Source organism: Phascolarctos cinereus, unplaced genomic scaffold, assembly GCF_003287225.1.
Source record: "Phascolarctos cinereus isolate Bilbo 61053 unplaced genomic scaffold, phaCin_HiC Scaffold_1;HRSCAF=81, whole genome shotgun sequence".
NCBI classification, from domain to species: Eukaryota; Metazoa; Chordata; class Mammalia; order Diprotodontia; family Phascolarctidae; genus Phascolarctos; species Phascolarctos cinereus.
This window is the reverse complement of record NW_027555514.1, coordinates 64,862,325-65,006,503: the sequence shown is the minus strand read 5'-3', so window position 1 is coordinate 65,006,503 and position 144,179 is coordinate 64,862,325. Positions and strand designations below refer to the sequence as shown.

The window sequence follows — 144,179 nt, the reverse complement described above, 5'->3', positions numbered from 1 at the left end:
TTCTGAGATGAATGGCCTTGGGAGTGATTTAATCCAGTCCCCTCACTTTCCAGGTGGGGCCCAGACAGAGATGGCCATGTCTCAGCATCCCTTCTTCTCCAGGCTGCACTCTGGACTTTGTCTTCTCCTGGAAGTTCACTCCAGCCCGGAAATTCACAACGTGGAAATGCCCTTGGCTCCATCTGATTGGGTAACTCTTCCCAGAACCTCCATTTAAGGAGGGTGCCCAGGCCAATCATATCTCATTCCTCTCCAGACTGCACTCTAGATTTCTTCTACCACGTCCTAGTGTACTTCTGTTACTCCTCCCCCTTCCCCTAATCTTTTCAGCTTCCTTTAGTTAGAAACTGAGAGAGCTATTGGCTTAATGGATAGAGCAACGGGCCTGGAATCAGAAAGACCTGCGTTCACATCCAGCTGTGTGACCCTGGGCAAGTCCCTTAACCTCTGTACTCAGCTGTAAAATGGGGGATAATAGTCACCAAGGTCATTGTAAGGATCAACTTTCCAGTTCTTGAGGGCAGCGACTGACTTTGTTTCTGCTTGTATTTCTGTTCATAGTACTTTGCACATAGTTAGATTTTAATAAATGCATGTTGACTTGATGCTTACTTGTTAACAATCCCAAAGAATGACTTGTCCAAGGTCATTGCTTAGGTAATAGTATAAAACTAGTATCAGAACCTACACCTCCTGTCCCCATTAAAATTCTCTTTACCCTATATACTTACGTATCTTCTTCAACCACCTTTACTCCATAGCCAGGTATAGCTGGCCATTTTACCACTATTACCTATAACCTTGGGCACATTTGAAGTCTGGAACCAGTTTTTGTTTGATCAGGGAGACAACAGAGAGTCCCTGACCATGACCAACTTTCCCTAGCCCTTAGGTTCATATCTCATCTGATTGTTGGTGCTTTGCCCTGACTTGCTGTTGTAGGTGCCCGGCCATCTCCCATCATCTTGACCTATATCTGGCCACTGGACCTAAATGGCTCCAGAGGAGAAAGTGAGGCTGGTGACATTGCACAGCCCTCCCTCACTTAAATACAATTCATTCACAAGTCATGGCATCAGCTTCCTGATGTCATGGTCCTCTTCAAGAATGAAGGACAAACACTGACAAAAACAAGCATCACGTGTGGATATCAAACCTTGTATGACCCAAGATGTATGCCTCTTCTCTGGAGGCTTATGAACCAGCTTTTCGGATCTCTTGCCCATTAACTACATGCTTATTGGATTTTTTTTTCTTCACTACCTAGATTCCTGACCTCTGATGGTTGTGTACTCTTATCCTGTGGCCCAGGTTTTCTATTCTTGGCATCCGTTTAATGGATTCTTGCTCTATTCTTGCCTTCAGATCTTCATCCTGTATCTCATTCCTTCTATTCTCTGCTAATCTAATAATTTAACTCCAGCAAATGTGATGATGGATTCATGCATTATTTCTCTCAGGTCACACATTTTCATTTAAATGGATTTTTTTTCAGATGATTGGGGTTAAGTGACTTGCCCAGGGTCACACAGCTAGTAAGTGTCAAGTGTTTGGTCTGAGGCCAGATTTGAACTCAGGTCCTCTTGACTTCAGGGCTAGTGCTGTATCCACTGTGCCACCTAGCTGCCCCCTAAATGGATTTTCTGAAGTTGACCCACAAGTTCCATGAAAGGCTGATGAATGAGACTGGAGGCACTTCGGTGGCCACCAACTTGGAACCCAGGATGTTGAGGCTGGAGGAAGTAAGAAGTTACTCCCATCCTCATTTTAAGATGAATTTTGGATCCAATACTCAGGAAGTCTTTGACTAATGGTAAGTAGGGAGGATGAACTAGAAACAACATCAAAGATGTCAGGCATTTGTAGAAAGGAGCAGAGAGGTGGCAACAATCCATTTACTGATTTATATTCTTTATTCTCTCTTCTCTATGGTCATATCTCTGGAGCTCAACTATTTGCATCTTTAAATAAATCAGAATAAAGAATAGAAGACAAAAAGGAAAGGGTAGGAGAGGCTAGTAGAGGAGAGATCAGGACAGGACAAATCTCTAAGGTTCCTTCTAGCTTAAACATACCATGATTCTTCAGCAAGTCATAGACTCTTCAAGTCAGAAGGAATTTCAAAGGTTGTCTAGTCCAGCATTTTTTAAACTATGGGTCTAAACCCACAGTTTAAGAAGCACTGAAGTGGTCACAAGTGGAAAAAGTTTAAGAAGCGCTGGTCTAGTCCAATCTATGCCTGAGCAGGAATCACTTCTGCAGCATTCCAGGGAAGTGATTTTCCACCCTTTACTTGAAGACTTCCAATCATAGAGAATTCACTCTGATTTGAGGTTCTCTGATTTTGGGCATCTCTAAGTACATTTTTTTGTAAGAGCCAATCTAAATCTACATCTTTTCTACATGTCCCTCCTACTACTAGCCTTGTTGGGGGGCCAAGAAAAATAAATGTGATGCCTTTTCTTTATGATGATTGAATTCAACAACAAACATTAAGTGCTTAACATATGAAAGACACTGAGAATACTGAGACAAATATTAAATAGTCTCTGCCCTTGGGGAGATATAGTCTAAATGCTTTATCAGCTTATCTATCTTTCTTTCTACTAGGAGTGGGGAGGGGGACACACAACATATAAATAAATAAGCAGTGGGGAGGGGGACACACAACATATAGATAAATAAGTAAACAGAGAGAAAAATTAAGGAGAGGGCTTTAACAACTGGAGAACAATCAGGAAAGTCTTTATGGGATAAGTAGCACCCAACTAGAGCCTTGGAAGAAGACACATTCTAAGAAGTACAGATGAAGAAGAAATACATTTCATTGCCCATACAAATGCATAGAGGTGAGAAATGGAGCAGAGTTCAGAGTAATATTAGTAATACTGTTTGCCTTGAACATAAGGTCCACGAAGGGGAATTGCATGGAATAAAACAGATAAGATGTGGAGACAGATTGTAGAAGGTTTTGAGTACCATGCTAAGTAGTACAGGCAATGGAGTAGAGGATCACTGTCAATAGTGCAGTGCCTTAGCAAGATTATTTTGGCAGTGACGTAGAGAATAGATGGAAGAGAGAAGAGAATAGAGGTGGGAAAACCAATTAATAACAGTGTATATGAGGTGATAGTCCCCTAATGTTTAAAGACAACTCTCATGTCTCTCTTAAGTCTTCTATTCTCCATTCTAAATTCCCACAATTCTCATATGGCATAAATCTTTTCAAAACCCCCTCAACCTGCTGGTTGTTGTTCTGAGTACAGTCCAACTTATAAATATCCTTCCTCAAAATGATGCCAGAATTTAACACCATTCAAATCCTGCTGTGGTTTTGCCAGAACAGAATATAGAAGGCCTAGAATCTCCTTCATTGTGACCACCATACTTCTGTTTACTGAATCCAAGACTAAAATGAAAGGTGGTGTTCTACAGCAGATGGAGAACTGGCCTCCAAATAAGGAGAGAGCTACTTCAAGTCCTGCCCTTGACTCATACTGGCTCTATGACCTTGAGTAAGTTACTGAATCTCTCAGTGCCCTCAGGCAACTCTCTATGATTGTGAATTGTGGAACAGTTACCTATCTGCATCAGTAGAATGAATCCTACTGTCGAAATTCCCCATTTCAATGAAATCATAGTTCTGATCTTTAAAAATTTTAATAAGAGATGGATTAGTTTGGCTGGCTACCAAGTCACACCATCACTGAATTTCCAGTCTGTGAAAATCTCCAGGTCTTTTCCACAATGAAATATTGTCTTACCACCTCTCTTCCTTCTGGACTTGCACAACTGATTTTTTGAAAATCTAAATACAGGACTTTATGTTTAACTCTATTAAATTTTGCCTTATTAAGTCTAGTCCTTTGTTGTATTGTAGTTGGTCAAGAAGTTTTTAGATGCTGGTTCAGTTACGCAACAGGCTGGCTATACCACTTGGCTTTGGGTAATGTGCAAATTTGATAAGAATAGCACCTATGATTTCATCAAGCTATTAATAACAAGATCGAAGCCAGAGAGTCCTATGGTACTGCATCAGAGACCCCTCTCTAGGATCAGTAATCATTGCCCATAAGATCTCAGGATTTAAAGGTAGACTTGAATAGAGTAGAATAGAATAGAATGTCAGAGCCATAAGGGATATTAGGTACCATCTAACACAACTCTCACATTTTATAAATGAAGAAACTGAGGTCCTGAGATACAATATGATTTTCCTAAAATATCTGATTGCTCAAAGTGTTGTCATAGGATTTGTACAACTGAAACACAATCCCTATACATAATCCTTGGCCTCTAGATATTTATGCAGTATAGAAAATTATATCAACTATCATAAGAAAAAAAAGGAAAAAGGGGCAGCTAGGTGGCACAGTGGATAAAGCACCAGCCTTGGAGTCAGGAGGACCTGAGTTCAAATCCGGCATGAGACATATGACACTCACTAGTTGTGTGACTCTGGGCAAGTCACTTAATCCCAATTGCCTCACATAAAAAAAAAACAAAGATTAAAAAAAAGGAAAAAATGGGAGACAGGATGGATAAGGAAGGATAAGGGAGGCCAAGGAAATGAAAGCATAGAAGAGGAAGAAAAGGCGAAGGAGGCATCTTGCCGCAAAGTCAAACAGGAAGCCAAGGCTGGCATGTCGTTCTAGTTACTAGAGCCTTTTATAGTGGATGAAAGAACAATAGTCATAAACTTTTGTTTTTCAAAAGGAATTTACATCCAAGAGATGATCTAAAATGGGTTTTCGTAGAATGTAATATGAGAAAAACTTCAGGGGGCAGAACAAAGTAACATGTAAACAACATTTTCTAAGAACTCTTCTTATTGACACAGGACATTGAATTGGCCAAAGCATTTGCCTTGTTAAAGTATGACACTTCTCCTTTGTGGTAGAAATTACAGGGGAAATAACTAAAAAAAAGGCCTTAAAAAAAAATTGGACTCATTGGGTGGCCTTACGGATATTTGCATTTTCAGAGAGAATAGTCACTGAACATTAACACCTCTACAGAACATTTTAATAATCATGGTCATTTTAATTTTATTTTATGGGGGCAAGTTAAACTATTCTTAACATCCAATAAAAGTTTCTGGAAATTCACTGCCTGATTCTTCTCCCTTGCATGGAATTATTTGATCCATGGTTTTATGAAAAGCCATACTTCAAGTGTATTGGGGATGAGAATCAGCGGAGGAATTGAAATAATAGCGGCAATCATTCTTCCCAGCTCTGCTGTCTCTAGACTTCTGGCAATCATGGGTAAAAACCAGGGATACAATAGGCATATAACTATAACCTTGTCAGTAATCACTATTAGCCTAATGGGTCACATGACTCCCATGTGCCCTATAGAATCTGGTATAACAGAATGCAGGAATCAGAGATACTGAAAGAAGAAAAAAGTAGCCATTCTCCCTGCCAATGCCAACACCTCTATTTAAGCCTTGATCATATGTCCTCCTTTCTCCTTCTAGAGTTTGCCCCTTCAACCATCCCCTTTCTCATTCTAATTTTCAATCTCTGATGGTCCAGACCCTCCCCCAGCCCTTAAAAAAAATCCTGTAACCCTACTATTCCCTGATAACCAGGGATACTATCTTATCTCTCTCCTTACTTTCAAGGCTAAACCCCCAGAAAAAGCTATCCACACTCCTTGCCTGTATTTTCTCATTTCTCAACCCCTTGCAGTCTGGTTTCTATCCTCACCACTCAAGTAAAGCTGCTCTTTCCAATGTCAATAATTCTCTCTTTATTGCTAAATCCAATGGTTTGGGGATTTTGTTTTGTTTTTTCCATTTCTCATATTTCTTGACTTCTTGATGTGGCAGCTTGTGACACCATTAACTACAGTAGGTTATTTAAAAATGCTTATTGATTAATCAGTGATTGCCAATGATCACCAGGTACATTAGTGGCAGGATAATAAACTTTTCATTTACAGCAATTTACAACTACCATCTAGTCACTAAAGGGATTGTAACCTTCATTGGTAGAGGAAGTACCCAGGACACACATTAATGAAATTTTAGATCTTTTAAATATTCAAATATAATCTAATTGTTATTAATACTGTAATAAGGCTGCGATTCCATTAACATGAGTAGTCCTTCAATGACATGGACTACAATCCATCCATACTTTCTTCTCCTATTCAATTCCTGTTGATGTTCTTTCATGAATCTTTCATGGAGGATCAAATGAACGTTTTGGAGGCCTTCTCTTAGGTCTTACATTCTATTGGGCTCATTGTAGCACTTTGCCTATCCACAGCTAACTTTTGCTCTGTGATTGACCCAATTCCTTTTCCAAACATCTATTTTCCCAGTGATATCCCTTATGTCATCTCTTGCACATAGATCACCTTTGGAAATACATTACAGCTGACTTGCAGCTACATTGCATTTCTCCATTAACCTCTGGCTAACCCATAACTTTGATTCTTTGGAAATTATATGGAGCAAAACCTTTGAAATTTAAAGATGGGTTTCTGTGCCAAAGACTATCTTGAGGTTATTGAAAGCACTGTATTATTTCCCAAAAGCAATCAGCTGACTTTTTTCAGTTATTTTTTTTCCAGCCCTCATTTTTTTTTTTGCTTTCTTCACTTAAAGTGTATGTTCAATTCTGGACCCAGTGTATTGCCCATCTGAAGTGCCTGTCCATGGAAAACAGAACAGAACAGAACAGAAACCAAGGGAAACATTTAAACATGAAAAGTCAACAGGAGGATGGGCAAGGCATGGTGTCTAGGAAGAAAAAGAAATAATTTTTTTGCAGGGTAAAGCAAGCAAAAGTATCAGAAAGTAAGCCCTAAAGCTAAGCAAAGTATATATTCTGTGTGAGCCAGGCAGATTCTAGAGTAGATTCTCAATAGGTTGCTAGTGCAATTGTATGTTATTGTCTAGGCAACAAACATTGCTCATCCACTTGGTGTATAACATGGGGGATTATTAGGTCAAATTATCTGCAGTGGTCATGAATCATTCTTTACAGTATTCTAGTGCTGGTTGCAATCAACATAACGTTAGCTACAAACAGAACCATCTGGAAGACTACCCTCTATAAGGATACTCCTTCCTTTGGACTCTGGGTCAAAGCCCAGTCACCCTACCCTACTATCTCTCATTTCATCAATTCCTTGATGATCCCTAAAAATTTAGCTGCTAGCTTTGTCACTTTTATTTTATTTCCTTAAATGTAAAAAAAAAATCTGTTTCTTAAATTTGATTTCTCCTGCTTCAAAACCCAAAGCAAACTTAGAGAGACCTACTTTAATCTAAAACTTTCTTCCCTCTAATTGTCATCTTGCCTCCTCTTTCCTTGAAAAACTCCCAGCACGTGTCATATCTCTTTTACTTCATTCATCTACACACTCACTCTTTCGTCCTCTTTTCCTTGTGTTCTCTGCATGCAGGCTGGGGATTGAGCCCAGATACGTCCTCCTGAGAAGAGGGCAGAAGAGCAAGGGCACAAGGTGTCTGCCTATTCAATCTACATATTGGGACTTCGGGAGGAAGGGGAGACTAGGATCAAGTTCATATTGGGGGCAGCTAGATGGGGCAGGGAATAGAGCACCAGAGTCAGGAGGACCTGAGTTCAAATCCAGCCTCCGACACATAACACTCACTAGCTGTGGGACTTGGGCAAGTCACTTAGCCCCAATTGCCTTGTTGGGGAAAAGAAAGTTCATATCAGACAGATAAGTGCCTGAGGTAGAGCTCATAGTAAAGAAGATTCTTTTTACCCCTTTTGGAAAAGTATTCTTTGAAGTCTGTGAAGAACTCACCTAGCTGTGCTTTCTTACTCACTTAAATTTTATTTGCTGTAGGTGAAACCTATTTGCTCACATCCTTTCCTTTAGAGGAACTGAGAAATATTCCCTCATTCTTCCATTCTTCCCCCATCCAATTAGTCACTGCCTTTCCCAAATGTATGTGTGTAAGAGAGAGGAAGTAAACGACTGAGCAGCCAGGGTTTAATCTGAGGGCACTAGTGTCTGTGGTAAAGTGGGTGCCGTGGGGTAGGGCACCCTGAAGGTTAGATGAAGAGGTTTGTCTATTTTGCCCTTTCTACAGCTGGCCTAGGCTAAGGAGACTTGGTTCCATGCCTTCTCCAGATGCCCTCTCAACTCTGTAATTCTCTGATACGCAAATTTTTGTCCAAACAGCATTTTCAGAGACTTGAGGAATTACTTCAGAACAAAGATTTTTCTAGCTCTATCATCCAAAAGGTTTCAGAAGGGGAGACGTTATTTTTTTTTAATTGTTTTGGCAATTGTGATTAAGTGACTTGCCCAGGGTCACACAGCTAGTAAGTGTCAAGTGGTTGGTCCAAGGCCGGATTTGAACTCAGGCCCTCCTGACTTCAGGACTAGCGCTCTATCCACTGCTCCACCTAGCTGCCCCAGGAGGGGAGACTTTACAGGATTCGAGAAAGAAGGTGTGGTCAAGGCTGCCTTGTCTAATGTGTCTGTCCACCACCTCCAATCTCCAACCTTCAGCCTCCCCAGTAGGGGTCCCATTATATAAAAACCAGCCTGGACAGGGTTCATAAGTTCAAAATGCTTTAAAACCAACATCATAGAGAATATGGTCATAGGAGACTTGGCCAGAATCTGTTCCATAGACAGCTTAAGAAGGCCAAATTTCCTTTATAGAATACAAGAATGAAAAATAAGAGAATCCAGCAGGACAGTAATCAGAGACAGTCTGCAGTGATGATCTGGTCTTAATTCCCTAAACTCATAAATACATTAATAGTTTAGGGACAAGAAGTTGAGGCATAACCAGTTTTTGGAGTATATACTCTATTTCTAAATAAACCATGATGATTTTATTGCCTTCCTATGATTGACTATTGAATAATTTTAGTACCAAGCTTACTTCTTACTTTTTAAAAATTTTATTTTCATATGCTTACATTCAGAGGAAATTTAATGATATTATGCTGGAGAGGCCCAAAAGACTGGGCCTGTGGCTCTGTTCTGAAGACCTTCTTTGGAGGTCTGAATTGTGTTCAATAAGCATAGATAACTGAGAGAGAAAAGAGAGACAGGTTTATGCTATGATTGGTGGTAATATAACATAAAAAGTAAGAACATATTTTTTAAAAGCATATCAGTACTTATTATGAGAGACAATGTCATGCTGTTGAACATTCACTCCTGTAGAGGGAACTATGCCATTGTATCACCATTTGAAATTTTAAATACACACTATTTTAGCTCCCATTGGCTATATAGCCAAAACATTTCAGCTTATGTATTTGTAGGGCTTAGCTCAGTCACTTTCTTCTTGTGACTATAGCACATAAATGAACCCACCCTATCTGTATTCTCCATCTGTAGCCTCCCTAGTTGGTGTGCATAGCTGCACATTTAGAGACAGCAAAAGTGATAAACTTGCTTTAGTGGCACATCTAGTGGATAGAGAGCTAGTCTCACAGTCAGGAAGACCTAGGTTCAAGTCCTACCTCTGATATAGGCTTGCTATGTGAACTCAGGCAGGTCACTTAAATTCTCATTGCTCCAAATAACTCTCCAAGTAGTTGCATAGTAGTTGACCACTCTACATTGATAGAAGCAATATCCACATCTGGAGTCCAATCAATCAATAGACATTTATTATCGTGGCATTTCTTAAATACCTACTACGTCCCGGACACTGTGTATGAATCAGAGATACAAAAACAAAATAGTTCCTACCTTCAAGGAGCTTATATTCTGCAAGCATATGCATAATTAAGTATAAGTTACATGTCTAGGCTTTGTTTAAAGGTAGTAGAAACCTAGATATGTTTGCTTTCAGGGAGCAGAATAGGAATCAATAGGGAATGGTTGACGATTGGAGTGAAGGGATGTTTGTAGAGGCATTTTGTCTAAAGAGACAAGAGAGGATGAGAACAAGGATACTTGATAAGGAGATGGTCACCTCATCATTACAGGCTGGATCAAAGGGGACAATGGATGATGATATCAACGGGTTTTGAAAGGTAGAGCAAGAAAGAAGGGGAAAGATAAGCATAAAAAAGACTGTTTTTTCAGTAAAGTATGAGAAATGATAGTCAGCTAAGAACATGGAAGGAGGGAGAAATGTGAAAGGCTTAAAGAGAAAAGAGAATGTTTGGAAAAGCCTCTGTAGGGAATGTGATTATAAGTCACTTAGGGAAGAGTAGAAGAGTAAAAAGATTGTCTTGTTGCATTGATGGTTCAGGTGAGATTAGATAACATAAATTTGTAGTAGACTCAGTCAGCACAGTTGTATGACTTTCCTCCAAAGGCATTCACAGCACATGAGCAAGAGTGGAAGAAGCAGATGGTTGACATTTGGCAAAGCATAAGTGCCTATAGGGGAAGGGGGCAAGGGATTTGGAAGCAGAAGACAGTATGACATTGAACTAGATTTCTGCATCAATTAAATCCCTAGAATCCTCCCAAAAAAGTGCTAGCCTTTAGGTGGTGTTATGCTTTAGCTTCTGAATGCTACCTCCCAAAAAAGTGCTAGCCTTTAGGTGGTATTATGCTTTAGCTTCTGAATGCTAAGTACAAGGATGTACAAAGTAAAAAGAACACTGGATTGGGAGTCAGAGGACCTAGGAGGACCCTACTATGCCACTTAGTATTTGAGTGACCTTATCAGGTCACTTAATCTTTCTGGACCTCAGTTTTTTCCTATGTAAAGTGAAAGAATTGGAGAAGGTGACTTCCAAGAGCTCTTGCCCTCTTTGAAATTTGAGGGATGCTAATTCTCAGTTCAATTTACCAAGAGCCTTCAAAATGTCAAGGTGGGGATTTGGCGCCATCTTGTGGTGCATCTCAGGCAAAATGTGTTTTATCCCAAACTGATTGTCATTAAACAGGGAACCCAGAGATTTAAAGTTGGAAGAGACTTAGAAATCATTTAGAGCAGGGGTTCTTAACTCTTTTGTGTCATAAACTCCTTTGGCAGTCTGGTGAAACCCTAAGATGGGCCCCTTCTCAGAATCATGTTTTTAAATGCCTAAAATACCTTTTAGTTTGAATATATATTATCCATATATTCTATTGAATCAAAAATACAATATATTGAAATACAGTTATCAAAATGCACCAAAGTGGTGGCTATGTGAGTGGAGAGAAAGGACTGTATATATGAGATACTGTGAAGATAGACACAAGACTTGCCAACAGATTGGATATGTGGATATGTATGAGTAAGAAGTTTGAGGATCATATGTAGAATGGTGCCTTTGACAGTAATAGAGAAGTCTGGGAGAGGGGAAGGTTTGGGGAAAATACAATGAGTTTCATATGTAAAGTGAGAGAATTGAGGAAGGGGACTTCCAAGGGCTTTTTCCAGCTTTGAAATTTGAGGGATGCTAATTTTCAGTTCAATTTGCCAAAAGCTTTTAGACTTGTGGAGTTTAGATGTCTATAGACATCCAGTTCAAGATGTCCGATAGGTAGTTGGTACCATAAGACTGGAGGTTAGAAGAAAAGTTGGGCTGGATAAATAAATCTAATCATCTGTATAAAGGCAAAATTGAATCCAAGACAGCTGAGATCAAGAGAAATAGCACAGAGGGAGAAGAGAAGAGGAATAACAACAGACCCTTGGTGGATACCCACGGTTAGTGGACATGATCTGGCAGAAGATCCAGTAAAGGAGACTAAGAAAGAGAGGTCAGACAGGCAGGAGAAGAACCAGGACAGAGCAGCAGCATGAAAACCTAGAGGTGAGAGAACTCCAGAAGAAAATGATTGACAGTGCCAAACTAGATTAAGCAACTAAGACATCATTCATAACTTTAGGGAGAGCAGTTTCAGATGAAAGATGAAGTTTGAAGTCAGCCTGCACAGGGTTTAGAAGACAGCAAGAGGAGAGGAAATGGAGACATTTATTATAGATGGGGTTTTTTTCCAGGAATTTTGCTGAAAAGAGGAGAAGAAACATAGGCTAATCGCTAAGGGTTCAGACAAAGTAATGATAAGATACTTTGGGCAAAAATTCTAAGAAGTGATCCCAATGAAGATGTGAAGCTCTCAAGAATGAAGTTCTTTAGGCACAAAGAGAAGCAAACTCCATGAAGAGGAAAAAAGGATATCTATTTAAAGAGAACTCTGTAAATGCACAGGGAACTCTGCAACTAATAGATAGGTTGAAAAGACATGTATAGACAATGGAAGCAAATCCAGGTAAGAGTGAATGCATACAAAAATGCAATATGGTTTTGTGGGACTGCTGAAGTTCAGATTGAGCTGAGGCAAGGCTGTTGAGGAAAGCTGAGGGCAATACATAGAGGATTCTCTAGTCACGTTGGGAAAAACAAAATGGATTAAAGGGAGAAAGCTGCTGCTAAGGGTGAATTCAGTGAGATCTGCTCCATTATTTTCATGCATCTGTTTTTTCTGCCAAAGAGAATGATCCTCTGATCGGAAAGAGTTGAACAAACATGACCTTCAGAGAGTTAGTACCTAGCATAAGTAATGAGATAGTAATAGAGCATCTATCTGTCCTTGAACGATTTCCAGACATCTGTTGCGGGTGAATAATTGAAAGATGTGGTGGGTATGGTTTCTGAGCCACTGTCTCTGAAAGCCCATGTAGAGTAGGAGTGGTACTTCCCAACTGGAAGAAGGAAGATGACATGAATTTTCCAAAAAGGGATGAGAATGGAGTCTGCAAACTCTGTAGGCCAGTAAGCCTGATTTTGATTCTTGGTCAGATTCTAACTAGCTCACAGTAAAGGCTGATAACAGTTATGCAAGGTAAGATGTTTAAAGTAATCAGAAGTATTTTGCCTCCAGGTGGAGCCTGTGAAACAGCTAAAATCTAAGAATGGAAATAAAAAGGCTTCCATGGATGACATTCACATGAGTTTCGCCAAGAAGATATTAATAAGAAATCATAGGGAGAAGATTCTGGGAAGATGGCAGAGTAGATTAGAAAATTTCAAGCTCTCAAGATTTTCCTCCACAAAAGAGATAAAATAGCACATCTGGGCAAACAAAGAGCCATGGAAACAAATAAGAGTAGGAGCAGAAGAGGGGTCCTCCTGGTACAATTAGAGAAAATCTAAAGAAAAATCCTGGACACGATTTCCTCCCTGTGAAGAGTAAACACCTTCCAGAGGCTCCCGGTGGGGGCAAGAAGGAACCAGCACACACCCAGTGAGTGCAGAAGCAGTGGGGTGGGGATACCTCTGCTGTGAGCACTTACAGGAGGCTGGAGGTCTTGGTTTGAGCTCAAGGTCAGAAGGGTGAGCTGAAGAAGATTAGAGGTACCATACCCCATGCCTCAGGACTACAAGTGATTATAAAAATTAAATTATTACAAAAGAAATGCACAGGCAAAGGAGAAAGAATCCAACCATAGAGAGCTATCATGGTAATAGAGAAGATCGGGGTTCTTCAGAGGAGGATACTGAAGCAAAGAAACCCTCTTCTACTCCAAAGAGTAATGTCAAATGGTCACCTGGCCAAAAAGAACACACTGAAGAACTTTAAAAAAGACTTTAAAAATCAAATGAGAGAGACTGAGGAAAAATTAAAAAGAAAAATAAGAGTAATGCAAGAAAAACAAGATCATGAAAAGAAAGTCAACCAATTAGAAAAGGAGATCCAGAATCTTAAGGAAGAAAATGACTCCCTGAAAATCAGAATTTGGGCAAAGGGAAGCCAGCAAAGCTGTAAGAGATGAAGAAATAAAAAAACAAAATATAATAAATGAAAAAATAGAAGAGAATGTGAAACATTTCATAAGAAAAACAATGGATCTAGAGAACAGATCAAAAAGAGAAAACATAAGAATAATTGGACTACCTTAAAGTTCTGATCAAAAAAAAAGAATCTTGACACAATGAAACAAGAAATAATTAAAGAAAATTGTCCTGAAGCATTAGAACAAGGGGGAAAAGTAGAAATAGGAAAAAAATCTACTCATCACCACCTAAAAGAGATCCTATGAGGAAAACTCATAGGAATATTATAGTCAAATTTCAAAACCCCCAGATCAAGAACAGAATATTATAAGTAACAAGAAAAAAACAATTTATATACAGTGGTACCGCAATTAGAATCATACAAGACCCAGCAATGGTGAAACTAAAAGACTGCAGGTCTTGGAACACTGTATATCAAAGAATAAAAGGACTGGGCTTCTGGCTGAAAATATCATACCTAACAAAGCAAAGCTTAATTCTGAATGGAAAAAAAAATGGATATTTGATCAATTGTCAGACTTGCAGGTTTTTGTTTAAAAAAAAAAAACCCGAACTCAATAGAAAATTTAACATACAAGAGCCAAGAGAAATATAAGGTGTATACCAATGACCAATTACAAGAGACTAAATAAGTATAGAATGTTTACCTTTTAGGTATAGAAAAATGTAAAACTTATGTCTAAGATTGTTACTAGTAATTAGGTAACTTATAAGGAAGATTGGGGTAGACCTGAGTATGATATGACTTCAAAAAGTAAAACCATTCAAGCACAGCTAAAAGAGTAATTATCTTTTACAAATGAGGAGCAAGAGGAAGAACCAATACAGAGGAATTAGATGGAGGAAGGGGGCTGTTAGTTCTGGAAACCTTCTCTGATGGAGAATGGGTTTAAGAGGCAAATGTACATATACATTTAGAAGAGTATAAAAGTCTTCTTAATTCAGAAAGAAAATTCTAAGGGAATAGGGAGAGGGGAGAGGATAAAGGAGCGATCTTTAGAGGGGAATAGGTTGAAAAGGGGATATAGAAGGAGGTTTAGATTTAGACGAATGGGAGAAGGGAGGGATTGCTGGAGTTAGAGTAGGTTAAATAATAGGAGGGCAAGGTAGCAGGTAGAAGTAAAATAGAGGAGTTAGGAGAGATAAGAAAAATAAAGAAATATGCACAAACATTAAAAAAAAGATTAAGAGTAGAATGTCTTAGAAAAAGTATATGTGTGTGTATGTATATGTGTATATCAATACCTATATATATAAATATATCCAATGCTCAACTATAGCCTTGGGGTGGTGGGTAGGGGAGAGGGAGGGAGAAAAAAAGAACAAAGTAAGAAGTATGGAGCAGAGAACAAAAGAAAACCTATGAGGAAGCAAAGAAAAAAATGTACAACTTTCAATATAATGAACAGTATTTAATATATAGGTTTCTTCAAATGAAAAGTTATCATTATATAATTTGAATCCTCTCCTAAGTTCTGCTGTGCACATGACATTTTTTTCTTATTTTATATTTAAGTTTATAATGTTTCTTTTTCTTTTCTTCTGTATTTAATAAGTTTTAGCATTTGTCTAAAACAAATTTTTTTAAAAAGAAATCATAAAACATGTCATTAAGTCATGCAGATAGAAATGGAGGAGTACATAATGGCAATTCAGGGCCAGGTCATTGCTACCAGCATTACAGAAAAGTTATCATTAAGGAATACAGACTTGGTGATCAATGTGGCTGATGCAAGGAAATGGTAGAAACTGTCCATTACATAATTACAGATTGTAAAAAGCTAACATTTGCCAAAAATAACTAACAAGACATGAGCTGGTGATCAAGACTTCAAAATGCTCACCCAGCAAGTTGTACTGGAACCAGCTTATTATCACCGACGAAACAATTGCCCACAATTGCCCAGACTTAACAAGGAGCCAGAAAAACTAAAGAATAACATTTTAAATAGATGTCAACAGATAAAATATTCATAATCTCCAATCTACTTGGAACAAAAAGCTTTCAAAATATCTTTTGCAGAAAAGATCAAAATTATATGGGAACTAAATCGCAGACATGCTATCCTGCCATTTTATCCCTTCCTGGAATTGTAACCAGTATACTTTCAATGGGTTTACAGATGGTGAGGTTACATCTTAATTGTGTTGCTCAGTTGTGTCTGATTCTTTGTGACCCCATAGACTCTATGGCCATTGGGTTTTTTGGCAAGGAGGCTGGAGCAGTTTGCCATTTCCTTCTCCCATGGATTAAAACAAAAAGAGGTTAAGTGACTTGCCCAGAATCACACAGCTAGTAAGTGTCTGAGCTCACATTTGAACTCAGGTCTTCCTGGCTCCAGACCTAGCACTCTATCCACTAAGCCTCTTACATCTTACTACTAGTGTCCAAGTACAAAAAGCAACTATTTTATCTACCTGTATAGTCTATAGGGCATTATATATGAAAGAACAACAGAAGGATAGTGGCTCATTTCAGGAACAAATCTATTTGAACTTCAATCAAAAAAAAAGATGAAGACAAATGCAACTGATGATAATACTGATGATAGCTGACATTTATAGAGCCTCAAGGTTTTCAAAGCACTGTGTGCATGCGTGTGTGTGTATGTGTGTGCTCATTATGGCATATAATATATACTTACATACATTATGATATGTAATATAAAATATGGTACATACTATTTGTGATTGATGTTCAGTTGTTTTCAGTCACGTACAACTCTTTGTGACTCCATTTGGGATCTTCCTGGCAAAGATACTAGAGTGGTTTGCCATTTCCTTCTCCAGCTCATTTTACAGATGCAAACAAGGTTAAATGACTCGCCCAGGGTCACACAGCTAGTAAGCGTCTGAAGACAAATTTGAACTCAGGAAGATAAATCTTTCTGACTCCAGGCCTGCTACTCTATTCACTGAATCACCTAAGCGTATACTATATGTTCTGGTATATAATATACATTATGATATATAAATGATTACATAATATGAGCCTCAAAACAATTCTATAAGGTAAGTACTATAATTATCGCCATTTTCCAGATGATAAAAGCTACAAGAATGATACAATGGAAAATGACTATCATTTTCGTGAAGGCTGCCTGTAATAATCAATTTGTCCTTTCAAATATCAGATTTTATTCATTTGTTTACATGGTTTATCCTCATAGAAGATTTTTATTAGGATAATGATGGGCAGTCAGCTGAGCGAACACTCCGAGGTCAGTCCTGACCAGTCAGACATGAGCAAAGGGGGTAAATGCCTCAGTAAAATTCATTAGTCAAAATCAATATTTGAATGTTACAAGCACATTAGCAATAGATCATATTTGACATTGCAAGTCCAAATAGTCTGCCAATGGTCTTTTAATTGCCAAATCTAATGACCTTTTCTAAAACTTCATCCTTACTGACCTCTCAGAAATGACTAAGAAAAGCTGTATAGAGCTTAATGAAAAAAACGAAAAATGAAAAACATCAAGCCAGAGCACAGCACACAGTAAGAATTTTCCTCACATAAGAGGAAAAGTCAGAATAAATGGGAAAAGAGAACTAATAAAGACTGAGGTGGAGTGATTGCTATGTCATTATGGATTGTATTAAAATTCACTCATTTATATGTAAATAGATATAAAACCAAGTTTAATTAGTTTTATGTTTAATATGTTTATAATAACTCATTTAAAAATAGACACACAAAGCAATATCAACCAAAGAAAGCAGAATGCAAATATAAATTTTGACTACAATGATATGAAAAACAACAAAACTTCCTAAGTACTCAGATAAAAAAGATCAGAAAGGGTTACAAAGCAAATAAATTATTGTTTTGTTAAATTTTTTATTTTACCAAAATTTAATTCAGATTTTTATCATTTTAGTTGGGTTTTATTCTTCCTTACTTGTTTTTGTTTTGCTTTTGGAGAGATTAATTTTATGCATTTTTTCAAAGCCTGTACCAACCTTCCACATCTCTAGTTTCTTTAATAACAACCATAGTTAGGGAAGCATCTCTGGGCAGTCCCCTGTACACTCACATGCACCATCTATGAGCTCCGCCACTTCCATGCCTACTGCTCGAGATCTTAGGACAAGAGACAGAGCAAGGAAAGGGCCTTAGAAGTCATCTGGTCCATTCTCCTTAGTTTATATATGAGGAAGCAAGCCCAGAGAGATGAGGTGATTTGCCCAACGTCACACCAGCATTCAGTGACAGGTCCTCTGACTCAATCCAGGGCTCTTTCACATGTCTTATCCCCTGACATCTAGATATCTCCAGATTTGGAAGCTGTCTCTTACCTTCTGGTCCACTCCAAGTGTTCTAGTTGGTTTGAAGCAATTCTTCTGGCTGTTTTCTATGACTGCTATCGTCCTTGTTGGTGAAATTGGCTTCTAGTAACAATAATAGCAGAACTTCCATAATGATTTATAAACATTACAATGAATCATCACAACCATCACAACAAAGTCCCTGTGAGCCAGACAGAGAAAGGATTAGCGCTTCCATTTTAGAGATGAGTAAACCAACATTCAGAGAAAGGGAATAACTTCCCAGAAGACACACAGATGGTACCAGCAGAGCTAAGACTCAAGTACATTCTTCAGACCTTAAGTCCAGCTCTCTTTCCATGATGCCAGAGTAACTCTGTGATTTCTTTTTATAGCCCTAAACTAGCATATAAGTCCCCTTTTTTCCTTTATAACCCTCAGAACTATATAATCTAAGACACTCTGATTCTCTAAACTTACTTCAAGTTTCCATAATGTTTATACCATGACCCCCTTCTAGACTGAATTCCTTTTCCTATTGAAACATCTGTGTCCTGGAGTGACCCTGCCAGCAGGTACTTTTCTGAGTCTTCTGTATAGTCAGTTCACTGATAAAGCTATGTTCACAGGCGTACAGGTGTCGATTTCAGGAATTAATCTTTTGAGTCTTCCTTATTTGCTAGTTCACTGACAAAGCTATGTTCATGGTAAGTAATAATGGGCACCTTTTCTTTCAACCAGGCCTTTTCCCTATGGATTTGTTTTTTAGAGACTCCCCATAAGAGAAAATCATGACAAATATAAACTGAAGTATGGTAGTTTAAATGAAGAGGAAGCATTTACCAGTATGTCCAGCACTATCTCAAAAACTAGATGACTAGCATTTTTTTAGTTGGAACCATCCAGAGAATAGAAATAAGCAATTCCTCAAGTAAAACTAACTTGATAAGAATATTCCTTAAGAAAAGCCAGCTGCTTGGTTTCATTGAAAAAAAATAATAAAATAGATAAACCATTGGTTAATTTGATTAAAAAAGGAAGAAGAAAATCAAATTACCAGTGTCAAAAATGAAAAGGGTAAATGCATCATCAATGAAGATGAAACTAAAGCAATTATTGGAGTTATTTTGCCCAAATGTATGCCAGTAAAACCGACACTCTAAGTGAAATTGATGAATATTTACAAAAATACAAACTGCCCCAGATTAATAGAAGAGAAAATAAAATACTTAACCCTACCTCAGAAAAAGAAATTGAACAAGCCATTGATGAGCTCCAGGACCACATGGATTGACCAATTCATTCTACAAATGAATTTTACCTAACATTTAAGGAAAAATTAAGCTCAATGCTATATAAATTATCTGAAAAAAAAGGTAAAGAAAGAATCCTATCAAATTCCTTTTATGACACAAATATGGATTTGATACTTAAACCAGGGAAAACAAAAACAGAGAAAGAAAATTATAGACCAATTTCCTTAATGAATATTGAAGCAAAAATTTTAAATAAAATATTAGCAAGGAGATTATAGCAACATATCACAAAGATCACACACTTGAAGACTTCCCAATAAGATCAGGAGAGAAGCAAGGGTGTCCATTATCACCATTATTATTCAACATTACACTAGAAATGCCAGTCGTAGCAATGAAAGGAGAAAAATAAAATAAATTGAAGGAATAAAAATAGGCAACAAGGGAACAAAACTATCACTCTTTGTAGATGATATGGTGGTATAATTAGAGATCCCTAGAGAACAAACTAAAAAACTAGTTGAAACAATCAACTTCAGCAAAGTTTCAGGATATAAAATAAATCCACATAAATCATCAGCATTTCTATATACTATTAATAAAACCAAACAGGAAGAGATAGAAAGAGAAATTCCATTTAAAATGACAGACAATATAAAGTGCTTGGGTGTCTACCTGCCAAAACAAACCAGAAACTATATATGAACACAATTACAAAAACATTTTCCCAGAAATAAAGACAGATCTAAAAAACTGGAAAGATATTAATTGCTCATGGGTAGGCTGAGCTAATATACTAAAATTGACAATTTTGCCTAAGAAATTTACATATCAATCAAACCATCAAAGCTATTATATAGAGCTAGAAAAAAAATAGTAGCAAAATGCATCTGGAAGAACAAAAGGTCAAGAATATTAATAAAAAAAATATGAAGGAAGGCAGCCTAGCAGATCCAGATTTCAAACTGGCAACAATCATCAAAATAATCTGGTACTGGCTAAGAAATAGAATTGTGAATCAGGGGAATAGATGAGGTATATAATACATAGTAGTAAATGACCATAGTAGTCTAGTGTTTGATAAACCAAAAGATCCAAGCTTTTGGGGTAAGAACTCAACATTTGACAAAAATTTCTGGGAAAACTGGAAAGTGGCTTGGCAGAAACTAGGCATAGACCAACATCTTATATTGTACACCTGTCAGATGTATGGATAAGGGAAGAGTTTATGATCAAACAAGAGATAGAGAGAATCACAGGATAGAAAATGGATAATTTTGATTACATAAAATTTAAAAAGCTTTTTCACAAATAAAACTAATGTAACCAAAAATAGAAGCAAGACAGAAAACCAGGGGGAAATTTTACAGCAGGTTTCTCTAATGCAGGCATCATTTCTCAAATATATAGGAAACTAAGTCAAATTTATAAAAATAAGAGCTATTCCTTGGTTGATAAATATCATCACTAAGTCTGCATCCCAAAGAAACCAAATAAAAGGTGGTAAAGAATTGGAAATCAAGGGCATGCCCATCAACTGGGGAATGGTCAAACAAATTATGACATATGCTTTTGATGTAATACTATAGTACTATAAGAAATGATGGTTGGGGGCAGCTAGGTGACACAGTGGATAGAGCACCAGCCCTGGATTCAGGAGGACCTGAGTTCAAATCCAGCCTCAGACACATAACACTTACTAGCTGTGTGACCCTGGGCAAGTCACTTAATCCCATTGCCCAGCCAAAAAAAAAAAAAGAGAGAAATGATGGTCAGGATGGCTTCAGAAAAACCTGGAAAGACTAATATGCAAAGTGAAGTGAGCAGAACCAGGAGAACATTGCACACAGTAACAGAAATATTGTAACAATGATCACCTGTGAACAACTTAGCTATTCTGATCAGGACAGTGACCCAAGACAATTCCAAAGGACTCGTGATGAAAAATGCTGTCCACTTTCAGAGAGAGAACTGATGAATTCTGAATGCAGATTGAAACATATTTTTTTATTCTCTACTTTTATTGTTTTGTGTGTGTGTGTTTTCTTTCCAACGTGGCTAATATTGAAATATGTTTTGCATAAATTCACATGTATAATTGATATCAAATTGCTTACTTTCTCAAGGAGGGAGGCGTGGTGGGAGGGAGAGAGAGAATTTGGAACTCAAATTTTTTTCTTTTCTTTTTTAGTATATTTTATTTTCCTTCAATTACATATTAAAAACATTTCTTTAAACTTTTAAAAAAAGTTTTGAGTTCCAAATCCTCTCCCTCCTCGATATGGTAAACAATCAGATGTAGGTTATACATGTGCAATCATGTAAAATATTTCCATATTAGTCATTTTGTACAAGAAGACTTGAATAAAAGAAAAAATGAAAGAAATAAAGTGAAAAATAGCACGCCTCAGTCTGTATTCAAACACTTTTTTCTCTGGAGGCAGATAGTATGCTTCATCATTAGTCCTTTAGGATTTTCTTGGGTCATTGCATTGCTGAGAAGAGCTGAGTCATTCACAATTCTTCATCAAACACTATTGCTGTTGTTGTGTATAAAGTTGTCCTGGTTCTGTTTCCTTTGCTTTGTATCAGTTCACCCCTTACCTCACTAACCCACATACTCTTCCAGTACAGGTCAACCTGACCCATGGGCTTGCGAGAAAACTCAACTGCTCCCTCCTTCCCTGATGTTTGGAGGAAGTGGAGGTACAGGAAATCAGGAAGCTTGCTCTGCCTGGGGCAGCAGCCCAGCAGTAGGCTGTCAGCAATGCTCAGTCAGAAAACCAAGGAAAAGAACTTGGGCAGGGTGCCATTATATTGTGGGCCTCCACCAGGCCTGAAGGAAAGGACTGGCATCCAGTTGAGGCCAGTTCTATCCTCCCAGAAGTTGCTTGCAGCAGAGACTGAGGCCAGGGAAAAGTGCATTGCCTAGTATGAGAAGAAATAGCTTTGCAGTCCAGTCCTTTTGGAAACTTCCATCAAAGAAAGGGAAAAGAGTCAAAAAATGAGAAGAGGGGATAAGGCATATAAGGTGAAAGACTGACCTCAGGAAAACAAAAAAACTCAGTGAAAAATCTACAACACAAGCAGATAAATATTAGTATTAGTATTAGAGAAATGTTAGTAACAGATGGCCTCCAGATCATCTAAACAAGTCTAAACATCTCTGAATAAATATTGGCCCCAAAAATGAAAATGAATTGACATCTGAGGATCCTGTGGTTTCCCAAGAGCATGGAACCACAGCAGGACTTTCCCAAATGGCTCAAGAGAGAAATATGAATTTTGAAAGAATTTATGGCTGATAGAAAAACTTGAATGCATGGTTATAAATTTCATCAAAGATGCAAAAGAGAGGACAACTTGCATTCTCAATCAGGAATGCAAATACTCAGAAGTCTAGGACAATCTGGAAGAAGAGAAGTATCAAGCAATAACATTAAAAGAAAGCACAATCTCTATAAAGCAAAACGTATTGATCTCATAGAGACAGCTTAAGAATGATAGATACAAGTCACAAGGAAAATACAAGTCACAAAACCTCAACTCCATAATGCAAGAAATAGTACAAGATGACTGCCCTGGACTCTGAACACAGAAAATAAAGAAAGAATCCTTGAAAGAATCAACAGATCACCTTCAGAAAAAGACCCTCTGCTACAAACTCCAAGGCACATAGTGGTTAAATTTAACAATTTCAGTGAAAAACAACAAATTCTGGAAGCAACTAGGAGAAAGCCTTCATATATAAAGGAAAGGAAATTCAAATAACACAAGACTATTCTGTACCAATCAGAAACCATAGAAGGGAGTGGAATAATGTGTATTGAAAAGCAAAGGGGCTCAAGATGCAACCCATGCAACAAATCTTGCAAATTTGAGTCTAATTATCAATGAAAAAGATGAACATTCAATAAAAGAGATACATTTTTTTCTGCCAAAAACAAGGTTTATTAAAGATCCACTGTATTGCCAGACCCTTGAAGAATCTAGGAGTCTGCAAGTATTGGCTAGATTCTAAGAATCTGAGCAGCGGCTAGATTTTAGGAATCTGAGCACCTTAATGGAGACAAGATGGACCTTAAATACAGAAAGACTGTGGGAGGAATCTAGGAGTGGCCAAGTAGTTTGGGGTGACTGGAGGAGGGGTCTAAGGAAGATATGAATGGGAATGGCCAGTGAACAGGACTCCTGGGACCTGCACAATAGAGCCTCTCAAGGATTAAGTGTGGGAAATGGCCAGGGGCCATAAGGAGGGCTAGGCTAGGTTAAAGGTAGCAGAATTGGAAGATTGAGTGTAGCCACAATGAAAGGCTAATTGATGGGGAAAGAGATACATTTGAAGCATTCCTACAAAAAAAAACTACACATAAACAGTTTATTTGCTTTGCATACACCACAGGTAACAGAAATACAAGAAAAGTAAATATAGCAACTAAGGAAGGTGCAGGTAATGAAATAAATTTCCCCTAAAAGAAAAAAGGAATGAAATTCATAATGTTAAAGTATCATCATAATCAATAACAACACAATAACAAATGGGCCATTAAGATATTTCCTTCTAAAAGTACTCAAGGAGACAAGAGTGAAAGCAGGATTTAAATGGAGAAAATGATGGTGGGAGAACAAGCCTGGAACACCCCATGGACTAAACATCACACTACCTTACCTACAGATCAATCAACATGTTATGTGAGACTAAACTGCAGAATGAGAAGGCCACATCATGTAGGGAGAAAGGAGGAAGAAAATAGAAGGGAAAGTATGATGTACCCTAATTAAGTCAATGGTAAGCAAGAAAGAGAAAATAACTCTCATAGTCTCTCAGAATGAAGAGTGCCTACAGGGGAATTACAGAATTAGGTTGCAAAGAAAGGGGTTGAAACAGGGGTAAAGAAAGGAGGAAATCTTGATTCCGTGGTAGTTACGACTTTCACTAATGAACATTCACATGAGGGGAGAAACATATTCTATAACAGGAGATAGGGACCTTATGTTAGGTATAGTCTTCAGTGACTCGGTGCTGAGAGAGAACACAACCACTGAGAGACATGTGCTTCCTTGGATGGCTCCTGACTCAGGAGAAGGGGAATCAGAGCTTCTGGGGGCAACTGACATTCAGAAAAGTGGGAGAGCATGGACTGAGAAAGGAGATTTCATTGCAAATAGGAAAGAAAGAGAGAGGGAGAAAAAGATAGAAATGGAAGGAAAGAAGGAAGAAAGAAAAGAAAGGAAAAGAGAAAGAAAATTAAGAAAGAAAACCTATCTCCCACTGTTCTTATTCTATACCATCACTCTCCTCTATTTCCTCCCCAGTTCCACCATGAAACTATTGACTTTATAATTTGTCCTCCTGGTGGACTTACTTATCAGAAAGTCCTCATTTGGCAACAAGTGATACCAGTTTTCATTGCCAAATATAGACATATATGTTATAATGTAAAGTAATAAATTGATTTTCCAGTTTAACAGTCAACCTCTGATAAGTTTATTTACTGTAAATAACTCTCAAAGGGCACGATTATTTTAAATGAATTTAAAACATCAGTTCCTGAACATCCAAAGTAGAATACCAAAGGACAGATATTGTACAGAGACCAGCCTGAGCAGGAATCAAACAACCACAGAATTTTCTCACTAACTTTTCATCTCTTTTTCTCTCTGTTTTCTGTAGTGGAAATCTGTTAAGTGGCTCATAATGTGCAGGGAGAGGACATGTTCCTTCATGCAATAAATGTTGAATACATGGTGCATTCTATGTATTGCAATTAAAAGGTTTTGTTCAAGAAAAGGCTGTTATGAACTCAACTAATATTTATTGGATGAACGAAAGATCCATCACACCTGCGTGAGAGTGGAGTGTAGTCCAGCCCAGGCTGTGCCAGCACAGTCCCAGCCCCAGCAAATCAGGAGTAGGCTTTGGAGGTGACTGAATCAGCAATGGCAGCAGCAGAGTCAGTGGCTGCTTCTGGAACTCTCAGCCCACAGAGGGTCAGAAGGAGATTACAGGGGTATTTTTGCTAGCACTGAGGCGGGACTCTGTTGCTTTGCCCATACTCAGATCCAGGTCCTGGTGGCAGTCCTAGGGTGAGGAGGAGCACTAGCATAGCAGAGCTTGCAGCCACAGTGGAAGAGGGACCCTCCTCACAGTTCCAGGGCAGAAGAGAGTGCTTGTGCTCTCTTGCAGACCAGAGCACAGGCTAGAGAGTAACAAACACCCTCTCCTTAGGTCATACCACCTTGGAAGACCTGAAAACTTATAGGTCCCTAGAAGTATCTCTGAAAACATCTACACAAAACCCCTGAAGCTTGGGACAATGCACCCTCCACCCTGGAAGCAGAGCCCTACTTTAACAAAAGTCAAGTAATAGGCTGGGAAAAAACTCTGACTATTGAAAGTTACTATAGTGACAAGGAATATCAAACATATACATTCAGAAGACAACAAAACCAATGCTCCTATATCCCAAGCCTCCTAGAAAAATATGAATTGGTCTCAGGCCACAGAAGAGCTCAAAAAGAATTTTGAAAATCAAGTGAGAGAGGAGAGGAAAAATTGGTAAGAGAAATGAGAGTGATGCAAGAAAATCATGAAAAAATGAGTCAACAGCTTGGTAAAGGAGACACAAAAAAATACTGAAGAAAATAACAAATTAAAAAGCAGACCAAATGATAAAAGAGGTCCAAAAAGCCAATGAGGAGAAGAATGCTTTAAAAAGCAGAATTTGCCAAATGGAAAAGTAGGTACAAAAGCTCACTGAAGAAAATAATTCCTTGAAAACCAGAATGGAGCAAATGGAAGCTAATGACTTTATGAGAAATCAAGAAACAATAAAACAAAATGAAAAGAATGAAAAAATAGGAGACAATGTGAAATATCTCATTGGAAAGACAACTGACCTTCCTCCAAATAAATGTAGTCTGCTTTTCACTCCATTCTGAAATTCCCTCAGATTACTCAATTCAGTGTAGGGTATTTGGAAAATAAATGTACTTCAAGTGCCTTGACCCTCCAGACTAATCCCAACTGAGCTACATTTGCACCAAACTAGCAGACCATACAAAGAACACAAATTTGAAAAGTAAAATATTCAATAAGGATCAAAACAAGATCTGGGGATAATTTTTAAATTATTGGACTAAGTGAAAGCCATGATAAAAAAAAAATGAGACTATACATCATCTTTCAAGATATCATCAAGGAAAACTGCCCTGATATTAAATTGAAAGAATCTACTAATCACTTCCTGAAAGAGATTCCAAAATGAAAACTGCCAAGAATATTATAGCCAAATTCCAGAGTTCCCAGGTCAAGGAGAAAATATTGGAAGAGCCAGAAAGAAATAATTCAAGTATCAGGGAACCACAGTCAGGATAACATAAGATTCAGCAGCTTCTACATTAAGGGACTGGAGATATGATATTCCTGAAGGCAAAAAAGCAAGAATTACAATTAAGAATCACCTACCCAGCAAAACTGTGCATAATCCTTCAGGGAAAAAAATAGACATTCAAAGAGACAGAGGGCTTTCAAGCATTCTTGATGAAAAGACCAGCACTGAATAGAAAAAATGACTTGTAAATATAAGACTCAAGAGAAGCATAAAAAGATGAACAGGAAAGGGAAATCATAAGGGACTTACTAAGTTAAAACTATTTATATTCCTACATGGGAATATTATATTTGTAACTCATAAGCCCTTTCTCAGTATTAGGGTAGTTAGAAGGAGCATGTAAAGACAGAGGGCACAGGTGTGAGTTGAATATAAAGAAATGATATCTAAAAAATAAAATTAAGGGGGTAGGGAGGAATATACTGGGAGAAAAGGGGTAAATTATCTCACATAAAAGAAGTAAGAAAAGGCTTTTGCAATGGAGAAGAGGGAGGAGGCGAGGGGAAGTGAGTGAACCTTACTCTCATCAGAATTGGCTGAAAGAAGGAATAACATACACACTCAATTGGGTATAGAAATCTCTTACTTACCCTACAGGAAAGTAGGAGGGAAAGGAGATAAGGGGGAGGGGTGATAGAAGGGAGAGCAGATTGGGATAGGGGAGTCAGAAGCAAAACACTATTGAGGAGAAACAGGGTAAAAGGAGAAAGAGAATAGAATAAATGGGGGAGGGGGAATAGGATGGAGGGAAATACAGTTAGCAATAGTAACTGTGAAAAAAAATTTGAAGCAAGTGTCTCTGATAAAGGCCTCATTTCTCAAACATATAGAGCCATTCCCCAACTGATAAATGATCAAAAGATATGATCAGTTTTCAGATGAAGTAATCAAAGCTATCTATAGCCATATGGAAAAAATACTCTAACTCACTATTGATTGGAGAAATGCAAATTAAAACAATTCTGAGGTACTACCTCATACCTATTAGGTTGTCTAATAGGACAGAAAAGGTAAATGACAAATGTTAGAGGGAACATTGGAAAAATAAGGCTTCAATCCACTTTAATTGGTGGAGTTGTGAATTGATTCAACCATTCCGTAGAGCAATTTGGAACTATACCCAAAGGGCTATAAAACCATGCATACCCTTTCACCTAGCAATACCACTACTAGGTCAATATCTCAAAAGAGGTAAAAAAACCAAAATGGATAAAGACCTATATGCACAAAAATATTTATAGCCTCTCTTTTCCGGGGGTAAAGAATTAGAAGTGAGGGGTTGCCCATCCACTGGGAAATGGCTGAACAAGTAGTGGTATGTGATTATGATGGATTCTATTGTGCTATAAGAAATGATGAGCAAGATGCTCTCAGAAAACCTGGAAAGACTTGCATGAGCTGATGCAAAGTGAAACGTACTGTGTACAAAGTAACAGCAATATTGTAAGATGATCAGCTGTGAATGACTTAGCTATTCTCAGCAATACAATGATCCAAGACAACTCTGAAGAACTTATGATGAAAAATACTATCCATCCTGAGATAGAACTGTTAATATCTGAATTCAGATTGAAGCATACTTTTTTAAACTTAATTTTTCTTGAGTTTTTTTCTTGTCTATGTTTTCTTTCACAACATGGCTATTACGAATATGTTTTGTATGACTACACATGTATAACCTATATGGAATTGCATGCCTTCTCAATGGAGGGGTGAGGGGAATGGAGGGATAGGGGATGGAGGAAGGGGGAGAATTTGGAACTCAAAGTTTTAAAAACAAATGTTGAAAAATTATTTTTACATATAACTGATGAAAAATAAAATACTAAATAAAAGCTAAAATAATAATAATAATAATAGCAATAATTTATATAACATTTTCAGGTTTGCAGAGCACTTTACAAATATCTCATTATCCTTGGGAAGTAAGTTGCTATTATTATCTTCCTTTTACAGATGAGGAAACAGAAGTAGACGGAAATTAAGCAACTTGTCCGGGGTTACATGGTCAATAAGTATCTGAGACTGGATTTGAACTTGGGTCTTTCTGACTCCAATCCCAACAATTCTCTTCTGGTTGTATATTTAAATTTCTGAGCGTACAAGAAATAGGAGAGGAAGAGGTCTAAAATAAATAGAAATTTGTTAACAGTGGAGCAAGGGTTCCAAAGGGCACATCAAGGGGTAGCCAAGGGGTAGCGATTAGAAAAAGGTAGAATTGAAGTGGATAGTAATAAGAGATCAGGGGGTGCTAATAAGGGAAGATAGCTGTTGGTTAAACAGTTTGAAATTTGGAATGACATTTAGTAAAGAGAAGGGAAGAAAGGAGTTTGGGATCCATAAAAGGTAGGTGTTGGTACCTTCCTTCATCCCTCAACAGAATCTACGTAAGTTTCTAGATCTGAAGGATAATATATTTTCTAAAAGATAACTTGCCTTTTCCTGCGAACTATAAACACTTATCTAAGAACAAGTATAGAAGATAAGCTAGCATGATCTGGTAACAAATGGCAGGGCAATAATTTCCTCTAAATTGACCTATAGAACCATTTGATGGGAAGCAATTAGGAAAATAAGCAGAGCAGGAAAATTAATTACTGCTTAGGTACACCTGGCTTATGTTTCATTCCCCTGCTTGGTTATCTCTTCCTGAGCTACCGGCCACATTGTAAGCCTTGACTAGATATGTGCGGCTTTGAAACATTCAGTTTGTCATCTAAAACCTTTATCAAGTTTTAATTAAGCTAACAATTGGTAAAATAACCTTAATAACTAGCACTTATTTGCATTTTTAAGGTTTGTAAGGTTCTTCACAAATATTCTCATTTTATCTTAACTAAAACTCTGTAAAGTATGTTATTATTATCCTCATTTCATAGATAAGAAAGCTGAGTCAGCCAGAGGTGAAGTGACTTATCCAGGATCATACTGCTAATAAGTGTCTGAGGCTGAAGTTGAACTCGGGTCTTCCAACTTCAGGTCCAGTGTTCTATCCACTGTACCACCCAGCTGCCTACATGCTATACATGTAGCCTATGAGATGATTTTGAGGGGGTGGACAAGGGCCTAAGCAAAATTAGGGGGTGGATACATTTGATCTGGCCCCTCATTCCTCCTGCTAACATTCCTTTCCTTCCTCCTTCTTGAGACCTCTTCTAACACCAGTCTTCTATTCAGTGTCTCATGCTTGCTTATGGATGGCTATGGACTGATTCCGGCTAAGGTACCAGCTGACCATTAAGGTGTAACTTAATAACTTTTTGACTAAATAAGCACATCAGTATAGAGATGATGGTATCAGTTTCCATGAGACTTCTTGTTCCCCAAACCAGGAGACTAAGGTTAATTGGAGGTAGTAGGAAGTTCTGACTGTGTATCAATACCACTAAATACTAGTGAGTGAACAAACTGTTGTGTTGGTATTGGTGTTGGTGATGGTGGTGTTGGTGATGACTGTGGTTGTTGTTGTTGTGGACAAAACTCACACTGAACATGTGCTCCATATCCTCAATCCAAGATTGTGAGATGTCTAGAAAATTCCTCACACACGGAACGTGCATAGAGTTCCCAATCTCTGGGACCCTAAAGATCTTTGATTGTTTTCAGACCCAGAGACATTAGATGATGACTCTGGTATCTGTAGTTTGTATTGAGCTCTCACACAGTGCTTAAGATAATGGGAAATGAGGCACCTTCCTCCAAATAAATGTAGTCTGCTGTGCACTCCATTCTGAAATTCCCTCAGATTATTCAATTCAGTGTAGGGTATTTGGAAAATAAATGTACTTCAAGTGCCTGTGACTCTGCAGACTAATCCAACGGAGCTAGCAGACCATACAAAGAACATACATTTGAAAAGTAAAATATTCAGTTAGGATCAAAACAATTAACAAGAAGAAAAAGAGAGTAAATAGCTTCTACAAAACAATTAAGAAATTCAGGTTTGGGGGTGAGAGATAGAGTCCTAAAATATAGTCCCCTCAGGGTAGAGAAAATGTCTCTTTCAGAGCTGAAGGGAGTGGGGCATCTGTCTTCTCTGTTGATCTCATTAGCCATCCTGAAAACTGTGCCAAGACATGACTCAATCCAGCACTGGGTACTGATTGGTATTCTACTGGGTTATGACCACATATAGTTGGGTCCCTGAGTATCCTGAATCAGCAGACAGCACCCCACATCTGGATGCTCTGGTTCTACTCCCAGCAGCTCTTCTTGCTCAAGGAATGTTCCTGCTCCTCAGGAATATGCCCAAAATTTCTGACCTGAGCTCCTGCGCATCACCATCATGGACTCAACCACGCAGCTCTTCTCAGAAGTGTCCTGATCTGTGATCAGAATATCCACTTTCTGAAGCAGTTCCCTTGCATGTAGGCACACATCCATAGAATTTCAGATCTGGGAACTCCAAAATGGCATTATAGGAAAGGTTGTCAGGTGGGCAATACTTTTGTTGCTCAGACTTCATCCTTTTAAATGCCAAGGTTCTAATGGCCTTTTTGAATATATGATTTCTTTTAGGGGATTGACACTGGTAGCTCTTCCTTTGTGACATCTCCCTTCTCTTTTCTGTCACTCATTCAATAAGCATTTGTTAAGTCTGCTATGTGCTAAGCACTGAGGATACAAAGAAAGGCAAAAGACAGTGCCTGCCCTCAAGGAGCTCACAGTCTAATGGGGCAAACAACTATGTATAAACATGCTACATACAAGATAAATAGGAAGTGAGCAACAAAGGGAAGGCACTAGAATTAAGAGAGATGGGGAAAGGCCTCCCATAGAAAGTGGAACATGAAGGAGGAGAGGGAAGCCAGGAGATGAAGATAAGGAGGGAGAGCGTTCCAAGCCACTACTGCGGTGCAGGTCCTCAACATCACACCTCATGTCTGCACTGCTGCAGTAGCCTTTTAGTTGAGCTCCCTGCCTAAACTCCAGTCACCTCCAGGATCAAAAATGAAACCCTCTGCTCGATTTTTAAACCTGGTTCCTTCGTACCTTTCCAGTCTTTTTTACACCTTAAGCAAAATAACAAATAAATAAATAAATCGCATTTATATAGCATTTACTAGACATCAGGAACTGTACTAAGTTCTTTCCAATTATCACCTCATTTGATGCTCACAACAACTCTCCCTGGGAAGTAGGTGCTAAATATCACGTGGAGGGGTGAGATGGGTAGAGATATTTTTGATATGTTTGGAAGGGAGTGATATGTTTGGAAAAGGAAATACTTAACTACGGGTACTTTTTTCTATGTTGGGTAGAGGGGGTTGTAAGCTTGAGGGTTGAAATAACTCTAGGTATAAGAAAGAAATAGTCCCAGGTGCCAACGGCATCTCCAGAAAATGACATCTTAGGAAAAAAAAGACACCCCAAAACAGATGACATCAGTAGTTCATTCAGCAAAGAAGAAGAAATTCAGCAATAGATGATTGCAGCAGTTTTACAGAGAAGCAGCGATGAAAGTTTCTGAGAGGGAGAGAGAGAGGGAAAAAGAGAGAGAGAGTAATAGCAGCTGTGGAGATGGGGGGGGGGAGCGGTGCGGAGAGCCAGTATCATGAAGCACAGTCAGATGGGTACTGGGAACCAGAACAGTACAGATATTCTAGCAGGATCACCGAATGATGGATGAAGAACTGGCTGTGAATTGTTCCCTTTTTCAGCAGTTATTTGGGAATCCGTGGAAGATTGTTTCCCTTTCTGTGTTGGGTAATATTACTTGTTGTTTAATTTACTACTCTGTTTTCATTACATTCCTTTTGCCTTCGGAGACAGAAAAGCAATGCCGTGGATAGAACACTGGGCCTTAAGTCCAAGAATTTGAATCCAACCTTAGATGCTAGCTATGTGACTGTGAGAAAGTCATTTAGCGTCTGCCTGCCTCACTGTAAAATAGGAATGAGAATAGCAACTTTTAAAAAATTTACCAAGAAAAGTTTTATTTGCATTGCTTTGTTAATCACACAAAATTATATTTTTCTTTGACATTTAAAAATCATCACACAATCCTATTCTGAATGACACATTTTAATATAAAAACAAAACTAAAAATTCATAACTTCACATTATTTAAAGAGTTTGTCATTCAAAGGGGCAAAAAGGAAAAATGCTTCCATAATAAGCTTTTCACAAATGACACATTTTCTCTTTTAAAAAGGAATAAGTGGAAATTGCCACCAAAAGGAATATGTAGGTAAGCACCATGGATAGTGTATGGGGGTCTGGTACACCATGCAGTCATTAGCTTGTTGACTGATATAATTGCTTCCACCAAGAAGTAAACCCCAACTCCCCATCACCTTCCACATGAAAGTTATATCACCTGAGCAAACTGAAAGTGTCTATGCATGTGCTAGACTCCCATTATAGTAAGACTGGCTTCATCTTACACATGAGGAAATGGGGGCTCAGTGATATCAAGTGACTTTTCAATGGTCCCACGATTAGTATCAGGGGCAGGATTAGAACTCAGTTCTTTCCTGACTCCAGGGGTAGTGCTCACCCTATTCTGTAATGATTCCTGTCTTCATTTACTCTTTCTACAAAGCATTGATGGAAGACATGATCTTAGGTGTAGAAGTTAAAAATCAGACACTGAATGGGCCTTAGAAATCATCTGCTTTAACCCCTTAATTTGACAGATGAAGAAACTAAAGAAGAAAATGACTTCCATCATAAATATTTTTTGTGATGCTGTTCAATGTCATAAAACTCTTTGAGACAGAGGAGAGACTAGAACTTGGTCTTAAAAGATGAGAGGGAGAGTCATAACTACTGAGAAATTACTCAGAGGCTTCAGTTTCTGGACTGTGGCCAATCTATATTCTAGGCTTTCACGTTCAATAATTCATTTCACTCCTTCTAGGGAAGAAAGTGTAGGAGAAATAATTTACAGAATCTCAATTCACAAAAAATTATCTGCTAACCTGGAATGCCAGTTTATTGATTTACAATGGGAGACAGTGCCTGGCTGAAAAATGAGTAATCACTGTTTGCACAGACTAATTGTTTCTGGGAAGTAGATTCATTTAAGAGAACACATTATAGATCAAGGGGGTGTTGGTGATCATGGGATCAAAACAAGGGTAATTGTATGTCTTTCAGGGTGATTTCCATCAAGATAAAGTCCTGCTCACAAGAGTCATCACAACAAGGTTACTAAGTCAACAAGCACTTATTCAGCACTTGAAATGGCCAAATACTGTGCCAAGCACTGGAAAACAGAGAACGGAAAAACATGGGGCTGCCTTCAGGAGCTTACAATCTCATGGGGGAGACAACACACAAATAACTCTGTGCATGCTAATTACATAAAGTGTAAATGAGAGATAATTCGAGAGGGAATGTATGAGAGGTGGTGACAAAAAAGGAACAGATTATGTATGAAAGGCCTCTGGTAGAAAGTCAGATTTGAGCTGAGTTTTGGAGGAAGCTAGGGAAGCCAAGATGTGGAGATAAGGAGGACCAACTAAGGCCCAGAGTCAGGAGATGGGGAATTGTCAGCAAAGCTGAGTCACAGAATATGTTCAGGGGAATAAAATATAAGAAGATAGGAAGGTCGGAAGGGGCCAGGCCAGGAAGGGCTTTCAATGCTAAATAGAGGACTTTATATTTGGTCCTGGAGGCAATAGGGAAGCATCATAGTTTATTTATTGGGTTTGGGGTTGGAGGCAGAGGGTGATATATAATCAAACTTCTACTTCAGGAAAAAAAACACTTCGGCAGCTAAGTGGAAGATGGACTGGAGTAGTGAGACCTGCTACAGGGCTGTTGCCAAAATCCAAACATAAGGTGATGAAGGTCTTCACTAGTGTGGCAGTTGTAGGAGTGGATAGAAGAGAATATATATTAAAGATGGCATGAAGGTAGCACTCTGGCACTCAGCGGAGCATATAGAATGCATGGTCCAAATGTCAGTCAACGCTAATTCAATATCTAAAAAGCACTGTTGTTCGTATTTAAAGTGTGGCTAGTATCATTTCCGGCAATGATGTTATTCAGAAATTACTGAATCAAGAAGCCTCTTGTTATAATAGGCTTATTCGTGTTTTACATGATATGTCACATAGTAGCTGAAAAAGTCAATCTAGGCAGGTTAGGAAGAATCAGAGGACAGGAAATACTTCAAAGCAACTACTGTTCTAAAAGTAACAAAAAAAGTAGAGCTATTCCTAATTAAATTTGGAAGTGGCCATAATCCCCATGTAGTAACTAAAGACACTGGTGACAATCTGTGGATTGATTTCTGGAGGTCTTTGAGCTTCAAAAGGAAAAAAATTACATCTACTTGACACCATTCTTTGGTTTCCTTTGTAATCCTATGTATTGTACTTTATGCACTTAAAACCATCGGGAAAGGGACTTCACCAGATTGCCAAAGGGCTCCATTACCCTATGTTTGACCCAACATAGGCATAAAACAGAATGCTATTTTTACTTACACTTCACAGAGTCTGCCCTCTTCCAACTGTATCATGGTTTCCTGACTCCTCTGAATAACAATTTACAATGATTATTGTCTCATTTTATCCTCACAGCCACTGGGAAGGTAGGTGCTATTGTTATCTCCATTTTACAGATAAGGAAATTGAGGCAGAGAGAGGTTAAATGACTTGCCCAAGTTAATAGCCAGTAAGTGTCTGAGGAAAGATTGAAATTCAAGTCTTTCTGACTCTAAATCCAGTGCTCTACACACTACATCACCTAGTTGCCTAACAAAAATGAAATAAAAACTGTAATTAAAATGAGTGAGTATGGACTCAATGAAAAGAGGTGGAATACTCTGAGTGTTAAACATTACATATGTTGTCATATGTTGTTGTTTTGGGTCAGTCTTGGTTAATTGCTTCTTTTTTTTGTTCTTTGCAATCAATCAATCAGCAAGCATTTAATAAGTACCTGCTCTGTGCCAGGCACTACCTAAGTGCTAGAGACACACAAGTGTCCTAGTAAGCATCTCATTTTCTTGATAAATGGAGAAAAATGACTGCCAAATGCAACGCTGGGTTAGAATATAAAATTTTGTCAAATAAAACACCCCATATATTGAAATTAAGATGTATTTTTCCCCTTCCAAGTTCACAGACTAATATCCTGCTTCCCCCAACCCCCCCGGCCAGCTATCCACAAACACCAAGACAAACACTAAGACACCAAAACTGTGTGTCTTAGATTAAGGAACTGAGGCCAGATGATTTCTAAGGTCCCTTCTATCTTTGACATTCTGTAATTCTATGACCTTATAGTGTTTAACAAATTATGATCCCTCTGGAACTATCTTTGATCTTCCTTGAGATATGAAGAAAGGGGCTACAAAAAGGGGAAGATGAAGTTAGGCACAATAATATTTCCTTACAGCTGATGAAAGAGCCTTTTAAAAAGCAAAATCATGAGAGCATTTAGTTAGACAATAAGAGCTAGCTTGGTGTCTGGGAGGTTCCAAAGGAAAGTGTGGGAGAGAGGAGAGATTAGACTGCCTACCAAACTGAAGGTCAATAGAACCATTATGCTGACCTCATTGTTATATGTCTGTGAAACCTGGACAGTACACCACCACCATGTCAGGGAACTGAATGACTTCCATTTGAATTGTCTTACAAAGATTCTGAAGATTACATGACAAAATAAGGTACTGGATACTGAGGTCCTTTCTCAAGTTAAACTGCCTAGCATTCAAACTCTACTGAAGAGAGCTCAACTTTGATGGGCTGGCCACATTATTCAAATGCCCAATGACTATTTTATGGAGAACTCATGCAAGGAAGACACTCACATGGAGAACAGAAAAAGTGATACTGGGACACTCTCAAGATCTCTCTGAAGAATTCTGGAATTGAATGGGTAACATGGGAGATACCAGCAAAGGACCGCCTAGCATGGCATGCCCACATCAAAGAAGGCACTATGAGTAAAGCAGAATTGCAGCACCTCAAAAGAAACATGAGGTGCAGAAATTTGGAGAATCCACCTCAGATGTTCACATGGACTATTTGTGCCTGACCTGTGATAGAGCATCCCAAGCTCATATTGGTCTGATCAGTCATAGTCAGACACACTGTAACCTGACCCTAACATAGTGATGTCATTTTGGTCCTCTTCGAGAATGAAAGACAACAACCAATCCTATCCTGTCCATTTACCAGTTAATTTTAAATTTTTATTTAAATTTCCAAATTATTTCCTCCCTCTTCTTCCTCCATCCATGAAGAAGGCAAGAAAAACAAAATCTATGTATAGTCACACAAAACTAATTTCTTCATTGCCCATATCAAAAAAAAGAAAGAAAGAAAGAAAGAAAGAAAGAAAGAAAGAAAGAAAGAAAGAGAAGAAAATATGCTTCAATGTTTACTCTAAGTCCATTGGCTCTATCTCTGGAGGTGGATAACTGTGGCCATTCACCAGCTGATATTAAGCAGAAAGTTATAAAATATGGCAGGCAAACAATGATTTGGAGGCAGTGATGTGGACTCGATTTGGGAAGCCCAGGAGATAAAATGACCTGAGAATGCCAACAAAAGCTGACCGGCAGAGGAAATAGTCAAGACTTGATAGCCGCTTCTCACAACAGAAGGGCTGGCCACAGTCTCCCCTTTTGCCAGTATAACTTTTTTGCTTGCAGGGTTGTAGACATAGGGAAAGACGGATCCAAAGCCATCCATAGAGTAGAGCAAATCAGGACAATTACGCCTGAAATTTCTATTTTCAGGGATTTGTGCTTTTGAAAGCTGATGTAGAGACTGATGAGGTAGGGCTTGTGCAGAAAAAAGCAATAGCTCTTTCAGGGGGTGCTTAAAAATACAAAATACAAAGGAGAAGGCCTCATATGCATATAATCAATAAATCTATACCTATCCCAATCCTGCAAGTATCGCCCAAGCATTACCAAATAAAATTTTTCCTTTCTCTGGTTCCACCCAAAGGTAATAGCCTTTTTGAATAATTTGCATAGTAGACCAAGTAGAGTATAACTCCTTCAGGTAGGTGACATCTCAGTGTATATTTTTTAAAATAGCATTTTATTTTTTCCAATTACATGTAAAGATAGTTTTCAACATTCATTTTTTATAAAATTGTGATTTCCAAATTTTTTCCCTTCCTCTCTCCCTCCCTCCTCCCCAAGACAGCAAGCAATCTGATATAGGTTATACATATGCAATCATGCAAACATATTTCCACATTAGTCATGTTGTGAAAGAATAAACAGAACAAAAGGGAAAAGCCATGAAAAAAAAGGGAAAATAGTATGCTTTGATCTGCATTCAGACTCCACAGTTCTTTCTCTTGATATGGATAGCATTTTTCATCATAAGTCTTTCGGAATTGTCTTAGATCATTGTATTGCTGAGAAGAGTTAAGTCAGTCATAGTCGATCATCACACAATGTTGCTGTCACTGTTTACAATGTTCTCCTGGTTCTGCTCACTTCATTCAGTATAAGTTCATGTAAGTCTTTCAGGTTTTCCTGAAATCTGCCTGTTCATCATTTGTAATAGCACAATAGTATTCCATTACGTTCATATACCACAACTTGTTCAGCCATTCCCCAATTGATAGGCATTCCCTCAATTTCCAGTTTTTTGCCACCACAAACACAGCTGCTATAAATATTTTTGTACATGTGAGTCCTTTTCCCATTTTTATGATCTCTTTGAGATACAGACCTAGAAGTGGTATTGCTGGGGCAAAGGGTTATGCACAGTTTTATAGCCCTTTGGGCATAGTTCCAAAATTGCTCTCCAGAATGGTTGGATCAGTTCACAACTCCACCAACAATGCATTAGTGTCCCAATTTTCCCACATCTTCTCCAACATGTATCATTTTCCTTTTCTGTCATATTAGCCAATCTTATGTGTGAGAGTCATTTTAATTTCCACTTCTCTAGTCAATAGTGATTTAGAGCATGTTTGCATATAACTATAGATAACTTTAATTTCATCTGAAAACTGCCTGTTAATATCCTTTGACCATTTTTCAATTGGGGAATGACTTGTATTCTTATAAATTTGACTCACTTCTCTAAATATTTGAGAAATAAGGCCTTTATAAGAAACTCAGTGTTGTATTTTAATCCCAAACATCTAGCCCAGTGTATAACACATATTAGGAAACGCAAAATAAACCACTTTCTTCATACAGGATTTTTTTCATAGTTTTTTTACATTAAAATTCACAAGCTAGAGGAAATTACTTCTTCAAGGATCAAAGTGACTTATATCAAGTAGTGAACAGAAAAATTCTTATATGGGAAAGTACAGAACATTTGTTGGTTCCAGACATTCCAACAATGTCTGGCCTCCTGTCATAAAACACAGTTACTGAGAAATGGCATGAAGTTAAGAATTACCTAATGGTCACTTTGATCTGACTTTAATGGATAGAAAATATCTTCTTAGTCACAGGACTCCCCAACTGGTGAGAAAGGGTAGAAAAAGTGAGAGTTCTGAGAAACATACTTCTAGAAAAAGGGAAAGGGCAATTTTTAGATGGAAATAGTTAAGCTGGCTTCTACAGAACTAAAAAAAAATGCTTGTTGATTGGATATGAAGTGACTATTTCACTTCTGTGGCAAGAAAGACGACTCATTGGTTGGAGTAGGGGAAGAAAGATGCTATGGGAGGGACCTTACCCAGGCAGTCTCCTGGTAATTTATGTTTCAATTTGGAAGGCAATGATGCATTCAGAGGTAGTCATTGAATAATTAAAAAACGGAGATTTATTTAGCCATAGCAGTAGAATATTCAACAAAGGCAAGCACTAAGGACATCCCGAGCTCATTCAAGATAAACAAAGCTCCCAATTTGCTCATTGTAGCCTATTGGCCAAATGTCAGAGTAAGGCTGGAGCTCCTCCTAGCAATTTTTGGACTCAGAAAACCAAGAAGTTATCAATAGCCTGAGTCATTAGATCAAGTCTCAAAACTGATTAGAGAAAAACAAGCATAATTTGCATGGGGTTGGGAATGAGGATCCTGTGACACCATAGATGGTACAGTTAGAGAGGGAAAGAAGGAAACGTATACTAGTAGAATTGAGGAGGGGAGTGTTAAGAGATATTACTATGAAAGTAAGTCATATAACCCAGCCAGATTCTGCTTCTTATGGCAACAGATTTGAAAGGTTAACACAAAGAGGATTTTGACCCAAATCATGCAATATATTACATTTGGGAAATGTGTATTTCAGATCAAGAAAACATGCATTTTTTAAACTCCTCTAAAGGCATCATTTACAACAGAGCATAGTAATTAAGGACAGTCAGAATCTCTACACGGTGTCGCATCATGGGCTCTGCTACAAATTCCAAAAAAGGTTAAAAACACTGGAATGAAGATGAGGCCATGAGCAGCCCCAAACAAGATAACCAGAAACATAATCTTGAAAGAGGTCCTGAAGATGTAAGCATTTGCCGCAGCCAAGACAACCACCCCTATTATGGTAGAAGTGGCACCTTGCACCACTGGGTAGCCCAGAAGATTCAATGCCTCAATTGCTTTTTGGTTTACATCCATACTTTCACTGGAAACAAATGCATAGGAAATATGAGCTGAAAAGTCTACTGAAAACCCAATACAAATGATAAGGTTGATCATGGATATGGAATCAAGATTGACATCCCAATATGACATGAAACCTGCCACACCCACAATCACAGATGAAATAGCAAACGTCACCCACAAAGAACATAGTGGATTGGGAATGAATAATAAGGAAATGATCAACACGGCGGCAGCGGCAACAACCACATTTTGAATCGTGTTGTCTATGATCACAGAATACTGATCGTAATAGATAAATGATGGGTGATACACAGTAAGGGGAATGTCACACTGTGCAGCAGTACTTCTTAGTTGGTTTAACATCATCTTTTCTTTTACTGCAGTACTGACATTTATTGACTGAATGAAGGATCGTGAAGACAATATTTCTTTTGCAGTTTCATTAACTTGAACATCCCCTTTATACTCTGGAATGAGTTTTAAAAATTGGCTTAAGTCTCTGACAAAAATAGTCCTATTATTTATATTTTGGTGTATACCTTTTAAATAGTTCTCATATGTCCTTAACCAAGAATCTGAGAAAGTTTCACTCACAAATTGATTGCTTTCTAAGTCTTTTATACAAGTGTCCAAATTGTTCCGAGTGATTTCATCCCAATATGGTACAGATTTAGTGATAAAAACCATGATCCTGGGACCAAATTCTGAAAAATATTTCTTTTCCATAGAATAATAAGGAATGACATAGGAGTTATCAGTGGCCAGGTTTCGAAGGTCTATACCTTCTTGGATTTGGAAACACCCATAGATGCTAGCAGCCAGGTAGCCAGCATACAGCAGCACCACAAACAACTTAGACCAGATGTTGGTAAGCAAGGGGCCATAATACTTCCTAAAGAATGTATTCATTGCATGGATTTCTTCTTTACCATTTGGTGAGACATAAAGGCCTTTTCTACAGAGGATCTTTTTTGCAGCTGAACATCTGCCCTGTTCCTGTTGAAAGACAAATTGACTCAGATAGACTTCGACTTTACCATTAAGGGCAAGAAATGCTCCAAAACAGGTAATGTTATATAAAAAGCAAAAAAGAAGGGTTGTTCCTGTATAGATACAAAAGGACTGTACAGATTTGAAAGAGGTCATTATCCCAATATAGAAGGCAAGGACATCAGTCAACGTGGTGACTGTAATGGACACAGCTGCCTCTGCATAGGTGTCAGCCAGCCTCTCTTCGATGTTATGTATGAGTTTGGTCTGCTGCCAGGCAGAAACCATGATGAAGATGTCATCAACACCAACTCCTATAAAATAGGGGGAAAGAACTGCAGTTTATAATAGTTCGTTCAAAATTAAACAGATTGATCCAAATTTTTTATTTATTTAATAATGACAATCTGTACTATTCTCTCTTATTTTCAGAAGTGAGGACTGTATATTTGTACATTACACATACTGTCAGACTTGGTTGATTTCCTGGTTAGTTGTACTAACGTGCTTTTTGCTCTTCCTTTTTCATTCCTTGTAATAAAGACTGCCTCTCTGGGTAGGGCAAGGGGAAAAGATATTCTTGGAAATTAAAGTAATGTAAAAAAAGATATGAATACAATTTTAAAAATAAATCTATTTTTTAAAACAATGACAAGATATACCCTTTATGACAAGTTGAATTGGAATTCTACAATTTAACCTGATACCATCATAACATCCTGAAAAATATGACCTTGGCTCCTACATTCCTATGTCAGCCTCCTCAAAGGTGCTTGAGTTACAACCCTGAAATCTCATAAACAGACAGTAAAACATGATTGTCTAGGCCACTTGGAAGATGGGTTTGAGATACTACTAGTCCCCTGAGTCTCTTAAACTTAGAAGGTGATTAATCCACATTGTGAGTTCCATCAAACCATGAAAATGTACCAAAATATTTTGCCATGAGGCTCCAACCTCCAAAGGCACACCAGGACCAATAACAGAGTAGCTCACAACCCTGCTGTAGGATCTGATATATTTGTATTAAGGGACCTCACCTAGCTGTGATGTATGGCCAAAACAGAATCATTGAAATTCAGTTAGAAGGAATGCTAAATTAATCTAGTCCAACCTGTCCTGGTAGCAAAATTTCTTTATAACATTTCCAAGTCATCCAGGCATCATTTGAAGATCTAAAGTAAGGAAAAACTACCTCTGGAAGCAGATAATTCCACTTGTAGATTACTTTAATCATTAGGAAGTTTCTCATTGTACCAAAACTATAGTTTCCAACCACTTTCTAATTCTACCAGCTGGGATCACATGACTCCTTCACATGACTGCCCTTAAAATGTTTTGAGACACCTTTAAGTCTTCTCTTCTCCAAGCTAAATGGCCCTGTTCCCTTGTCTGTTAGATAAGCAGGAAAACATATGTCTATTGTACTAAACATATATAGGAGAATTATAATACTTGAATGCTTAAAATAAATTGATTACATAACAGAAAATCTGTCTGTTTGACTAAATTTCTAATGGGCCTTATACAGATACAAAAAAGAACTTCCTTTCTTTGATGTAATTGGGCAAACTAGAAATGTCCTTTGCCTTGAAATCTTTCCTTTATTGGACAATGCCTGGAAACATTATGGTAGATTGGAAGAAACTCATGTAGCCAGGTATGGGCACTTTCCTTCTGCCAGAGAAACAAAGTTCTGCTACAAGAAGAAAAACCAAAAAAAAGTATGTGGAAAGAGTAGAAGGGAATCCTAACCTTTGACAGGGGATTAAAAGTGAGGAAATACGACACAAAGAAGGAATGTATGAAAAAAAATGGAAGCTTTGGAACATAAAGGTGTGATACTCTTCCCAAAGAAGCAAGGTTCTTGCCCTGTGGTCCATGGACACCCAAGGGGTCCATGGATTGATTTCAGGAGGCCTATGAAGTTGGATGAGAATAATTGCATCTTTATTTTTACTAACCTCTAACTGAAATTTAGCATTTCCTTCCATTATGAATGTAGGCAATAAACACATTCTGAGACAGAGCTTCATAGGCTTCACTAAACTGCCAAAGGGAATCTTGACATAAGAAAAGCTTAAGAATTCCTGCCATAGATGGTGGAATTGGACACTAGAAGGAGAAAAAAGTCTCTCATGTTTTAACTAATCGTAATGAGGACTCAAAGAAGAGAGGTCATTCAGCACTGATCAAATGAAAAAGAGACAAGTAATGCTGATGGCTATTTCACCACTGACAGTCAGTGAGTCAAAGGTCAAATTGACATGAATAGAGAGTTCTATTGTCTTTTTGGGTCTAATATCCAGGGTGTGACAGCTAGCCTCCTGAGATTTGTCAAAACCTGATAATCATTCTCTATTTCTGGAAATTCACGTAGAGACAAAGGACTCAAAAAGAGCAGCAAGGAGTGAAGCCTGGCCCTAGCTCAAAGCTTCAATTCAATCCTGGAAATATGAGTAAAACAAAGAAGACATCAACCAACATGGGAAGGGAAAGGAAGGGAAGGAAAGGGGAAAGGCCAAAATGTAACAGGATGCTTTAGAATGCCTCTTTGGAGAACGGCTAAATAAATGGTGGTATGTCAATGTAATGGAATAGATGAAAAAAGCAACATCTGTTTATGTTCATCTGACACTTGAATATGTATATATTCATCATTAAAATGTCAAAAGAGACTATTTCAAAGAATCTTGGTAGTATGAACTGACTCAGAGTGAAGTTAATAAAACCTAAAAAACACTTTATACAAGAAACACAACATTGCAAAGAAAAATATCTTTGAAAATTTTAAGAACTCTGAACAACTACATCTCCAAAGGACTTATGATGAAGTATATGACCTACCCCCTGACAGACAAGTGAAAACGAGACATTTGTTTTACTTGACTATGCTTATTTGTTACAAATCTTTTTTTTTCTTTATTTCTCTTAGTTTTCATTTGGGATAGGGGAATCAAAATAAGGAGGGTTTGCAAAAGTAAAGACAAAAAAATAAGGGCATTATAATACTTTAAATGCACAGAAGAGAGAGAAGGAAGTTCAGAATGAAACATATACAAGCAAGAAAATTTTGAAAGTAACATGTAGACCTTATGATTATACTCCTATGATCATACAAAAAAAAGCAATATGAAAGAGATTCATAGTAACACATAGAGTCTGCTTTTGTGTTATATGTGTTATGAAATGTTCTTGGGGAGGGGTTGCCCATTGACTGGACAAAAACCAAACAAATTGTCATACTTGAATGTATTGGAATATTACTACACACTAAAAAATGATAAATTAAAAGCATCCAGAGAAGAACTGGAAGATTTACATGAACTGATGCAGAGTTAAATAAGAAAACAATACACACCTTGGACTACAGCAAGAGAAGCAGAAATAAAAGCAACAAGAAAAAAGAATTTCACAAAGCAATATCGAAAGATGTATGATTATAATGATGAAACATGGCCACCACAGAGAAGAGATGAACAAATGACCTCCTTCTTTTCTTTGCAGAGGGACTAAAAATGTGGAATATTGCTATCATATTATTGTCACTCAATTGATATGTTGATTAGTTTTGCTAAATTGCTTTTTTCCATTCTTTTTTAATTTTTGTTATAAGAGCTGACTCAGAAGGGGTCAGGGATGGATAGATTTTAAAATGAATGTGATATAACAACAAGAGATGTCAATTAAAAACATTTTTAAATGCAAGAGAGAGAAACCTGCTGATGTACATGGGTCTAACCAGATACACAAGGAAAAATACCCATAGTGGATCCAATGTGGATAAAATATGATGGGAGACAGTATCCAAAAAGAAAGGCAATAATAAACCACATGGCCTCAACTAACTATTACCAAGTTCTGAAGTCTAGATAAAAAAGCAGGAGGAGGGCAAGGAGGCAATAAGAGATACTAGTAGGTACTTGAGAGTTAGTAGGATGTAACATAACTGAATTGTGACTATGGAATGGCATATATTATTCAAAATGAATCAATGGAAGGATTGGTGGAATATTATTGCATAATAAGATCTGCTCAGGGAAATCCATGTTTGGAGTGGTGAAATGAGGCAGAGAGAGGATTTGTGTGTGGATCAATAGGTGGAGAGTCAGAAGGGATATTGAGGTGGAATTATTCAACAAACCACCCAAACAGAAGGAAATGGATAGTGAGTCAAGGCAATATCACAAAGGAGTCAGGAAAAATGATATCATAATGCTAACTGGGCATCTGATAGAAATCTTACTGTCAAAAGCAGGACAACTAATAAATTTCTGACTTGCACTAATGATAGCTTCATTCTTTTAAAGATGGAGAAAGTGATGAGGAAATTTGCTGTTTTGGACCTGAATCAGACCAGCAACCAGTCCTTCTTTACTGACATAGAAATGATAAGAATATTTCCAGGAAGTAACAACACCATTTTAGTCAGGGAAGCAGGTGATAAATATTTATTAAGTGCTTACTAAGTGCCGGGCAATTGGCTGAGTGATACAGATACAACGAAATACAAAAGACAGACCTTGCTCTCAAGTTGCTCACAGTCTAATGGAAAAGGAAACATGCAAAGAACTATGTGCAAACAAGACATATACAAGATAAATCAGAGCTAACCAATAGAGGGGAAGCATCAGAATCAAGGTAGTTTGTGAAGCAGGGAAGAGATATGACCTTTCATTCCTATTTTTGCCAAGTGGTTTCAGAGTCTAGTGGCTATTGGAAGATGGTGGTAACAGTAGACAGGGTTTTGGCAATGCTGGCCCAGGAACTTTAAAAAAAAAGCTTTATTGATGGGTTTGTTTTTACATAACAAACATTTACAGATCATCTGCCCTTCCTGAGATCTCTCGTGTAACAAAATAGAACTAAGCAAAACTAACAATACAGTGACCTCATCTAAAAAAGCACGTACCATTCCACGTTTGTAGTGCGCCCTACCCCTACTTCTCTGTTTTTAATAAATTATTTTAATTAATAGAAATATACCGTATATCCCTGCCACTCCAATCCCAATAGGGGAAGAAAGAGAATAAAAATAAATTCCTTGCAAAAAAAGGCATCCAGAAGAACATTGAGGGTGTAGTTCACTATGGCGTGGAGAATGAGCCCCTATTCTCTTATACTCCCCTTCAGAGTAGTCAGCAGAAAGAATATCTACGGTAAGCTGAAGCAATGTCACAAGACATCCACCCTGACCCCTGCCTCCGCAACCTGACAAATATTTCTGTGGGGAGATGGTCATCACACCATATTCCCTAATCATCAATTTGACAATGATGGCATCTAAATGGATAAAGCATTGAACTTGAAGTCAGGAAGACCTGAGTTCAAATATGATCTCAGCCAACTATTAGCTATATGACCCTGGGTAAGTCATTTAACCTGTTTGTCTCAGTTTCCTCATCTATAAAATGGAGATAATGATAGCACTTACCTGTTGTGAGAATCAAATGACTCAATAATTGTAAGGTGCTTAGCACAGTGCCTGGCACACAGTAGGCGCTATAGAAATGTTTGTTATTGTTATTAACTTCCTTTGCCTCACTTTCTTAATCTGTAATCATGGGGGTAATAATAGCACCTACTTTCATAGGGTTCTAGTGAGCATTAAATAAATGCATCTTGGAAAAACTTAAAGTACTTTATAAATATTAGCTATTATCATCATCATCATCACACCTGTATTCTCCCATCTGGGTATTACAATGAGTAAATAAAACTTGGACTTCTACTATTCAAGCACTGGGGACTATGGCAACTACTTAAGCATCATGCTTTTTATGTGTAGAACATATAATTACATGGGACCATAAGTTCATATCCTTTACTTGTATCAAAGGATAAAAATATACCAATCTCTTATCACTCTGCTTGTGATAGCTATGGTTTAAATAAATAACCTTCTTTAAAAAGGAGAATGGAATGAAAGATAGTTATAGTATGATACATACCATAGATTTTGAAGGACCCTCTCCCCACCAGACTTCTAAGGGCTCAGAGAAATAATAGCTAACCTCCAATAGACAAAAATTCTACAGGAAGAGTCAGTCAGCTCAGGAGAGATGGAAAGCTGTCAAGAATGAAATTCTGAAGATACTTTTTGGTGTCCTCAAGGAAAGAAAGGGGAAAGGGCGCAGCTAAGCAACACAGTAGATAGAGCACCAGCCCTGAAGTCAAGAGGACCTGAGTTCAAATCCGGCCTCAGACCAAACACTTGACATTAATAGCTGTGTAACCCTGGGCAAGTCCCTTAACCCCAACTGCCTAAAAAAAAAGGAAAGAAAGGGGAAGTAGTCTAAAGATTCCAATGTGTACATACAAGAAACTCATAAACCAACATAGATTTTTAAAAGACATGCACAGAAAAAAAGGCAAAGACAGATCATAGACCATAAATACAAAATGACATCATCTTATAAGGAACACTAAAAGTTAGAGTGAGCAAGGCTGTGAAGGAAAAAAAAAGACAACCAAAGGGGAGAATTTTTTAAAAACCTATATCAAGGGAAATGAGGAAGATGAAAGACTGGACATGAAAAGCTAGCCAAGGCTAGATGACTGCATTGATAGGATGGATGAGTACACAGTAAGGAAGAGAAGCAAGGCTGAACTCCAATCTTATTTTGTTTCAATAATCCTTGGGCTGGAAAGGACAGAACAAAAATAAGTAAGAAGGTCTTGAAACCCAAGATAAAAAGAAAGATTGTAAAAGATCACCTACCTGTCTTTGCTAAGTTAGCTTCTTTAGGCCAACATTAACTAAATTCCAAGAATTGGCAGCTGTGATTGCCACGCTCCTACCACTGATCTTTACAAGAACATGGAGTAAAGGAGAGGCACCTCAAGATAGGAGTAAGGCAAGTGTTGGCCCAATATTCACCAACAGAGAAAAAAGTAGAACTTTCAAAATATTAGGCAGCAAGCTTGACATTGATCCCTGGCTAAATTTAATGACATATTAAAGGGATTGTTAGTGAACATCTATATGATAATCACAAAAGGCCAGGATGTCTTCATCAGGAACAGCTTATGTCAGCCCTACCAAGAATAGACATAAAAGAACTTTTTTTCATTAAAAAGTAATAAAAGTATATCTAAAACTAAAAGTTAGTATTATATGCAATTGAGATACCCTAAAAGGCTTCTCAGTAAATACAGAAATAAAGCAAGAAAATCCTTTTCCCTTCTATTATTGGCCATAAACACAGAAATGCTAGCAATAGCAACAACTAACCAAATATTTCTTGAGTGCCTGCGATGTGCCAAGTATTGTGATAGGCACTTTGGATATAAAGGGAAAAAAATGAAACAGTCCTTGCTGTCAAGGAAGTTTACGTTCTATTGGGGAAGATAGCACAGTGAGTAGACCTGAATTTAAATTTGGTCTCAGACATTTACTAGCTGTGAGACCTTGGGTAAGTCAATAACCCCTGTTTGCCTCAGTTTCTTCATCTGTAAAATGGGGGCAATAATAGTACCAGCTTCCCAGGGTTGGTGTGCAGATAAATGAGATAATAATTGTAAAGCACTTAGCACAGTGCCTGGCATCTAGTAAGAGCTACACAAATGTTAGTTATTATTATCAATGATAACAATAAATACGAGATAAATGGGGGAGGATGGTTGAATTGACACCGAAGGAAATCAAGAAAGGTTTTATGTAGAAGACAACACTTAAGGAGAGTTTTGAAAGAAGATTCCAAGACTCAGAGGTAAGAAGGGAATGCATTCCATGTACGGAGGATGGCTAATGTAGAGTCCTCTATGTGGGGAAGGCTAGTTTAAGCTTACTATATCTTCAAAGTAAATATCCCTTTATATTAGTCAATTGATGTTAAATGGTTAAATGGAACTGGGGCACTAGTCACCAACACCTAAAAAAAAGGGGAACATAGTTGGTGCAGGTTTGAACCAATGGCATTAGATAAGAGTGATACCCCATAATACTTCAGGGTGCTCTATTATCTCAGAACCAGGCTAGTAACATCTTACTCTCAAGGTTCGAGGGTTAGCTGGGCCTCAGTTTTCTCATATGTAAAATGAGGGAGCTACGTTTCTTGACCTCTAAGGCTTCTTCTAGGTCTATATCTATGATAGATCCTAAGATGCTGCACTGTTTAAAGAACAGTCAAGGTGGCAGTCATAGGAACGTAAGATTATTGAATTTCTAAATCGCGTTGTTGAATATTTTTAAAAGACATTTCATTTTTGTAGGATATTGTTCTGAAATTTTCTTAAGACTGTATTTCTTGATTGATATACAAATAACTCTAAATCTATTCTGCTTGCCCTTTTCAATACCCAACCTCCCATCTCCTGACTTCATATGACTGCACAGGGTGACTCTCTCCCTCCATGTCAAAGAATGCCTAGCTTCCTTCAAGGCTCAGCTTAGTTGCCATGTTGCCTTTTCCAATCGTCAAGTTGTTAGTGCTCTCTCCTTCAAAATTACTTAACTATTTTGTATTGACTATTCATGTTATCCCTCCCAGTCCCCAGTAAAATACTAGCTCCTTGAGGACAGGGCCTGTTTCATTTCTGTCTTTGTAGCCCCAGTGCCAAGAACATTGAGATAGATGATAGATAGATAGATAGATAGATAGATAGATAGATAGATAGATAGATAGATAGATCAGTAGACAGAAAAATCAGTAGATAGACAAAAAGACAGACAGATATAGAGATAGATCAATAAATAGATGGATAGAATGGATAGATCAATAAACAGAGAGGAAGAGAGAGAGATCGGTAGACAGATAGATGATAGAGATAGAAATAGACATGTGAATATGCATACATAGCACTTCTCAATAAATGTTTATTGAATGAAGACAATTTAACAACATAAATAGTTTTGTGCCTTATTTGCGCTTTTATTGGTATGCCTATATGTACTGGTAAGAACAAAAAAAGAAATAATCTTGTATCATGTAGGCCTGGTGTACGAATTCAAGGGACATTCACCCAGGGAACCTAATGAACTTTTCCTTCCCAGATCTTTTAACTTAATTGAAATAGATTTATAATTCTATTACTCTTTTGCTTACCTAGAATAAGAAACACTGCATTGGCAACTGTGACAACAAATGGCACCCCACAATACAGCAAGAGGCCAAAGCTGCTCACCACTGCTAAACCAGCTGAAATGACTCCAAAGGCTGCCACCCACATTTTGCTGATTATGTGGTTCATCCTGAAAAATTTGAAGAGAAATATTACTGAGATAATGATCCATCTACTTAATTTCAGCTAATTCAAAAAAGTTTTCTTGGAAATCTGTAAGATACCACTAAACAGTGAATTTATTCAGAGCACTGACTTTAACTACACTTATTAACTTACAGAAGTCCCCACTTTGAAAAGACCAAACGTTCTGGTTCTTGAAGGTTAATGCCTCCCTCCACGTTGATCTACAGAGACATATACAAAAAGCAATGCAAGCCTCCTTTTTTTCTAGCTGTAGGCATAAACATAGTCCACATCTTTCAATAGAAAACTATTTAGGTTTATTTTGGGTCAATAAATGGCATAGGCATTCTCTGAAATCCTCTAGAGTATAAAATCCAGCATATTGAGCTAAATCACAGAAACATAGAATTTCAGAGTAGGGAGGGGCTCCATTAACCATCGAGTGCAACCCAATCCCCACGGTGATAATACCAGTCTTTGCTTGAAGATCACTTGTGTGGTCTATTCAAAATGTCTCCCACTAAATGCAACAGGTTTTGGACCATTGAGGAAGTGAATGAGGTTGTCAAGTGAGAGAAACAAAGATTGAGAACCTTGGAAAGTACCATACTTGTAAAGTATGGGAAAAGAGCTCATAAATCGGTGAAGGATTCAGGGAAGGCACAACTACAGAGGCAAAAGAAGAATCACAACAGCATGGTGTTTCTGGGGCCAAAGGAAAAGAATTTATGTGGTATGAGAGGGATGGTAAAGAGTAGAGAATTATTCAGAGAGATCAAGGAGGAAAAAATGGGGGAGGGGAATTCACTTGATCTATAACTAGATGTTTGGTGGCCTTAAAGAGAGGAATTTCAATAGAGTAATGGAAACTGAAGCCCAGGGTTGAGGAAAGAGCAGATACTGGGGAAGTGGAGGCAGAGTATAGACAACTTTTGTCTTGAAATTTAGCTGTGAAGGGGAAGAAGTGAAAGATTGGTAGTTGATTGGAATAAAGGGGTGAAAGAAAGTCCCTAAAAAAGAATTGGAGAGACCTACACATGTTCAAAGGCAAATAAGTAAGAGCCTATGGTGAGGGAAAGATTGATGGTGAATGAGAAAGAAAAGTCCCAGAAGAGGCATCAAGGAATGAGACCAAGGATATAGGTAGAAAGGACTGAGCTTTGGACTACACCCAGTTAGGAACATGGTGGTCTGAGATAAGCAAAAGACAGTAGGTAATATAGAGTTTTGATGGGATGTTGAGGGATGGCCTCAGTCTTCTCAGTGAAGTAGGAGGCTAGTTCAACTGCTATGTGGGGAGACAGTTGATTAGAATAGGTTGAGGAGGAGGTCTTATGGGAATGCCATTTGTACCAAAGGTAGTGAGACCAGATGACCAGACCCGAGGTACCAGTGCAGCTAGAGGAAGATTGGTGTAACAGGTACCACTGATGGAGAATTTACAGAATTAATCTGCCTCCAAATGCAAAACTGAATTTTCTGTGTTGACATTTAAAAGTCTCCAGGTTTCTTACCTACTTAGCCTTTGCTTCAAGGTTTCAGGCAGGGGCAAGGCAAAGCAGTGATGATCTCATGGGGAGCTTCCACATGGTTTCAATGTCATTCACATGCTCAGAACTGTCAATAGTTCTATATTCTCTAACAAATAAATTCTAAGCTGCTTGGTCAATCTCTAGCTCCTTCCCTGCTGCTTACAAACATACACAGGTTTCCCCATCCTTTAACAAAACAAAAAAAAAAAAACCCAACTTCTTAACCCTATTAATGATAACTCTTTCCTCCATTTCATAACCAAACTCCTAGAAAAAGGCTAATAGTAGCCAACATTTACATAACACTTTATTGTTTGCAAAGCACTTTATGTATCTGATCTCATTTGATCTGAAGACCAATCCTATGAAGTAGGTGTTGTCGTTATCCCATTGTATAGGTGCAGAAACTGAGGGAGACACAGGTTAAGTGACTTGCCTAGGAACATGCAGTTAGTATCTGAAGAAAGACTCAAACTCAGATCTTCTTGATTCTAAGTCCAGTGTTCTATCCCGTATGCCATCAAACTGTCTACAATCACTGCCCTCACTTTCTCTCAGCTCACCTAATTCTCAGTCCCTTCCAATCTGACTTCCAACCTCATTACTCAACTAAAACAGCTTGTCCCAAAGTTACCAATGATCTTTATCCAGTGGCCTTTTCTCAGCACTTATTCTTTTTAACCTTTCTGCCCCATCTGATACTACTGACCACCCTGTCTTCCCAGACATTTGCTCCTCTCTGCGATTTTGGGACACACTCTCTTTTGATTTTCCTCCTTCCTATTTGGCTGTTCCTCTTCCATCTCCATAGCTGAGCATTTATTAAGTGCCTATTATGTGTCAAGGGCTGTCCTAGAAGCTAGGGATGCAAAGAAAAAGAAAAAAAGAACAGCCCCATACCCTCAAAGAGTCTGCAGTCTATTAGAGAAGACAACAGGCACAAGTTGATAAAAAAAAAAAAACCAGTACAATGCAGTTCTGGGGGTGAGCACTAGCAAGATGGAGATAAAAAAAACTTTCATGGAGAAGGTGACACATGAGGCAAATTTTGAAGGAAATGGGGATTTTAAGAGTCAGAAGTGAGGCAAGAGTGCATTTTAGGCATTGGATAGAATCATTACAAAGGTCCAGAGATGGGATATGGAGTCAGGCATGAGGGACAACAAGGAATCGAGTTTGGCTAGAGCATGAATTAAAGAGTATGGAAAGTGAAGTAATACTGGATAAGATTGGAAAAGGTAGGCTGGGGGCATTTGTGAAGGGCTTTAAAAGCAAAACAGAGGAATGGATGCTGGAGGTAATGGGTAGTCAAGTCATCAAAATCTTCCATGTTGCTAACTGGGTGTAGTCCAAAGCTCTGTCCTGGGCCCTCTTCTACACTTCCTCTCAAGGTAATCTCATGAAGTTCTATAGATTCAATTATCATCCCTATGCAAATTACTCCCAGATCAATATATCCAGCTCTCACTTTCATCAGCTTTTGTCCCACAATATCGACTGCGTATTGGACATTTCCACTTGGATATTTTGTAGACATTTTAGAGTGTTAGACTGAATAGGTACAAAATAATACTCAACATCTTTCCTCTAAAAGCCAAACTTCTTCCCACCTTCCCTAGCTCTGTTGAAGGCAGTGCTATCCTTCTAGACACTCAGGTTTGCAGCCTAGGAATTACCTTGACGTAGTACTCTTCCTAACCCTCTCCCTTCCATACTCTCATAGCACCTTTATTGCACTACTTTTATGTGTTTAACTATTTAAAAAAGTAAATTATGACAATAATTGCATAGAAAAATCTCTTCTGCCAGATTGTAGGCTTTCTGAGGGGAGGGACTATTAATTTTCCTTTTATGTCTTCCTCAAAACCTTTAACATGCTTTGATAAAATAGGTGCTTAATAAACACTTATTGAATTAATATAGGATGCTAAAATAAATGGTTGAAATGGAAAAAATTAAATCAGACTAATTTGGGATGTTACCCAGAAATGGCAAAATATAGTTGTTTTGCTCAACTCAACCAGTATTTTTAAAATTGAATTCATTCAAACATTTTTTGTGCACAACTTGCATTCCTTGCAAGAATGATGGAAATGCCATGATAATTTTCAACATCACCCCCCCAACAAATAAGGATTTTTTTTATCTTTGAGCTCAAACTTCTGTTTTATCAATATAGCCAAAGAAAAAAATATAAGCAGAAAAACGAAGATTCTCACAGTGGAAAAATAAACTCATTTTTGTTACAGTTAGGGCACACACTTTATCAATGATTTCTGCTATAATGTTTTAAATTCAACATAAACTCAATGACTTGCTTCAAGGTTCCACTGCTCTCTTAATATAAGTTTATATTCAATACAAATACAAAAATAGGACCATTAAGGCAGTAAATAAGGTAAATATGATGTGCCAGTTCTAAGCCATACCAGTTTCTGTTGCTTCTACACTTACTCATAAGCAAATGGTGATGGAAGTAAAGAGAAGATAATATTCAATTAAGAATTAAAAAATAATAATAAGCACAATTACCTATAACACGAGACCACTGAAAAGAATATGATGAGAAAACAGGAGACAGAAAACAAAGGAATGACTTCCTTCACATTTCCTTCGAATTCCTCCTGTCTGGATAGCGATGTAAAGTAGAACACCTGACATAAAACAGAATCAGGCAAATTACATTTTTTTTATCTGTACATAAATTTTAAAGGGCGAAATACAACAGTTTACAATTTATAACATGTAAAAATTATAGGAGAAATTTAAATATACAGATTCTATTTTTTGCTACAGAAAAAATGAAAATTTGCTGGCACCATCCTCTTCTCCCACATTCCCCACTGAGTCACAACCACCTTTGCTTTAGAGAAGAAGTGGCAGAAGCAGCTAGGTGGTACAGTGGATAGAACACTGGCCCCGGATTCAGGAGGACCTGAGTTCAAATCCAGCCTCAGACACATGACACTTACTAGCTGTGTGACCCTGTGTAAGTCACTTAACCCCATTGCCTAGCCCCCCCCAAAATGGCTATTACCTCAAGGTTGCATTTCCAAAGGCAATTTTGCATCAAGAAAAATGAGGAAAATGGATATTTCCAACATCAATAATGTAATATCAATGAAGGGGGCAGCTTTTTGTTGCTCCCAATTCTAAATGCTTCCATACCTTCTCTGTTTAACACACTCAAGAGCCTAGTGCCCCTATTTGACTTTGATGATGAGCCTAGACAGGTCTTTAGGCAGCTTTGGTTTGAGACTACTGCAGGGAACTCAGAAAAACACCCAGCCCGCATGAAGCCACTGACTTCATCAGACGGAAACTCTCATTTAAAAGCATTTTCGGAAAGCATAGCGGCCTAGTCGATAGTGAGCTGGACTGGAACCCAGCAAGACCTGAATTCAAGTATTGCCTCTGACATACATTGGTTGTGTGACCCTGGGCAAGTCACCTAACCTCTCTCAGTGCCCTGAGCAACTCTCTAAGGCCCTAGAACAAGGAAATCCCACGTTCCCTCCCTAGCCTTGCCTCCCCATCTCCAGCCGCACGCTCCTGTAGGTACCTCCAAGTTTTCCAGCCGCAGGTCCTGCAGCATCAACGGGAAGTCCCGGAGGAAAGCGCTCAGCCATTCGCGGCTCAGTTCACCGTCGGGTGCTGCGTCTTCGCGCAGGTAGTATATCAGCTTCAGAGCCTTAGCCTTCTCCAGATTCCTGCTGGGGCTTATCCCGGACCCCAGTTCCACGCCCCCAACCAGGTTGCCCAGAAAGACCGAGGTAGTGCTATTTACCACCAGGACGGGGAAAGTAAGGTTCGTGGACACAGGCTGAAATTCCAGAAGCGGGTTGGGGAGGCTGCAGCCATCGAGCGTCTGGGCGCACAGGCTTTCGTAGGTGAAGGAAACCCCTTCGGCGTCCTTTATACTTAGGTTCCTCACGTTGGCGTCCAGCAACCTGACCTCGTCCCAAGCCGGTGTTGTCAGCAACGAGTCCGAGGTAGAGACTACCAGGAGCGAGGCGAACGAGCCCTCTGTTGTGAGCCTGGACGCCGAAAAGCTACCCGAGTCGTTGGTAGGAAAATACTCCTGGGCCAGGCTCCTCTCTCCCTTCGCCGGGCCCCCAACAGGCGTGAATTGCTCCTCAATATCGTCCGTTTTGAGCTTCTGCAGGAACATAAAGCCACTTCCCAGGCCGGCCGACAGCAACACCGGCAGCAGCAGAAAAACCCAGGGGTACTTGCCCACTAAGCGCCCCAATTTGCGGAATAGCCGGGACAGGGGGGCCTCGATGCAGTTGGTGTGGCACTGGGGTCCCCTGACCTGGGAGGCGCGGTCTCGCTTCTTGCTGCAAGTGACCAGCTTGTCTACCTCTTTCCATAAAAGAGATTCAGGCTCAGGCGGTGGAAACCGTGGACGATGTTCAGAGGGTGACTTCTGGCCATTCTGAATCATCGTAGGAATCGGACTGACTATGTGCATATTGAGCCGCCAGATAGCAGACAGGCGGCAGCCTCTCTGCCTGCTGCTCCCGGGAGAAATCAAAGGCAGCGCTGCCGGGGGGAGCCGCACAGACCCTTCCAGTCACTCGCTAAAAGTAGTCTGACTTCTCTACCCGCAAGTCCTCCAGGCCCTGCAGGTTCCGTGGAAATCACAACCAAGCCCAGCCTTCACTACAGGCGCGGGAGAGGCGGGGAAGTGAGACTCTGAGGACTTCTTCCCCGTCTCAGTTTGACTCTTGTCACAACCCCGGTGAGCATCGAGACCTTGGACTGGCTGGAACAATACTTCTGGAGGGATTCTTGGGAGGGGGAGAGGGGAAATCTCAGGGGGTGAGACAACCTAGTTAGGAGATTCTTTCCACTCCCATGTGGAACTCTAAGCAAAAGGGTCCGTACCAAGAGGCTTGAACAACAAGCATGCCGGCAGAGGCTTTCAGGTGTTTGTAGAGATTAATGCTCTAGCAATGTAGAAAAGCCATCTGGTCACTGAAGGGGCGTTTAAGGCTTACCCACTTTTGTAGATAGGGGCCATCAGTAGGATTTCCTAACGATATGAAGGATGACAATATGGCCCGCTCCGAATCATTCAAACTAATGAAAGGAAGATTTTTTTTTATGGCTTTAAGTGGCATTTCCCCCATCACATTTCTTTTCATATACCTGACTTGGACTAATGCAGAAAAGAGCCCAGATGAGGAGCGGTTGTAGGAAGAAGCCCACTTAGGATTTAAAACGTGCTGTGGATATACAAAGCACAGGCCACCCCTCAACATCCCATCAAAACTTTGCATTACCTACTGTCTTTTGCTTATCTCAGGTGGACAAAATTAAGAGTTGCTTATACAGTATTGATGCAAAATTGGTAGAATTGAATCTGGAGAGGTGGAGTCTCTGTAAGGTGAAGCCTTCTTTTATGCAGTCTCAAACTCTCACTGGCCTTTGATCTGGATCTGTTAGCACCATCTAAATTTTAATCTTGTAAATTCCATGTCTCTGGGATTTAAATAATGCCTGAGAGAGTTAGAATAAGAACAATTTACATTTTCAAGGTTTCCCAAATATTTTCCTTGCAAAAATCCTATGAAATTATTTTATTAAAAAAGCAAACATTTTATTCTCATTTTACAGATGAAGAAACCAAGGTTCTGAAAATTCTAATGACTAGTCCACAGATCACATAGTTCAAAAAAAATGTCCAAGGTAGGATTCAAAGGCAAATTCCACTTACATCATTTTACAGGCTATATGATTCTGCCTCTTTGGAATACTTGCCCACTACCAGCTGGAGGAGGCTAGAGAAGGCTAAGGCTCTGAATCAGGCTATGATTCTATTTTGGGATCTTGGGCAATGGACTTGCCATGTGATATCAGGCATTATAATTATCCATCTCAGTCCTCTGCTAGACAGTAAGCTTCATGATGAAAACAAAAAACTCTTCTACCTCAATCTCCAATCTAGTGTAAAGCTTTACTAAACATATGTGGCTATAGATCTAAGCATCATCAACATAGAGATGATAATTGAATTTATGAGAAGAGGGGAAATATTTCAGAAAATGTCAAGTTCTTATAGAATTGGGGATCTCAATTTTGTTGAATGAAAAGGCAGGATGCCAATCTCTTGTAGGAAAAAAAAGGGGATTCCAGAATCCAACCTTATATTAAGAGAAGGCAGCAACAGCTTCTTAATAACCACAATAGTAATGACATTAACAGTAATAGATAATATTTACAGAACATGTTAAAGGCTGCAGAACATTTTATATATTTTTTCAAGAAGAAAATATTGCAAGCAGCCAGAAAAAAAAACCATTCTAATACTATCGAGCTGGTCAGGATCTCACAAGAATTAGCAGCTACCATGCTAAGAAAACAGGAGGCTTAGAATATGACATTCTAGAAGGCAAAGGAACTAGGATTACAACCAGGAATAACCTATCCAGCAAAACTGTGTACAATCCTTCAGAGGAAAAATGGACATGGCAAAAAGACCAGAGATGAATAGAAAACTTGACTTCAAAATACAAGACACAAGAGAAGTCTAAGAGAAATCATAAATGATTCAATAAGGTTAAACTGTTTACATTTCTTTATAGGAAGATGAACCTTATCATTAGGGCAGTTAAAAGGACTCTACATAGACGAGAGGGTATGAGAGTAAGTCAATCATGCTGGAATGATCTCCAAAAATGGATGAGCAGGAAAGAGGGATGCACTGGGATAAGGGGAAAAGGAGAGGAAGAATGGGAGAAATTATTTCACATAAAAGAAGCATGAAAGGAAGAATTTTTATAGCAGAGGGGAAAATGGGGGATATGGGTAATACTTGAAACTTATTCTCATCTGAATAGGCTTAAAGATGTAGCTATAGATACATACACACACACACACACACACACACACACACACACATATATATACATATATATATACATATACATAAATGTGCATATACACACACACACACTCAATTGGGTATAGAAGTTTATCTTACCCAACAAAGAAGTAGGAGTTGAAGGGAATAAGAGAAAAGTGCGGGGAGGAGAGTGATTTAAAAAAGAGAGCAAATAAAGGAAGACAGTAGTCAGAAGCAAAACCTTAGGATAAAGAGAGGGAGGAGGATAAAGAGAGGGAGGAGGATAAACAAAAGAAAATATAATAGAGGTAAATGAAACATAGTAACCATAACTGTGAATGTGAATGGGATAAATTCATCAATAAAATGGAAGTGGATAGCAAAATTGATTCAATACAAGAATCAACAATATCAGAATCTAACAATATACAAGAAACACTTGAAGCAGAAAAATACACACAGTTAAAATAGGGACTGGAGCAGAATCTGTCGTGCATCAGCTAAAGTAAAAAAAAAAGCAAGGGTAGCAATCATGATCTCAGAAAAGCAAAAGCAAAAATGATGTAATTAAAAGAGATAAGCAGGAAATCTACACCTTGCTAAAAGGCACCATAGACATTTAAGTAATATCAATATTAAACATATATGCACCAAATGGCTTAGCATCCAAATTCTTAAAGGAAAAGTTAAATGAGTTATAAAAGACTATAGACAGTAAAATTGTGGTAGTGGGGAATGTCACCTTCCCCCCTCACAGAGCTAGGCAAACCTACAATAAAATAAATAAGAAAGAAATTAAGGAGATTAACTGAATTTTAGAAAAATTAGTTATAATGGACCTTTGGAGAAAATTGAATGGGAATAGAAAGAAGCATAACTTTTCTCAGCTGTATATGGCATCTGGACCAAAACTGACCATGTATTAGGGTATAAAAACCTCACAAACTAAGGCAGAAAAGCAAATAAAATAAAACAAAATAAATGCACCCTTTTCAGATTATAATGCAATAAAAGTTACATTCAATAAAGGGCCAGGAAAGCATAGATTAAAATTGATTAGGAACTAATAATCTAATCCTAAAGACTGAGTGGGTCAAAGAATAACAAATCATAGAAACAATCAATAATTTCATTAAAAAGAATGACAAAAACGAGACAAAGAAAAATTTGTGAAATGCAGCCAAAGCAGTACTTAGAGGAAATTTTATATCTTTAAATGCACACATCAGTAAAAGACAGAAAGAGTAGATCAATGAATTGTGCGGGTAAATTAAAAAAAAAACAGAAAAAGAACAAATTTTAAATCCCCAATTAAACACCAAAATGGAAATCCTGAACTTCAAAGGAGGGATTAATAAAATTGAAAGCAAGAAAATCATTAAACTAATAAATAAAACTAGGAACTGTTTTTTAATTAAAAAAATTATAAAATAGATAAACCACTGGTTAATTTGATTTTTAAAAAAAAACCAAATTACTAGTATTAAAAATGGAAAGAGTAAATGCACCACCAATAAAGATGAAATTAAAGTAATTACAATCTAAGTGAAATGGATGCATATTTACAAAAATACAAATTGCCCAGATTAACAGAAAAGGAAATAGAATATTTAAATAACCTTAGCTTAGTAAAAGAAATTAAACAAGCTATAAGTGAGCTGCTTAAGAGAAAAAAAAATCTCAAGGATCAGAGGGATTTACAAGTGAATTCTGCCAAATGTTTGAGGAACAATTAATTCCAATACCATATAAACTATTTGGAAAAAATAGATAAAGGAGTCCTACCAAGTTGTTTTTATGACACAAGTTTTGGTTCCTAAACCAGGGAGAGCAAAAACAGAAAAAGAAAATTACAGGTCAATTTCCCTAGTAAATATTGATGCAAAAAAAATTTAAATAAAATACTAGCAAAGAGATTACAACAATATATCACAAAAATCATATACTATGACCAGGTGGGATTTATACCAAGAATGCCGGACTGCTTCAATATTAGGAAAACTATCAGCATAATTGACCATATCAATATCAAAAAAAAAATCATAGGATTATGTCAATAGATGTAGAAAAAGCTCTTGACAGAATACAACTATTCCTATTAAAAACACTAGAAAGCATAGAAATCAATGGAGACTTTCTTAAAAGGAAAAGTTTGTTGTTCAGTCATTTCTGACTCTATGTGGTCCCATCTGAGATTTTCTTGGCAAAGGTACTGGAGTGGCTTGCCATTTTCTTCTCCAACTCCTTTTACAGATGAGGAAACTAAGGCAAATAGGGTTAAGTGACTTGCCAAGGATCAAAGACATAGTAAGTGTCTAAAGCGGATTTGAACTCAGATCTTCCTGATTGCAGGCCCACTGCTTTATCAACTGTGCCAACTAATTGCCCCCCAAAAAATGTTAATTAGTAACTCTCTAAAACCAAGAGCAGGCATTGTCTGTAATGGACATAACCCAAAAGTCTTACAAATAAGATCAGAGGGGAAACAAGGATGTCCATTATTTCTACTATTATTCAATATTGTATTTAAAATGCTAGCTATAGCAATAAAAGAAGAAAAAGAAATTAAAATAATAAAAATAGGCAATGAGGAAACAAAACTATCACTCTTTGCAGATGATATGATGGTAGACTTAGAAAATCCTAGAGAACCAACTAAAACTAGTTGAAACAATTAACAAATTTAGCAAAGTTGCAGGATATAAAATAAGTCCATATGAATCATTAGCATTTCTATATACTGCCAACAAAACCCAGCAGCAAGAGATAAAAAGAGAAATTCCATTTGAAACAAGTGCAGACATTATAAAGTACTGGAAAAACATTAATTACTCAGGGGAAGGCTGAGCCAATATAGTAAAAATGGCAATTCTACCTAAGTTAACTTACATATTAAGTGCCATACTGATCAAACTACCAAAGAATTATTATATAGAGTTAGAAAAAATAATAAAATTCATTTGAAAGAACAAAAGGTCAAGAATATCAAGGGATTCAATAAAAAATGTGAAGTAAGGTGGCCTAGCAATATCAGATTTCAAACTATATTACAAAGCATTAATCATCAAAACAATCTGATAGTGGCTAAAAATAGAGTGATGGATCATGAGAATAGATTAGGTACATAGTAGTAAATGACCATAGTAATCTGGTGTTTAATAAATCCCAAGATTCAAGCTTTTGGGGTAAGAATTCATCATTTGACAAAAATTTTTGGAAAACTATAAAGCATTTTTGGAAGAAACTAGGCAGAGATTAGCATTTCACATGGAATATCAAGGTAAGGTCAAAATGGGTGTAGATATATAAAAGATGGTATCATAAGCAAATTAGGGAAGCATGGAAAATTTTACCTTTCAGATTTACGGGAAAGGGAAGGGTTTATGACCAAAGAAGAAATGGAGAGAACCCATATCTACTCTGGACTTTTAGGCATACAGTCTAAAACCAGTTTCGTGCCTGAAGCTGTTCCAACTTGATAGGATATGCCCTAGACTGTACTACGCTGATATTGACCTCGAGAAGCCATAAATACAACAAATTTTAAATTACAGAAACATTAATATATCATTGCCAATCAGACAGCATTAAGGCTTGGTATGTCAAAGTGCACATTGCAATGTCATAGTAAAATGAAAGTGAAAGTTAATATCATGAGATAAGGAGAACAAGGAAGTAAGTTCAGTGAGATATTTAGGGATCTTTGTCCTTCCTGGTTCATAATGAAAAACCATATTTATAAAGTCCATTACAATATGCAGCACACCTTCCCCCATAGCAATTCTAAATGGGAGGCAAAATAACTATGAGTATTACTCTTTTACCAGTGAGGAGATTAAGGTTCAGAGTGGTTCAATGACTTCCCTGTAGTCATAGCTGTAGCAACTGTCAGAGACAGGATTTCACCACAGTCCTTTCAGACTCCAAGTTCAGTGCGATTTTTATTACACCATACTACCTCTCCTCTCTCACTAGACAGCCTGGTATAGATTGTTCACAGGCCCATGGAATAGATGTATGAGTTGCAAGGGATGCTGATAAGGGAAGTTTTAAAGGAAAAATTACCTCTTGGGTTCAATATGGCTGCCCTTCCAGTCTTGTCATGGCTCATCATTAGTTCCAGGAATAAGAGGTGGACAGTGACCTAGAAACTAACTACTCAGATATTATGAATATTTGTTTATGCCTTCAGGTTGACTAACTCATGTCTTTGCTCCTTTTACGTCAAGATAATCTATGCTACCATCTGCTGGGGCTCAGGTATCTAATTTCTTCAAGGCAATTTGCTATTGGGTTGTAGTGGCTAGAAAGCCTCCTTCTGGCAAGGAAAGCTACAGTTCTACAGCTCTGTACCATCACACCAAACTATGAGGTCAACAGGATCCAGTAGCATGCCATAGGCTAAAATGTAGTGCGTTATTTTGCCTCTGTTTTTCTTGGTGTGAGCTCAAGGGCCTTGGTCTCAGACAGCTATATGATTTGGATTCAAAAATTCCTTTCAACTGTTGTTAAATTCTTGCTGGTGAATTTGCATCTCCAAAACCCAGTTTGGGAACTCCGCCATCCAAAATCCCACAAGAACTTCATAGGGAGGATTTGAGGTGATAAAGCTCCTCTCACTTCCCAAATCATCTTGGATTAGCATAAGAATGAAGCTAGGTGCCACAACAAAAGTTGGGTGAAGAAGCAAGGTCCACAACTTCACATATCGTATATAACTGCCAGTGATTGTTGTACTATATCTTTCCTAGCACAAACCTCACCATTCTCACTACATAAATAAAATATTGCACTGATTCAACAAGTATTCCTCTGGTTGCTTTGCCACGTTTTTTTTTATTATTATTATAGGTTCCCAAGATATATCTTTCCCAGAGATAGAAAGCCTTTCTAAGATTCATACTGGATCTGGAGGAATTATGAATGGACAAAACATACAAATACATCACACAGAATAAGTTCCCGCCAGGAGGAGTTAAGGCTCTGAATCATTGTTTTTAGGGACAGAAAATATTTACAAAATGTGAGGTATTCTCAAGACTGATGGAGTCCCCCATACAATTGTTAAAAATGTGTATTGGATAATTGTTTGTTAAGCAGAAGGAGTGTGCAAATTCCTTTCATTTCCCGTGTAATCTCTTCCAGCTGGTGCCAAGACCACTGAAATTACCCTGTAGCTCTGACAAATGGCAAGGAGTCTCTTAGCAACCCTGGAGAAACAGAGTAGAGCAAACAACCTTTGCTCTATACTGTTTTTGGTTCCTATCTTCCTTACACTACCACCTACCACCCCCAGGCAAATAAACACCTGGAATATGCAAACAAGAACATTAGACAACATCTATAGGGTTACACAGCACACATAACAGAATGAGATTCAGTTCATGCTGGTGAAGGGTCTGTCAAAGTAATGAAATACACTCTGCCCTTTTCAGCTCATCTTTTAAAGTAGCCTGTGGATTATTCTCATGTATTTGCTTGGTAAGACATATGAGAGGCTGAGCACATGGTAGCTGGCAACAATACCTGAAAAGGGGAATCCAGGTTGCTCAGCAAACACCAAGGAGGAGAAAGGAGCAGGGAAGGCTACAGGTAAACCAGTAGACTAAAGGCTCCATTGTGGGAACCCAGAAAATGGCTGAATCACAGGTATCGCCCTATACACAGACCCTCCTGCATTTTAGACAATGTACAGAGGTCTGTCATCTCTTGGTCAATGAACATGTTGACATAAGCTAGACTACCATCGTCCTAAAGATCACTGAGTTTTTCATAATTTGTACTTCAAATGAGTGTGTTTTCCCACATTTCTATAGTATCTATGGGAAGAGTTTGGCTCTGTGTAGGTGGGATCAAGGGACATGTATTTGACTTAGATTTTCAAACTGCTGACAGAAGGCAATGGCAGGATACATCTCATAAACTCCTTGAAGGCAGAAACAATTTGTTTTTACCTTTGCAGCCCTCACATCTTGCATAGTACCTTATATACAGTAGGCATGAGACAAAAGCTGGTGAAGTTTAACTGAAGTGATCGATAAAGGATCGATAAAGCCTGGAAGAACACACATAGAAGAGAGTAAAATATATTCATTCCCCCTCTGTGGCTGCAGTTTGATCAAAGTCATGCCAAGGGGCCTCAACAAGTTTGCCCAATAGAGGTGAGGGGAACCAGTAAGACAATGCTGAACCATAACCAACTGATCAGTGCCATGCCACCACATGAACCAAGGAAGGCAACGTGTAGCAGGGCCATTTAAAAGGCGGGAAGTGTTATCCCTAGTTCTGACAATGGCAGCAAATCTTAAGAGTGGACCTACCGCAAGGCTCTGTCTGGGCCCCTATTCTTTTCTTTTTTGACACTTTTCCCATCAGTTCAAATATCATCTTTATGCAGAAAATAGTCCTAATCACTCTCCTACACTTCAGTCCCGTATTACCAACTGCCAGCTGGATGTCTCAATTTGACATCTTATATGTCAAGTTAAATATGTTAAATTCATTTTAATATGTTAATATTGTGTTAAATATGTTAAAACAACACTCATTTCCCCTCAAACCCATCCCTCTTCCAAACTTTCTTCTTTCTGTGGGTAGTATCAATATCCTTCTAGTCACCTAGATTCACAACCTTGGAGTCTCTCCCTCCTTCCACCCTCATATCCCATAATTTTGTCCCATCTTTTCCATCTTACTTCCATGACACTTCTCACATATACATTCTCTTCTCTCCAGTCACTCAGCCTTTATTCTAGTTCAGGCTCTCATCACTTCTTTCTAGAACATTACAATAGCCTTATAATTGTTCCCCCTACCTCCAGGTTCTGCCTTCTCCAATCCAACTTTCATGTAGCTGCCAATTTGGTATTCCTAAAATATATATCTGACTATTTCATTAACTCAAAAAAAAATTGAGTAGAGGGGTTTGAAAAAAACTTCAACCCCTTCAACTAAAAAATCTCCAATGGCTGCCCATTGCCCCTAGGATAAACTACAAAATCCTCATCTGTCATTTAAAGTCCTCCACAGTCTGGTTTCCAATTGACCATTTTTCTTTCATCTTACTTCCCTTCAAACATTCTCCATTCCAGTCAAACTAGCTAATATTGTCAGCAATAGCTATTCTCCATACATGAAATTCCATTACCTTCCTGTGTCCCTGCTCCCAAGTGGTTCTTACCTTCTTACCTCCACCTATGGAGAACCCTTGGCTCCATTCAAAGCACAGGTCAGGTGCCATATTCTACCAAAAAAACCCTTTCCTTATTCTTCCATTTATTAGCCCTTTCTCCTTCTTGAGGTTGTATTACTTTATGTGTACTCTATTGCATTTACTTGTGTACATGTTATATCCTCCCTGCAAAATGTAAGTTCTTTGAGTGCAGTCTTTCATTTTGTCTTTGTGTCTAGAAAGAGTGTCTTACCCACAGTAAGTATCTAATTGTTATTTATTGAATGGAATTAAATTTGCAAACAGAGAGAGAGACAGACCTAAGTAAGTCTCAAGGATTTGGGATGGGAATAGCTAGCACTATTTGGGAACCCTGAATGTCTTTCCTTACATGAGCATTTCTCTGTATGTTTTTCCTGGTATAATGACTCTTGAAAGGCAGCCAGGGAAGCTGTATGTGGCTTTTGTTTCTCCTACTCCTGGGCAAACCACATGCTGGGACTGTGCTTCATATTTACATATTACATATTACATACTTTTTAGTACAGCTGAGTCTGTAATCAAAAGACCTTCCTAAGATTGCATACACATTGGTACAGTGAGTTACTAAGAATCTGTCCCCCCAATAAATAACCTAGGGTGTGTTTAAGAGCCCCAAAATAACATGGTCAGGCTGCAGGCGAAGAGCAAGTTCTAAGAATGATCTGAGTTCTCAAAAGTGGAGCAGTGACTTAAATGATGAGCTCAAGAGAATAATGAGTGATCTGTGTGGAGATAAAGGTTAATAGAGTAGAAATCATGAATTTAAATTATCTGTAACAATGGTGATGCCAAAAAAAAAAGAGGAAGGTACTTAAAACATTTTAAAAAGTGCACAGAGGAGTTGAAAAGGAAATTTAGAAGGAAATACAAACAAGTAGAACAGTTTTGAAAGTGATAGGCTACATTTACTAAATGTGTTTTTAAAAGCAAGTGGAAAAAAAGAAACAGGGAAGACTGGAGAATAGCTCAGGCCATAAAATAGCACAGAGCAGTGGGCATTGATAAGACAATAAGATGATGAGGAAACAAAGGACAATCTAGATGGAAGAGATAGAGAATCAAAGAAGTACATGGACAGAAGGAGTCTAAAAAGATGAAGACAGAGCCAAGACAATAACACATGGTTGGTGACCAATGAGTCTCCATTCTTAGAGGGCAAAGCCATGAGGAAAGAGATTTAAAATGTAATAAAGGGGATTCCAGTTGGACATAAGGGGGAAAGTTAGTAATAAGCTATGAAGTAGCATTGTTTGGTCTGGTTTGTTTTAAATAGAGCATTTGAAGAATGGAGATATATCTACTAATTTGAAAAGGCTACCAATAAGAGAGGCGCCCTCTAGAGAAAATATGTGAAACTGAGGGACTAATGCTATCCTGGCATTTTGGGTTGGGCCATTTTCCTTCTCATAAATTTGTATTCTTTCGCTTTCTCTTCAGATAACAAAACCTTTCACAAGTGACATCAATAAAATTATTTTTACGCTGAATCATGGTGTTATCAGATACTTATTTCAAGGCAGTTAATTACTGGAGTGAAGGAAATGCTGAGATTTTTTCTGAATTTTAGTCAAGGCCCTTTTACAAGTTAACCTGTCTCTCCTCTATAAACTGTGAGAGAAAAAAAAAGACAATCATTTTAAATCCCATCTGCCTATATAAGGAGACCGTGAGAAGGAATGTGAAACTTCCGTCATTGAAGAAGAGAGAAATAAGTATTAAAGGTAAGAATCAACCATCTCTTTATAATTGACAAAAATCTGGACATAAAAGCCTAATTGTAGCACTCTGTGGCTGATCCTGTGAAGCCACATTATAAGATGGACAGTGATACAACTAGATCCTTTCAGGATTCTTGGTGGTTAAATCTCTTTGGGTGGAATCCTGACTCCTATATAATGGCAAATTCAGTGCTACATGAAATTGTGTTATAGTAAGGTTCCTGTGTCCTTTCAATTCAATTAAATTCAACAAACATTTATTAAACTTCTGTTAGGCACTGGGCATAGAAAGAAAAAGCAAAAAATGAGTTTCTGCTCTCAAGGAGCTTATATTTCTGAGTTTATTTTATTTTGCTTTGTTTTATTTTTACATATCATTATTTTTAAGTCGATTTAATTTTACTTCAATTCACAGTAAGCTCTAAGCTGCACCAAAAATCAGTACGTATACATATATATGTGTACATATACTCACACACACACTAGTTTTAATATATATATTGAGATATGTAATATATTTATATATTATATAATATTATATTAAATAATAATTAGAACAATATAGTAATATATTAAAGAATAAAAACAATGTAATATAATGTTATAAAATATAATACATTATATCGTGTTGAAGTATATAATAGATACATAATCAATATTTTATATTCTAAACCTTTGACTAGTTAAAAAGTTTGAATATATGAGACTTTTAAAACTGTATCTCTGATTTTATCAGTATGGGGAGCATTGTGGTGAGTACTGGGGATACAAAAAGAGGCAAAAGGTGGGCCCTGTCCTCAAAGAGCTCACAACCTTACTTAGATGCCTGGGGACAAACTCTCCAGATTTCCCCACAAACAAGACAAAATAGCACCTCAGGGTGAACACAGAGCAGTAAAAACAAACAAGAGTTGGGGTAGAACAGTAGTCCTCAGACAGGAAGAAGATTGGAAGAAAAATCCCAGGACTGAGGTTTGGTCCTTGTGAAGGGTAAACACCTCCAGGCTAGTTCTACTGAAATGGCAAGGGGGGAGCCTTGCAACTAGCTGGGTTGGGAGGTAGCCTCAGCCCCAGCTAGAGAAATTTTCAGCTCCTGCATGATGCAGGGAGTCAGGCATCTGGAGGGAGGAAGATTGAGGGAACCTCCTCTGATAAGGGACACCAGACCCAGCTGTGCTGCCGAGACAAGAGACATGGCCCTGGACTGGATGGAGCCAACATATAACCAATGAGCGCAGAAGCAGTGGGACCGGGACATTGCTAGCTGTGTGCATTTATAGGAGGGTGGAGTTCTTGGTTTCAGTTTCAAGCCAGAGGGGAGAACTGAAGGAGCATCTGAGGCCAGAAGCACCACCACCCATACCCCAGGACTAAAAGTAATCACAACAACAAGCTGCACAAATTTAAAAAAATAAAATAAGCAGGCAAAGGAGAAAGAACCCAACTATAGAAAGTTACTATGGGAATAGAGAAGACTGAGGTTCATCTTCAGAGGAGGATGCTGAAGCAAAAAAAAATCCCCTCCTACCCCAAAGAGTAATGTCAAATAGTCACCTGCCCAAAAGAATTTGTAGAGCTTAAAAAAGACTTTAAAGGGGGGAAAGGACGCGAGAGGGATCTTTGGAGGTGGGGTAGGCTAAGTAATAGGAGGGCAAGGCAGCAGGTAGAATTAGAGGAATCAGGAGGTATAGGAAATGAGAGATACAAACAAATATAAAATAAAGATCAGGAATAGAATTTATTAGCAAAAAATAGCAGGGGCAGTAATCATGAACTCAGACAAAGTTAAAGCTAAAATAAATTTAATGAAAATAGAAAAATAGGGAAACTACACTACATGTCAGCCATATTAACCAATGTTGTTTTAAACTATTTAAAATAACTAGACGGTATAAGGTTGGAATATCACTGTGATGTAGGAAATTGACGAGTTGGTGGACTTAGAAAAATATGGGAAAAGATGGACTTATCAAGGAAGATGTTAAACACCTCCAGAGAAACAGAAGACAAACAAGTACAGTACGGTCTTACATACATGCATATGAATGAACATGTCCATATGTGAATATGACTGTAAGTATCTACGTATGTGTATGTAAGTGTATGTGCATATGTGTGTGTATCTGCACTTAATTTTAGCCTTCTTGGGGGAGGGAGGAAGGGAAGGCGGTGGAGAACAAAATAAAAAGTGCACAGGAGAGAACAAAAGAAAATTAACAAGGAAGCAAAGAAAAGGTGGACAGCTCTGAACACAATGTATAATAGTATTTATGACATAGACTTTCTTGAAATGGAAATTTTTTGCTGTATATTTTGAATCCTCTCACGTTCTGCTGTGCACATGGCAATGCTTTTTTCCTTTTCTTATTTTGTATTTAAGTTTTAGTATTTAAGTTTAAAATAAGTTAATAAAAAAAAGATGGCATGGCACTGAAAGGATGAATGACTTGCCCAGGGTCACACAGCCAGTATGTGTTGGTGGCAGGACATGATCCCAGGTTATCAAATAAGTGACTGTAATATTAAGAATTTTCAGATTAGAAATCTTTTATATTCTCTCAGAGGGTAATTGCCCAAATAAACATACAATTCCAGTTCTGTACCTTGGAGGTATTTAAGTGGCTCAAAGCGATTCTGAAATAGAACATGCTAAGAGAATTATGAAGAAAATAGTTCTAAAAATTTCTATTTTATATGAGATGGATAATTTCTCCTTATTCATAGGAACACAGGAATTAGAATTTTAAAGGATCTTAGAGATTATTTGGGGGCTTCTGCACCCAAATCCAATGTTCAGTTATGCCACACTGCCTTCAAAAGACAGTGTCTGGTTTACTCTGCTGTGTTTGTTTTTGCAGCTATCAGGCAAATGTGAGGAATGATGGAGACAGATGACAGAATTGCAATTGTAGGAATTGGTTGCAACTTTCCAGGAGGTGAGTATGATAGTGATATGACAAAAGTCAACAATATTTCTAAACTAGCACAAATTGTTCTCATATAATGTCCAAATGTGCAGAATCTCATTTCTAATGATCGTTAAATACCACTGTATTTGAAGACTGTCCAAGCAGCTACAGGAGCTCTCTAAGTCCACCTACCAAGTGGTAGAAATGTGGTAATCAGTGTCAGGAGAGAGGGTTTCCATAAGAATGAAATGATAGATCTTTGAAGCAAACTGCTGCTTCCTGGGATTCATCAACTAGGTTATATAAGACTCCAATCACTCTTCGTTGCTGCATTATCATCATAAGTTGCATAGTAGAGCCACACCCAAGCCAAGAGCATGTCCAGACTGAGAGAGACTCTTCCTGTACCACACCACTCATCCTTCTTGTACTTCACTCTTCAAATCTATATCACTCCCCACATATCTATGTCATTGAAACTTGTGCTAATTCTGTCTCTGATCCTGACTCTACTTTTGTATACTTCCTTCCTATCTGAGCAAGATCAATCAGGATCCGAATTAAAAAGGGAAAGGACTTTTCACCTTCCCTTTCCAACCCCATCATTGAGCATACACAAACAAAATCCTTACGTGTTTATTTACTTGTGTATTTATTGCTTAAGAAGGAGAAACTTGGTAGCCTTGGTGCCAGTATAGAGCCTCACCTAGCAATCTGTTCATTAACTTTAAACATTATATTCTTATAACAGGTGAAGGGACTGACAATTTCTGGCAGGTACTTGTGAAAGGCCAAAACTGCTCAGCAGAGATACCATCTGAAAGGTTTAACACTGAAGAATGGTATGATGCAAATGATAACGCACCTGGTAAAAGTAGGACAAAAGGAGCAGCTCTTACTGAAGGGTAAGGTCACTGCTGGAAATTCAAAAATATCCATTTTTCCATTTGAACTGAGCACTTCACTCTTGCAACCATTCTAGTGATGATTTATTACCTGACCTGTTTCTTTTCTGAACTGTTCCAGTTCCCTCTTGGTCACTAACCCAAACCAGTTCCCCAAGCAGAAAAATCAGAGAATCTCAGAATTAGAAGGAGACACAAAGTCCACATAGTCTGACCCATATCTGGAGAGGAATCTCCACTGTAACATAACCACCTAATAATCATCCTGCCTTTGCTTGAAGACATCTAGTAAGAAGGAATCCATCACTTCCCAAGAGAGTCCATGAAACTTTCAAATAACTTGAAATGTGGAGAAATTTTTCCATAGATCAAACTTGAATCTGTCTCTCTGAAACTTTTACTGGGTCCTCTTGGTTCTGCCTTCTAGGACCCAGCAGTCGAGGTCAAATCCCTCTGCCACAAGATATACCTTACTACTTATAGGTAGCCATCATGTCCCTTCCTCCAAGTCTTTTCCTCCAGGATTCAGCATAATGTTTGAATCTCTTCATCACCCTGGATAGCTTCCTCTGGATGATCTCCAGTTCATCAGTGGCCTTCCTAAAATGTGGAACCCAGAACAGAACATGATATTCCAGGTGTGGTCTAACTAGGCAGACCATAAGGAGTCCACCACTTCTCTAGTCCTATATAAATCTTTTAACCCAGTCTAACATTTCATTCAGTGGTTTTTAATTTGCTGTATCATACTTTTAACTCACCCTGATTGAGTTTGCTACTCACTTACACCCTAAGATCTTTTTGGATGAACCATTATATAGTTAGTTGAGTACTGTCGCACAGCACATAATATTTCTCAAGTGCTTTGCAACCTTAAAGCACTACAAAAATGCTAGCTATCTTTATTAGTAGTAGGCTAACAGACTACCCCCAACTTAAATTTGTGAAGTTGATAATTTAAATTTAAATATAAGATTTGGTTTTTGTCCCTAATAAATTTCAACTTATTAGATTCAGCTCAGTCTCCTTCTTGTCAAAATCTTTTTGAATCCTGGCTAGCAGATGTGTTAAGCATCACACTTAGCTTTGTACAATGGCAAACTTAATAAGCATGTTATCTATATCTTTTTTAAGACACTGATAAAAATATTCATGTTCATAGGAGCAAGCAGAGAGACCTATGAGGCACTATGTTAAAGAGCTCCTTTCCAGGGGATATGAACTATTAATGGCTATGCTTTGGGCCTCGCCATTCAATCAAATCTAGTAGGAATTTTGGCAAGAGTCAATGGCAAGCTCACAGTGAGTCTATAGTTTGAAGATTTCACTCCCTTCTATTCTTTGAAAATGGGAGAGAATTTAGCTTTGTATAGTTTTGTGGCACTTATTCTCTGTGATTGTTCAAAAATCATGGAAACTGGCTCACTAATCACATTTGCCAGTTCTCTCAGCACCCTGACATGTATAATTTAATTGGATCTCTGACCTAATCAAGGAGCTCCCTAATAGAGAGCTGTTATTAGCTCCCTGTTAGCCACTTTTGTTCTGTCCTCTTCAAAGATCATTCTCCTCAGTAGAGAAAACAGAAGTGAAATGGACATTCAGCTTTGTCTCCTTTTGTCATCAGTGGCTCCTCCATCCCCAAGCAGTGGGTGCATCCATTCTTTAATCCCCATCTTTTCTCCCAAGTTGCTTAAAAAAAGAAATCAACATGTCTTATTGGAACATGTAATATTTTTGTATTCATCTTCCATTACCTATACTTCCTTCCATTTTCTGTAGCTATCTTTTCTTGTCTTTTTTTTAAATGTTTAGGCAATTAAGGTTAAGTGACTTGCCCAGGGTCACACAGTTAGTGTCAAGTTTGGTCTGAGGCCTGATTTGAACTCAGAGTCCTCCTGACTTCAGGGCCGGTGCTCTATCCACTGCACCACCTAGCTGCCCCCTGTAGCTATCTTTTAAAAATCTAAGTTGGTTGATCAATTTCCTATGTTTTTCATTGATTCTTTTTGGATAATTCTCCCTTTTCTTTCTCAATAAAAATGATGTTTTGAATATTCAGAATTCCATTCATCAGTCTTCTCTATCTTGGCTGAATTCCCTGTGGATTTTTAATCTAACCCCACATGTTCTTTCTTTCAATACTTTGAAATTTACTCTCCAGAATTTTGAGATGTGTGTCAGACTATGTCCAACTCTTTTTTCCTTCCCCATCACAAATTCTCAGATGGATGGTTCACTTCCCCAACCTTCCCATTATTTGCACTTCAGCAATAAGTTCCTCTTTGTTGCTGAGAATCAAGTCCATACTAGTAGTTTTCCTCATTACTCCCTCTCTTTTTATGTGGGATGAAATTATCATTAAGACAATCTAGGAAATTATTAACTATTCTGATTAAAGCAGAAAGAGTACTCCTGCAGATGAGGGGATAATTGAATTCTCTCATCACTTCTATATCATGTTTCTATGATAAGCTTGTGATATTTTCTCCAAATTACTCCATTTTTTCTTTCTGATCAGCTGGTCTCTACTATACCCCAATGACACTATTACTTCTGTTTATGCTTTCTCTAATCTTCACCTATGTGCAGTTCCTTGATTTTTCTACCTGATACACATTTTAAAATACAGTGCTGTTCTGTTCTTTTTTAAAAAGATCTATGTAAGAGTAATTGATGATACACCACTAAGCCTCAAGATATCTATGAGTTTTTTTCACTGATTTATTAATTTATTTTTCGTTTTCAAGATTCGTTTCCATAAGATTTTGAGTTACACATTTTCTTCCCATCTCTCCCTTCCTCCCACCCCAAGATGGTGTGCAATTTGATACAGGTTCTATGTATACATTAATATTAAATCTATTTTCACATTCATGTTGTAAAGAAGAATTAGAATCAATGGGATAAACCACAAGAAAGAAGAAACAAACAAAAAAAGAAAAGAGAGAGAGAGAGAGAGAGCAAATAATATGCTTCAATCTGCCTTCAGACTCCATAGCTTTTTTTCTGGATGTGGATAGCATTTTCCACCATGAGTCTTTTGGGGTTGTCTTAGATTCTGGCATTGCTAAGAAGAGGTAAGTCTATCAAAGTCAGTCATCACACAATGTGGCTGTTACTGTGTACAATGTTTTGGTTCTGCTCACTTCACTCAGCATCAGTTCAATGTAAGTCTTTCCAGGTTTTTCTGAAGTCTACCTCCTCATTATTTCTTATAGCGCAATAGTATTCCATTACATTCATATACCACAACTTGTTCAGCCATTCCCCAATTGATGGGCATCCACTCAATTTCCAATTCTTTGCCACCACAAAAAGAATATTTTTGTACATGTGGGTCCTTTTCCCATTTCTATGATCTCTTTGGAATACGGACCTAGAAGTGGAATTGCTGAGTCAAAGGGTATGCACAATTTTATAGCCCTTTGGGCATAGTTCCAAATTGCTCTCCAGCATGGTTGGATCAGTTCACAACTCCACCAATAATGTATTAATGTTCCAATTTCCCCACATCTTCTCCAGCATTTATCATTGTCCTGTTTTGTCATGTTAGCGAATCTGATAGGTGTGATACAGTAACTCAGAGTCATTTTGATTTGCATTTATCTAATCAATAGTGATTTAGAACATTTTTTTCATATGACTATAGATAGCGTTAGTTTATTCCTGCTTTTAGTATCAGCCTTTATGTCTAAATCACGTACCCATTTTGACTTTATTTTGGTATATGGTGTAGGATGTTGGTCTATGCCTAGTTTCTGCCATACTATTTTCCAGTTTTCCCAGCAGTTTTTGTCAAAGAGTGAATTCTTATCCCAGAAGCTGGAGTCTTTCGGTTTATCAAACAGTAGATTACTATAGTCATTGACTACTGTGACTTGTGTACCTAACCTAAACCACTGATCCACCACTCTATTTCTTAGCTAGTACCAAGTAGTTTTGATGATTGCTACTTTATAATACAATTTAAGATCTGGTATGGGTAGGCCACCTTCCCTTGCATTTCTTTTCATTAATTCCCTTGATATTCTGGACCTTTTGTTCTTCCAGATAAATTTTGTTATTATTTTTTCCAACTCCATAAAAAATTTTTATAGTTTGATTGGTATGGCACTGAATAAGTATATTAATTTAGGTTGAATTGTCATTTTTGTTATATTAGCTCAGCCTACCCGCAAGCAACTGATTTAGGCTTCCCAGTTCCCCTTGCTTGCTGCCCAAACATTGTGGATTTTTTTTTACAGACATCTGAAGCCATGGTTCTTATTTTTTGCTTCTTTCTTGAATGTTATCTCTTGTGAATGCCTTGGCATCTCTCTTACTATTCTTCCTACATAGCTGCTTTCTCTAGTGTAGGTACTATGACTCTTTATCTAATCATACCACTGAGCTAGCTCTGGCTTTGCATGCGTCAATCTCATTATCAATGTGTACATCCCTAAAAAGTATGCTGTCAAGGTAAGTGAACTTATCCATAGCATTCAAAATTTCTCCATTTGCTGTAACAGATGGTTCCACATATGGATGGATGGCTGATGGAGCACCTGTGTTTTCTTGGTGTTAACTGTTAGGCCAAAATTAGTACAAGCAGCAGAGAATTGATCCATACTTTGTTGCATCTCAGATTCAGAGGCTGTACACAATTGTCTACAAACAAAAAATCATGCACTGACACTCCCTCCACTTTGATCTTGGTTAATAGTCTTCTCAAGTTAAAGAATTTATCATCAGTGCAATAGCTCACCTTGATGCCGTGTTCTCCCCATTGACAACATGACTGAAAAGATCATGCTAAAAAGCATGGGAGCAAGCACACAGTCTTGTTTCACTCCATTACTGATTGGGAAAGCACAAGAACATCATCCAGAACCCAGGCAAGCATGCCCATCATGAAATTGACACACAATAATGATTAATTTCTCTAGGCAACCAAATTTTGACATAATTTTCCATAAGCCCTCAAAGGTGATGTGCTCTATGAGCAAGAATTGAAGTAGCTCAAAAGAAACATGTGATATGCAGATTTAGAGAATCCACTCCAAATGTTCACATGGACTATTTGTACCCAACCTGTGATAGAGCATTCTGAGCTCATATTGGTCTGATCAGCCACAGTTGGACACACTGTAACTTGACTCTAAGGTAGTGATATCATTTCGGTCTTCTTCGAAAATGAAGGACAACAACCAATTAATCATCCCACTCATCTTTCCTTCCCTTCCCTTATACCATACCCATTGCATGGGGTACCAATTCTATCTCTACTTCCTGGGTTTCTTTCTTCTCATTATTCAAATTCTCTTAAAATTCCCCTTGCTTTTCACAGTACCTTCATGTTCTTCATCTGATAGCTGACCCCTTAAGGTTGGTGTTCTCCAAGGTTGTATCTTTGATCCTCTCCTTATCTTTTCTATATGTTCTCCTTTTGCTATCTCAGTCATAACCATGGTTTCAACTACCACTTCTATACAGATGGCTCACACATCTCTTCAGCCTTGGCCTTTGGACTGAGTTTCAGACTCATATCTTCACCTGGATATTTCCATGTGCACCTAAAAGATACCTAAAACTCAATGTCCAAAACAGAGCTTATTCACTCTCCACCACCCCACATCTGTTGCTATTATTGTTGGTGGCACTGCCTAGAAGTGGAGTGGTAAAGTTGGACCTGATGACCCCTGAAGTCACTTCCATCACTATGATTCTATGATATTCTATGAAATCCTTCAAAGAGTCTTTAAAGTTAAAAACCTTGATTTTGTCTTTGACTCTTCCAACTCTTTCACCTCTCATATATAAGTAATTAGTAAATCCTATTAATTCCATCTCCATAACATTTCTCACATTGATACATCCTTTTTTGCCAAGAAAAAAGGCTGAATCCCCATTCTAGATTAATATCAGCCCAGACTCTACCTAATTGTACCTCCTACAACCTACATTTCTCCATCTTGTTAACAAGGATGATGTTAGTGATTTTATCAGATCAAGACAACCTATTTCTGAGGCATTCTATTAATTTATCAATTGCATAACGTGATTTTCAAAAAGGAAATGACGGTAGTATAATTTGAACTATTGTTAGTAAACCTATACTGGCTCCTGGTAATTGTCACTTTTTTTCTGTGTTCACAATCCATACATTTAATGAAATGATCTAAATTTTTTGTTGACCTATGCCTTCTTTAGGATTTTATTAATTAATTTCCAATCAATTTTTAATCTTTCTATGGCCTTTTATTAAATGAAATTTCTATTGCATCATGATCTGAAAAGAATGCATTTCATAATTCTGCCTTTCTGCATTTGATTGTGAAGTTTTAATGCCCTAATACATGTTCAATTTTTGTATAGGTGCCATGTACCACTGAGAAAAAGGTGTAATCCTTTCATCCCCGTTCAATTTTCTCCAGAGGCCTATCATATATAACTTTTCTAAAATTCTGTTCACCTCCTTAACTTCTTTCTTATTTATTTTGTGATTAGGTTTATCTGGTTCTGATAGAGGAAAGTTGAGGTCTCCCAGAAGTATAGCTTTAGTATTTCCTCCTATAACTCATTTAACTTCTTAGAAAAATATATGGCAGAAATTGGGCATAGACCAACATCTTACACCCTATACCAAAATAAAGTCAAAATGGGTATACGATTTAGATATAAAGAGTGATACTATAAGCAAACTAGAAGAGCAAGGAATAGTTGACCTTTCAGATCTATGGAGAAAGGAAGAATTTATGACCAAACAAGAGATAGAGAACATTATGAAATGCAAAAAGGATAATTTTGATTACATTAAATTGAAAAGTTTTACACAAACATAGCCACTGCATCTAAGATTAGGAGGGAAGCAGAAAAATGGGAAAGAATTTTTACAACCAGTATCTCTGATAAAGTCCTCATTTCTAAAATATATAAAGAACTGAGTCAAATTTATGACAATAAAGGTCATTCCCCAACTGATAAATGGTCAAAGGATATGAACAGGCAGATTTCAGAGAAAGAAACTAAAGCTATCTATAGTCATATTAAAAAATGTTTTAAATCATTATTGATTAGATAAATGCAAATTAAAATGACTCTGAGGTACCACATCACATGTATCAGATTCACTAAAATGACAAAACACGTCAATGATAAATGCTGGAGAAGATGTGGGGAAATTGGAACATTAATACATTGTTGGTGGAGTTGTGAACTGGTCCAACCATGCTGGAGAGCAATTTGGAACTATGCCCAAAGGGCTATAAAATTGTGTATACCCTTTGACCCAGCAATACCACTTCTAGGTCTGTATTCCAAAGAGATCATACAAATAGGAAAAAGACCCACATGTACAAAAATATTCTTTTTGTGGTGGCAAAGAATTGGAAATTGAGAGGATGCCCATCAACTGGGGAATGGCTGAACAAGTTGTGGTATATGAATGTATATTGTGCTATTGTGTTATTGTGCTATAAGAAATGATGGGCAAGTAGACTTCAGAAAATCCTGGAAAGTCTTGTATGGACTGATGCCGAGTGAAGTAAGCAGAACCAGGAGAATGTTGTATACAGTAACAGCCACATTGTGTGATGACTAACTTTTATAGACTTAGCTCTTCTCAGCAATGCAAGGATCTAAGACCTCTCCAAAAGTCTCATGATGGAAAATGCTATCCACATACAGAGAAAGAACTGTAGAGTTGGAATGCAAATTGAAGCATATTATTTGCTCTTTTTTTCTCTTCTGTTTTGTTTTGTTTCTTTTTTTTCTTGTGGTTCCTTATTGGTTCTAATTCTTCCTTATAACACGACTAATGTGAAAATATGTTTAATAGGAATGCATATATATCATGCTGTCTGGGGAGGGAGGGGAGGAGGGAGGTGGAGAAAATTTAAAAGTCAAAAGCTTATGGAAGTGAATGTTGAAAACCAAAATTAAATTAATTTTTTAAAAAAGGGAAAATATTCTGGATCTTCTTTTCTAATTGGTTGACTTTCTTTTCATGATTTTCTTGGGTTTTTGAATTATTCTTATTTTTTTTTTTAGTTTTTCCTCAATCACTCTCACTTTATTTTTAAAGTCTTTTAAGTTCTCCTATGAATTATTTTGGGGCAGGTGACCATTTGATGTTACTCTTTGGAGGAGAAGAAGGTTTCTTTGCTTCAGTGTCCTCCTCTGAAGATGAACTCCAGTATTCTCTATTCCATAGTAATTCTCTATGGTTGGATTCTTTCTCCTTTGTTCATTTTTTAAAAAATTTATAGCAGCTTAGCTTTTGTAATCACCTCTAGCCTCTGGCTATTTTTGATGGTGCCTCTGGCCTCAGATCCTCCTTCTGTCCTCTCCTCTGACCTGGAACTAAAACCAATACCTCCAGCCTCCTGTAAATTACCACAGCCAGAAGCCTCTCTGCCTTACTGCTACTGCACTCACCAGGAATGTGCTGATTACTTATTGCCTGACTACATCTCCACAGCACAGCTCGGCCTAGTATTCCTTGTCCACTCAGATGCCCAACTCCCTTCACTGTCCTGGAGATAAAAGTTCCTGAGGCTGGGGCTGAGGCAGCCTCCCAAACCAGCTATCTCCAGGGTTTGCCATTTGTTGTTTAAGTGAACCTAGCCTGGAGGCGTCTACTCTTCACAAGGGCAAAACCTCATCCTCATCTCTGATTGTCCAAGGAGGACCATTGTTCTGCCCCTAGTCTTATGTATTTTTCCTGCTCTATGTTTGCCCTAAAGTGGTGCTATTATTATCTCATTTGTGGGAGAAATCTGGAGAGCTTGGAATTTTCTGGCCTACTTCACTACCTTCCCAGAACCCTGTCCCAAGCATATGCTTTCAAAAATACTTCAAGACCTTTGAAGCATTAAGGATTCTGAAGTGTGGTATCAGCAGATATTTCAGACAATTTTTTTTCTTTCACAGATTTAATGAATTTGACAACAAGTTATTTGGAATCAGTGATTCTGAAGCTGAACGCATGGACCCTCAGCAAAAATTACTTCTAGAATGTTGCTATAGAGCCCTGGAGGATGCTGGAATCCCGACTGAGGATGTGGCTGGGGCCAGAATCGGTGTTTTTGTTGGTGAGATAGCAGCCTAGCAGTGATCTCTTTCACAGACCTTCCAACTTAGAGAGCAAGAAATTCTGCAATATCATCAGGACCAAGAAACTAGCATAGTGCAATCAACTGGGGCTTTGTGCACTTTGGCTGAAAATTAAAGGGAACCAGAAGCCCTTTCAGTCTTTCAACAGTTCAGAAGCAATTGAGTTTAGCACCTAGGTAGCAAGAATAGTTCACTTAAAAGGAAGGTCTAGTATCTTCCTCCACTCATACCAAAGTCTCCTCTAGGTGAGCTCCTCCTCAGCCATTCATCTTCTGATATACTGTCCTGTAATTTTCCCCATCTGCTCTGAATCTTTCTGATCCACTTCTGGGATCTTCCTGGATCACCTTCTCTATTCCAGAGGATCCTTCAGGTTCCATTCACCCTAGTCTGCAATTCTCCTAATTAGTCTCCCTGGATCAAGTCACTCCCACCTCTAGTCCATACTTCAACTACTAAAGTGATATTGCTAAAAAACAGATCTTATCATGTCAGTTGCTTGCTAGATAAATTCCAGTGTTTCCTAATTAATTCTAGGATCAAATGCAACTCCTATGTTTGACCTTGAAAGACTCCTAGCACAACCTGGTACCAATCTGCCTTTCCAGCTTTATTATACATTACTACCCTTCACATAGACAAACTGTCTTTGTGCTATTACTCACGTGCAAAACTTCATTTCCCATTTTCATGACCTTGGATAGCTCCATGCTGGGAATGCACTTATCTCCACACATTCACCTCTTCACATTCTTAATTTAAAGCTCAGCTCAAGTTGAATACTTTCCTGATTCCCCATTCTCCCCCAGACATTAGTGTCTCCCTCAAAAAAATTACCATGTATATTCATTTTTATATGTTTAAAATATGCTTACTAATTAACTTATCATTTTCACAGATAAAATGTAAGTTCCTTGAGGGCAAAGCTTTTACTTTTGTCTTTCTTCACGGGGTCTAGCACAAGTGCTTTATGGTTGATCCTAACAGTTTATACTAATTCTAAGAACACAGATGTTTCTCATTGTATGGATAAAAAAAAATCCCATGTCATCTGAACACTGCTACACTCTTCAGCTATTAACAGATATTCCTTTTGTAATGCCTGGGTATAACAGGTGTCCTTCAAGGAAGGAGAGGAAGGATCAATAGTAATTTAACACCTGGTCAGTCAAAATGGCCAGCAGCTTCCTTACCAGAGGTCAGGCATACATGATCACTCCACCTCTTCCCTCCTCCAAAGCTGGAAGCAATAGCAACATATTAAATGTTATCAGGCAAAATGGTTTCAACTCTTATACCAGGCATCTTTGGGATTTGTCCTTATTTGTTCACTTATTCCAGGATTCAAAAAAAAGGGAAATAAGTCTAGATATGGATAATATTTCTCATTCTAATTGGCTCTCTCCTACTCAGAGAGTTCTGGGAACAAAAATTGAAATTTGCTCTCCCCATTGGGTATTGGATTTCCTGCTCTCAAACTAACCCTACACATCCACAGATAAACAACTGCTGGTAGAGGGCCATGGAGTTTTTAAAACAATAGCTTCAAATCATATGGAATGAAAGTAAACAGCAAAAGAAATAAAGCTTATAAAAGCTGCTTTGGCATGTTTCTATAAAAGGGACAAAAATTGAGTGTTTCTAAGCCCTGCCCCCATACCTCTGAAATGATCAGAGTGGTAAAAAGCAAGTGATATACTGGGAAATAGGAAAGGGCCCCCTCTTCCAGAGGGGGGTATAGAAATCCTGGACCTATACCAAAGCCTCCCCCAAGTGAGCTCCTTGGTTACACTCCCAGAAAAGAAGGAGAAACCCAGTAAGGTTGTAGTTGGGTCCAGGCATCTCACTGCACCTTCACCTCATTGCACTCCTTATCTCCATTCTTTTGCCTTTGATCCTTGACTTTCAATCAGTGCCACAGGTCTGGACCAGCCTCCTCAGCCCACACTGATGCTCCCAACACATGTCCTTAGTATAATTCCTTCTTTTGTAGACTGTCCACTTGGCTGCCACTTCTCTGGGAAGCCATTCAAGGTCAAAAGGCACAGAAATTTGGGAAAGTTACCCACATGTAGACTTACTTACATCAAATCAAATCAAATCTTAACTCAAATCTCTCTGGTCTCTAGAGGAGGGGAAGTCTTTGCCACAAAAGAAGGCTACTCTTCCATCAAGAAATTTTTCAAAAGATCAGTAGGTGGTCATTGTCTTCATGTCTTCACCACTTACTCACTCCTTATCTCTCTCAATGTGGCTTCTGATCCCATCACTCTATTGAAATTTCTCTCTTAAATGTCACTGATATTCTATGCCAAATCCAATAGCTCTCCTTCAGTTCATCCTCTACTTTACCTCTGCATAATTTGACGTAGCTGAAAGCCCCATCTTTCTTGAAGCAATCTCTCCCATTGGTTCCATTAACATTCTTTTGGTTTTCCACTTAACTCTGTGACTAGTCTGTCTCTGACATCTGCCTCTGTGGTATTCCTTCTCCCTACCCCAAAAATGAACTTTTCTGAAGGGGTTGTCCTTTTTTCCTCTATAGTCTCTTCTTCAGAGACCTAATCCATTCTCATGACTTCTAAAATTACATCTTAAATGTATTGCTCCACTTCCAACTTCTCTTTTGAAGTCCATTTCCACATTTCTTGTTGTCTGCTGGGAATTTCCACTTGGATAGACTTCCAGGACCCCAAATTCAACATGACTAAAATTGAATTTAACCATTTTCCTTCCCTAACCTCAATCCCCTAAATCAGTTCCTTCTTCTGACTTCCCTATTTCTATAGATGGCATCATCATTCTCTCAGTCATTTAGTCTTAGAAACTTCAGTCAGTCAAAACAGCACAAAAATAAAATCAATCAACAAGCATTAATTAAATGCTTATAATGTGCTAGGAACATTGTAATCTTTGATTTTCCCTCACTTGTGTTCTCCATAGCTAATAACAAAATTCTGTCAAGTCTTCTTTCTCACATTTATTTCTTCCTCTCCATTTCCACTACCACCACCTTAGTGCAGACCTTTATTAACAGAAGCATTGAAATTTAGACTCAAAAAAGATCTCAGAAGTCATTTAGTCCAATTCCTACCTGAAGTATAAATCCTTTCTATACCAGCCCGAGCTCATTCTGGCTTTAGATAGTTATTTTCATACTTATCAGAGATATGCCACATTGTTACAAATCGCATTGCACCTCTAATTATTTAATTCATACTCATTTCCGAACCCCATGATTAAATATTATATCTTTAATTAAATTCCCCTAACCACTCTAATGAGAGCTAATCTCTCATTCTTCTGGAGCCTATTCTCCAAGCATTTTGTCTCTTCTTCCTTTGAGGTTCTATCCTCTGAGTACTTTTGTCAGTCAATGTATACATATTTGGTAAGCATTTCCAGGCACTCTGCTAGACCCTGAGAAGAGAGACAAAAGTAAAAGTCTTTGCCTTCAAGGAACTTACATTTTATCTGTGAAAATAACAGGTTCATTAGTAAGCATATACTAAATATATAAAAAATGGATATGTGGTGATTTTTTTGAGGAAGACACTAGTATCTGGAGAGGGGAGGGCATCAGGAAAGTCTTCATTCAACTTGAGCTGAGTTTTAAATTAAGGATGTGAAGTGTTGAATGTGTGGAGATAAGTGCATTCCAGGCCTGGAGTTAGCCAGGGTCATGAAAATGGGAAATGGAGCTCTGCATGTGAGTAACAGCACAAAGACCAGTTTGTCTATATAAAGGGTAGTAATGTATAATAAAGCTGGAAAGGCAGATTGGTACCAGGTTGTGCTAGTAGGCTTCCAAGGTCAAACATAAGAGTTTGCATTTGATCCTAGAGTTAATTAGGAAACACTGGAATTTATCTAGCAAGCAACTGACATGATAAGATCTGTTTTTTAGCAATATCACTTTAGTAGTTGAAGGATGGACTAGAGATGGGAGTGACTTGATCCAGGGAGACTAATTAGGAGAATTACAGACTAGGGTGAACTGAACCTGAAGGATCCTCTGGAATAGAGAAGGTGATCCAGGAAGATCCCAGAAATGGACATCAGAAAGATTCAGAGCAGATGGGGAAAATTACAGGACAGTATATCAGAAGATGAATTGCTGAGGCCATAGATGTGTCTTTGGTCAGAGGGGATCTAAGAAAGAGAAATCTGGTAATGGCTAGTACGGAGAGGTCCAGGCAAGTCAGTATTCAGTCATCAATGGCAGACATTTAACCAAAAGAGTCAGGAGCAGGACCTCAGTTCTGAGATGACCAGAGAGAGTAAGTCAGGGACCTGACCAAGGTTTTAAATCTTTCTTGTTCAAGGGCTAAGGGTGAAACTCAGCCTGTAGGCCCTATCTAAAAGAATTTTGGGCATTATAGTATCATTCATGTGATATATTGTCTCCTGCCCTGGGATATATTACTTGTGCTATATAATCTTCTTTACCAGACTGTTAGCCTCTTGAGTGCAGGAACAAATGCCTTAGTAAATCTTTTCATTCTGAACAGCATCTACATAGTACCCGGTACATAACAGAGTAGATGCTCTCAGTTCAAATTAAAAAAAACAGCAATGTGTCTTTGGTGCATGCTATACATTCAATGTTGCATTAAATGCTGGAAGATACATAAGGCATAATCCTTTACCTCATACACCTTAGACTATAAAGTAAGAGATATAATATATATGCAAAAGGTACAAAGAGAGCACTATGTAAACTAAGCCAATATTTGTGGAAGGAAGGAAAGTGAAAATGAACAAACAAAAGAACAAATAAAGGAAAGATGGAAGGGAGCAAGGAAGAATACAATTTAATTAAATTTTAAAAGTAAATGAAAGCTTAGAGTTAATATTTATTATGCTGCTTTCTCATAAATCTGTTATAATTCTTCAATTTAAATTTTTTTCACTTTTTACGGGTCTTATGAATCAAGATTTTATGCATATAATTCACAACTTTCCAGATGCTGTAAACCATTATGATGCCACTGGATCTGCAGCAAGTATTGCTGCAAACAGGATCTCATATGCTTTTCACTTAACTGGACCATCCCTTTCTATAGATACTGCCTGTTCATCATCTCTTGTAGCCCTACATTTTGCCTCCCTCGCAATTAAACAAGGTATTCTTTGGACTTGAGCAGCCTAGAAAACACTGCCATGCTATATCATGTCAGATGCTAACCCTGTACTAGTGTTTATATTTTAATGGATATGTCATGCCTACCTAACCAGGTTAAGAGCACCTGGAGGAGGAAACTATGTCTTATACTTCTTTATATCCCCATCCTTTAATAGTAACTTCTATTGGTGTCAATTACCACTGCAGCCATAGTGGTAGTAGAGGTAGAGATGCAAGTAGATGAGAGTAAAAATGTGATATTCATCACCACAAACATTATAATTTAGTTTATCCTCTTGCAGTCAATCAAAACATTGAACAGTGAATCACCCATCTGTGCACATCATGGCACTAGAATATACAAAATAGCAATTTTTACCTTTGGGGAAAAACCTTAGACAATAGTCATAGTTTACATAATTGCATATGTATAACCTATATCTGATTGCTTACTGTCTCAGGGAAGGATAGAATTTGGAACTCAAAACCTTAAATAAAAGTGTTTTTAAAATTGGGAGGGAAAGCTTATGGCATGGCACCTGCCTCAAGAAGCTTACAATCAAGGTGAGAAAATAAGACTGATGGACATGAAACAATTAGAGAGTAATAAAAGACAGTATATAACTAAGTGCTAAATGATAAGGTATGCACTCTAAATGCTATGAGGAGTTTAGAGGGAAAAGTGGCCAATATGTAGCAGAATGTAGCAGGAGTCTTCAAGGAAAAATCTTGAGGATAAAGAAATAATTAGGTTCTAAAAAAGGAGAACCAACCAGGCCAAGATCACACTATTAGAATAAACCAAAGAACTGAGTGAAAACAGTATTTGCTAGTACCATTCATATGATACATCACAAACTGCCTTGCAATGTAACCTGTGTTGTATTATGTCCTTTACTAGACTGTAAGCCTCTTGAGGATGTGGACGATGCATTAAATATGTTTGTATCCTGTTACAGCTCCAAGCATAGCGCTCTGTCCATAACAGAGGAGGCACTCTCAATTCATTTCAACTAATTTTTATTTAGTGCAAGTTTTCTTTTAGGCACTTGAGGAGAAGCAAAGCATAGTCCTTGACTTCATAGGAATTATAATCTAGTAGGGATATAATACATATGCAGAAAAGTACAGTGTACTACGTGACTCAATTAGGAAGGAAGGGAGGGAGGGAGGGAGGGAAGGAAGAAGGAAGGAAGGAAAGAAGAAAGGAAGGAAGGAGTAGGGAAGGAGGGAAGAAGACAAGGAGAGAGAGAGGGAGGTCTCATGCCTCATTTTATTGCTCACACTGATTAAATCAGCTGAACTCAAGGAGACAGATTCTGTTAATTCTGAATTGTGAGAAATTGGAAATAGGAACAAGAAGGAAAAGTTATGGCTTGTGTGTGGAACAGCAAGAGTTTCTTAATGTCTGCATAGTAGAAGTGGATATTATAAAGTAAGGTGAAATATGAAAAAAACAATAAGATACAATAAAGCCTTACTGAAGTTGAAAGGTGAAAGAGGTAGAACTAGGAATGGTGAAGAGTTGAGACCATTGAGCTAGAAGGCTGTTGCTGTAAGACCAGATGTGAGGTGAAAGCCCTACAATAGTTATGTTGTGGGGGAAGATGTGGGGTGGGGAGGAAGCCAGGAAGAATAATGAGAGGAATGTCAAAGAATTGATTCCCTTATTTATTTTTTTCACTGCAGGAGACTGTGAGGCAGCTTTTTGTGGAGGTGTGAGTTGCATTTTAGATCCTACACTATATGTAGTATTGAGTAAAGCCAAAATGATATCTCCTGAGGGGATGAGTAGACCCTTTTCTAAAAGAGCAAATGGCTATGGAAGAGGAGAAGGTTGTGGCATTGCCTTTCTGAAGCCACTAAGAAAGGTAAGATATTTTTCTGGAGTTTTCGTCACTAAAATCCAGTAGTGCCTAATATCCACATAATTGATTCTTTCTACTTAACAATAGCTTACATGATAGCACATGGCATATAGCACCTATAAGAAAGCATTTCACAATTCACTAGACTCTTCTCACCACAATCCTATGAGGTAAGTAGGGAATGTATTACACTATTGACTTATCCCCCAGGTATGTTCCTTAACTTTGAATGTTTTTCTGTTCTTCGGAGAATTTACTAATTTTCTTAGCCATTTTTTTCAATATTTTCCATTGTTTGCAGTTCTATTTTATGCTATTTCAGCCTATAGGTCCATTTTGATTGATTCTATTCACCCTTTCAACTTTTAATATATCTGGTGACTCCTAGAAGAACATTAGCTCCTTAAAGGCAGGTACTGTTTCATTTTTGCCTTTGAATCCCCAGCACCTAGCATAGTGCTTATGACACACAAGAACTTCAAAAATGCTTGTTGAATGAATGGAATTCAATTATAGTCTCAATTTTTGTTAGTTTACTGCAGTATTGTCTCCTGATCTGTAAACCATTTTGTAGTTCTAGCTTAAGCTCCTCCTATGACTTATAGAAATTTTTATAAGATATTTTATTTGGTTTTGTGACATTCTTATCAGTATGGCTTTTGCTTAATTTGAAAATTTTTGTTATTTATCCAAATGCCTTGCATGGTTTCCCTTTATTTTGTTCCCAGTAATACTGGGATTTTTTTATTTCTCCATGGTATTGATTTTCCCCAAATTGTATTGGCACTTTACTTCTCTTTGTTCACTTTCTATTTTGGTTGATTTTTATTTTCTCCATTTTTCTAAGCAATTTTTCTCCTCTTTGGTGTTTTTGGAAGTGATGTGGGGAACTTTGTTTCCTCTGAATCTCCAACTACACCATTTTGAATAAGAAAATCCCTTATCAGAAAAGTTATATAGGGACATAAAATACAGATCTTTGATTTTCATTCTGAAAATATTTAATAGACTTCAAAGTACATAGATGTACCCACTATTTTAAAAGTTGATGCAATGACAGAACAGATAAGCTATTGATATTCTTGCCATAAAGTACAGGGTCAGTGTCTTGGGTCCTCTTTTGTCTTTTACTGAAACTATCCCAACCCTAAAACCTTATTCCTAAAACTCTATAAGTTGGTCAATCCATTAATTAATTAAAATTAATTAATTTTAAAAAATTAATTAAAGCACTCATTTCTATCAAGCTCTAAAGAGAGAACCCTAAAATCCTAATCTGATTTTCAATATGATGCTGATATAGTATGGTGGCAAAAAGAGCCACAAGACCTTGAGAGGGCCCAGAGAGCTCTAACTACTACTAACTAAGTACATAGGAATATATTACTAACTAGATACATAAGCCGGGTAAGTCACTTAACTATTAACTCATCTAGAGTAAAACAAGAGTGTTAAACAAGAGGACTTCTGATGCCCCTTCAGAGGAAAATATATATGCAGTCTTCCTTCATTCCAGAGTTCAGTAAGGCCTACATTCAGAAGAGGCTCTTTGCAAAGAGTTCTAATCTATTCCATCAGTTAGAGATTTGAAGCTCTACAGGAATTTCCATATTAAAGATGAAAGTTTTATTCCACATCAGTAAAAAGCCACCACTCAAGACACCCAATAATATGATACAGAGATTATTTTCAGTCTTTCTCAAGCAGAACATGAAAAATAATTAGTACATATTTTTTCTTCTATTTTATTATTAGTATATTTTATATCAATCAATGCTCATGAGAAAATGAATGAAATCAGTGAATTTCAAGAGAAAAGTGTTAAAAATGTTAATAATCAAGATTATAATGATAAATAAACATCAACACACCAGCTGTTATACTAAATCCCAAGTACAAAAGACGTTTTTTATAAATAACTCTTAGTTGTGGTAACTTGAAATATTACTGCTAAGCATTGTGGCCTATTACCTTAATGTGTTCAATTGTTTCACCATGACTGCAAAATTACAATGGCCTTTAAACACAAAACAAATGGAATTTTAAAAGAAAACTCAATTTTTTTGTAAATGAAATACCTAAAACCATGATTTCTGTCAATAGCATAGCAATTGGACCTATGATTTCATTGGTACAGGGAACTCAAATATGAAGAAACTCCCTCTAGCATCGTAAGTAGCCAGATTCTTTGCAATTTACAATCTCAGCGAGTTGCCTGGGGCACTGAGAGGAGAAGTGGCTTACCCAGAATCACAAAGCTAGCATGTGTCAGAGGGAGGATTTGAACCCAGGTGTTCCTAACTTTAAGGCCAGATCTCTCTCCATTCATCCACATGGCCAATAACATGGGAAATGAAAACCAAGAAGCATCCTACAGTATGATCTAATTAATCTAATATGGTTCCTAGTTAAATAATATTTCACATATTTCTCATTAAATGATATGCAATAGCTACATCTTGACTGAAATTGTTTTGAAACATATTGTCTAAGATCACTGAATATTTTACAAAATAATAAACTGAGACACAGGAAGGATAAATGGCGTGTCCAGGCCCACAAAGCTAGTTAATAATAAAACCAGAAATATCACTTATACACTAATACTCCTATCCCTAGATTCTTTCTATTAATCCACGATACATTTCAATGTATTACTCTGATGTCAAAAGTTTTATGTTAAAATTTTAAGTTAAATTGTATAGATAAGATAAAAATATTGACTCTCAGGTGATTGGGGGGGTGACAGGGGCTTTCTTGGATATTCCTTTTATTCAGAAAATGTTGTTAACTAAATACCATGGCATCTACACTAAATTTAATTTAATATGATAGGCACTGGAAGACTGCAACAAAATCTGGGGTGTTATTAGCTTCAGCGCAGTGAATCAGGGTGGAAGATCAGTAACTCCCATCACCAGGCTCTCTCAGAAACAACAGGAGAAACTCCTAGAGAGCATTTATTCAAGTCATATCAACCCATCAATTGTGCAATACATCGAAGCTCATGGGACAGGAACATCTGCTGGAGACCCCACCGAAGCAGAGAGCTTAGGCAACATTATTGGCAGAAGAAGATCTAGAAATGTACCGCCTCTGAAGATTGGCTCAGTGAAAGGCAACATTGGTCATACTGAGTCAGCCGCTGGAATAGCAGGCCTAATTAAAGTCCTTCTCATGATGAAACATGAAAAGATCGTCCCATCTCTCCACTATTCAGAAAGTGGGAGTAGCATAAATATAGAAAAGTTAAATATTTCCATTCCAACAGCAGTAGAGCAATGGGAAGAGTCTTTAGAATTTGGCAGAGTCGCTGCCATAAACAGCTTTGGATTTGGAGGGACCAATGCCCACATTATTGTCAAGCAATTTAAGCAGCAACTTCAGCATATACCTTCTAAAAGGCCCTATGAAATATTTATACTTTCTGCAGCTTCCAGTAAGTCTCTCAAGCTCATAATGGAAGACACAGCTCAACAATTGCATCAGAATGACCATGTATCTCTACAGAATCTGGCCTACACGTCTGCCTGTAGAAGAAGCCATGCCAACTACAAATATAGAAAGGCTTTTGTGACAACTTCCCTAGGAAATCTGCAGCAACAACTTATTTCAGCAACTGGAGTCCACACAAAAGGGACTCCTCAATTGGTATTTGTGTTCTGCGGTAATGGAGCCCATTACAAGGCAATGGGCAAGGTCTTGCTTAGGTCAGAACCAGTGTTCAGATTAAAATGCCAAGAGATCTCCAATTTGTTTCTCCAATATGCACCTATCAAGCTGCTGGATTTAATAGAGGAAGAATTTGATGATTTTTCAAGACCTGAAATTGCCCAGCCCCTCCTCTTCCTAATCCAGGTAGCTTTAGCATCCCTCCTGAAGTTCTGGGGCATTGAACCCATTGCTATTGTGGGGCATTCAGTCGGGGAAGTAGCTGCTGCCCATTGTGCAGGGTGTCTTACCCTTGAGGATGCCGTGAAGGTTATTTACTACAGAAGTTACTTTCAAGCAAAGGTCACTGGGGGGAAAATGTTAGTAGTTGGAAACATTCCCACAGAGGAAATCTCAAAATCCTTAGCCCCCCACTCTGGAAAGGTATGCATTGCAGCCTTCAATAGTCCCAATTCCTGTACATTGTCTGGAGAAGCAGATGCAATAAATGCACTTCATGAAAAACTATTTCAGCAATTTGGGGCAAGGAATATATTTCTCTTCGAGTTAGAAGTTCCTGCTGCTTATCATAGTCATATGATGGACCCAATAATCATGGATATTACAAAGAGTATAAAGGATTTGGTGAGCCAGGAGCCTGAAGTGGAAATTATCTCAACAGTGACAGGACAAAGAGCTTCTGAAGATTTCACTACCAGTAACTATTGGGCCAGAAACATTCGAGAACCAGTTGCTTTCACACAGGCCATCAAAGCTTCAGCTCAAGGAAGGGACAATATAATGTTCATTGAAATAGCCCCCAAACAAGTATTACATAGGAATATTAAAGAGACTTTAGGAAAACAAAGTATTGTTTTACCTGCATTGCAAGTAGAGAAAGATTATGAGACCTTTTTGCACTAGTAGAAAATCTATTTGAATTGGGATATAATCTCAACTGGCTACACTTCTATGATGGGTTGAAGGCAGTTCCAACAGAATATCCAAGATATAAATTTGATCATCAGAATCTCAATACATACCTGAAAAGCCTGCAGCAACAGCATAGCAGATGCCATTCCAATCATCCTCTCATTAGCAGTGCAAATAGTAACTTGGAAATCACCTGTGTAATATCTCAGAATACAGCACCCTATGTTTATGAGCACAAAAACAGTAGTGTACCTTTGGTTCCAGGGGCCCTTTTTGCTGAAGTTGGCTTAGCTTCAATAATAATCAGTTTGAGACCCAAAATACCTGTAAGTGCATGCCAGCTAAGTATCAGTTTTGTAGCTCCCTGTGTGGTAAACCAAGGTTCCCTTGACTTGCAGGTCAAACTTGAATTGAAAGAGACAGCAACTGAATTCAAAATACTCTCTTCATCATCTGTTTTTGCAACAGGGCAAGTTACAAAGATACCAGAAGGAAATTTAAATAAAAGCAAATGTCTCTCTCTTAAGAGCATCTTCCAAAGGTGTAAGTCAGTCTTAACCATGGGGGAAGTTTATGAAACCCTTTCTCTTTTTGGTTTTCAATATGGTGCCATTTTTAAACAACTAGGTGGCATTTCATACTGTGATGAGCTAAAGGAAGGCATAACAACCATTAGAGTAAATGAGGCAATCAGAAGGGAAATGCATGACTATCACATTCACCCAGTGCTGCTAGACTGCTTCTTGCAGATGACAGCTGTTATTGCCAGCAAAGGCACAAAAACTGAAGGAAAGGCTGCATTTCCTTCTTCCATAGGCAGCCTTGTAGTCTTCAGACCTCTGGAAGAGGAAATGGAGATATACATGAAAGCCAGCAAGTCCACTGAGAACTACTTAGAAGTCTGTGGATGTTTTACAGATAAACATGGCCAGGTTTTGGCAGAACTGAAGCGTGTTGAGATCATATATATGACAAAAGCATCAGCTAATGACGATTTCTTGTTTGAAAATAAATGGATACCAATCTCTCCAATGCCAAGGGCTGGGTATTCACTTGAATCACCCCAATTCTTGGTGTTTGCTGACAAATTTGGAATAGCTCAACAGCTAAAAAAATACTTACACACTCAGTCCAAGTATATTACATTTGAAGAGTGGGAAACAATTCAAAAATTTGAAAAGTCAGAAAGACACATGATGAGAAAAGAGATCAAGGGCTTCCACAATGTATTATTCATGTGGGGAATCCAAAAATTAGATGAAAAATCCCCAGGAATAGTAGTCATGGAACAGTCAGCTAAGTGTTGTGAGACGTATCGTCAAGTTATCTTGGCCTTAAGGGAGCAGAACGCTCATTGTTCTGTGACGCTCATCACTTACAGAACAACATCAAGAATCGTCGATCACATTGATCCCGGCTTTGCTCTATCTGGCAGGACAAGGTGCTGTTTTGTAGAAGTTCCAGACATCACATTTAAGATGATAGATATTAGCTTTACAAGTACACAGGACATAGCAAGTTTAGCAGAAGCTATCATTAAATATAAGGGGGAAGATTATCCTGAACTCTGGATTGATCAGGGAAGAATGTACAGTACTGAAGTCAAACGTACTCCCTTTGAACTCCCTTCTGACAGCCAACTTCCCAAGGATCCACAGACTTCAGGAACATTTACTTTATACACAGCAAACCCATATAAGGCAATACAACTGTCTGCTCAGGTAACAGAACCTAAATAGTTGAAAACCACACTATTGAAGTTCAAGTGGAGAGGATATGTATCCATTCAGAAGACTATTTTCCTGTTAGCACCTCCAGTTCAACCTTTGGAAACACTCTGTACTGGACAGAGCACACTGTGGAAAAACATCAATTGCTAGCCCTGGACTTCAGTGGAACAGTAATCAACATAGGCAAAGGAGTGAAAGAAGTAAAGGTTGGTGATCATATTGCCACATGCTTCCCAGTTGTTGCTTCATCAAAGGTCTTAATTCCTGAGATGACCTGTTTCAAAACCAAGAAATTACCCATTTTTAGACATACACCCTGTGTTTCATACTTCATAATAGCATGGAAAATTCTCACTCAGATATTGCCAAAACCAAAGACTCTTGCCTCTTTGTCTATTATCTGTACTCACCCAGGATCCATTTTAGGCCAAGTGCTGACTTTGACAGCTAAAGATGTGGGCTGGAAAGCCAGTCTTCTCTCACCCTCTCCTGATCTACACAAAACTGTGAAGCAATATCAGGCACTCGTATTTCTGCCCTCACTAACTAACTTCTCCACTGAAATGTTGTCTGCTCTTTCAAACCTCAGAGATGTGGTTGTTTTACATGGGAGTCACCAGTCTGAATTTCTGCAGCAGCTGTTTCATAACAGTCATAATCATATCCAGGTTCACAGCTTCGATATCAGTCCAATTTTTCAGAAATCAACCTTAATACACAATAATAGAGCTGTCTTCCAGTGGGCAAAAGCAATGACTTTTCCAAAGAACACAAACTTGACCTATTCTATTTTTCAACCCATTGGGTCTGTTGCATGGACAGAGCCAACTCTTTTCTCTTCTTTCACTTGCACGGCCATCCTACTAGCTGTGTTGGGAGGAAGATTACAAGAAACTGAAGTTTCAGAAATACCTAAGAATGCAGCAAGGAAGAAACTGTTTCAGCAAAATGCAGTATATGTTGTGTCAGGCGGACTCTCTGGCCTTGGCTTTGAAACAGTCAGATTTATTGCCCAAAAGGGGGTGGCTCTGTGGTGATTCTTTCAAGAAGAAGTCCAAATGCCGAGCAACAACAGCAAATGCAGTCTTTGGAAAATCAGAATGAAGGCTGCAAGATCATCAGCTTGCAGTGTGACGTGAGCATTCATTCTGAGGTGAACAAGGCGATCAGCTCCGTTGGTGACACCTTTCCAAAGGTTCCGATCAAAGGTGTGTTTCACAGCGCAGTTGTGTTGGATGATGGGCATCTTGAAGCTCTGAATCTCACTCGCTTTGAGAAAGTATTAAGTCCCAAAGTTGCAGGAGTAATCAATCTTCATTGTGCTACCAAAGGCCATGAGCTGGATTATTTTGTATGTCATTCATCTGTCACTTCATTCCTTGGGAATATGACCCAAATCAATTATGCTGCTGCTAACTCCTTTCTAGATATCTTCTGCCATTATCGGAGGAACTGTGGTCTTGTTGGTCAATCCATTAACTGGGGAGCCTTGAATCTCGGACTACTGCTAAACAAAGAGAATCTTCAAAAGTTTTTAGCAAGCAAGGGAATGCTTACTCTTCAGAAATCTGAAATTTATGAATACTTTGAAAAAGGCTTACTTCTAAATAATCCTCAGCAAGCAATAGCTAAATTTGATTTCACAACTTTGAAGAATTATTTCTTTAATCAGGTTCCATCTTTCAGAATCCGATTTGCTAATCTTATACCAAACAAATACAAAACATTGGGTGAAACTAATAGCATGGCTCATCAAGATGCATCTCAGGTGACAACTAAAGATTATGTCTATTCTCTAGTAAGTGAACTCAGTAATAGCCATCTCAAGGACATTACAATGAGCACTTCTCTCTTGTCACTTGGCATAGACTCTATGTCAGCTATGACCCTACAAAATAAACTCTTCCAAGACAAAAAGGTGGATGTTCCTCTTATCAGATTACTTGACCCCAACACAACTCTGATGACCATTCAGTCACTTTTGGAGGAAGAATCAGAGAAAATGGTAAATAATGAAGGTAGTGATAAAAATCAAAGCACTTATTTTTAGGATAGCATTCTGAACTAAAATGTTGAGAAGCCTAAATACAGAATGCAAAGCATGCAACTTACCAATTTGTATTATCCTATCCTGCTTTCTGCAAATCTCTAGGAAGGCAGAGGTGGGACCAGCAAAGCAACTAAGAAGTAAGTTTGATCCTTACCAACAAACAGCTGGAGAATTCAGTTCAACTCCTCCTTTTGTTGAAGATAATCAGCAGAGATGTGTTATCTGCCCATTGTCAGACTGCTCATGGGACCAGTTCAAATCTATGGTCTTTTGCAAGGTGATCAGTTAGAAATTATAGGACAGAAGTTATATTTAAGGATGAGAAGAAATAGATCCCTTCTGAGCTAGGGCCTAGATGACATGAGACAATTGGTTGTGGCTCAGAGTCTCAAAAAACTTTTATATTTCTTTCCCACTTTAAAGTTTAGAAAACACTTTTGTAGATCTTGCAATGGCCACATCATTTGGTTCACGCAATGTATCTGAAGACTTCCTTATCCAGGAAATGACAAGTCCTATAATGGACTTAGATATTTTTGTTCTGAAACAAAAATGGGGGCCACATTCACTATCTGAGAACGTGGATCAACTTTTTATTATTTTTTGCCTTGTAACAACAGGCTTAGTAAATAAAGGTCTTTTGTTATTTGTTTCTACACTGGAATGCAGTAAAGAAAAAAATGAACTGTTTTGATAAATCAAAAGATGGACAAATGAAAGATTTTTAGGAACTTGTTTTGCTAAAGATGGAAATTGGCTAATGTTGATCCTGAGATAAAGAATGGTAACCATAAAATTTTTGTGAATGTTTTTGTCTGAACCCCTATTACGACTAATCTTTTAAATACTGGAGGCTGGTTTAATTGAACCCAATGACACATGAAAATATGTGCTGAATCTGACTCCTTACTATGAAATATAAGATTTCTGAAATTCAAATATGTTTATGGTAATATAAAAACACTTTCATTTATTGAAAGAAGCAGTCAAGGAAGAAGCTTTTAGTGCTAAGATCTCTAAAATTACTTGGATATTCTGCACATCTGAAATGAACATAAAAAAACCCAAAACATTGTCTTTCCCACAAAGCATCTCACTATCTTGACATCTGCTTTTTGTTTATGACATCACTATTTTCCAAGGTCAAAGGCTTATAACCTGATATATAGTTGATGTCTTTTGCAGTCATAACTCCCATCCCCAACAAATCCTATTGTTAACTTCCTTCACAATCTGTCCTGCATCCATTCCTTCCTTCTATTCTCCAGAAGTCATAGTTGCTACCATGAAGTCATGTAATGGAGAGACAGAGTGATATAGGAGTGGCATGGGTGGAGCAACACTAGACTGGGCATAAGAAAAAACCTGACTTAGAGTCTCAGCTTGAACACTTAATGGACCATAGACAAATCACAATTTCTCTAAACTTTAATTTCTTCATTTGCAAAATGAAGAGATTAGTGTTTGTACTACCTACTTTACAGAATGTTTGTGACAAAAATAGGCTAAAAAACCATGAAGTATCATATTTATATAAATACCAGCTATCATTACTATTATTGTTGATTGAAAATTGTTTTTACATGTGATTGGGGAAAAATAAAATATTATTTTAAAAATCTACCTAACAAATATATGCCTAATGACTCATCAGTGTAAAGGGAGTTGGCATAAAGACTCCAAAATTTATAAAGGTCTCCATGTGGAGGCATTTTCACCACCACCACCACCACCACTAAGTTCATTTCTGAATATGATAGCTTAGCCAATGGACAAATCACTGTCTTTTGTAGGATCCTGCATCTCAGCTATGGGACAAATCTACTGCTGAGCTAGGTCTCAATTACTTCTCTTTCTTGGGGATTTCAGACTTGTAGACTCTGGCATGGACCCCAGGTTCCAGATATGTGGTGGCTCTCTGTACTTTTTGATGGTTAAAGACTAATTTGTTCCTCTAATACTCCACCTAAGGTAGGAAAGAAGAAACATAACAGGAACAGAAGCAATATCTGGATCATGTGCTCATGGCTTCATCTCAACCTAAATGAGAAGAGTAGACTGCAGGTACTAGCTCTCTTTACCCCTCTAGAGAGGCTACAGCACTCTGTTTCTCCAACATGCAGCCAGCCAAGAAAGAGAAAGACACTTTAACTAGTTAGTGCCTTTTGAATGCACATCCAACTTTGTCTCCACAGACAATTAAAAGTCTGTTTCTTCACCACGTAGTTAGCAAACTGTGAAACCTGGACAGTCTATGAGTGCCATGCCAGAAAACTAAACTGCTTCCACTTAAATTGTCTTAGCGGGGAGAGGACAAGGGAGGAACTCTTAGAGGAGTGGCTAGAATAAGTATTATAGAATAAGGAATAGGAGGGTAAAAAAGGAGGATAAGGAAGGGATTTTTTTAAAGGGTATGGATAAGAGAAGTAGTGGTTGGAAACAAACTAGAAGTGTGAAGAGGGATAGGGAAAAAGGAGAGTCTGGGAAGGACAATAGTGAGGAAAAATAGTATGGAGGGAAATATACAAATAATAATTATAACTTTGAATGTGAATGGGATGAATTCACCTATAAAACAGAAACAGGTAACAGAATGGATTAAAAACCAGAATCTGACAACATGTTGTTTACAAGAAACACATTTAAAATAAACAATACACGCAGAGTTAAAATAGAGGACTAGAATAGAATTTATTATACTTCAGCTGATGTAAAAAAGCAGGGATAGCAATCAAGAACTCAGACAAAGTTAAAGCAAAAATAGATTTAATTTAAAAAGATAAACAGGGAAACTACACTATTATAAAAGTTCCATAGACAATGAGGCAATATCAGTACTAACCCTATATGCACCAAATATTATAGCATCTAAATTTTTAAAAGAAAAGTTAAATGAGTTATAGGAGGAAATAGTAAAACCATACTAGTGGGGGACCTCAATTTTCCTCTCTCAGAACTAGATAAACCTAGTCACAAAATAAATAGGAAAGAAGTCAAGGAAGTGAGTAGAATTTTAGATAAGCTAGATATGATAAATATCTTAAAAGAACTGAATAGAAATAGAAAGGAATATCCTTCTTTTCTCAGCAGTATATGGTACTTTTACAAAAATTGACTATATATTAGGGCATAAAAATTTTATAGTTAAATGCAGAAAAGCAGAAATGCTAAATACATTCTTTTCACTACAATAAAATTTATAAAATGCAACAGAAATTATATTTAATAAGGGACCAGAGAAACATAGAATAAAATCTAATTGGGGATTGAACAACCTAATATGACAGAATGAGAGGGTTGAAGAACAAATCATAGAAACAATCAATAATTTAATTAAAGAGAATGACAATAATGAGACAACATATCAAAACCTATGGGATACAACAAAAGCAGTAATCAGAGGAAAATGTAAATGCTTACATCAATAAAATAGACAAAGAGCAGACCAATGAATTGGGTATACAATTTTAAAAAGTAGAAAAGGAAGAAACTAAAAATCCCCAATTAAAAACTAAATTGGAAATCCTAAAAATTAAAGGTGAGATTAATAAAATTGAGTGTAAGAAAGTCATTGAATTAATAAATAAAACTAGGATTGGTTTTATGAAAAAAGAAATAAAATAGATAAACCATTGGTTAATATGATTTTTAAAAAGGAAGAAAAAAACCAAATCATTAGTATTAAAAATGAAAAGGGTGAATATATCACTAATGAAGATGAAATCAAAGCAATTATAAGGAGTTATTTTGCCCATTTATATGCCAATAAATTTAACAATTTAAGTGAAATGGAAGAATATTTATAAAAATATAAACTGCCTACATTAACAGAAGAGGAAATAGAATATCTAAATAGACCTATTTGAGAAATAAATGATCTTCCTAAGAAAAAGCACCAGGACCAGATGGATTCACAAATGAATTCTATTAAACATTTGAAACCCTAATTCCAATATTATATAAATTATTTGGAATAATAGACAAAGGAGGGGTCCTACCAAAGAGTAAAAACAGAAAGAAAATTATAGGCCAGTTTCATTAATTAATATGTGCAAAAATCCTAAATAAGATTCTAGCTAGAAGATTACAACAATATGTTACAAAGATTAAACACTATGATCAAGTGGGATTTATACCAGGAATGCAGGGATGGCTTAACATAATGAAATCTATTAAAATAACTGATTATATCAATAATAAAAGTAATAAAAATCATATGATTATATCAATAGATGCAGAAAAAAGCTTTTGATAAAGTACAACACTCATTTCTATTAAAAACACTTGAAAGGATTTTTTCCTTAAATAGATGAGAAGCATTTACCCAAAACCATCAGCAAATATTATTTGTAATGGGGTAAACTAGAAGCTGTCCCAATAAGATCAGTTGTGAAACAGGGATGCCCACTGTCACTATTATCATTTAATATTGTGTTGAAAATCCTAGCAATAGCAATAAGAGAAAAAGAAATAGAAGGAATCAGAATAGTCAGTGAGGCAATAAAACTCTCTTTTTGCAGATGATATGATAATATTCTTGGAAAATTCTAAAGACTCAACTAAAAATAGTTGAAACAATAATTTTAGCAAAATAACAGGATATAATTTAAACCCACATAATTTATCAACATTCCTATGTATCACCAACAAAACCCTGCAAGAAGAGATAATGAGAAATAACCCATTTAAAATAACTCTAGACAGTATAAAATACCTGGGAGTAGACCTGCCAAAACAAACCCAGGAACTGTATGAACAAAGTTAGAAAAAACTTTTTATACAAATAAAATTAGATTTAAATAATTGGAGAAATATTAGCTGTTCATGGATAGGCAGGGCTGATATAGCAAAAAAATAATAATTTTACCTAAGTTAATCTATATATTCAATGCCATCCAAAATAAATTACCAAAAATTGTTTTACTAAGTTGGAAAACATAATAACAAAATTCATTTGGAAGAACAAGAGGTCAAGAATATCCAAGGAATTAATGGGAAAAAAATATAAAGGAAAGAGATTTAGCAGTACAAGATCTTAAACTATATTATAAGGCAGTAATTATCAAAACTATCTGGTACTAACTAAGAAATATAAAGGTAGATAAGTGGAATAGGGTAGACATACAATCTACAGCAGCAAATGATTATGGTAACTTGTGTTTGACAAGTGTAAAGACTTAAATTTGGGGGATAAGAATTCATTATTTTTTTTTAAAATATTGTTGGGAAAGCTGTAAAGCAGTCCGGCAGAAATTGAGCATAGACCAAAATCATACCCCATTTGCCAAGAGAAGGTCAAAATGGATACACGATCTTGATACAAAGGGAGATATTACAAGAAAATTTGAAGAACATGGAACATATTACTTATCAGACTTATGGATAGGCAAATAATTTATGTATAAACAAGGGATAGAGAGTATTATGAGGTATAAAATGGATAATTTTGATTACATAAATTGAAAAGATTTTGTATGAATTAAACCAATGTAGCCAACATAAGAAGGGAAGCAGAAAATTGGGATAGTTTCTCAGAGAAAAGTCTCATATCTCAAATATACAAATGTATAAAAGAGCTTTGTCAAATCTATAAGAATAAGAGTCATTCCCCAGATAATAAATGGTCAAAAGATATGAACAGGCAGTTTTCTGATGAAGAAATCAAAACAATTTATAGTCATATGAAAAAATATTCCAAATCATTATTGATTAGAGAAAGGCAAATTAAAACAACCTGATGGTATCATTTTACACCTATCATATTGGCTAAAATGATAGAAGGGGAAACTGACAAATATTGGAGGAGATGTGGAAAAATTGGGACACTAATTCACTGTTGGTGGAGCTATAAACTTGTCCAACCATTTTGGAGAGTATTTTGGAATTGGGTCCAAAGAGTTACAAAACTGCCTAATACCACTGTTAAGTCTGTTTCCCAAGATGATTAGGGAAAAAGGAAAAGAACTTATATCTTCTAAAATGTTTGTATCAGCAACCTTTGTGGTGGGAAAGAACAGGAAATTGCAAGGATTCCCTGTCAGTTGAGGAATGGCTAAGCAAGTTGTGGTATATAATTGTGATGGAATACTACTATGCTGTAAGAAATGATGAGTTTGATGATTTTAGAAAAACGTGGGAAGATTTGCATGAAATAAGGAAGAGTGAAGTGAGCAGAACCAAGAGAACTTTGTATACAGTAACAGCAATATTGTTTTAAGAACAACTTGCAATGTCCAAGTCATTTTGTCTGTTTTATATATCCAAATTAACTACAAAGGATCTATGAAGGAAAATACTATCTGCATTCAGAAAAAGAACTGATAAATAGAAGTAGGTATAGTATGGGTTTACACACACACACTCACACACACACACATATTGTTTCTAATGGCAGCTATCTCTAGGGCCAGGGGTGGGAGGGAAGAAGAGGGAGAAGAATGTTACATGATAACTTTATTAAATATTTAAAAGGAATAGCAAGTTGTACATAATAGATTTTCAGTTTCATGCGCAATCCTCTTTTTTCTATTCTACTTTGTTATGGAAATGCTTGTTTTATTTCTTAAGTTCAGGAAAAAAAAAAAGAAAGAAAAAAGCACCTGCACTCCTTGCCCTTACTTCCTTTTTATTCACTTTGGTCTAAACCCTCTGCAATCTGGCTTCTGACTTCATCATTCAAATAAAATTGCTCTCTCTAAAGTTATCAGTGATTTCTTAATCTCCAACATAATGGCTTTTTCTCATTCTCATCTTTCTCAACCTATGTAACGTTTGACTCTGTTGAATACCTTCTCTTCCTAGATACTCTCTCCACTCAGAGTTTTTGTTAACACTGTTCTTTCTTGAGCACCCAAAGGGCTATAAAACTATGCATTTCCTTTGATCCAGTAGTAGCACTAATAGATCTGTATTCCAAAAGGAAGAAAAGAAAAGAAAAAGAAAAAAAGAAGGAAAGAAAAGGTCTCTATAAGTACAAAAATATTTATAGCAGCTCTTTTTATGTTGGCAAAAAATTGGAAATTGAGGTTATGCCCATTAATTGGAGAATGGCTGAACAAGTTATGGTACAGGATTTGATGAAATATTATTGTGCTATAAGAAATGACAAGCATGATGATTTCAGAAAAACCTGGAAAGACTTACTTGAATTGATGCAAAGTGAAATGAGCAGAACCAAGAGAACATTGTACAGAGTAATCACAATTTTGTACAATGATCAGTTGTGAATAGTTTAGCTATTCTCAGCAATGCAATGGTAAAAGACAATTCCAAAGGACTCATGATGAAAAATGCTATTCACCTCCAGAGAAAGAAATGATGGAGTCTGAATGCACATTGAAGCATACCTTTTTCAAACTTTCTTTTTCTTTCTTGGAGGGGGTGGGGCGTCTGTGTTTTCTTTCACACCATGGGTAATATGGAAATACCTTTTGCATGACTGCACGTGTACAACCTATATCAAACTGCTTGCCTTCTCAATGAGGGGGAGGGGATGGAGGGAAAGAATTTGGAACTCAAATTTTTAAAAAACAGATGTTAAAAATTGTTTTACATGTAACTGGAAAAAATAAAATGCTTTTAAAAACACGGTTCTCTTTTGCTTCTCCTACTTATCTGGATGCTCCTTCTCAATTTCCTTTACTGAATCTTCATCTGTGTCATACCCACTAACTGTTTGTATAAACCAAGATTTTGTTCTGGGTCTTCATCTCTAGTTACTCCATAATCTCTCTTTTGGTGATCTCCTCAACATATAGGTCAAATTATCATCTTTATACAGATGACTCCCAGATCTATAAATCCAACCCTCATCTTTCTCCAGAATGCAAGTCTTACATTACAAATTGTCTATTAGATGTTTTGAATTGGATGTAAAAAATAATAATAACACAATAACTAACACTTAGCCCTTACTTTGTGCCAGATATTGTGTTAAGTACTTCACAATTGTTATCTCTTATGATCTTCACAACAACCCTGAAAGGCAGGTGCTAATATTATCCCCATTTTGCAGTTGAGGAAAATGAGGCAAACTGAGGTAAAGTGCCTTGTCCAAGGTTATGTAGCTAGTAAGTTTTTGAGGCCAAATTTGAACCTAGGTCTTCCTAACTCCAAGCTCAGTGCTCTATCCACTAAACAACCTACCTGTTTAGGATGTCCCACAGGAATGTCAAATTCAGTTTATTCAAAACAGACTCATTATCTCTCCCCCCTAAACTCACTCCTCTTTAGAACCTCCCTATTGCTACCATCCTTCCAGTCATCCAGGTTCACAGCCTTAGTATTATCCACAAACTCACTGTAACTATTCCCTTCTATCCACTCACATGGCTATGACCATAGCTCTGGCCCTTATTTCCTCTTGCCTAGATTACTTCAACAGCCTCTTAATTGGTCTCCCTGCCTCAAGTTTCTCTTTCTCCTCTCCATCCCCTAGCACAACTAACTGTCAAAGTGATTCTTCTAAAGCACAGGTCTGACTATGTGATCCCCCTACTCAATAAATTGCAATGGCTCCCTATTGCCTTCAGGATTAAGTTTAAATTCCTCTGTTAGGCATTTAAAGGTCTTCACAAAACCTAACCCCTTCCTAATTTTCTAGTCTTTTTTACGTTACTCTCTCTCACACATTCTATGATCCAGCTATACTGACCTATTTGTTGTTCCTTGTATAAGACACCGTATCCCACATCTTCATGCCTTTCCATGGGCCGTCACCCAAACCTGCAATGCCCTGTCTCCTCACCTCTGCCTCTTAGAAATTCTTGTCTTCAAGATTTAGCTTAATCACCACCTTCTGCAAGTGATCTCCAAGGTTATCTAAGGCTATTTTAGCTTTTTTTGTTTTTTTAAATGGAATGTAATTTATCCCAGCTACCATGGGAGACTGGGGAAGTACGTGATCAAGTTAGCTATCTGTACAGGAAGTACTATGCATGCAAAAAATAAAAATTTCAAGACCTCAAGACAGTGACAGCCCCCAACTGCCACAGAATGAACTGATGTCGGGCAGGTGGCCCTAGAGATGCTAAGCAGGATGGGAGGGAGCAATGCATGGAAGAAGTACAGACCTCCCAAATACAACCTCAGACACATGATCATCTACATGGTGCACAATATCCCTAGCTGAAGACTGGGGGGAAGGAGGAATGTAGGAAACAAAATCCACACAGTCTGCTACTAACAGAAAAAGCAAGAGAAGCCTGAGAAGCTCCTAACTCATCAATAAAAGGGGAGTGGGCTTTGCCCTGAAAGAATTGAAGAAAGATGAGGAAAGCTGGATCATTCCATTCCCAAGTTATTTCCTAGCTCTCCCTCTTCAGAATAAAAGGGAAACAGTAGGCATTTCTTGAGCTTTAGTATGACAGGAGGAACATGCGGGGACAATGAGAGCTACAGCCACCCCTCAGAAGTCTGAGGGTTTCCATGCCCCCATACCAAATCAATCCCTCTCCCTGATTCCAAGATATGATTTAGGAGACAACTAGAGAATGAAGAAGGAAGGATATGAAAAATGAAGGCTAGAGAATGCCCCGAGCCCAGAATCTACTTTGGCTTATATTTAGGTTTGGCTTTTTTTTTCCTTTACAGAAAAATAACAATTTTTACACAAAAAATCAATCTATATCCAGGCTCAGTCCTGAACCAAAATAGGGGTGGGGTGGGCTAAGGGTGATAAATGGATAGTTCACAAAATGGGGTGAAAATGCAAACTGCTATTTCTTTGAGGTCTCTAGGACCAGCCCAAATTTGTTAAACTACTTCTGAATAATATTAGTTGCCCAAATTAGTGATGTGTCTTCCATCCTAAGAATGGAGAGATGACATTCGCTCAAACAACTTGTCTAGCATTCTGACAAACTTCCACAACTGATAAAGAACTCGAGTCCTAGTCCTAGATCATTTGGATCCTTGTATTGGCAATACTCTGTTGATGGGAGCAAAGATATAGGATGCCCTCATTCCAGCTTTCCAGAATGTAATAAGTAATATCTGGAAATAACACATCCTTTCTCCTCTCACAGAAACTAAGGGTACAGTGTCAACTGTCTTCCTACCTTGTGCACTCTCCTCAGAGCATTAGACCACATCTAGAAAAAACCATTTGGAAAGAAAAAGCATTCAAGGAGGGAAAGCTATAAATGAACAGGAGCAAATTAGAGCAAAAATATGGGAGAAGTAATAGATTATACTTTACTTCCCCGCCAATCACTGCCCTAGTCCCCTAGGCAGTAAGAAAGTATCCTTAATAAATGTCAGTGATGGAACTTTTCTTGCTCAAATGGGGAACATTGGGAAGCCAACCTTGGGTAGCTGCTTCTATTGCCACTTGAAACTGCAATGAATGCACACTTGGACATTTATAGCAAACCCATTACCCTCACCATCTGTAGCCCACCCTGAGGCCTCCATAAAGCATAAAGAATATCCATCAATATGTCTTATTTGGATATGTCAGTTGTGTGCAAAGGATTCTTCCTTCTCCCTTCCTAGGGTGGATCACAGAATCACTCACTAGGAAAAACATGTACCACCAAAAGCAGGAATTTCAATGAATGGGAAAACTTGATCCATTCTTTATTTCATTTTAAGAAAAAAAAATCCTTTGAACTTAATAGAGTTACCACCAAAACTGGTGGTCCTTCAGTAGTGTTAATTCACAATGTCATTCTAATAGGTGACTCTCCATTGCCTGTAGAACAAAACACAAAATTGTTCAGTCTGACATTTATAACTCTCCACTACCTAGTTGCCACCTACTGCCTTTCCAGATTTATTTCATAGCACTTCATTACACATACACACACCCACACCCACACATACACACACACACACACACACACCCCTTCCCAGTCAAACTAACCCTATTAGTTCTTTACCAAAATACAGTTTAGATGCCTTTGCATAGGCAATATATTCCCTATGTCTGGAAACAACTCCTTCTTCATCTCAACATTAGTCAACAAGCAACAAGCATTTATTAAGCACCTACTATGTGCCAGGAATATGAGTGCTAGGATACAAATAAAGGTAAAAGATAGCTCCTGTCCAAAAGGAGCTTACAGTCTAATAAGGAAGACAAAATACAAACAACCATTATAATAAGATATATACAAGATAAATTAGAGGCAGTCAACAGAGAGAAGGGATCAGTCTCTAACAGAAGATGATATTTTTTCTGAGACTTGACGGAAACTAGGAAGGTTAGATGATAGAGGGAAAGAGGAGGGAAAGAGTTACAGGCATGAGGGACAATGCCTGGAGTTAAGAGATGAAGCAATTAGTGATGTTCCTTAAGCACAGCTCTGACCATGTCACACCTCTATTCAACAGACTCAGGTGGTTCCTAGTTGCCTCTAGGACAAAACATAAACTCCTCTGCTTGCTGTTTAAAGCCTATCCTAACCTGTCCCCAACCTTCCTTCCCAGCTTTATTTTACATTTCTTCTCTCTGTTTCTCACACACAGAATTCCATCCCCCCTTATTATGCCTTTGCACTGCGCTGTCCCCCATGCCTAAATTGCACTCCTTCCTCAACTCCTCTGCATAGAACTCCTCTCTTCCTTCAAGATGCAGCTCAAGCAGCCCTTTCTACAGCAGGGCTTCCTAAACTTTTGTGTGTCCTGGACCCCTTTGGCAGTCTGGTGAATTTTATGGACCCCTTTTTCTGAATAATGTTTCTAAATATGTAAAATAAAATATATGGGATTACAAAGGAAATCAATCAGATTGAAATTCAGTTATCAAAATATTAAATGCGACCATTTGCTTTTGAAGACAATAGCAACCCAGCAAGAATGCTACCGTTCTTCTTCTTCCCGGAGCAGAGTTTGGTGTAAATGTTTCAAGAACAGATCTTAATGTGTTTCTACAGATCATAGATTCAAAGTTAGATGGAACCTAAGAAATCATTTGACAAATCCCCTCATTTTCAAAATGAGGAAACCGAGGTCTGGAGAGATTAAGAGAGTTAGTTGTTGCCTGGAATCACACAGCTAGTAACTGAAAAGGGTAGGACATGATTTCAGGTCCTTTGATTTCAAATCCAATTCTCATTCTACTGTAGCACAGTGCATCTTAATTACTAGATCACTGAAACCATCTTCCATTGACTCTATGATCATTTTTAATAGAATGGTGGCTTTTGATGCAAATTGTAAACACTGAGAAGCTTTTGTACTTATATAACTCTTCAGCATCACACTATGAAGATAACTCTTCTTCCTTTGGCTACCAAACCCCTGGAAAGATTCATCTCTATCACTGTCTCCATTTCCTCACCATTGATATATTCATCAACCTCTTGCAATGGGACTTCCATTACTCAACTGAAACTGCTCTCTTCCAGTTTATCAGTGATCCCTTATATGCTGATTATGGTGGACTTTTCTCAGTTGTTCTAGCAGACCTTTCGGTAGCTTTGGATACTGTCAATTACCCCCCTTCTCTCAGCTTTCTTTTGCTTCCATGACATTGTTCTCGATTCTTTTTCCTCCAACCTGTCTAAACACTATTTCTCAATCACTTTTGCTGGATCATCATACAACTTGTATCCACCAAGCATGGGTTTGCCTAAGGTTTTATTTTTGTCTGTTTTTGTATAGCTCTAAAATTTCTCTTGGTGATCTCATCTGTTCCCATGAATTTAATTGTTGTTCATATATCTACATACCAAATATCTAGTACATATCTATATATCTAGTATATTTTATACAAATCTACATATCTAGCCCTGATCTCTCTCTTAAACTCCAGTCTCATGTCACCAACTGGCTGCTGGTATTGCTTCTGAATACCCCATCAATATCTCAAAGTCCAAAATGTAACTAATTATGTTTTCCTTTAGACCTCTCTCTCTCCCTCTATCTCTCTCTCTTTCTCTCTCTGTTAAGGGAAGAAAACTAGTAAAGTTGGAGTTATCTCTGACTCTTCCTTCATGAATTCTCCTTCTGAACATCTTTCATCTGTCCCCTTCTCTCCCTTCACACAATCACAACCCTTGTTCAGGCCCTCATCTTCTCTTTCCTAGAGAGATCAAGATCTTCCTAATTGATCTCCTTGTTTCTTCTTTCCTCCTTTCCTCTAATTCATCTTCCATATAGCAATAAAACTATTATTTCTAAAATGTAGCTCTGACCATATGACTCCCTTATTCAAGAATTTTCAGCGGCTTCTACTGTTTCTAAGGAAAAATAAAAAATTTTAGCGTGACATTTAAAAGTGTCATCTTCCTTCCCAAACTTACCTCATAATCACTCCTATCACTCACTTTATGTTTGAACCAACTAGCCTAGTCATTCTTCCCCAAACTTCAGCCACTTGGCTTTTCACAGACTCTGCCCCATATCTGAGTTGCCCTCCATCCTCACCTCTGCCTCATAGAACCTCTAGCTTCCTTCAGAGCTCAGCTAAAAGGTCACCTACAGGAAACCTTTCTTGATCTCACTAGTTATTATTATTCATGTCTCTCTTAAATTATCTTGTATGTACTTATCTGTGTACACATTGTGCCTCCCCTCCATTAGTATATTAGCTTCTTGAGAACTGTTTTGATTTTTATTTTGAATCCCCTATCTCCTAACACAGTGCCTTGAATATAGGAAGTGCTTAATAAATGTTTGTTAAATCGAGTTGAACCACTGCCTACTGACTATAGCCAGTTGAAGGAATTGGTTTTCCATGGAGCTGGCCAGTAATTCATTTACAAGTTAAGAAATAGCTTAGAAAGTGGCATGGAGGAATGGATAGAGAGCTCGCCTTGGATTCAGGAAGACCAGGTACAAGTCTTGCCTCTGTTATATAGTGGTTCCATCTTTTTGGACAAAGTATTTAACCTATTAATGCCCACAGGCAATTCTCTTGCACTATAAATTGTAGAACAATTGCTCTTCTGCATTGTAGACAGAATTTTCTCATTGGGAATTCCTTATGCTAAAGTTATAAGGGAAGGAAGGAAAGGAGAGAAGGAGGAACAGGAGAAGAAGGAAAGGAGGGATGAAGGAAGGATGGAAATAATGAAGGAAGGGAGGGAAGGAGGAACAAAGGAAGGAAGGAGGAACAAAGGAAGGAAGGAAGAAGGGAGGGAGGGAAAGAGGGAGGAATGAAGAATGCCCATAGGTTAATTGTGGGAGACAACTCATAAAAGAAAGGTCAGCTCTACGTAGATTGAAAGGCCTAAGATCTTTAGAGTTCAAAGACAAGGACTGTGTCTGTAAGCTCCATCAGTAGGTCAGATGATGGTACTGAGAGTCTGCTAGGTAGATGATGAGGCTTGGATGACCTTAGGAGGCAGCAGCAGGACAGGGCAGATTGCTGAAGCCTTCTGGTCCTCTATCCCACTGGAAGGATTAGAGTTAGTGACTTTCATGTCATTCATATAATGTAAGTTGTTAAACAGCCTGGATGGGTTCTGAGTGATCTGAGCCATGGAGGGAGTGAAGAGGAAGGCAATGGGGAGAATGGAACCCTCGAGATCTTAGACCTTTCAATCCACCCTAGAGTTGACCTTTCTTTTATGAGTTGTCTCCCCCAATTAGCCAATGAGTAACTTGAGAGCAGAGATTGTCTAGTTTTTTCTATTTGTATCCTCAATGCTTAACCCCATGCTTGGGACATGGTAAACCCTCAATAAATGCTTTCTCATTCATTTATTAGAGTAGAGCAGCGAAGTAGATAATGCATATTCATTAATTTTACTTTCATTGATTAAACTGCCTCTTTCTGAAGTTGAACCATTTGATAGTGCCTAGGAATTTGTTAGTGAGAACTTGCTTTCCCTGGTCTTGAGTAGCTGTGGATTTAGCTAGGCTGATTTGCCTGCCCTATGGATAGCAGTTGATTGGCCACTGCTGGCGGTGATTCATCTCTTCTCCACAGAGTTGCTCCCCCTGGGTGATGGCTACAGGAGCTGGGCTGGAAGCAGGGTCAGTAGTGTAGAGGCACTGCTATACAGTTATCTTTTCTACATCATGATTTTCCCCATCGTGATTTTTTATATATTGCAGGTCAGCATAAGAAATTAAATGGGAATTTTGGGGGAGTTTTGTGGAAGCTGCAGATGACACATGAAGACTAGCAGATGACACAGAGCCTATGACCAAATACTTAACCCAAATTTTACAATAAGGTACTCTAAATACCCCATAAAAGAAAAAGAAAAAATTTAGACTTCTCTGGTATGAATGGAGGCAAAAAAAAATTTATCTGGATTTTCCAGATCAAGGAGGTACTGTGCCCTTAACCCCCCATGATGTGGAAGGAATAATTGTACTTGCCAAATAGAGAGATAGCTGCCAAAGCCAACAGCAGGTTAGCATATGAATGAAAGATGATCATATGGGCATACCATCTCATGAGGCTGGGAGAAGTAGTGAGGGAAAGTTTTGGTAAGATATCCAACTAAGCATCATACCAAGGACATTAAAGGGGAAAAAATGGAAGGAAGGCAAGGAACAATGAAGAAAAATTGGGGGGGAAATGTGTAAAACTAATTGTAATAAGCTTTTTCCCATCAAGGATAATGAAACCACCACATTTGAACCTAAACATCAGAGTCCCAGATGTACTTATAGAGGAGGTAGAAGTGGAATTAAAGAAAACAAAAACGGGAAACAGCTAGATTGGACCAAGAGTATGGAAAGAAGACCTGTGCTGAAGGTGATCCAATTGTGGAGGCTTGGATAAACTTTCATTCCAGATGTCTGAAAGAAGTGAGAATGCCAAAGTTGTAAGAGAGGGGGGAAAAAAAAAAACCCTCATACCTCATTTATAACAAAAAAGGTGACCATGAGAACATCAATAATTAAGAACTATATACCTTCTCTGTCAACTATTTACCTTCTCTCTCTGTCTGTCTCTCTCTGTGTCTCTCTGCCTCTCTGTTTCTGTGTCTCTCTGTCTCTCTGTCTCTGTCTCTCTGTCTCTCTCTGTCTCTCTCTCTCTCTCTCTCTCTCTCTCTCTCTCTCTCTCTCTCTCTCTAACTCTCTGTCTCTCTCTCATCATTAAGAGTCATTTACACATGAATTGTGGGCATCTTTGATAAAGCTTGTAGGGAACAAGAAGGTTTTTACATGCAAAATTCAACTAAAGAACACATCTTTTTCTATTTCACAATTTACCAAAAGATGCCAAGAATTTAAGATACCACTGTGCTTACAATTTGTTGACTATAACAGGAATTTGTTTTGGTAGAACAAAACCCCACCCTACAGGCTCTTGTACAATAAGTACTCACCTTGTACAACTATATCAAAATCACTCAAGTGAAGTCAATAAGCATTTATAAGCATCTAATATGTGCCAGGTACTCTGCTAAGCACTGGGTATACAAAAGAAGGCCAAAAAAAAAAAAGTCATAACGAAGCATGGGAGAAAGGCAGTGAAAATATGTGTGGAGTCAGGTGATGGAGACCACGCGGAAGAAACAGCAAGGAAGCCAGTCTCACCAGATCAAAGAGAGTATGGAGAGTAAGGTGTAAGAAGACTGGAAAGATAGTAAGGTGAAAGGTTATGAAAGACTTTAACCGAGGATTTTGTTTTGATCCTGTGGGTAACAGAGAACCACTGACATTTATTAATTGGAGGGACTTGAGGCAGGGAGAGCAATCAGAAGGTTACTGCAATAGCCCAAGCATGAGGCAATGAGATCCTATTCTAGTGTGGTCACATTGTTGCGGGAGAGAATGAGGCATAAGGCATCGCAAAAAATGTAATGAAATTATACATGACAAGATTTGACAACTGATTGAATATAGGAAATGAGAGAGAATGAGGAGTCAAGGATGACACATACCTATATATCTATACATCTATACACATACAGATTGTGAACCTAGGTGCCTGGGAGGATGGTGGCAACCTTGACAGTAAAAGAAAAGTTAGAAGAGGAAAGCATTTGGGGAAAAGGTAAGCTCAGTTTTAGACATGTTGATTTTAAGATGTCTATAAGACTTTCAGTTTTAGATATCCAATATGTAATTGGAAATGTGAGACTGAAGATCAGGAGAGAGGTTAAGGATTAGTTAAGTTGATCTTATGATTCTCTTCAAAGGGATAATTGAATGTATAAGAGCTAACAAGATCAATCACTAAGCAAAACAGCATAGAGGGGAAGGAAAACATAGCTCTGGATAGAGCATTGGGGTATACCTATGGGGAATAAAGTATCCAGGAAAAGAGAATAATAGAGAGGTTAAGGATGAATATTGAAAAAAGACCATTAGATTTGGCCATTAAGAGACCATTGGTACTTTGGAGAGACAAATTTCAATTGAATGATGAGATCAACCAGTCAATCAATAAACATTTATTAGGCATCTACTATATTCCAGGTGCTGCGCTACTCACTGGGGGTAGAAAACAAATCAAAGCCAGTCCTACCTTCAAGAAGCTCACAATCTAGTGAAAGAGACAACTAACAAGTACATATAAACAAATTATCTATAGGTTAAGTAAGAAATAATTAAAAGAGATGAGGCACTAGAATTAAAAGAAGTTGGGGAAGACTTCCTATAGAAGAGGGGATTTTAATTGAGATTTAAAGGAAGCCAGAGGAAGCCCATAGGCAGAGAGGAGGATGGAGAGCATTCCAGACATGGGAGATAGCCAGAGAAAATGCCTACTATAAAGAGATGGAATGTCTAATTCATGGAAGAGCAAGGAGACCGGTGTCACTGGACTGAAGAGTAAATGGCAGGGAGTAAGGTATAAAAAGGTGGAAAGATAGGAGGGACTTTGAATGCCAAGCAGACTATTTTGTATTTGATCCTGGAGATAATAGGGAGCCATTAGAGTTTACTAAATAAGGGGTGATGTAGACCTGCACTTTAATGGCTGAATGAAGGATGGGTTAGAGTGGGGAGAGACTTGAGGCAGGCAGACCCACCAACAGCCCATTGCATTAGTCCAGGCACAAAGTAATGAGGGTCTGCACCAGAGTGATGGTAATGTCAGAGGAGAGAGGGAGGTGCATTTGAGAGATATTGCAAAGGTGAAATTGATAGACCTTGACAACAGATTGGATATGGGGGGAAGAGGCAGGGTGAGAGTAGATGATGACTCCTAGATTGTGAGTTTGAGGTACTGGGAGGATGGTGTTGCCTTCTACAGTAATAAGGAAGTTAAGGGTTGGAGGGTCAGAGGGAAAGATAATGCATTCCATTTTGGACGTGTTGAGTTTAAGATGTCTACTGGACATCCAGCTCAAAATATCTGAAAGGCAATTAGGGATATGAGATTGAACATCAGTAAGCATATGACAGGTAGGCTTAATAATCATTAGCATGAAGATAGTGATTAAGTATATGGGGGCTGATGAGATGATAGAGGAAGAAGAGAAGAGGGACTAGTACAGAACTCTGGGTAGGACATGATCTGGATAAGGATCCAGCAAATGAAACTGAGGAGCAGTAAAATAGATAGGAGGAGAACCAGGAGAAAGTGTTTTCCCAAAAACCTAGAGAGAAGAGAGTATCAAGGAAAAGAGGGTTATCACCTGGGCCAGAGGCTCCAAGGAAAATGAGGATTGAGAATAGGCACTGGATTTGGCAATTAAGAGATCACTGCTAACCATGGAAAGAGAAATTTAGTGGAATGATATCAGAAGGCAGACTACAGAGAGTTAAGAAGAGAGTGAGAGGAAATGAAGTGGAAGCAATGAATTTGGAAGGCCTTGTTAAGGAATTTAGCCCCCAAAGGAAGGAGTAATAGAGGATAATAACTTGCAAGGATCGATGGATTAAGTGAGGGTGTTTTGAAGATGAGAGAGACATGGAACATTTATAGGAAGAAGAAAGAAGCCAGGAGACAAGAGATTGAAGATAAGTGAGAGTGTGGGGATGACAGAGGGGACAATGCACTAGGAAAGAAAGGATGGCATGGGATCACATGTACATATAGAAGGGTTTAGCTTGATAAGGAGAAGGACCACCTCTTCATGTCACACAGAGGTAAAGGAGGACATAGTAGCGCAAGGCATCTGAGTGATATGAGATAAAGAGAAAAGGAGAAGAAACTCAAAGAATTCCTCTTTTTCAGTGAAATATCAGGCATGATTCTCAGCTAAGAGGGGGTAGGGTGGGGTAGAGTTTTCCCAGGAAATCAGGCAGCTGTATGTAGCTGAAAAGCTGAGGTAGGGAGAGCAGAGGAGGGAGAAGTGCCCAGGTGTGGGTAGGGCAAAAGATGTGAAGCTGTAGGAGGTCTGCAAGGATTCCTGGAGTGCAATGAAATGAATGCTCAGGGAGACTAGGAGGCTCATCTCCTTCGCAGGCAAGGTAGGCAAGGAATAGTTCTATTCAACAACCCTTTGATCATAAGCATCAGGCAAGGTATAAGAAAGTCAATGTATATTCACCAAAGGTCCTGGCAATTATGATGGAGAAGACCCAGAAGAGAGTTCAAGTTGAAGAGAGATTCCCAGTAACTGGTAAGGTAGTCTAGATGTGCCTCTTTGTAAATGATATTTTGCTGATTGCGCAAACTCATAAAAAATTCTAGAGGTTCCTGCAAGAGAGCTGTAATCACTCAAAGGAGTTTGACCTGACCATCCACAATGAAAAAACCAAATGGATGAAGTCTGTCTGTTGCCCAGATTATAATGTATATTTGAGTGCACAAGCTATAGAGCTTCGACATATAGGCAACAAATTGGGCACAGAACTGGAGCAAAAGGGAGAGAGCAGACCGGACTCTCTTCAGGAAAATTGCAAGGTTCTTTTAATGACTCCATTCTTCCCATGAAAACAAAGGCCCATCTTTGGTGGACCTTTGCAAAGTCACATGCTACTGGTGTTATTATATAGTAGCAAGGCATGAAATATAACAGTCTTCAAAGAATTAAAATGGAGGGTACATTGTAGGTTTGAATAGGCTACAACATATAACCAAAGACTAGACCTATGATTCTCTTGTTGTAGAGAACTCCTAGGTAAGGAAACTCAATTAAGTTGACTGGTCATTGTGTGCAGTGTAGTAGAAAGAGCACTCAAATAAGTAGGAATACAAAAATCTACTTGAGTTCTAGCACTGGCCCCACCCTGATCTCACTTAGGTGACCTTGGGCAAGTCATTTTAACCTCTGTTTGCCTCAGTTTCCTTAACTGTAAAATGGGGTTGTTGTGAGGATCAAATAAGATAATATTTGTAAAGTGCTTAGCCTGGTACCTGACATGCAGTAGGTGTTTAATAAATCCTTATTCCCTTTCCAGTCAAATCTCTATGATGTATGAGAATGTTTTTAACCCTGCTTGTTCTATTTTCTCTCTCCTAATGTACCCATTTTGTTAAGCTACTGAGAATAACATCATTAAACAGGTAAAAAAAAATTTTGCTTCCCTTGTTCTCTTAAGCTTAGCAATAAAGAGATCAATTGCCCAGGTAGGGGGTACTAGGGAAATTGGAAGGAAATATTGGTAAATATGTATACTGAGGAAATGTTTTGATTTGGCTGTCAAACATTTGATTGCTGAAAACCCTTCTTATAAGGTGATAAGGGGTATTTGGGGACAGTCAGGTTGATACCCTATCTAATTTAAAAGAACTTAGTTGAATCTGATTGCCTGTTGCTGATTTGTTTACACTACAGAAGTTAATCAGAGATAGGGCCCTGTCAGGGAATTCCTTACTCCAGGCATGCTAGACTTCCAGAAACAGTTGTTTTCTATTGGATCTCTGACCCAAAATCCACTTTACTTCCACAAAGAGGGAGGAATTCAGTAAATCTTCTTTCCATCCTCAACTCTGGCAAACAACATTTCCGTTCAATGTGTGTTGCCTTGTCCCTAAAATACTATGGTCCATAAAGATAAATACTTGAAGAGGTAAATACACAGGGATTTGGGGGGGGGGGTTGGCTGTAGGTCCAGTTTGCTGAGGGAACCTAATAGCCTTTACCCTGGCAAATAGCTGATGAAACCTGGGTTCAGAGGCAGAATTCTTCATAGCACATGTCTTTGCCTCCATCATGTCAAATCAACAGCACTGGGGATACAAAGAAAGGCAAAAAACAACCCCTTCTCTCAAAGAGATCCCAGTCTAAAGGGAGATAAAACATTTAAACAATCATCTACAAAATATATCCTGTCTATACAAGATACAGACAGGATAAAGTGGAGATAATCAACAGAGGGAAGTCACTAGGATTGAGAGATCAAGAAATGCTTCTCACAGAAGGTAAGATTTTTGTTGGGATGTGAAGGAAGCCAAGGAAACCAAGAAGTGGAGATGAGGAGGGAGAGCATTCTAGGCATGGGGAAGAGCCAACGGAAATGTCTAGAGCTGGGAGACGGAGTGTCTTAATTAAGGAACAGCAATGAAGCCAGGGTCACTGGATCAGAGCACATGGTAAGCGGGAGGTGGGAGGAGTAAGATGTAAGAAGACTGGAAAGGTAGGAAGAGGGCATATTATGAAGGGAACGGCCTGAGGAAAAAGATATAAAATGTCATTTTAGACATGATTTTAAAATGTCCCACAGTAAATCCAATGTGAGATATCTAACAGGCAGTTGGAGATTCCAGATCGGAGGTCAAGAGAGAGGTTAGGGACGAACAAATGAATCTTGGCATAGAGATGATGATTGAATCCACGGGAGCAAGAAAAATAATATAGAGGGAGAAGAGAAGAAGGCCTGCACAGAGCCTTGAGGAGCCCCCATGGTTGGTTGGTATAACCTGGATGAAGATCCAACAAAAGAGCCTGAGAAGGAGCAACCAGACAGGAAGGTGAATGAGGAGGGAGCCACACGTTGAAATCTAGAGAGAAGAGAGTATCAAGAGAAGAATGGCCAACAGAGGTCATTACTACAGACAGGTCAAGAAGGACGAGGATTGAGAAAAGCAATTAAGAGAGCATTGGTAACTTTGGAGGGAGCAGTTTCAGCTGGATGATGATGAGTTTGGAAGCCAGGCACGGAGAGTTAAAAAGAGGAAGAAGAAAGAAAGTGAAGGCACCAAAGATAGACAGCCTTCTCAAGGAGTTTAGCGCTGAAAGGAAGAAGAGATAGAGGATGAAAGTTAGCAAGGATGGATAAATCAAGTGAGGGTTTTTGAGAATGGAGGAAGACACGGACATGTTTTCAGGTAACAGTGAAGCAGTCAGCAAAAAGGAAGAGGTGAAGATTAGTAAGAGATCTGGGATGATAGAAGGGAAATCTAGAGAAAATGGGATTAAATGGGGTCACTTGTGTTTAATCTTTCCAGGCCTATGAATTCCATATTTTTGAAGTTGTTCAGCTAAGGTGGGCAAGTAGCAGCAACTGACTGGGTTGATTTCTCATAAATACTAATTAGGGAAGAGGAAGTGAGGAGATCAGAGATCTCTCAACTAGAAGATTGAGTTCATGGGCTGATTCAGACAGAATGCATCAGAAATGATGACTCTGATATAGGGAGGTTGGCTGGTCACTCAGCATTAGTGAGGTCTTCTTTGGTATATAAGTATTGAGTGAAGCATGTCCCAATTTCAATGCCCTGTTCTTCAGTTTACTTTCACTCTGAGCCCCACTGGGGACCCAACTGGAACTGACCAGTTGGGGCAACACAGTGCTTTCTTTCTTCCCTTTCTTTCTTTTCTCTCTCTCTCTCTCTTCCTCTTTCTGTCTTACCTCTGTTCACATAGGGTATCATACCCTTATTTGTGGGTGCTCTGCACAAAGGAATGTGAATTCTGATCACTGACAACTTTTTTTCACAAGGACCATGCCTTAAACCAAAATCACTCTGGCTCCCATTGATTGGCCAACAATAGGTCCCAGGCCAAGCTCCACTTGGTCACTGTTTGGACCCTTATTGGTTCAAAGTGAATGTAAATAACAATTGTTTTTGTTTTGGCCAGAAACCCTGAGAGTCTTCCTCTCCCAGATTGATTATTTTTTTGACTAGGTAAAGAGGCCATCCTCTGCCTCATTTCTTACCTGGCCTTAATCACTGAATGGGCATTGTCTCAGTCAAACTGAGACCTATTAAAGACCTTAGCTTAAAAAGGCCAAGGTCTCCTACTGCATCCTGGACCATCTCCAGTTGTCCTGATCTATATCTCACCACTGGCCCCAGATGGCTCGAGGAGAAAGTGAAGCTGGTGACTTCCCACAGCCCTCCCTCACTTAAATCCAATTCACTTGCATGTTATGGCATCGCCTTCCTGATGTCATGGTCCTCTTTGAGAATGATGGACAAACAGCAATAGCAACAACAACTTCAGCCTTAGAAGTAGATATTCACTTGATTCAAAGTCGATTCTCAAAGCCAGCCCTGATAAGCAATTATCTTCTGAATATTAGATGAGAGTGAGTGTGTTATATTGAACTCTCCCCAGAGACCAACACAAAATTGAACTCCCACACTCCCAGACTGACCAGAAAGTCGCAAGAGTGAGAGATGAGGCGTAGGTTTCCAGTATCCTTTTCTGCTATTAATTTTAAAAATAAGAAGCCATCCACAATATGGCTCACACGTACCCTTCTAGACTTATTCAGTGTTACTCTCCTTCATGTACTATATAGTCAAACCACAGTGGACTACTACTAGCTGTTCCCCAAACTCCTCACTCCACATCCTGTCTCCATGCCTTTGCATACCCTTGTTTGGAAAGATCCCACACCCCTCCCAGTTTCTACCTTTTGGTATCCCTTGTTTCCTTCAAGACTCCACTAAGGTATTACCTCCTACCAAAGGTCTTTCCTGATTCCCCAATTGTTAGTGTCCTCTACCTCTTGAAATTACCTTTTATTTACTTATCTGTGAAAGTATGTCCCTATTAGAAGGTAAAGCCATTGAGAGCATGATGCAATGGATAGAGAGCAGGCCTCAAAGCCAAGAAGACCTAGAAAGTCACACCTCTAATACATAATGACTGTACGAACCTTAGCAAGTCACTTAATCTTTTAGTGCTCTAGGCAACTCGGAAGGAAGGAAGGAAGGAAGGAAGGAAGGAAGGAAGGAAGGAAGGAAGGAGGAAGGAGGAGGGAGGGAGGAGGAAGGAAGGGAGGAAGGAAGGAAGGAAGAAGGAAGGGAGGAAGGAAGGGAGGGAGGAGGGAGGGAGGGAGGGAGGGAGGGAGGAAGGGAGGAAGGAAGGAAGGAAGGGAGGAAGGGAGGGAGGGAGGAGGAGGGAGGAAGGGAGGGAGGAAGGAAGAAGGAAGGAAGGAAGGAGGAGGGAGGGAGGGAGGGAGGGAGGGAGGGAGGAAGGAGGGAGGAAGGAAGGAAGAAGGAAGGAAGGAAGGAAGGAAAGGAGGGAGGGAGGGAGGGAGGGAGGAAGGGAGGAAGGAGGAAGGGAGGAAGGAAGGGAGGGAGGGAGGGAGGGAGGAGGGAGGAAGGAAGGGAGGGAGGGAGGGAGGAGGAAGGAAGGAAGGAAGGAGAAGGAAGGAAGGAGGAAGGAAGGGAGGAAGGAAGGGAGGAGGGAGGGAGGGAGGAAGGAAGGAAGGAAGGAAGGGAGGAGGAAGGAAGGGAGGGAGGGAGGAGGAAGGAGAAGGGAGGAGGAGGAGGGAGGGAGGGAGGAAGGGAGGAAGAAAGGGAGGGAGGAAGAAGGAAGGAAGGAAGGAAGAAGGAAGGAAGGAAGGAAGGAAGGAAGGAAGGAAAGGAAGGAAGGAAGGAGAAGGAAGGAAGGAAGGAAGGAAGGAAGGAGAGGAGGGAGGAGGGAGGAAGGAAGGAAGGGAGGGAGGGAGGGAGGGAGGAAGGGAGGGAGGGAGGTAGGGAGGGAGGGAGAAAGGGAGGAAGAAAGGGAGGGAGAAAGGAAGGAAGGGAGGGAGGAAGAAGGAAGGAAGGGAGGAAGAAGAAAGCTAGAGGGAATGAGGAAGGGAAGAAGGAAGGGAGGGGGAAGAGTAAAGAGGAAGGGAAGGAGGAGGGAGGGATGGAAAGAAGAAGAAAGGAAAGGACAAAAGGAAGAAGGGAGGAAAGAAGAAATAAAACAAGTATTTATTAGGTACCTGCTCCAGGCACTATACTAAGCACTTTACAAATATTGTCTCATTTGGTCTTCACAGCTCCAGGATATAGGTGATAGTATGATCCCATTTTATAATTGAGAAAATTGAGACACAGAGGTTGTGATTTGACCAGGGTCACACAACTAGTAAGTGTCCAAGTCTAGATCTGAACTCATGTCTTCCTGACTCCAGGTCTAGCAATCTCTCCATTGTGCCTTTAAAACTATAAGTTGCAGGGGCAGCTAGGTGGCGTAGATAGAGCACTGGCCCTGGAGTCAGGAGGACCTGAGTTCAAACCCAGTCTCAGACCAAACACTTGACATTTACTAGCTGTGCGATCCTGGGTTAGTCACTTAACCCCAATCCCCCCCCCAAAAAAAAAGAGTATAAGTTGCAGAGAAGGTGCTGACCTTCATTACTGGAGAAAGTTTCTTCACATGGCATTCTGTATGCCAATGGCATCTCAAGTCTGGTCCCTATCCCTATTAAACATATGGTAGTTAAGGCAACTTGGAGGTATTTTTGTTGGCTGTAGGAGTCTCATAGGTGGTGATTACCCACATGGCTCCCTCCTTTGTATTATACTTATCTGTGCTTACATTGGATGAATGGAAACTCTTAAGGAATAGAGACTGTTTCTATTCGTATTCTCTACACTTTACATATAGTAGGCACTTAATAAATGTTGATCAAAATTAAGTTAAATATTGACATATCTTTGGGAGGGAGAGCCAAGATGGCGGAGTGAAAGCAGTGACTTGCTTGAGCTCTCCCCCAAACCCCTCCAAATACCTATAAAAATGGCTCTAAACAAATTCTAAAGCAGCAGAACCCACACAAAGACAGAGTGAAACAAATTTCCAGCCCAAGACAGCCTGGATGGTTGATCGGAAAGGTATATTGCACCGGGCTGTGAGAGAAGCACAGTTCGGAGTGGGCACACAGGCCACAGAGAACCTGGAGCAGGCCCCAGAGGACTGAATTGTGGGCCACTGTGGTGGTTTCCAAACTTCTCAACCCATGATCGCCAAAGACAACTTAGAAGGTCAGTGGGAAAAGTTTGTTTCTGCGGTGAGAGAGGAGCTAAGTCTCAGAGCCAGTTCCAAGGGCAAAGAAGGCTAAAGGAAATTATCTTATATAATTGGGGTGCAAAAGTAGACATCTATACAAACAAGGAGGAGAGTGTAGAGGAGTGGTTGACAATTAAATCTCTGAACTTCATCTGAACTGGTCAAAAGAGAAAAGAATACATACACACAGAGATGGAATATTATTGTGCTATAAGAAGTGTTAAAGGGGATAGTTTTTTGTTGTTGTTGTTTTTGTTTTTAGGCAATTGGGATTAAGTGACTTGTCCAGGGTCACACAGCTAGTAAGTGTCAAGTGTTTGGTCTGAGGCTGGATTTGAACTCAGGTCCTCCTGACTTCAGGGCCAGTGCTCTATCCACTGTGCCACCTAGCAGCCCCTGAAGGGGATGGTTTCAAAGAAACCTGGGAAGACTTATATGAACTGATGCATAGTGAAGTGAATAGATTCAAGAGAACAATTTATACAGTGACAACAATATAGTAAAGACAAATAACTTTAAAAGACTTAGGAACTCTAATCAGTATAATGACCAACCAGAGGTCTAATGATGAAATATGCTACCCATTTCCTGATAGAAAGCTAAAGGACTCAGAGTGTAGAATGAAACATATATAGGCTATTTTTTTTTAACTTAAACAACATTCTGGTGAATTTCAGTTTCACCCATGCAGGCAGCCAACCTTTTGATACTACACTGAGGACTTGAACTTCCACCCACTACAGTCCTCTCTGCCAACCAAATCATCCCCAGTAATTCCATAACAAGTCAAGCAGTCATCTCATCCCCAATAGAAGAGCCTCAAATTCCAATCCTCAGTGAGTAATGAGAACAATAAGAGCAAACAGACATAGACATACCCTCCATAGGGAGATGCAATCAAAGTCCCAGACAGAAGTTCAACAGTCTGCAAACTAATCAGGCATACATGTAGACTCACGTAGAGTCATGGCACGATAAGCAAGTACCTGGCATATGATAAGCAAGACTTAATCATCAAATTCGTGGGAACAAAAAAAGACAGGAGTGTTATGTGAAAGCAAGCTATAGATAAGGCAACAATGTAAATTGCCCCAAATCTGATGAAATCTGAAGGTGCACTAGAAGAAAAGATCAGAATATAGGAATAGATTACTTCCTAACTTCAGATGCCGCATTGGTCAAGCTACATATGAAGTAGCAAATTCAGTTCTGGGAGCCACACTTGTAGAGGAGCATTGACAAGTGGGAGTGTTTCCCGAGGTGTTAAGGTGTCTAAAAATCATGTCATACTACAAACAGTAGAAGGAATTGGGAATGTTTTGCACAGAGAAGAAAAGATTTAGGGAAGACACAATAACTCTTTTCAAATATCTGAAGGCCTGTTACGTGGAAGATCATAGAATCATAGATTTAGAATTGTAAGGAGCCTTAGATGTCATTCATTCTAACATCCCTCATTTTACAGATGAGGAAACAGACCTAGAGAGTCAAGTGACTCACCCAAGGTTACATGGATAGTAAGTTGCACAGCAAAGATTTGAACCCATATCCTCTGACTCCTTCTGGAGGGCAGAATTATAAATTATAGGGGAAGCAAGTTCTGGTTCGCTATCAAGAAAGAAATTTGCAACAAATAGAGCTGCCCAAAATAGATTGAGATGCATTTTGAAATGGTAAATTTTCCTTTTTTTCCTTAATAATATTTTATTTCTTCCCAATTATGTGTAAAAACCATTTTTAACATTTGGGATTTTTTTAAAATCTTGAGTTCCAAATTCTTTCCCTTCCTTCCTTCCTCCCTACCCTCTCCCTGACATGAAAGCAATTTGATACAGGCTATACATATGCAATCATGCAAAACATATGTCCATATCAGTCATGTTGTAAAAGAAAACATAGACCAAAAAAATTTAAGAAAGTGAAAAGTAGTACGTGTTAATCTACATTCAGACTCCATCAGTTCTTTCTCTGGATAGCATTTTTCATCATGAGTCCTTTGGAATGGTCTTAGATTATTGCATTGCTGAGCATAGCTAAGGCATCCACAGTTGATCATTGCACAATATTGCTGTTACTGTGTACAATGGTCTCCTGCTTCTGCTTGCTTCACTGCATCAGTTCACATAAGTCTTTACAGGTTTTTTTCTGAAGTCCACTTGCTCATCATTTCTTACAGCACAATAGTATTCCATTACAATCATATACCACGACGTGTTCAGCCATTCCCCAATTCATGGACATCCCCTCAATTTCCAGTTCTCTGCTACCACTAAAAGTTGCTATAAATATTTTTGTACAAATAGGTCCTTTTTCTAAAAAATCTCTTTAGGATGCAGACCTAGTAGTAGTAGTATTGCTGGGTCAAAGGGTATGCCCTTTGGACATAGTTCCAAATTGCTCCCTCTATACTCACACTCTCACTTATCTTTAATTTCTCCTTGTTTTCTGGTTTCTTTCCAGTTTCCCACAAATACTCCATGTCTCACTCAAAAAATCCTCACTCGATCCATCCATTCCTGCTAATTGTTATTTTCCCATATCTCTCCTCCTTTTATTGGCTAAACTACTTGACAAGCCATCTACAACAGGTGCCTCCACTTACTCTCCTCTCATTTGACTCTAAATCCTCCATTGGAAGGTTTCTGACATCATTCAACCGAAATTGCTCTCTCCAAAGTACCAGTGTTGTCTTAATCACTAAATCTAACGGCCTTTTCTCAATTTTCATACTACTTGACTCCTTTACAGCTTTTGACACTGTTGATCACGTCCTTGTCTCTTTGGGTTTTCATGACACATCTTTCTCCTGGCTCCCCTCCTACCTCACTGACTATTCCTTCTCAGTTTCCTTTGCTGGATCTTCATGAGATCATGCCTACTAACTGTAGGGGCACCCTAGCTTCCCTGATAGCTCTTCTTCTCTTCTCCTATACTATTTTGCTTGATGATCTCATCAGCTCCCATAGAATCAATTGTCATCTTGAAGCAGGTATACTACCAGGATCTAACCTTTCTCCTGACCTCCACTTTCACATTTCCAGACTGCCTATTAAACGACTCTAACTAGACATCCACAGACATCATAAACTCAGCACACCAAAACTAGACCTCCCCTCTTCCTAACTTTTCTATTACTGTGGAGGATGCCACAATCCTCCTAGTCATCAAAGTTCACAATCTAGGAGTCACCCCCAACTCCTCGTTCTCTCTAAATCTGCCGATCAGCTGCCAAGCACTGTCATTTCTACCTTCATGACATCTGTCATAGACTCTTTCTCTCTTCTAATACCACAATGTTCCTGCTGCAGACCCTCATCTCCTCACACTTGGACTACTGTAATAGACTTCTGGTTAGTCTCCTTGCTTCAAGCCTCTCCCCACTCTAGTCCATTCTCTATTCAACCGTCAAACTAATCTTCCTGGCATGCAGGTCTGACCACATCACTACCCTATTCAGTAAACTCCAGTGATTCCCTGTTATCTCCAGGATGAAATATAAAACCCCTTTGGGCGTTTAAAGCCCTTTATGACCTCTACTCTTTCTACCTTTTCAATCTTCTTATTCCTCTCCATATACTCTGTGATCCAGTGACACCAATCTCCATGCTTTTTCTTCCCCCGTAACACTGCATCTCCCAACTCCATGATTTATCGCTGACTCTTCCCCATGTCTAGAATACTCTCCCTCTTCATCTTTGCCTCCTGGCTTCCTTGACTTCCTTCAAGTCTCAGACAAAGCCCCACTTTATACAAGAAGCCTTTCCCAGTCATCCTTAAGCTTGGTGTCTTCCCTTTGAAATTATCTCCAATTTATCCTGTAATATCTTGCTTGTACATAGTTGTTTACGTGTCGGTGAGCTCCTTGAGAGCAGAGACTATTTATTGTCTTTCTTTATATCCCCAGCACCCATCACAGTGCCTGGCCCTTAATAGGTACTTAACAGATGCTTCTGAACTTGTTGCTTAGTACCCATACTTTGTCACTATCTCCTTTTTTCATTCCATATCTTCACTCCCCTTTTATCCTCCCATTCTGGTATCTTTTCTCCATTTTGGTTTCTCAGACTCCACTACTCCTCTGGTCCAGTATCCTCAGGCTGATTCTAACTTTCCTAGTGCTCCTGGCCATCCCAAGTAAGCCTGGATTCCTGATTAGAACCTCATAAAACAGGCTCTCAGGTTACCTAGGACTCACCATTGCTATGGCATCCTGCTCCCAATCCCAATGCCTTTTGTCTCACAACCTCCAGACTAGACTCCTAGTGGTTTTCAAAGTGATGATTAAATGATATAATGAACAAATGCATGTTCATGAGAGAAAGTGATCCTTCTAGAAAAATGCCCCCACCTTTGTTATAAGCATAAATACAGCCTTGGGGAATTCCAGAATAGGCCTGATTCAAGTAAGCAGCATGAGTAAGATATTTGGGGATCAGAGAACCATAGTATTGAGAGATGGAAAGGACAGACCATGGGGCTTCTTAGAACCCTTCAACAGATACCATTTACTCCATCACCTTCTCTGACTAAAGGGTGTTCTCTAAGCGGAAATTCAGAAACTCTGGCCAAATGACAGGAAAGCACCCTCATTACCAGCCTCATTACCATACCTCAGATGCTTCTGATCTTTCCGATTTTATCAGTTTATTTTTTTTCAAACGTTTATTCTCTAAAAGAAGCGTTTATTCTTATGTGGGTCAGATTCTAGGTGTTTCTCAGATGCCAATTATTTTCAATATTGAATTAATTAATTAGAATCTTTCCTGGACTTTATTCAACACTCTTTAAGCATTTTGCAAATCATGTGGGAGAATTAGAACCATTATGTAATCCATTTTCTCCTATGCCTATATAAAAGAAATTTGAGGTATGCTCCAAAACTTATCTCTTCAGCAGAGCAGAATAATTACACAAGGTAAGAACCTTTTCAAGGGAGATAGTTAACTAGCAATAGGCTATTCTCTATTTCACGTTTCTTTTTAGAACCTTTAAGGTGCTTTAACTATAGTGAGCAGCTATGAAATTGTCTATGAGCCCTGTAGAAGAGAGAAAACCCACATTCATGCTATCCAGTTCCCTGTTCACACAAGGTTTACAGATGTACTCTTTCAGCAGGTGGAAACAACTTTGTTTAGTACATAGTTATTAAAGAATAATTAGTTAAAATAGGAAGCTACCTAATGATCCATCTGTGGGTTTCTAGAGTAACTAATCTCCTCTCTCATTTGATTGAATTTGTATTCATTAATCCTTTTATTATTTTCACATCACAAAGTTGATTTGGTTTGTACTGGTTGCTGTGGGCATCAATATTAATCGCTATGATTCTGCTCAAAGTTTTTCCACCTTGGTAGGACCTCTCACAATTTGTATTCTACTGGTATAGTCATTGAGAATCCAAGGTCACCTCTAAGCCACGATGAGGCCTTGGTTGAAACTTATCTTACTAGCATTTCAATTTTGATAATGACCATCAATAAATTAATCAATCCAATTCTTTGTTGTCAACCAAACCTCCCAACACAATGTAGAAATAGTAAAATAATTAAATTAATGTATCAATTAGCCTGTATTTGATGAGAAGCCAACAGGTATGTCACATTGTGCTAAGTGTTATGGGGATACAAAAGAAGTGTAAAAGACAGTATCTGCCTTCGATGAGTTTAGAGTCTAGTGGGGGCCATATTATGATGAAACAATTATAGAACCTTACAAGACAGTACATAATTATGTGTTAAACTGTGTGGTACAGACTGTAAGTGATAAAGAATTTCTGAAAGAGGAGAGATCAATGTGGGCTGTTGCAGTTGGAGAAGATTGCATGGAAGAAGTAGGATTTGAGCTGGGTCCAGAAGGATGAGTAGGATTTGGAAAGGTGAGGGGGAGAAGTAAGAGCATTCATGAGAGGGAATAAGGATATAGGACAGAGAAAATGGGATCTGACAATGGAAGTTACAGAGATGGGAGTGTGTGTGTGTGTGTGTGTGTGTGTGTGTAAAACAATGAGACTGACTAAAGTTGAAAGTATACATGGGGGAGTAATGGGAATAAGGATGGGTATTATAGGATGATGCCAGATTATGGAAAGATTTAAAAACTGGGTGGGATTTAGACTTGATGGAGTAGGAGAAGTTTTTTTAGCAAATGATATGATAAAAAGGATATTTAAGGAACAATTAGTCTGGCAGCAGTATGCAGGATGGATCAGAGGAGAGATCAAATTTAGGAAGAATAATTGAGAGGCTATTTTACTAAGTGTGAGATGACTTTAAAAATGGATGAATTGAAGGTAGATGGAATGGAGAAAAAAATAATAGATTTAAGAAACATCTTTAAAAAAGAAACATCTTAAAGGAAAGGTGTAGGTAATTATGAAGGACCAAAGAGAAGGTTGATAAGTTTTTCATTTGGGGCTTAAGTGACTGGAAGAATGGTGGTGGGGACAGTTGTTGGGAGAAGAGGTAAGGGAATTGCAAATACAGTTTTGAACATGTTGAGTTTGACATCATCGTCATTGTCTTCATCTATCATCAGAATAATGGCTAGCATTTATATAGCATTTTACAATTTACAAAGTGCTTTACAAATATTATCTCATTTGATCTTTATAACCTTTGAAGGTAGCTGTCATTATTACCCTCATTTTAGAGATGAAGCAACCGAGACAAGCAACCTGAGTGATTTACCCAGGGTCACACAATTAGTAAGTGTCTGGGACTGGATTTGAACTCAGTCTTCCTAACTCCAAGTGTAGCCCTCTATCCACTACACCAGTTAGCTGCCTCATCAACAAGCGGAAATGTTCAAGAAATATATGGAAATAAGAACTCAAATGACAAGACAGGACTAAAACTATGGAAGACAGAGTTTATTACCAGTATGCAACTACACAAACAAAATCATCTGTGACTTCATCAGCACAAGGAACTCTAGCTGCCATAATCCCCTCCTCCAAGAAGCAAAGCTCTAGTGAGTTGCTGGAAACATAGAAGTCAAGTGACTTACCTAGTCTTCTAGTATATGCCAGAATTTGAACCAAAGTCTCCTTAACTTCAAGTCAAGCAGTCTCTCCAGTATATTATGATACCTCTTCATTCCTGGGACTAGATAATAAATATATTTTGACTCATCCCAAGTAGTTTACAGATGAGACTGAAGCCAAGAAAAATAAAGGAACCTGTCAGTGACATAACTAGTTCACAGCAGATAGAGAACACAGTTCAAACTCTTAGTTTTATGTTATTTTAGATACTCGGGTCTTACGTTATTTTCATGACAACAAACTATAGCAGTCAAACTTCATTACTATCCATCCCAGTAAAAAAAAAATTAATAGATTTCAGTTAAAAGACAATTGGCTACTTATGAAGCTATTTTTCAGCCTTTCAAACTAGAAATCCCTTTTAAACAATCACATGCAACAGTATCAAAATATGTATAAACATATAAACAAATAAAAAGGAAGAAAACTTTTCAAAGACAAAGCCCCATGAGAATATATTTCTATCATAAGAGTTCTAAATGAAGCTAGCTACCAGTTAAGAAAAAACAAAATTTAAACTATCAGTGCTTATATTTGATGGATTCGTGTTTTCACTAGCATGGGTATTGTTTCTGCCTTATTCTATATGATGTTTCTCCTTAGAGAATCTAGCTAGTATTCCAGAAGCCTCCACCCAGTTCTTTTAATAATATGTCAGGGTTATAAATGTAATATTCAACCTACCTCCTATTCTGGTCACACCTGTCCCTAACAGTACCTTTTATACCACTCATCCCACACAAGTCATCATCAGTAATGTGCGACAGTTTGTTTAAACCCACTATATGTCTTTCCATTATCTTTTGGGTTAGCTGTAATTTTGATTCTTCCAAGATTGTGCTGTTCCATGATTGGCAGCCTTATATCATCATCAGGGATTATTCATATTCAATAGATGGGATGGGAATGGTGAAAAGAAAGACTTCATTTGGGCCTTGAAAGAAAATAGATGGAAAGAATCGGAATGGTATATGTTACAAATATGGAGGACATCATTAGCAAAGGCACAGAGAAGGAAGAGGACAGGATAAGAATGTGGGAAAGGAAAGTCTACTTAGGCTAGAACAGGCTTTATGAAAGGGAGTAATATAAGAAGCAGTTGAACCAAGGAGGCTCGATCCTATTTGTTGAGGGACTTAGATAACACAGTCAGGACTTCAAATTTTATGTAGTATAAATTGGGAGTCAGTGAAGGTATTTGGGTAGAGAGATAATCCTGGTTAACACATCAGGGGAGTATATGTCCTTGATGCCAATATACACATTACTGTGTAAAATTGTATAAAAAATAACAGATCCAGAAAATACACAGAAGAAAAATAGTTCAGAATGAGGCACAGTAACAAGTCATTTTTGTTACTACTTTGTGAAAGTAGTTCCTTAAAAAAATTATAAATTACAGAAATATATGACTTAATACATAAGCATTTTAGTTGGATATTTTTATGGAAATTTAATAAAAACAAAACATATCCTGACTACAGCTATATAAAAATATATAACTACATACATAATATATGTATAAACAAAACTAAAGAAGTTCACAGACTGAAAAGAAGTGAGAAGGGAACACAGGGAAATAAGTTGCTTTTGTTAAATGTTTATATTCTTTTCAAAATGTTCTGTTTTGTATTGTTTCATTTGAGGTATTTTGCTGGTTCTTCCTATTTTTTTGAAATTAAATTATGATTTTTTAATGTGGTCTGCAACAGGAAATTGCCAAAATAGACCTACTTGATGTTTCATGCTTTCATCAAGGATATTCTCAGTATAATAATTTTTGTAAAGATTTTTATAAGTATAAAAAAGACATAAAGATCAGTAGCAACTAATTTCTTAGCCAAATTTTTTTAAAGAACTACACACTATATTTTTCATTCTTTTGAAATCTTCCTTGCTTTGAAAACATCATTTTTGAAATGCCTTTTAAATTGTCACCTACAGCACAGTTCTCTTCTGTGTGTATTTGGTCAGGTCAGGAACTTTGCCTGACTTGATTTTTTTAAGTGTTGTTACCATTTCACTATATACTACATTAAAATAATGAGGAGGTAGATTCTAAACATGGTGGTCCCACTATCCGCATTGATGGAAATAGTTGCTATAAAGATGCAGGCAGATCTGTTTCAGTTCAATTCTGTTTGTTTCCCTCTTATTTTAACCTACAAATGCTCTCTGGGCGACACGGCCTAGCTGAATCAAATGCCACACTCTTAACAGGTTTGTTTTCTTCCTGACTGTGAACCAATTTTATGAACCAATATTGCTCACAGTTTTCCATCATTTTCCTCTGTAACGTTTTGTGAATGAGCCTGAACTCTAAACAATATGTTGTTCTTGACTACCTTCTCTCTTTATGCAGCAAAGGAATTGCTAGCTAATGTGATTTCTGCATCCTTTTGGCCTCCTTATGGTGGTGATTATTTTCATCAGTTAAACTTCACTAAGAAATGATGGCAGCATTTTTGCTTTGTCAAATCCCCATTTTGGGAGAACTAATATCTTGTTGAAATAAGTTGGGTTGGAGATACTACAATCACAGAGTACTTTTTTTATAATTTGGTATTTATTTTAACCACTCTAATTGTTCCATGATCTGAGACAGATAAGTCTGAAATGACTGTTGCACAAGTTTGACCATATCACCTCCCTATTCAAAAATTTCAATGGCTCCCTATTACTTCCAGGACCAAAAATAAAATGCTACGTTTGGTTTTCAAAGCCCTTCATAGTCTTCTTCACGTCTGTTGTATTCTCCCTTGTATCAGTTATTTGTGTGTGTGTCTTTTCTTCCTGAAAGGTGTGCCCAGAAGAACAATAGGACCATCCTGAACTCTTCTTTTGTATCATTAATGAAATGTTAAATTCTCTGGTCAGTTGCTCATAGAATTCATATAAATTCATAGTGTATTCAATTAGTCCCCCAATCATTTAATCCATGTTTTGTTCTTGGCTTTTTGTTAACACGAATAATTCTGTGATGAGTATTTTTCTAAGTAGGGGTATTTCCTTGGAGTACAATAACAGTCATGGGATTATTGCTCAAATAAATTAGAAATATTTCTTGGATAAAAAAAAATTTTCTAGTCAGTGTAGCTCTTTGATAAGATGTAAACTCAATTGGCCCTGCATACTTATTCCTCTTGCCACCTAAATATCACACTGTGGATTATTGAGCTATGCCGTTAGACTTGGCCTTTTTTTTTTTTTTTGGCTAGGCAATGGGGTTAAGTGACTTGCCCAGGGTCACACATTTAAATGAAAATTATAGGGGCAGCTAGGTGGCACAGTGGATAAAGCACCAGCCCTGAAGTCAGGAGGACCTGAGTTCAAATCCGGCCTCAGACCAAATACTTGACACTTAATAGCTGTGTGACCCTGGGCAAGTCACTTAACCCCAATTGCCTAAAAAAAATGAATGAAATGAAATGAAAATTATGCCTGATGTTTTACAATGTTTATTCATCTGAGGCTTTGAAGAGTGATGAGATGATTGGTGAATGGTTAGCTTTTATTTCATCCTTGAGAAGATGTTTACAATTTAGATAAGTACATTTTATTTTTATTTTATCTGAAGTGATTGATCTCACTTTATTTCCATGACATTTATTTGTTTGTTTCTTTTGCAGTTGTAAAGCAAATTTGAGAAATTATGGAAACCAGTGATGAAATTGCAATTGTGGGAATAGGTTGCAATTTTCCAGGAGGTGAGTATGGTAATAACAATGATATCCAACAGGATTTTTGGAACTTATAAAAAGTACTAACATCCTATGCTTCATTTATAAAATATTCAACAAAGTTTAATTTCCCAATATGCCTTACATATGTGAAAAAAAACCCTCAAATTCTTTTAATCTGGTATTTCTGAGGATCTAACTATCTGAGGATTTACCTATATATCTAACATACCCCTGGTTTGCTATCCCCTGGGTAGGCGAGCCTATGGATTACCTACAATATGTAGCCATTAAGTAATATGACTGATTTTTTTAAACAAATAGAACTTATAGATCCAAATGAGTCTTGTCATTTCCCATGTAAAGTCTTGCAGCTATTGTAATGGGGACAATTGCACAGGACATTTTGGGACTTCCTCTTTTGGAAGTACCTTCAGTACCTAGGGTCCTGTTCTTCTGATTATCCTTAATGGCAGTAAATCTTCATTCTCTGAGAGTGCATATCATATTTTAGAAGCTGTCAAAAATCAATCAGAGCAAGAGTGGTGACTAGGGTATGTTAGCAAACTGGATAATACCATTTTGCATCCAAAACATGACATGATGCAGTGAGATTGATCTTTTTTCCTCCTCTGACTTTGCAATTGGCTCAGCAAGCAATTCCAAAAGAGGAATTCTAGAAATGGTCTACATGACGGCAGCATCATTGGAACACTTATGTAGATGCATTGTAATATGTTTTCTTAGGAAAAAGGAGGGATGGGACTATGTTATAGCAATGCTTAGAGTGTACCTGTGAAGGCAAAGATGTGCATTGCCATGCAGAGTCAAAAGAAAAATCATCTAAAGTTCTACTTGAGGTAGCATTAATTAAAATCAAATGAAAATATCTATGAGGGACCTGTCACCATAAAACACTATACAAGAAAGCACAGTGCTTTGCACATAGTAGACTGTTAATAAAAGCTTGTTACTTGCTGTTTACAAATGTAAGGCTTTTTTTTATAAAAACAAAGAGAAATTTATTTTTTTATTTTATTTCATTTTTTAAAATAACAATGAGTTAAAATTTACCCTGTCATTATAATTGGTTTCAAATATACAAGAAACATTGGGAAAATCAGAAAATATTTATTTTAAACACTTCTTTTCCTTCATCTTACTAACCTTCCTACTTGATTTATCAACTTGTCTTATTACCTTGCCTTACTATCTTTCTTATCTTTCAGCTTCCTTCTCATTCTGATACTCTTTATGTTCCAGTCTTTGTCCTTTACCTTCTTGTATCCCTTCAAATCAAGTCATTTTCCTTTATGACCTCCTTTTTTAAGAAATTTTGAGGTAGAACCCCAAAGCTATTAAACTGTACATACCCTTTGATCCAGCAATATCACTACTAGGTCAATACCGCCAAAGACATCAAAGAAAAGGGAAAAGTATATAAAAAGTATATAAAAGTGCCTATAAGTATAGGCACAAAAATATTTATAGCAGTTCTTTTTGTGAGGGCACAGAATCGGAAATTGAGTGGATGCCCATCAATTTGGAAAATGGCTGAATTAGTTACAATGTGTGAATGTGATGAAATACTCTTGTGCTATAAGAAATTATGAAAGTGATGGTTTCAGAAAAATCTGGGAAGATTTATATGAATTGATGCAAAGCAGAACCAAAAGAACAATTTATACACAATAACAACACTATATAACGATATAGTAATCAACTTTAAAAAACAGGAATATTGATCTACACAATGATTCATCACAATTTCAAAGGACTCATGATGAAACATGCTATCTACCTCCAGAGAGAGAACTGTTGAACTCAGAGTACAGATTGGAGCTTATTTTTTCTTCTCTTTTTTCTTTTTTTTTGGGGGGGGGAACGTGGGGGGGGTTGGGTGGGTAGGGAATGGCTATTATGGGAACTTGACTATGGGAATATGGGAATATGACTATATAGTCATACAGTATATGACTATACATATTTATAACATCTTGTTTTTCTTGCATTCTCAATGAGTGGGAGAGGGAGGGGGGGATGAATTCAGAACTAAAAATAAAATGAATTTAAAATAACTTAAGTCTTTTAGCTAGGTGGTGTGGAGGGCAAAGTACTGGACCTAGCTCAAACCTGGCCTCAAGTTTCCACCTCTTGGCAAACCCTACTTCTTTCCTGAACTTCCTGTATTTCCTAAGATATAGCTGACTTCCCATGTGAATAGATAGAACACATTTAGCTGTATATAGTATTTTACTTGACAAAGAATCAAAATTTTAAAACCAGTAAACAATGCATAAAAATGATAAACTGATAGAAAAATAAAACTTCTGCCCATCTGCTGGGGGCAGCTTAGAGGTTTCCAAGACCCTTCAAGTCCCAAGACTTTAGGGACAAGGATGGCTTTAAAACCCTTCATTTCAGAGTCCTGTTTCAGTTTGTTAAGCCACTCCTCTGGGAGTAGGCAAGAGAATGTTGCTGATACAACACAGCTCCCACTTTATGTTTATCTCACACTTCCAATAGATAAAGTCTTTAGCTGAAAACGCAGGAAGCAGGCTGGGAGACCCCTCTCAGTCAATATATAGAAATGAGAATCCAGTTCAAAAGTGCCTTGATCAACTCATCACAGAGCAGCCACCATCAATCCACCCTGATCCTCTGATCTTGAGTCTCTTCCCAAGTACTTCCTTTCTCCTGCAGCTTCCTCAAGGCATTTTCTATTACACGTTTTCTCTCTCTCTCTCTCTCTCTCTCTCTCTCTCTCTCTCTCTCTCTCTCTCTCTCTCTCTCTCTCACTCCCTAGCCAAATCCCTACCAGAATGACCTTCCTGGGGTACAGTTCTAACCAAATCAGTGCCCTGTTCAAAAATCTTCAGTGGCTCCCCATTATCTTAAGGATAAAAGATGAACTCTTGTCATGGCATTTAAGGCCCTCCATAATCTGACTCCCACTTGCCTTTCCAAAATTTAATGTGTAATAATCACTCGACCTTTTTAGAATAATACGGTGGAAAAGTACATTATTATCTCCATTTTATAGATGGGAAAATGGGCCCAGAGAACATAAATGATCTGTCCACAGTCACATAGTTCTTCTTGACTTCAAGTCCAGTCCTCTACTCTGGCGCACCCAGGCTAGATGAGAGGTAATAAGAAATGAGTTATCGGGTGGTGGTCAGGTCACTATAAAAGAGGTATATATGTAAGATATTGTGAAGGCAGAATTATAATGGTCAAGAACACTTAAAATATGAAAATCTCTCTCTAAGCATGACACTATTAAATTCAATTAAGGTCCTACTACACGCAGGATACTAGAACATTTTCAAAAATATAAACCCACTTTTCACTTGTATTTACTTTATATGTGAAGCCATCACAGTATTTTTCATGTGGGTAAGTTCCTTCACAACTCTTCTTTCTTTCCTTGCTTGGCTTTGTGTGGCTGTTGTTACAGTTAATTTTTTGACAAACTTTTGCCCTTGTAAAAGCCTTTGCTAAGTTCCTGATAAGTTCAGGCTTTGTGCTAAGCACACAAAAACAAAAATGAAACTGCCTTTGTTCTCAAGCAGCTTATATTCTATGAGAAGGAAAATAACACGTAACAGGGAGACAACGTGATATATAATTATATGCCAAATATACAAGGGAGCTTGGTAGGGAAAACATTAGCAGCTTTGGAGAGTTCCTAATCTCCCTAATAGCTCTTGAGATGAGCTTAGAGGGAAATCAAGGAATGAATTTAGTTGAAAGTAATACAACTAATTATTAAAAACAAACAATAGGGGGAAATGGTATTATTTTAACAGGAGAAGGAATTGACAACTTCTGGCAAGTGCTTGTGGAAGGCCGAAACTGTACAACAAAGATATCAAATGAAAGGTTTCATGTTGACGAATGGTATGACCCAGATGAGCACAAACCTGGTAAAAGCATGACAAGACGAGCTGCTCTTACTGAAGGGTAAGATCATTTCTAGACTTTCTGTAAATACATATTCTAATTATTCATAACCAGACTTCATTCTTAAATACTATTAAAGGTCCTAACTGAATCACTGGCAAGATAAACTAACCTCCCCTGATTTCCTCTAACTTTTCCTGTTCCTTCCTTTTAAAGCTTTTTCTTTCTTTCTTTCTTTCTTTTTTTTTTTTTTAGTGAGGCAATCAGGGTTAAGTGACTTGCCCAGGGTCACCCAGCCCAAGTGTCAACTGTCTGGTCTGAGGCTAGATTTAAACTCAGGTCTCCTGACTTCAGGCCACTGCGCTACCTAGCTGCCCCTTCTTTTTACTTTTTCTAACCAATCCCATTCAGTAAAATTCAATGAACATTTATTAAGCACTAGCTATTTACGAGGCATTATGCTAAAGGATACAAAAATGAAAAGTGACACTTTGCCTAACTTCAAGGAGTTTACAGTTTAATAGGAACGTAGATGAAAGGAATTAGACATATATTTCAATCAGTATATTTCAATTTAAATAAGTATATATTTATATATTTAAATATATTTAAATGAGTATGTATTTCTATATTTGGTATTTTTATATGTTTAGAGATATTTAAATAAGTATATTTAAATTTAAATAAGTAAGTTAAATAAATAAGTATTTTAATTTAAATAAGATGAGGAAAGCCTCACTAATTTTATCAGAATAGAGGATGAGACCTTCGAAGATATCTCCCAATAGAAGGTATTTACATGCCCCTTTATGACGTCTCTTTTGTGCTGGTGAGGAGTGCTCTTGGGATTGGGCACTGCTTGACTCATTCGCACATCATTGAGGATGATAGCCATGATCTGATTGGGTTAAAACCTTTGCAGGAATTGTACCCTAAGACAGGTTCCAGGTAGCCCTTGAGACCCAGAGATAGCAGCAATGGAGAAGCAAGGGCAGAACATCCTGCCACACGGCCCCAAAAGATAAAGTAATCCTATTGACTGAGTGTTGGTACCATCCAAGGGCAAGGAGAGAGTGGTGAGAGTTCTTGGACCCGGCGTTTCAGAAAAAGAAGTTGGAGCACCTAGAGAGAAGAGGAGAGAGCGTCTGGCCCTAGGGCTGGAGGACCAAACAAGGGGTTGCATCACAATGTAGAAAAACACATCTAGATTTTGTCATTCCACTTCTGGGAGTCATTAGGTAGCACAGATCTGTTGGGAAAGGATTGTCTTTTTGGAAACCCCAGCTGCGTTTCACTTCTGAGGTGGGCGTCATGAATGAAGTCTACATCACGGGGAGGCATGAGGACTCCTTAGGATGGTGGAACTTATTAGAGAGAATGAGGAATGTCATATATCATGGGCTCTTGTGAGACGATTGTAGGGTTTTGCATTCTGTCTTTGGGTAAAATAAAGGCAGTCTTTTAGTCAACATATATTGTTGGCTTAAGCGTTTGCACAGAATCCAAGGGTACCTGTACCTGTACCTGCGGCAACCTTGTCCCAGGCTAGAATCTTAGTGGGAACAAATCAAGGTTCACAGGGGAAATTCTTAGTGAAGGCACAAGTTAAAAAATGATTTGTGGGAATTCTCCTAGGACTGAATCCTGTCCATGGAAGCTCGGAACTTGGAATTCTGGGCCACAGATTACAGTAGAATGTGATGGGGACAAAGAAGACCTAGGCAAGGTACTATAAGAAATTCAAGAAAGGAAAGATTAGGGGGCAGCTAGGTGGTGCAGTGGATGGAGCGCTGGCCCTGGAGTCAGGAGGACCTGAGTTCGAATCTGAATTCAGACATTTATTAGCTATATGACCCTGGGCAAGTCACAACCCCCATTGCCTAAAAAAAAAGAAGAAAAGAAAGGAAGGAAGGAAAGATTACTTTGAGCTGGAACACAGGGAAAGGGTATTGAGAATATTTCATGACGGAGATGTCAACTGAGTTGGGCTTTCAATAAAGGGACTTCCACAGACAAAGACGGGGAGAGCCTTTCCCAACTAGAATATCATTTCCCTCTTAATCCTACCATTTCTGATTCTTTTTCTTCTCCTCAAGTCTGTACCTGAAAACCGCTTGGCATGATCTCCCATTCTCTCTTCCTTTGCCTCAGTCTCTAAGGGGCTAGCTTGTGTCCTTGATCTTACCTGTTCTGGGAGCTTATCTCACCAATAATCCCCTTTCTCTTTCTAATTTTCAATTTCTCTCTAATCTTCATATCCATTAGCTCCTCCTCTGCTGCCTTCAAACATGTGCAGGCCTATCCCATCCTTTAAAAACCTTCCCTTAATTCTGCCATCTCCTCAAGCTATTACCCTCTCTCTCCTCCCTTCCCAACCAAATTCCTAGAAAAAGTTATCTATACACCTGCCTCTACTTTCTCCCTTCTCCTTCACTATCCTATTCTTTTCAGTCTATCTTCTGTTCTCACCACTTCACTAAACCTGCTCTCCTAACTGCTAATCAATTACTAACCAAAACTCTCTTAATTGCTAAGTCCAATTTACCTTTCTCAGGTCTTTTCCTTCCTGACCTCTCTTTAGCATCTGATGTTGATGACCACTCCCTCCTCCTGAATACTCTCTCTTTCCTTGGCTTTTGTGATGCTGCTCTGTCTTAGTTCTCCTCCTACATATCTGTTGGCTCCATCTCAGTCCGCCTTGCTGCACCAAGTGTCTTTGGACATCTTAAAGTGGACTTCTGTCTAAAACAGAATGAATCATCCTCTCCCATTCACCCCACTTTCAAACTTCCCAATTATTGTCCAATATACCACCACCCTCCCAGTTATCCAGGTTTAAAACTTTGGCACCGTCTTTGATTCCTCTTACTCACCACACATACCCAGTCTGACCATGTCAATGGTCAATACACTCACCATACACAATGGTCAATACAACACCAATACATTCAATAACTCCAGTAACTACCTATAACCCTTGTGATGAAATGTAAAGGATTTGATTGCCATGTAGAGTTTTTTGTAACCTGGCACCTGCCTACCTTTCTAGCCTTTTTATACTCTACTCCTTTTCATGCACACTCCAGCTACAGTGGCTTACTTGTTCCTCCTAGCCCATGACACTCCATACCTCATCTCCACACCTTTGTCTCTCGTGCTTGGAATGCTCTTCCTCTTCATTCCTGCCTCTTAGTTTTCCTGGCTTCCTTCAAGACTCAACTCAAATCTCTTCTGCAGGACGACTTCCTCTCTGAAATCTCCTCTTTATATATTCTTTATATACCTTTATATACCTTTATATACCTACTTATTTATGTTTTTAAAAATCCTAAACCAATGAGAAATTTAGTGGAATTGATCGTATGTAGGGGTAAGTATTTGAGCTAAGATGCTCAGCTTCCTTGGTGTCTTCAGTAAAGGTATGGCAAGAAATTATCATGACTCTAACTCTTGTAATCTGTTTCAAAAACACACCTTTGCTAAAGTAATCTGTTACATACTCCTTTTTTTCCTACTTTTCCTTCATAGGTTTAATGAATTTGACAACAAACTGTTTGGAATCAGTGACTCAGAAGCTGAGCGTCTGGACCCCCAGCAAAAAGTACTCTTGGAATGTGCTTACAGAGCTCTAGAGAGTGCTGGAATCCCTACTGATGAAGTGTCTGGCTCCAGGATTGGGGTTTTCATTGGTGAGACAGTAGGGATGGAATGATCTGTGGCAAAACTCTTTCAATTCAGGAACCAATTGAAAATATAAACAGCAATGACTGTGATGCTATAATGTAAACCCAATGAGGTATGGGTTCTGGGGCAAATGAACCTTGCCCAGAAATTCTAAATTCAGGGAATGTCCCTTTTGGCTCTCTTCTTATCTACTCACTCCTGACTAGGCTTAAAATTCATGAAAAATAAGGCTGGCATGGTTGCGTTCTGTGTCCCCCCTCCCCACTAATCTCAGTAATATTTTTCCTTACTTTGTAAGATATTATTTTGCATTCATATAGAACAGGGGACTAGTTATTTCAAAAGTTTGTGATAGCCACAATCTAGTAGTATTATTTTTTATTAATAAGTTATTTGATGAATTCAATTTCTACCTTTATTTGCATATATCCCATGCTATAGTTCAAATTAATCATTTTAATGGAAAAACCAAATACTGATTGGTTTAAGAATATCAAGTGTTCCTAACTACATGCCAATTTTTATTGATAAGTATTTCTTACACTAAAAAGTTCCAAATACAAAAGTTTGAATTTACAAAATAAAATAAAGAGTCAACATTTAATCTGTGGATTTAAGGAATTGCCAAGCTGAATCTAATCATCTGAAGATGGTAACATCCACTGGTGAACTATGATATTGTGCCCATCTCCAATACATCTTATTGATACCTCAGAAAAAAAAAAAGAAACAAAGTTTTTAGAATCACGCGTCTGAAGTTAGAAGGTTCAATTCAATCCAATCAATATTCATTGTGTCTGATGTGTGCAGGACACTGTACTTCAAAGAGAAGAACAGGATGTCCCAAAAGTCTTAGTGTAATCATAAGCTTATTTATTTTGGGTTTTGGTGTTTTTTTTTTTTGCTTTTTGGTGAGGCAATTGGAGTTAAGTGACTTGCCCAAGGTCACACAGCTAGTTAAGTGTCAAGTGTCTGAGGCCAGATTTGAACTCAGGACCTTCTGACTCCAAGGCCAGAGCTCTATCCACCGTGCCACTGAGCTGCCCCTATAAGCTTATTTAAATAAAGCTATTAAAGCTTTAAACTGCACTAAGACTTTTGGGAAACCTCATATAAAATTGAGAAAAGACACTGTCTCTTTCATGACAGAGTTCACAACCTACAAGTAGGATAAATCACAAAAACAGATAATTGAAATACTCAACAGTACAGGATAAATACATTAAAGCTAAAGCTATGAAAGGATTGAAGGTGCCCAAGGTTGGAAGTACATCTAAAAAATAAGAAAAAAAGATCAATGATAAAACCTACTGAAGAGGTCAGGAAAGTGAGGCACAAATGAAGGATCCAGAAAAGGAGTGATTACAGAGACAGGAAAGATAGAGGGAAAAAAACAGGAGAGGGGGACATGCGCAAAGCGGGCTTTCCCAAAATCGATGCTTTCCCAATAAGGAAAGTATCAATAGCTCATCAACAATGTCAAAAGCCACAGAACAACCAGGAAGAATGAATACTGAAAAAAAGTCTTTGGATTTCGTGACTACATGGTCGATGGTGCAATTTGAGAGGACTTTCAATGGAGCGGTGAGAGTTTAAAGCCAGAATGATAAGAACTATGACATCTTGCAGTACTCACAAAACATCGATCTTATTTCTCAAGAGCTGCATGAAGAAGCATCGGTTGGTCTGGCTGCACTGATTTTTTTTCCTCTTTCTTTTTCTAATCTTTGTTGCCAGGGATGGTTCTCTCTGTTGAGAGGGAGAGGGAAATGTTTGGAAGTGAAAGTGACATAAAAACAAATGATATCAATAAAAAAGATTTTTAAATGGAACTCAGAATTTAAGTAGATGTTTAATAACATCCAACAAGAGACTTTTAACTAAAGAATAGATTTCAGAAAACCCGTATCTCATCTTAACCTTTCAGATGTTTTTCAACCAACCTTCCTTCACAATGTTTTTGACTTATTTCATTAGAAGACAATGCTGGGTTTGTGTGTGGGTATGAGGGGGTGTGGATGTGAGTGTAAGGGGGGGATGCATGCATGTTTCATGTTAGCACAAAAAGTAAAATGAGATTCATTTCACACAGATCGATTTTGTTGCTAACCTTGCTGGAAAACCTGTAACTCCAGGAAGCAAGGGTGCCTGAATAGATTTCTATGGCTTTATTTTCTGAAAACATTGACTGAAAATTCAGATGACAGATATTAATAACTGAAAAATAATTTAGGTTCAGAATTTACATTTGTGCTATATTCTTCTTTGTCTCATTTACATTTTTTTCTTTGCTTATAGGTCTTATGAATCGAGATTATGAGTGCATGAGCTCCAAAATCCCCATATCTTTGAACCATTACAATGTCACTGGATCTGCAATGAGCCTAGCGGCTAACAGGATTTCATATGCATTTAATCTAACTGGACCATCAATTGCATTAGATACAGCTTGCTCAGCGTCTCTCGTTGCATTGCATTATGCATTCCTTTCCATTAAACAAGGTATTTTCTGAACTTGAGTAACCTATAAAATAATGTTGTAATGCTGATAATTACTGTTATTACCAATTACTGGGTTTTCTTTTCTTTTTAATAATTTGTGGATACATTTTTAAACATCACTTTCTCTTTCCAATGGTTCCTCTCAACCCCCATTAGAACCCTCCTTTGTAACAAATAAGTACAAACTGCAGCTAGGTGGCATAGTGGATAGAGCTCTGGCCTTGGAGTCAGGAGGTCCTGAGTTCAAATATGGCCTCAGGCACTTGATACTTATTAGCTGTGTGACCCTAGGCAAGTCACTTAACCCTAATTGCCTAAAAATTAAAAAAAAAAAAAGTACAAATAAAACACTGTCTTTGTCTGAAAAAATATGCTTCATTCCCCACACATTTATGCTGATGGGAGACATACTTCACGTGATATCAATCCTCAAGAGTCAGGACTGGTTACTACTTTGGTTGGAGTGAGAAAACTCTTCTTCCCTCCATTTATTTGCCACCAAGAATGGTGCAATTGAGGTTATCTATTGTTGGTTGAAACATCCAATGATTTGCCCAGTCAACCATGCCCAGAAAGTCAAGCACTTCAAAGCAAACTGGGAGCCAGTACTAGATTTTTCAAATCCTATTTCTAGTTTCTCTATATTTAATATTCTCTTTTGAGGGGGAAAAATCTGAAAAGCCATTGCAGAATTTTGGAACAAGAATTACAAGACCTGAAAGGGCCCCCAGAGATCACTCATTGAATCTTTATTTTAAAAAGGTGACTACATGGGCAGGTAGGTGGCACAGTGGCTAGAGCACCAGCCCTAGAATCAGGAGGACCTGAGTTCAAATCCGGACTCAGACACATAACACTCACTAGCCTTGTGACCCTGGGCAAGTCACTTAACCCCGAGTGCCTCATTAAAAAAAAAAAAAAAGAAAAAAGAAAACCTCAAATGGGGTCATGAAGAGTCAAACACAACTGAAATGACTGAACAACAACAAACAAAAAGAATAAAAATAGGACTAGCTGATGAAAGCCCTTTCTTTCTGTTGGACTCCAAAAATCCAATGAAATATGACACTCTTATAGCTGAGTACACAAGGCCTACAGCATTAAAAATTTAGCAATCGATAGTAACATACACTTGTAAGAGGGTTGTGGAGTATGTAGCTAGAAATAGAGAAGATGAAGAGTTAAGGGGGAAAGGAAACATAATGAGATTATTGAGCAATTACCTTTAGAAAACGTTTTTACATTCACCAGATCCTGTTCGATGGAATGTTAAAAAAAAAAAACATTCTTTAAATCAAAGTCTCTTCTTTTAAGCAAATATTCTGGGTTGGTTTTTTTTTTTCACTGCAGGAGACTGTGAAGCAGCTCTCTGTGGTGGAGTGAGTTACATTTTAGATCCTCATGTTAATGTAATGCTGAGTAAAGCCAAGATGATGGCTTCAGATGGAATGAGTAAACCCTTTTCTATGAGAGCAGATGGTTATGGCAGAGGTGAAGGCTGTG

At 38.1% G+C, this 144,179-nt stretch overlaps 3 protein-coding genes across 3 annotated transcripts in view; 2 read left to right on the top strand and 1 right to left on the bottom strand.

The window, feature by feature from the left end:
* Positions 1 to 39,866: 39,866 nt before the first annotated feature.
* On the bottom strand, positions 39,867 to 56,276 carry PTCHD3 (patched domain containing 3). Its single transcript, XM_020990340.1, has 4 exons — positions 55,392 to 56,276; positions 54,362 to 54,483; positions 50,156 to 50,301; positions 39,867 to 41,422 (listed from the first exon to the last, which is right to left on the bottom strand). Exons 1-4 carry the CDS (start codon positions 56,274 to 56,276, stop codon positions 39,867 to 39,869), a joined length of 2,709 nt encoding a protein of 902 aa, XP_020845999.1.
* Positions 56,277 to 70,491: 14,215 nt separating this feature from the next.
* On the top strand, positions 70,492 to 95,877 carry LOC144455827 (mycocerosic acid synthase-like). The gene is given in 9 exon segments (XM_078149691.1): positions 70,492 to 70,546; positions 71,271 to 71,424; positions 80,338 to 80,496; positions 85,441 to 85,646; positions 87,335 to 87,516; positions 90,349 to 92,074; positions 92,077 to 93,831; positions 93,834 to 94,841; positions 94,844 to 95,877. Coding segments are annotated over 9 exon segments (6,279 nt in total).
* A 31,758-nt stretch (positions 95,878 to 127,635) lies between these two features.
* LOC110211154 (uncharacterized) overlaps positions 127,636 to 144,179 on the top strand; it is a 24,570-nt gene continuing 8,026 nt past the window's right edge. Inside the window, 6 exon segments of the mRNA XM_020990316.2 lie at positions 127,636 to 127,737; positions 132,534 to 132,611; positions 136,397 to 136,550; positions 140,019 to 140,179; positions 142,473 to 142,676; positions 144,027 to 144,179. The exon segment at positions 144,027 to 144,179 is cut by the window's right edge and continues 29 nt beyond it. Of these exon segments, the coding sequence (XP_020845975.2) occupies positions 132,557 to 132,611; positions 136,397 to 136,550; positions 140,019 to 140,179; positions 142,473 to 142,676; positions 144,027 to 144,179 (727 nt within the window). The 5' untranslated portion in view covers positions 127,636 to 127,737; positions 132,534 to 132,556.

Coding starts and splice junctions, on each gene's coding strand:
- PTCHD3 (XM_020990340.1), bottom strand. CDS start 56,276: ATGATTCAGAATGGCCAGAAGTCACCCTCTGAACATCGTCCACGGTTT. Junction 54,484..55,391: donor TGCGGCTGGAAAACTTGGAG/GTACCTACAGGA, acceptor GTTTTATGTCAG/GTGTTCTACTTTACATCGCT. Junction 50,302..54,361: donor TCAGTGGTCTCGTGTTATAG/GTAATTGTGCTT, acceptor CAAATTTTTCAG/GATGAACCACATAATCAGCA.